Here is a 114,417-nt window from a genome sequence, read left to right on the forward strand (position 1 = left end):
AAATTATAATAAAGGAAAAGTTAGATTTTAATTCACATATAATATATTATTCTGTTTTTATGTGCAAATATATATGTATATATGCAAAACTCAAGTATGAACTAAAAACAACAATATCAAAACCCAAGATCGAGCCCCTTATTGACGTCACATGTTTTGTAGTTTTAAAACATTTTAAAGCCACGATAAGATTCAAGAAGCATAACTTATAGACAAACCGGAATATAGAAAAGCAAAAATTAAAAAATCAGAATAATTATAACGGAATAACTTTGTTTTTTAAAGGCATAGGCAATGTGGCATGATAAATAAAAAAAACATAATTAACATAATTCGTAGGGTCGAGCCCCTTTTCTGTATTAATGCCAATGACGTTTAGTTTTTAAGTATTTTTAGAATCGAGCTGTTTTTATTATTTTTGATACTATTAATTAACGAATAAAGCCACCAGCCATTATCAAATAAATTATTGTAACAGATGATGTTAACTGCCTACTGACAGTTTTATCAACTGTATCACTTATACACTGAAAAAAATTGACAAAATCAAGATTTTAATCTAGAACATCTCAAGTTAGAAAAGACATTTTGATTTCAAGAACATTTGATATGAGACCAAACAAGCTCTTATAGGTTTAAGACTTAAAATCTTATTATAATCTTATTTTAGTGACTTTTAATACTATCTATCTACTTTTATTTCATTTGCGAACTCAACTATTCAGTTTTGTTGTAGTTACGAAATACTTATCATCGCATCGCGCAGAATTTGAGCCCAGCGACCTACTCTTAGAGACTGCAATGACGAACGGTCTCCGACAGTTTGACTAAATGGGCTATAAACGAAAGCACTGAAAGCTAGATAAAAACTTTATAGGAAACCAGTCCAGAATCATTTAAAGTTTTAGTAATTCGTTGTTAAAGTGGTCGTATTTTAAAATTATTAATATTAATGTTATTAATTTAATTTTTAAAACTTTTTTCTTTCACTGCAGTATTTGTCAATATTGTGATTTTCAAGCAACGTGTTAGGACAATAAGATCGCCATTGGAAACTATCTGATGAACTTTGGTCTCTACACACTAAAATATGGAGTCGACACAGTACGGCAAACTTAATAGATTGATTAACAACAATATTAGCATAAACCTAACGAACGAGAAAAACTGCGCGGTTTATGCACCGACCACTGAGTTGGTAAGCGAGCGATAAGCACCACTCAATCCAATTAGAGCTTATGGTGTATCCTTTAACCACAGCTGACGATGGACATTAACAGCGAAGAGGCACAGGAACAGCGAGAAGCAGCAGAAGAGCAGACGCAACCGCAGGAGAGGGATCAATGGGGCAAGGGAGTGGAGTTTCTGTTCTCGTGCATTGCTCTAAGCGTGGGTCTCGGCAATGTTTGGCGCTTTCCGTTTATAGCCCTAGAAAATGGTGGCGGCGCCTTTCTGATACCCTATCTGGTGGTGCTGTTGCTAGTGGGTAGACCCGTCTACTACTTGGAAGTCCTCATTGGGCAATTTGCAAGTCGCGGTTGCATTCGCGCCTTTGATATGGTGCCCCTAATGAAAGGTATGCTCAAGTCATTAGCAAAAAAGAGGGTATCTAAGAACAAAGTTATTGCTTGCAGGTGTTGCCTATGGCCAGGTGTATTCCACGGCCCTTGCAACCACCTACTATGCCTGCATCATGGCTTTGACTATACGCTATTTGGTGGTTTCCTTCTCGGAGGTGTTACCTTGGACCTATTGTCTGGTCGAGTGGGGTCCTCAGTGTGTTGCCACAGGAGTAACTGACAGCAATGCAACTCATTCAGGGCCGGGTATTTCTTCAGCGGAATTGTATTTTACGTAAGTAATTCAATATAGACAAAAGGAGACATCTCCGATCCTATAAGGTATTTATGTTCATGATCAGCGTCTATACACCAGGCAATGCAGCTATGTCCGTATGTCCATATGAACACCTAGATCTCGGAGACAGATCCACGCAAATCGAAAAAACACAAAACTTATATTTTCAAAGCAAAAGCAGAAGTTTTCTAAAACACAAAATAACTCAAGTCTTTGTGATCTCCGAAAATTGTGTTGCAATCAGACAAAAAACAAAAATTTTTCGCTATATTTTTTCTATGCCGGGTCATAATGGCTTTGCTTAATAATTGCATTCTATGGAATATTTTTAAGGAAGTAGTATATCAATATACTAAATATATTTTTTGACGCATTTAAGTATATTTTTGTATACAATATTTCAATGCAAAAGTATATCGGTATACCAAATATAGCTTTCGGTATATTTCAGTTGTTTTTTAGTATATTGATTTGATATATTTTAATAATGATACCGCATTGCTTAGCTGTTATGGAAAATGTGCAATATAGCAATTTTTGTTTAGTATTTTAATTTAGAATATTTGAATAATAATACCGCACTGTTTAAATAATACAATTTCCACAGTCGCACTGTTCTACGAGAACCAGACAATTTGGATGATGGAGGCCTTGGCACACCAAGTTGGGAGATGGTCTTGTGCCTGCTGGTCACCTGGATCATAATCGCCATCACCTTGTTCAAGGGCATACGCAGCTCGGGCAAGGCATCATACTTTCTCGCTCTCTTTCCCTATGTCATCATGCTGATCCTGTTGATCCGAGCGTTGACATTGCCTGGTGCCTGGCAGGGAATTGCGTATTTTGTGAAGCCACAGTGGGATCAGCTGCTCAATCCTCATGTGTGGTATGCGGCAATCACCCAAATGTTCTTCTCCCTGGCCATCTGCTTTGGCACCTTGGTCATGTATGCCTCATTCAATGATTTCCGCAAGCAAGTGCACAAGTAAGTCACATTGTTCGTATAGCTAAGTTATCCATTATTAACTGATTTCCTTCATCAGGGATGTGATCATCATTACATCAATCGATTCGTTTACTTCTATTTTGGCTGGCTGCATCATTTTTGGCATCTTGGGAAATCTGGCCCATGAGACGAACACCACAGACATCTCCAGTGTCGTCAAGGGAGGTGCTGGACTCGCATTCATCTCGTATCCCGAGGCCATAGCCAAGTTCAAGTATCTGCCACAGTTGTTTGCGGCACTCTTCTTCTTCATGCTGCTTGTGCTGGGCATAGGCAGCAACATTGGCATGGCCTCCAGTGTGATCAACGTGGTCAAGGATCGTTTCCCTCATCTGCCACACTGGCAGCTCGCCATTGGCGCCTCGGTGATTGGCTTTCTCTGCGGCTTAGTCTATATGACACCTGGCGGTCAGTTTGTGCTCAATCTGGTAGACTTCTATGGCTGCACCTTCATTGCCCTCGTTCTTGCCATCGCCGAGCTGTTGGCTGTGGGGTGGATCTATGGCGTGAAGCGTCTCTGCAGCGACATTGACTTCATGTTGAATGTGAAGACTGGTTTCTATTGGCGCATCTGCTGGGCAATTGTGGCACCTGGTTTGATGTTCCTCGTGCTGGTTTACATGCTCTTCAGCTACGAGCCCTTGACATACAAGGGAGTCGCCTATCCACAGGAAGCATACATGGCCGGGTGGCTCATTTGGGGACTGGGCGTGGCACAGTTGCCCTTCTGGGCCATCTATACCATTTACCAACAGCCAGCGAACAGCTTCAGTGGCGTAAGCTAATTTATATTCCCCATGGCAAGCAAGCGTTATAAAGCTAACTTCCCATTCCAGAAACTCAAGCTGGCATTGCAGCCAACTGCGGACTGGGGTCCTCGGCAGCCACAGCAGATGGAGGCATATCTTCAGCATCGTAGACAGGAAGCCGACATGAAAACGGAACGCAGAGCATTCTTTATAGACAACATATTTGGCTAGTAAGGAAAAAGGAGTCTGGACAGTATTGGCAAAGAATATTCGCTTTATTATTATTCATTTATCATTAAACTGCAAATTGTAATTGTTGTTCGCTCAAAGCTACAGGAAAATATTTAAAACATTTCGATTGCAGATTTTTTTTTGCAATTCTTTTTTATACTTTAAGACTTTTATGCTAAGCGATTTTAGCTGCGATTTTAATGAAATATTATTATTCTAAACTGAACTAATGCTTAACTAAATCCATTTTGATAAACTTATGTATGTATGTATAATATATTAATTTGAATAATTTAAAAATAATAGAAAGTAATTTAGAAAATCGAAAATACATGGGATGGTTCTCTAAAATAAATTAAAATTGTAAGCCAAACTAATTGGCAATATTATGATTATTATTATTAAAATAAAGTATTGATATCATTGCGGTTTCTGTGTGAGGAATTCATAAATTAAAATAGTTGTTTGTAAAAATAAAACTTAAAACGTTAGTTAAATAGTGTAAATTAGTAATTATTGTTATTATTGTGTTTGATTCTGCTCCAATTGAATGCATTCGCATCTTTTACACATTTCATCGAATCATGTTGTTAATTATCACAGCACTTTTTGATTTTCTTTTTGTTGTGCAAAACTAAATTTCTCGAACAAAGTAGAAAAACATGTCAAACTAAGGTATTTACAGTCCATCACTTATGGTTAAAAAAACTAAGCTACTCTCTCTCTTTTATCTGTTGTTTATTATAAGCCTGATTCAAAATTTACTTCCTTAGCAATTCGTATGAACAAAAGCTTAGCATACTTTTAGGTTGTTTTCAAAATTGAAATAAAAAGCTATTCAATAATTATTTATCTAAAGTATGCTCAAGGAATTGGTACGAAAGTGAGAGACTTAGACTTAGGTAATTTGATAAAAATTATAGAATTCTATACTCGTATTATTAATATTTGGCTTGCTTTTAATAATTTGAACTGGCTATGATGTTAAATAGAGCTGTTTATTATTTGTAACATTACTTTAATTATCGATTTGTTGGCAGATTTTTGTTAGATTTGGGCAATGTTTTCACATTTACATTTACCATATATGCAGCACTTAATTGTGATTAGTTTTTGAACCCATTAAATGTGGTTGCTTTTTTCTATATATTTTGTATATATGCAAGTACATCTCTGTGTGTGTGTGTGTGTGTGTGAGGTGAGCATATGTGTTAGTTAAGAATTGACATGTAATTTTCATAGCCTACATTTCAGCGCAATTGTATTAATAAGTTTATTAAAAATTCAGCGTAACTTGGCTATAATATATAGTATTTTTGAATCTCGAAAATCTATATGCACAGGCTAAAAATGGAAGTTGCTTTAACATTTCATTCTAGATATGGTCCTATTATTTGTTTTCGCCTACATGTAGAAAAATTTGTTAACAAATACGATATGAGTTACCTTGAGTATATTGTCTACTTGCTAATGATATTGCCTGTCTCTGAGTGTAGGTGTGTCTGTATCTGTGCCTATAAGAGTCAAAGTTATTGTGTGTTGCCCAATGCAAGTTTGTATAGATATTAAGTAGTTTAAAATCGAATCACCTAACTTGCAGCTTTAGCATTTATCGTGCTCTCTCTCTTTACTCTAGTCTTCAACTATTTACAGCATAGAAAAATATAGTTATAATTATCGATATAGCTATAGATCTGCTCTAGAAAGTCTGTATTGGTCGATAGAGTCCTGTATAGCCGCAGAGCCGAGCTCGCAGTGCGGGTATCAAAAAAGCGGCCAACGATATATCCTTCAATAGGTCCGCACACTCGCAGACCAACAGATACATTTTGTCCCCTTTCTGTGAGGTGCTTTTGTGCAAAGCAATTCGTCGCAAGCCCGCAGCACGTGGCAAATATCTGTGGATGGAGCAAGCGAACGAAATCACAAACAAGCAAAAATATATATAAATAAGTACATATATATATATATATATATATATACAAATATAGACATTAAGGGTTTGCCAACCCCACACTTGCACACTTGCCTGTACAGCATACGAGCGCCAGTCCAATAAAGCCAATTCTTTTCGAATCGCTCGCCGTCGTCGCCTTCAAAAACCTGAAATTAAATTTTGCATTTTTCATGCAACGGCAGGAAGAAGAAGAGCGGGATGGGTGTCATGGGTCAAGCCAATTCCTGCACAATGCCACTCCACTCACCTTGAATACGCTGATAATGTAGCCGGTGGCCGATGTCTGCGACTTCTTAAAGCTGCCAGCCTCATTCGAGGGCAAAACCAAAGGTGGTCGGCAAATGGCGGCTACCTCGCTGTAAAGGTCCAGAGTGTGGGCGGCAGTGTATCTGGTGGATAGAGGGGGGTATAACCAGTGAAAACTTAGTAATTGAAAGGGAATTGCCACCGAGTGAATGTAGTATACCGACACATATCAAAATATCTCTGTAGACATGCTTAAATAATGAGCAACGGCGTCAGCTGATGCTAATAGAAAGACTTATTTTTTAAATTAAGTCAATAATTTAAAGCTAGTTTTGTAATAATGTAAGCTACACTCGAGTGTGATCTACTGTGAGATACACGCTACCCATTTATATTATTATTGTTATGTGACATTGTTCTTAAAATGTACAAAACTAATATTTAAAAAATTATACAATGCTAGCGAACTGTGCGTTTAAAATTAAAAAATACTTTCAGATAAAAATTAAAGTATTTAATTTTTAATAATTAAACACTTTTTTCAATTTGGCTAACTCAATATTTTAGCGAATATGGATAATAACAAATGAAATTGGGTGCTTTATGAATAAAGTTCACAGCTGTATTTGGAATATCGGAATACTATGACATTTCTACCATAAGTCTTAGTCACTAAGTCAACGTACTTTATAGAGAGTAAGGGCTTAAAATCTTAGAAAGTTCATTTGCCGAAAACTAACTTAATTAATTAATAATTAAATTAAATGAACTTATATAATCAATATCGTCTCTAATATTTGTTTATTTTATTTATTGATGCAGATTTAGAAAATAATGATGCTATGTACTTTGTTTCCAAGTATTGGAAAATAAGTATTTAACAATAAAAGTCTAACTAATAAATATAACAAAAAATATATATGGTAGATATTTTACTTCGGTTGCAGAGAAATTTATGCTCACAAAATTTTTATTGTGCTAATAAAATAAATAATTTTAATCAAATAAAATATCATATTCGTGAATTAACGGAATTAGAAGAGCAATTTAAGAAATTAGTATAGATAATGAAAATAATTTTTTAATTATTATAAACTAATATTACGCATGCAGCAAAGATTATTTTACTTAGGTTAGGATTAGGCACACACAATGACACTTAATATTTGCTATTCTAGGGTTTTTTTGAAGAGTTCTATAATATTTTACTCACTTGAGTGTTTTGGGCTCGAATTTGGAAAGCGACGAGACGCGCAGGCTGGAGTAAAAATTCGATGGATCCGTTTGCATCGTATTAATAAGATAATACGAGATAAATGGAAATTCGGCTGTAATGGAAACCAATGTTTTATTTCAGGACTATCAACAGAGGTGAGCAACTTTACTCACAGCTTTTCTCCATGTTGGCCAGAATCATGCCGCCGACAGCTGTGTTGGCCTGTTGCACTTCCGTTAGCAGCTCAGCGGCGATGGCGCGTTGCTTGAGCAGCGGATGTGAGAGCGGCGATTCCATAACGGGATCAATGGCTTCAAGTGGACTCATAAGATGCACAAGTATACATAGTTTGGGATCTGAGACTTCCAACACACTTAGCGGACTGGTTGCTTTACCCTCGGCATTCAGAGCAGGCAGCTGCAAAGAGAGAGAGAGAGAGAGAGAGATAGAGAGAATTACATTTTTGGACGAAATAAATGATTCGGAGAATATTACGGGAATGCCAGCTGGTAGAAAGCGATCAACACTATGCACTGGAATGATGAAACAGTCTCGGTCCAGGGTTGCCAATGAAATGGGCTCAGCTCGAGTTGTTCCTGCGTTGCCACCGCCACCAAAGTTGCCTGTAAAGGAAAATATAAAGAGATCAGAAACTGAACACGACGAATGCTTTTAGCTATACATTGTGCTGTAAAACATCAATTATTGACGCAGATCTTATCGTTATAAGAGCTTTAGAAAGCTTGAGCAATTAGTTGGTAAATGGTGTCCTTTAAATTGAAAGCTTCGCCGAAGCTTTTGTCGAATGCTGATCATTGATTAGTTGGCCAAACTACTCAACTACAGAGTGAGCTTTGTTAAGCTGTGTGATATTCCTTTTGCTTGCTGGAAATACTGAAAACTTTACATCTTAAAAGCTTTCGCTTAATGAAACGTAAACGAAAACGAAAAAAAAATCAAACAAAACTAGGCAAGAAAGCGCAAAAGCTTCTAAGCAAGTTAAAACATGTCTAGCTTTCAGTATTTTGTTCAACACAATTAAGAACTTGCACCAACAACAACGCAATGAGAAAGAACAACAACAAGAAAAGAGAGATTGTTGAGAGAGAGAGAGCGAGAGAGAGATCACTTATTTGAGGTTAGAGTTTAGTGCAACAACAACATATTATTATCTGAGTGTTTGTGTGTGTGTGTGTGGGTAGTTGGGTGTAGTTTAGGAGCTGGCCAACAGATGGCGTTCATTGGTGGTTGGTGCAGCCTTCGATGCTGATTGTGAGCATAGCGATGACATTAGTTTTTGAGGGGGAGGGAAAGTGTTGATTGATTGGCAGGCTGGTTGCTTGCTGGTTTTTTTCTTGCAGTGTATTCGACTTTATGGCAGCAACAACAACAAGTTGACAATGGTGGAGATCAAACCTTGCCGCGTTGCCGCTGCGGCAGCTGTTAGCAAAGTGCTCGTCGCACTGCACGTTTGTTGTTGCTGCTGTTGCTGGTAGAAGTAGGCATGTTGCTGCTGATGCTGCTGCTGCTGCTGTTGCTGCTGCTGCTGCTGCTGCTGTTGGCCTAGCTGCAACTGCAACGGTTGCTGCAGTCGGATGAGGCTGTTATTTGTGCTGTTGCTGTTGCTATTACCGCTGCCGCTGCCGCTGGTGCTGTTCCAACGCATTAGAGAGACGGATCGATCGACGAGCGGCTGTGGCAAGTCCACTTCATATGGATTGGATGGCAGTGTAAAGGACGTGGCTGTGGTCGGGGTACCGGGAATGCCCGATAGTGCGCTACATCGTTCTGCAATGGATTCTGTCGATATTTTATATGGACACACAACACAAAAACGAAACAAAAACAAAACGCTTACAACAAAAATTGGAACTCTCGATTCGATTTGCTTGGTTGGGGTCATTGGAAAAGTGCAAAGATGAGTCTATTAAAAGTACTTTTTTGTTTGATTTTGGGTTTCAGTTTTCATTGTTTCCGTTGTTGAAGTTAGGCACATTAAAATATTTACACAAAACTAGACATATTATCACCTCATTTTGATTAGTAGGCATCGCATTACTACAACTAAAGGTTAACCACAAATTGTTTTATATATACATACATACATACATACATATGTACGAATTCCATTCGCGCCACCTTTTAATAACTTTCAAACATTTAATTGTTATATGTGTGTGCACATTCAAGGCCATTACCATTGCCATTGCCATTGTCATTGCCAAAGAAAAAAAAACCCACAGCTTACAACTTACACATACATACGCCTCTTGCTCTAGAAGCCAAGCCAACTGGAAGTTTGTAGATTAGCTTGCACGTGGAAATTCAATAATGCTGTGACTTTCAGTTTGCCAAACTATAAAATCTGCCATCTAAAATACTTCAACGATTCCTTCATGCGAGTCTAATTGAAGCCTGCATATTTGAGGTCCAGTTATGACCAAGATGAGAGTGGGAAATGTGGCTTAATCGATTGACATGTAACAGATGTTAATGCGGTTTAGAACACATGAGTTGCATAACAAAGTTTCTACGAGTATACCTTAAATTTAATATAAATAAACTTTTTAATTAAATTTTGATCAAATTTTGTATTGGTCTCTGCTTTAAAAAAACAATAGATGTTGTCTAACACAACGTATACGTAATATTGTCTGTATTTCAGCAAGTTTTAAATTTAATAATTGATTTGCCATTCAGCTAAGATAAATACCTACAGCAGCTAGTTGCTTAATCTAGACTAAACCTAAAGTAAAGCGAATCATGCCTCGTAATAAATCGAACAATTTATTTGGTAATTAAATTCCAATTCAACTAAATTCCGAACTGTCTCCTACTTGCCTAAAAAATGAATTGAATTGCCAATTTACTGAATTAATCCTAACATTACGTATACGCAATAAATTTTATGTGCTTCTGAAATTTATAAAATTTAATAATGTATTAACTTCAAATCAAGCTTTCATTTTCTATTTATTTCCGTTTGAAATAATGAAATTATAATTGAAAGTTTTAATTTGGTAAATGAAAACCAACTTTACGTATACGTAATATTTGTCAGTTTAATAACTTGAATTTAAATTCAGATGACTGTAAATCACCTGAAGCATAGACAGATATTTAAATATTATTATTATTTATGACTTTTGTCTACTAGCTCGACGTAAATAGTTAAAAACATTTGAATTGAATGAAAAGTAATCGTAAAGTGAAAAAAAACATGAGTTTTTGGGGTTAATGGGTTAATGGAGCGCATTTAATCGAGGCGGAGGCTGAAGCAAACATAATAGAGCAACAGAGACAGTCACAGATGGCACAAAAAGAAAGTCGGAAAAAGACGGAGACAAACATAGAGAGAGAGAGAGAGAGAGAGAGAGAGAGAGAGAGAGAGAGGGAGGGAGAAATTAAGAATGGGATTGCATGTCGACAATTTACCTTCGCCCACATCATAGCCAGGCCGATTGGGCGAAAAGAAGAGATGAGTGCGATAATGTATCTCCTCCGGCTGCTGGACGAGTCCCATGTCTCTGGATCGCTTGGTGCGGTTCGCCTTCGATTGGAGTTTGCCCCCGCCGCCGCCAGATTTGCTGGCGCCCTCGCGGAAATTCTTGCGAAACATTAAATTCATTTTGCTGTTGTTGTTGTTGTTCTTGTTTCAAGGATGTTTATGAATGTCCTGTGTGGCTGAATGGTGCTGGACTGAATGTGAAGTGGTGATTTCTGTGGTGGTCTTGTCGATGGTGGTGGTGGAGGTGAAGGTGGCGGTGGTGGTGGTGGTGGTGCTCCTGTCTGCCGCTGTCCGACCACACTTGACTAATATGTATTTGTATTTGCTGTTGACGCCTGGATTGTGAATGAGCTAGATTCAAATGGGCAAATTTTGTAAAGGTATCGTATAAATGTTGTTTGTGTGGCCTTGTTTACTCAATTTGTTCTTTCTTTCATCGAGTGTAATTGTATCTTGGTGTGTATGTGTGTGTGTATTTCACTAAAACAACTTACAGTTTATCTTGTATTTATTTTGTTATTTAGTTCAATTTATTTCAGTTGCACTTTTAATGTGTCCAGACAATTTATTTGCATTTGTTCTGGCTGTGTTATTTATATTTGCTTTATATTAAAGTCTTCTATGTGTGTGTTTGTGTGGCAACAGGTAGAAACGACTTTTCACCGGTTTAAAGCAAATTTGTGTCAAACCATTTTGCGCATTTGCTTCAGCGATTTCTGAAAAATTGCCTTTTTCTTGTGGGTTTATTTTTAGCTTGTCGCTGAATATTCTCAGCATTTTGTTGTGTTTTTATAATTTTAATGAGAGCAGAAAGCAAGATTTTAATTAGTCAGCATTAGCCATGGAAATGACACAATTGCACATTTTATATTATAACATATTAAGCGAAAATTACAGCACATTGCATTGAATTTAGCAAGTTAAATCTTTCTCTTTAGCTAAATTACAATATTTAACATTAATTTTTATTATAATTTTATTTACGCTTGGCTATTAGGTAACTGGTAATTTTTTGTGCTGCTAAAGTAATTCAAAAGTCAATTAAATAAAACAAGTTTATCCCTCTTTGAATTTACATATTATAATCTATAGCTCATTGATTAAATTTGTGCTTGGCTGCTAAGTAACTGCCAACTTTTTGTCCTGCTTAGCAACTTAGCAAAAAGTCAATCAAAAAGTCAAGCATAATCACCGCACAATAACAACAACATGTGTGTGTGTAAGTAACTGAGGAGAAAGTATTGTTTTTTCTTGTTTTTTTTTTCTTTTGTTTTTGCGGCAGCAGCTGCGGAAATTACCCATTTCCGCTGCTAAGCACTTCAAAATTGCTCAACGCACACGAGTCGGAAACGCAAACAAGAGCCTTAAGTTGCTCGCTTATAATTTAGCGATTTTTATACCCTGCTATAGAAGGGTTAAGGTGTATGCTTTGCCTAAGAGAAACATTTTTGAAAATACCTGCTAAATGGTTTAAAACAGTTCATTTAGTTATAAGAAAATTCATCCCACTATAAGCCATCTTTTATAATCATACTCTTTTACAGCTCGCTGCTCCTCACTTGTTCAGTTCAAAAACTAAACCACAGTTCAAATGAACAAAAAGTCATCGATGCCTGTTCATTTGAACTGCTGGTTCATCGTTGTGCTGGGGTTCAAATGAACCAGAAGCGATCAATGCCTGTTAATTTGAACTAAAGCTGCTCATTTGAACTGCTTGTTCTTCGTAGTCAAGGGCTTCTTAAATATCCAGGGCTGAAAAATAATACTGCATATACAAAACAACTCCGACAGAGTTAAGATATACTATAAATATTTTAGTGTTATTCGAATTCACTCAATTACAATTACTGATATAGGGTATAAGCACAATCTATCAATCCTACTTTGAATAGCAGTCCTGCTTGGACACGCAAGCGACCAACACGTAAAACTCAAATTGTAAAAGGCCGGCAATTAGTTGCAGTCGAAAGGGTTGCCAGTGTGTGTGTGTGTGTATAATTCCGTACATGTGTGTGTATTTAATTAGTTCAAGACACGGCTCAATTAGTTTTACTGCCGCATATTGATTGCCAATGTGCGATAAATTTCGGCAGTCGGAATCGGAATCGCTGCCCGAAATGGCTAAGCCAGCAAATTGAAAAGTTTGAAAGTAATTTACAACAACTGTTGGACAGCGAAAGCAAGCATCAAAGAGGATTTGGAAAACACTTTGCTGATTTATGGTGTGGAAGGAGTGCTTAAAAGCTTGAAGAAAAGTTTTAAGCGCAGGCTTATTGAATGCAAATCAAATAATCCCAAATCATAATAAATAAAATTGAAAGGATAAACAAGACACATTTTAATTGAGTGCAATTGGAAAAGAAAGTCTTCTGCATTAATTGAATTAAGTCGAGCCAGTTGATATATAAATTTATGAACTGCTGACATTCATGAAAAATAAGTTTTATTATCCCATTGCAATTGCTGAAATGAACATCTAAACACAATCTGTCATCACACACTTTATGAAGAAAAGAAGAGGCAACTTAAGCGATCCAAACGCAAACGAATCATAAAAGTTTTTACAGCTGCTCATACTCAAGTGCCTTTCGAAATGGTCATTGCATTGGCCAGCAATGACTATAATTAATTGTTTTAACGACGCCCAGTTACAGCACTAATGTTTATCCCTAGCATACTCTATACTCAGTATCAAAACAAACAACACTGAAGCAATGAAGTCAAGTAGAAAACCCGCAAGAGTGAGAGATAATAACCATAAAAATTAAATTTCGCTTGTTCCCCAAATACATTTTGTGCCAGTGCTAAAAATAAATACCGAAATGATGTAGGTATAACAGATACGTATATATAAATGTATATAGTGTGTCTTAAATTAGTAGACGGCACAGTTCGTAAACGTGTAAAGTCAGAATGTAAAGGGAGAGTCGATTCCTCAGTTACTCTTGTTTTGTTGAATATTTCATAAAGAGTATAAATGTAATGCATAGAATTAAATGATGTAGTTAAATGATAAACAACACTCCCCATTTGATTATTGATTCGAGGGTATTGGATGGAAACAAAATCAAAACGAAAGCATTCAAAGTAAATTTGAATATTCGTGAGGGCTGCATTCAAGTTGTGCTCATACATGACCTAGGCAGAGACACAGACGGCCCTTGACCTTGTGGGCGTGTGCTGTCGATGTGTGCGTGGATGATGAAGTGTATGTACACATGGCTTGACTGTATAAGTAGTCGCAGTCGTATTTGTAGTTGTAGTTGTTGTGCACGCTAGTTAGTAGTGGAATGAGTCTAAGGCATGTTGGCATTAAATTCGTTGAATTGACAAAATTGTTTGCTTTGTACTCTCGCAAAGCGCTTTGTGTAATACTTTGTGCATGTGAATTGCAATTATTTATTAATTATAGCAGATTCTATTGTAGTACATACATATAGATACATATTAGCTTAGCTTCTGTGTTGAGCCAATTAATTGCTGAAAAGTAAAACGTTTTGCTTTTTTATCAGTTCTATTTATTTACAATTTTTGATTTTGAAATGAATTGTAGGCAGTTTTAATTTTTTCATTATGATTAATTTTTCTATTATTATTATGATTTTTAATTATATATTTTATACACGACAAGATAAATTTATGTATTTATTTACAATTTTTGGATTTTAGTTTTATATTCATTATTTTTGTCTTTATTATTATTTATTATCATTTACTTTTAAATAATTTTTTTATACATTGATATTAATAATTTTATTATATTTGCATAATAGTATTTTAATGTTGAAATATATTTTCTGTAAGATATTTTTCAAGATACATTTTTTTATTTACAATTTTGTATTTATATTCAGTTTAAAATACATGATTATATTTTCAATAATTATTTTGTTTGATTTTTCAGTTTAATTAAAATGCTATATTTAAAATATTTATTATTAATGTTCTTATTTACGATTATTTAAATTATCATTATTTGTTATGATATAATTTCCAATTGTTGCCGTCACATTTTTATATTTTCGGATTTTTCTCACTCGTTCATTTTTTTGTGCACGTTTTGCGCTTTGCCGAACGTATACTTTATTTTAGAAGACTTATTGCATATACGAGTTTATACGTAGCATGCTTTGACTACATAAAAGTGTTGCTGTGTAGGGCATGTATAAATGGTATTTTTGTTGTTGCTTATCCTGCCGCGGGGCACAACAAAAACAAAAGCAGTAGCAGCTTTTGCGCGACCTTAATGCGAAATTCAGTGTCAGCCGGGTCGGCTACGTAATATTTATGTGGTTTATTGTTTGCTGAGCAATTAGCGGCAGTGTCGCTTAGTTTTTGGCACGGAAATCAATATAATTGTATAGCTAATTACAGTGAGGACTCGAAGAATTATTCAATGTCACTCATAAATGATGAGGAACAGTCGAACACCTTATAAATAATACACACACGTCAAATAGCCAAACACAACACGCAATTTCACACGCCCACTACACACACACACACACACTCACACACACGCGCGCACATACGCACACACCTGGACATCGGATTACACTTGATGTCACATGGATAAAGTCATTTGAAATTTGAATTTAACTTACAACCCGTCTGTGAATAATGTGAATAAATGCGAATACGAATAGGACTTTGAATACGAATGCGAATACGTATCGACAACGTTGCGTTAGCAATTCAACTGGCACTTGGGAAGCTTTTCGCAAACGTTTTCGCTGCCGAATCTCTCAGCGAAATGCTTTTCATTAACTCAAATATGACGGCATCAGAATTCAAAACTTGTACTTAGTCAAAATGAAAAACAAAATGCGGAAAATGTGAGAAAAAAGCTTTCGTCACTTGTTGCGCATACGCCGTGTGATCCGTTCGCGTACACATTTTGCCACACTTTCAACATTTCAACATTTGTCGCTATAGGTGTCTGCATTGCCATTGTCGTTGTCGTTGGCGTTGTTGTGATATTTGCGATATATTAAATATTTATTATACAATTTTTATGGATTTTTCATTCGCCGCTCGCTTCAAAGTACCGCACATCGCAGCAAATTAACGTCAAATGAAATGAAAATGAAATGAAATGTTATACGGGTACTACAGCTATCACTTCGTATACATACAAGTTAAAGCGTAGGACACAAAACCCACAAAAAAATGAGAAGCACAAAACGTAACAAAAACACACAAACAATTTAATATGTACACCAAATATGGAGTGGAGATCGACTGTTAAATACCCTATTTGCGGGAAATTGAGAAATATTTGCAACACGAATTCACACATTAACAACCAAAATTTAAAATATTGTCATGGTGGATAATTACTTCGATACGACTATATATGTTCAATAAATAGTAAAAGTCAAAAAATGCACAACAGATTATAAGCTGCATTTTAAATGAGTATTGAAAACCCAAAAATTAAATGAAATTAAAAAATTCTTTTTTATAAATATTCAGATATATTTTCAATACCAATGCATTAAATTAATACTGAAATGTCATACTAAATTTATATAAAAATATTTTGAACAGCAATAGATGTCATAATAGATAAAAGAAACATTGAAAAATATTCGGAATATTAATAGATTTAATAAATATTCAGAAATATTTACAATAGTAATGGATTAAATTAATACTGATATAAAATACTAATTATATTGATAAATACTTAAAATAGTAATATGTCTAAAAACATTGAGAAATACTTTTAAACACACTTTAAATCGTAATAAATAAATGCAAAATGCAATAGACAAAACAAATATTTAATACTGTGTATAATAATACATTAAATTAATGTTGAGAAATTCTTTAAATTGCAATAAATTAAACAAACATTGAAAGATCGTGTAATATATATTTTTTGATTAAACTGCTCATACACTAACATAACTGTTAACTTTTATTAGTATTATTATTAGACATTTTAACAGCAACAGTAACGATTAAAGTCTTTTCTGATGTAGGCGATACCCCTTCTAAAAATAACGAATGTAGGTATTCCATATAACTGTGTTGTTGTTTTTGTATTTTCTTTGTACTGTTGTTGTTGTTCTTGCTATGTTTTTTTATTTTCTGTCCTTATCCTGCTGACTGTATTGCTGCGTGCTTTTCCTAGCGTTTTATTGATTATGTTGCCGCTGCCTGCCAACTGGCAACTGGCAACTGACAATTCCCGTAGCTCCCGACCTCGACATGGCCAAGTGACTGACTCTACATAGGCGCAGTAGTTTGGGAAGGAAGTTCGGAACTGCTGCTAAAGTCATTCGCCTTTTGCTGCTTTTAATCTGTTTCTCTTCTATGTTTTTTTGTTTTTTTTCGATTTTTGTTTTGTTTGCGGTTTCTGACTAATTTGCAGCCATAAAACCGCTGAACTTAGTTTTGCCATTTTCATAGCACAAATTTTGGCACGTGCCGGAAAGCGAGTTACTCACAACAATGACAATTACAAATGTTGATTGTCTGCGGCAAATGAATGAGCGGCGATTAATGCTTTACCATTTATTGTTAACCTTGTTCAGAACGCAATTCTAAACACTGAATTACTGAGTTAATATGTCAGATTTGCCATGAGTTTGTCAAAGTTCTTTATCAAATTTCTTGCTCATACTATGTAGTGTATAGAAGCTCGGGAATTTAGTTTATCTGTTGGACGGATTTATTAGGATTTTCTTGTTGCATGCCATGTGCTGTGGTATGCGTCATGTTTTGTGGCATTTAAATGCTGCATTGCATTGTATTTTCCCACGTGATTTACATGTGTCTAAGCTATAGCTGAGCTCCCCAACGGTGCATCCAGTAAAGCAGCTGCCCCATCGCCCAGCTGCGTCACTGCCACATTCTGAATGTGTCCAACTCTGCAGTGGCGTCATGCATCAAACTGAGCTCAGCTTGAGCCAAAGGGTTGCCACTATATTTCTGACAAAAAGCCAACAGCATTTTATTACCACATTTTCTTGGGCAACACGCAACGTGCAGCTTGCAGCTTGCAACTTGCAATGCGCAACGTGCAACATGCAACATGCCACTTGCTCTATTGTCCCTCGTGGCATCAAGTGAAGACAGTCACACGACAATTGTAAACAACCGAGGTGACCTTCTAAGTGCGCTTAGCAGCCATTGCAATAAATTCGAGCAAAACTACTGCAAAGCCAACACTGACTACGCATTACTCTGCCTTTAAATAGATGGCGCTGCTTCGAAGCTCAACGCAACTTTTTTAGTTGTAGAATGAAGTAAGGTAAGAGAATGGAAATTAATAATGATAAATTCATACATGACCCTGCAATCAGTATATGAATTAGTATTTAAGCGATTGTAAATAAGACATATCGATAGTTTAAGCACGCATTCGATTGTGCGTTTAAGCTGGTAACACTGTGCATTCGGAAGAGGTTGGCAGCTCGCCGATAAACGGATGATCGAAAATGAACACGCAAAAGAGATTCACAAAAAATTGTCAGCCATGAAAGTTGGAAATAAATTTAATTTCTTTAAATAGTTCTTTTCCATTTGCCTCCTCTTTACAATCACATTAAATATTCCATAGGTTTTCAGCACTTGAGAGACTCTTGGGAGGTGGCACGATACAAGCACCACGAGCACTTGACCGTAACCAGGCAACGAGACCAATTGGATTCTAGAGCCATAAACAATTTAAGAGTGTGTCAGCTACAGCCTATCGCCCGCTGTTGCTGCTTGGCTGGTACAAGGATAATGTATGTAATGATCTAAATGAAATTCGTATGCTCATAAATTTTAAATGAATTAGTTTTCATGGCTCGACTTTTTGTCTGCGGGTGCTAAAGTGTCGCAGTCGCTGCAGCAGTCTGCGAACTTAACTTGGCTTATACCATTAACCATTTCGTGCTGCTTAACGGGTGCATAAATTGTTCATCCAAGGGGTAGTAACTTTTAGTTGGTGCTTGGCACACAGTGTCCAACAAGTTCAGTACATTTCTATTCAGCAAACTTGCAGCTTTATTGGCTATTGACTTAACTTGAGCTAAGCTTTCGCAACTGCTAATTAAGTCGGTCATTGTTGCCATGGTTGAACTCAACCCACATATGAACACAATCTGCCCCCTTGGGCGACGGCGCTACTGTTAAAGTGTCATTTTGGACTGAAAGAACCCGTCAAAATGTTGTATAAACTCAAACCGATAAGCGATAAGCGTCAATGATTGATATACGATTGGCTGTTGAGCCTGGCCAGACCCAGATGTAACCATCTATTGTGTGTGTAGGTTTCCGTAAAGCTTTGGGTATCACAATAGGGGCACTCCCTACGTCAGTCGAGGCTTATCGCTATCACTCAAACTATGATGAGTAGCAATCCAAGTGCCATTTGACGCATTTCTTCACAGTCCCTTCCAACTTTTCAATTTGCAGAGTTATATATATGCCATCGACAAAAAAAAAGTGCTCAAATTTGCAATTTATCGACCGCAGAACGAAATAACGACTGTGAAGGAAGGAAGTGAAAAAGAGTCTGAAAAAGATGGGAAATGGTAGTGAGGAAGTGGAAGGGGGAAGGGGTAGGTGTAGCAGCAGCTGTCGAAGCTGCAAGTAAATCTTTTCTGTCAGCTTTTGGTTTCTGTTTTGGCATCTACTTTTGACCAGTTTATTGCTTTACAACGCCCACTCGCCTCTCTCATCTCTCCCACCTCCCTTCTCTCATATCTTCTCTCTTATTTCGCCATGTTTTCCAACATTCACACAACATAAATTACAACGTCATTCATTTCCGTCATAAAATTGAAAAATGATGTGCAAATTACGCGTAAATACAAAAAAAATGCGAAAAGAAAAACGAGAGTACGCAATGAAAATATGCGGCCGGAAAACTACACATTCACTACATACTCGGATAGTATAGTATAATGTTCTCGTGTTTTCACAAAGCAGGCTTCGTTGCCATTACAAATTGAGTAAATAGTTGTAGAATGGTTTTTTTTTTTTGCCAATATGTGGCACATTAGGAGTAAAATATGAGTCTAATTCATTGGATTTAATTACCCGACTTTGCATCTATAATGATGCTGGCAAAATTGTCGGAACTACAAGTCTCAATGAAATGTATAAGTCTCCAATCTCAAATATTTATATAATGATTGGTTGGTAGCAAACTTAAGCTTAACATAAATCAAATGAAATGAAATCATTAAAAGGAAATATAATCAAATTGAAGATAATTAAATTGAAGTTTGTTTATGTGACTATTGAAATAATTAACAAGGAAAAAAACTACAGTCGAGTCCGCTCGACTGTGAGATACTCGTTATCCATATCATATATGGAATAAAACCAAAAATATATATCGAAAAATACCAAAATATACGGATTATTGTATTTGGTATATCGATATACTATTAAATTCATAATATACCACAGAGTACAAAATATACCAAATTGTCAGCCAAAGCAACTAAATAACAAAATTATTTCTTTTATATCTTAAATTTTTATCTGATCGCAATTGTAAACACAGCAGTAATTATTCTACATATGCCTGTTTACCAAATCAGAGAGTATGTTTCCTTATTTTTATCATTTCATTATTTTTATAAGTTTTATAGCAAATAAACAAATTTTGTAATCACAACATATAATTTCATTTGTGAGATAGGTAATATATATTTCTAAAGTCCTCGTGCATCAATTAGTATTATTTAGTTTGCTTTTGCTATTTGGCATATTCGAACAGTATGGAAAAAGCTGCTCTCGAATTGTGGAAATAATAAAGATTATGGGTCATAATTTTGGAAACCAAAGGCACTTATGGCTGTCAGTTTCTCATTGTGTATTTGCATAACTTTGCCACAAACACACACGCATACATCTACATGCAATTACCATTCACATACACGCACTTCAACACACATTCGCAATCACACTCACACTCACATACGCATTGAGGCAAATATGCTGATATCTAAATAATTTGTTGCCTGCTGATACAGTGCACATTGGGATGAAATGCCTTTATTTTGGCCATAACCGTAATTTTAAAGCTAGAAAGTTGAAACTTGGAGAATTTGCTGCTTATATTATTTGTGAATTTCGGATTTTTTTTTTTTTTTTTTATTTTTTTTTTTTTAGTTTTTATTTTTTATTTTTTATTTTTTTTTGTTTTTAATCACCTCTAAATCGTTTTCCGGAAAGTCATTTGGAATTACCCAGTCAAAAGAGCTTTATTTTGGCCATAACCGTAATTTTAAAGCTAGAAAGTTGAAACTTGGAGAATTTGCTGCTTATATTATTTGTGAATTTCGGATTTTTTTTTTTTATTTTTTTTTTTTTTTTTTTAGTTTTTATTTTTTTATTTTTATTTTTTTTTTTTTAATCACCTCTAAATCGTTTTCCGGAAAGTCATTTGGAATTACCCAGTCAAAAGAGGCCTTGACATTGCGATTTGAATCCAGCCAAATTTTTAGTTAGTCACCCCGACGAAGAGAAACCTTGCTTGTATCTATTGAAATATTTAACCCCCCCGCAAATTCCCGCAAATTAATTAAATGCTACCTGAATATACACATAATAACTCATACTACCACATAAGTTGTTATTTGTTATCTGTTGTTTCTTGCTAGATATGCTCCACGAAACACAAATATTTTAAGGTTAGAACCAACAAAACTAATGCTTACGTATTTCATTAAAAACATGACAACACAAAAACAAATATAATTAAAAACTTATACAAATATTTTCTACATACCATGAAGAACATTTTTGAATTTAAGGTATTTTAATAAGTCAAACTGTTTAAAAATACGACAACGCCAAAATTAAGAAATTTTACTAGTCAGCAAGCTTGCACGCACAACGTGGCAAGAACAGCTGACTTTAAACAGCTGGTGCAAGACGAAGGCTGCGCAATAAAATTTCTAAGCTTGAAATAATTGCAACATTATTGATATATTAACATGAACTTTTTAGGTTTTTGCCAAAATAAAGGCCTTTCATCCCAATGTGCAGTGGCCATAAGCTGGCATAAATGCCGAAATGACACGTCGAAAAACCCCCAGCTCTAGTCCAAAGGTCAGTGCCAACAAATGAACAAACAATAGCCTAGAATAGTTCCTCTTCCTCTACTCATTTCCATTTCCATTCTCCTTTCCACTCCTCCTCCATAGCTTTATTGCCCATATGAGCCAATTTGTGCTTGATTGTGCAAACTCAAGCTTGACCTACAGAAATGAAACAAGGATCAGAAACTCACCCATATAGTCACATTGAAGTGGCTCTGGCGGCTTCTCGTGCAGCTGGCGGAGCCAGTGCATTAATGTGGCCAATTTGCTGCGTTGGGTATTTGTTCGCTCGCAGTTGAGGACACTCGGCTCAAACTCGAAGCTGAGATCCAATTTGGTGAATTCCAATGCTCGCTGCATAATGTCCCGATACATTCAAACAATTGTTTTTATTATTTATTATTTTTATTTCGGAGAGAAGATATTAACTACTAGACACTTGAGGCAGAACTGTTTGTTCACTTCGTTGGACATTGGTTAACTTTGCGAGTTTCTCGTTTGATAAGTGCCTCCACCTCGTGTCTATCGTAAATTTTGTTTCTTTAAATCAGTAAATTTTTAGATAGCACCGCAACCGCAGCGCCAGACGATGCCACACGACGACTCCTCCTTTATGTCAATCAAAATTGACATTGGGTATTTTTTTCCGACAGCTTTTCAATTACTCACACAATAAAAAATAAAATAAATAAAAACTAGAGAACGAGCCGGGCCCATGGGCAAAATGGAATCACAAATTTCACATAAACATAAAAAATCCCCAGCTAATTTTTGCTGTCATTATTCACTCGGTTGGCTCTGCCAAAAAGGCGTCCATTGTAAAATTTAATGGTGATAAATCAGACAAATAATTCATGCCTAGTCCCCAATTCACACATCCATCGAATATGAGTATCGTACTCGTATATATAAAACTTTAGCTTTCATCATGGAAAATGCAAATGTCATAAATTAATGCACATTTTTAGGCGCTGTCAATGGCAGTTCTTTTTATATAAATTTAAATACATGAAATACAATGTTATACCGCGTACGCATATATTGGGTTAGTGGGTTGATAGTTTCAATAGAAGAGTAGATTGACAGTCAAATTGAATCTGTCTAATGTGTGTGTTGATTTTGCTCGACCTTGAGATACTCAATAAAAACAAAACAATACAATAGAATTCTAAGAATATAACAATTAAGTATAACAAAAATACTAATAAGTAAATACTAAAATATACCAAAAACTATTTTTGGTATATGGATATATTATTATGATTAAAATATACCATAAATTATAAAATATACCATATTGTCAACTAAAGCAGTGTTTTTTTTTTGCCGTATAATACCATTTCTTAAATAACTCTTACAGTTTTCATCTAATCGAAACCAAATTGTAGGAATCATAAAGACTGTAGTTATGATTGTATGTACTAAAATCGTGATTTTAGCAATAATTTTCAATATAAATAATTTTCGGATTCTGTGTGATATTTTCGCGGAAATTATTTTATATTCTTAATGTATTTCTTATACTTACGTACAGTTGCCAAAACTAATAATTTGTGGGAATTTAAGCATACAAAATTTGAATATAACATTACCGTGATATTTGTATATTCAAACTTATAATGATTACTGTCTATCCCTTCAAATATTTGGTATTTATACGCGTAATAATATTCTAAAAACAAAATAAGAATCCTCGCTGTTGTATACTTGAAGTGAAATAAATGCAATAAATTGTGATAATTTAGTAGTTTAAGTCAACCAACTAATTATGGTTATTGACAAATTGACGGCAATTATAGCCCACAGGGTGCAATTGAACATTTTAGTTATATCTGCAAATAATTTCCTGTGACTTGTCAAACTAAAAGTTGTGCTCAATTTTATTTTCAACAAACTTGCAAAATGTAGGGCAGCTGCATTGCAAGCAACTTGGCTTTCGATTTTTATACTCGCTACCCATAAAGTAGATGGGTATATAAACTACGAAATAAATGGGAATGTACATGAAACACGCTGCACTTTAAGACTACTTTATTAGACTTCTGAAGCTATGTTTACGTGTTTTACTCAAAAAATAATGTGCTTACTGTTAGGTTGCCCGGTAGTTTTAAATATGAGTAGTAAAACAATAGTTGAATTATTAGCATTAGGGCAAAGTGAGACAAATAAAACTTTCATGCGTCACTCTGATTAAATTGGCATCTCCGCGCCAACATAGTTAAGTTAGGCTGAAACTACTACGATAGGAGTATTAACGTTTTACTTTGAAGTTAAAATAAAATAATAAATTAAAATCCAGTTTTTTTAAACAATTATTTAAGTTACAAGAGTATCACGATCAAATGAGATAAAAATATCACTCTCTTAGCATTTATTTTGATGAATACATTGCTGATAAATGCGTGCGACGTTTATGAGTAGCAAACGATATTTTCCTGAAAAGGTCTTTATCTAATACTTCCTTTAAAGTTATGATTCTTCTTTTAGAGCTGCTCCAACGATTTTTTTGTTTCTTGATGAGATGTGCTTTGTTGTTGTTGGCAAATAGTATGACGATTTAAAAAAGTAAGCGTACTACTTTTGAAAAACGTAAACAAAATGTAAAAATTTAAGCATTTTAGAGTGTTTATACAACCTTTTAACCACCTACGAATATAAAACAGCAAATTTCAGTACTCTAGCAGTCTAGGGTGTGCGTTATAGTGATTCATAGTGACTGATTCAGTCAGGACAAACAATTGTGTGTGTATAGATAATAAGTATTAGGTATTTAAAGAGTTACATTTCGAACTCTGTCATTTATTGATTTCTGAGCTTATAGTGTCTATTTTGTGTTATGGCATCGCAGACAATTTAATTATTCAAGCATACTGCGTTGTGATATTTTATTTTAATAGTATGATATCAGAATGACCATATATATTAGGCTAGATTGCGTGATCATATACTAGTAGAATATAATAGTATACAAATAAGAATCATGGCTTAAGTTTTTATGATAACGTTACAATTAAATGGATGCTAGATCAATTCACGCTTTCTACTTTGGAAATATGATTTATCCATGCTATAATTAGTCATGTTCCAATTGAGCTTATCATCAAGTCATATGACGGCAACCCCCATCCAAGTGTCAATTATAAACACAGTGACTTTGCATTTCAAGAACCCAGCTAATCAAACGTTTTTTAAATTTGACAGTAGGTATTAAAACCAGGTGATTTTGAGGACTATACTATAGACTCAATAGTGTACTATAAAATATACTTTCCTATAGACTCTTGTTAATAGACGCTAGTATACTATAGACTTTAGTATACTATAGTCTATAGACTAGACTAGACTTTAGAATATAGTATATTATAGTATACTATGCTATAGACTCTAGTATACTATTAATTAAACTATACTATAAACTTTAGTATACTATAGTTGTATCTAGTATATTATAGACTCTAGTAGACGCTAGACTCTAGTATACTATAGTCCATACTTTAGTATACTATAGATTAAACTATAGATATAATATAAACTTTAGTATACTATAGAATCTAGTATACTATAGACTACTTTATTTTATAGACTCTAGTATTCTGTATACTATACTCTATACTTTAGTATACTATAGACTCATGTATATTATAGAATATAGTATTCTATAGACTTCAGAATACTATGGACTAAAGCATACTATAAACCTTAGTATACTAACTATACTATAGACTCTAGAGAGGCAACTTTCTTGCTCAGAATGCCATCAAATGTGGAATTGCAACTGCAATTTTCTATTTTAAACCGGTTGAAAGAAAAGTATAATTATTAATTATTAAAAAGCGCAGCAGATGAGCCTTGGTTGAGGTTTCCTGGCATTGGAGACGCTTCAAGGATACGTGACTCTTCAAAAGTGAAGGCAAGGGGAAGAGTGTCAATATCTTGGGCATCCATTTTATTTGCGCATTTCTTCATTTTCTTGATCCCCCAAAACAATCCCAAACCCACTGTGAGGGGTACTAAAAAATAATGCCGCGGACTGCGGATGAACAGCGCCGCCAACATAAAAAGCTGCCTGTAGAGGTGGGCGGATGTGGAGGAGGCGTGGCAGTCGCAAGTGCAAACCCATAAATTTCCAATATGCGGTGGTCGAGCCGCCCATTTCTACTTGTGGAACATAAATGAGGCGCTACAAGAAAGGGTTTTACGTCCCAGTATTGTTACTGTTTGGGCGTGAGACTGAAACTGAAACTGAATCCGAAACTGGAACTGAAAGTGGAAGAGGAAGTGGAGGTGGAAGTGGAAGTGGAACTGGGAGCCGCAGCACTCGCATTATTCGGCCTGTAAACAATGACATTAGTGGAACGCTTCGCGAATGCATTAAATATTTTTATTGTTAGACTTTGGGGATGCCATAAAAATTGCAGCATATTTTCAGCATTTTAATAGCATTCGCGTTTTTACCATAAATAAATCACAGCCTCGGGCGTTTGGAGCACCATTAGACAGTCCACAGCAAATTGCTTAGTAAATAATTGAAGAGTTTAGTTTCGGCTCTGATTGATTTACATGTGACTTATTTAGTTTTGGATTATTTACAAAATTTACCAACAGACCTTTTTCGTATGTTAAATCTTTGAGCAATACACAAAACTTGATAAATATAATCATTGTTATATGATTTTTGTTTAACTACAACTATTAAGAAATTCGAAAAAGCAATAAAAATTATATTTTTTTCTATCAAAAAAATAAAATTTTAAAATAATTATTGTTTTCTAATATTTTTTTTTTTCAAAATATATAGCTATTTTATTAAGTAGCCAATAATTTATACATTTTTATTATTATTATTAAATATTATTATCAAGACATTTAATTATTTTTATTTTATAATTTATTTACAGTTTACAATAATACCAATATTTGTTCTTTCAAAATCCTTATTGATTCCTTGGATTGTATGTTAGTGGCGATAATTTAATAAATTAAATATACAAATAATATGTTTTTCAATACTCAATATAAAAAATTCATATTACTTGCATTAAATGAAACAATAAATAGAGTTTTATAAATTATGGAATGCATTTGTTTAACCTTTTTTGAAACAGTTTATTATTTAAAAGCTCAAGCCTTAAGGAGTTGTTGCTAATACAGACACTTAAAAGGCAAATAAACTCTGCTGATTAAAGGGTGAAGTGACTGTCTCAAGCATATTCATTAAGGTATCATTCCCTTCTATCGCTTGCTTTCAGTCTTTGAACTTCCCACTCGTATGCTTCATAAGAACTTTCCTAGAATTTTCAGCACAAACGGCATGCGGATATGCACTTCAGCTGTTCGTATAATGTAAATAAACGTGCTTAATAAACTGCGGTAAAGTGGATTTATCTATTCAGTTGTCAGATGAAAGACTTTAACTGATTTATCTTGCTTACTCAAGGAGCACATAAAAGCCACTACGAAGCCTGTGTGCAAAGCCATTTGGTGGCCCCACAGACATGACATAACATAAAGGCAAAAGATGTGGAGATTAGTTTAAAGCAAATGCCAAACCAAATCAACTGACGCAGCGCAATCGAGTCGAGCTCTGCTTAACCTTGGCATTATAAGAATGCCCAGCTGTCCATAGGCAACTGACAACTCCATTTGGTCCTGACTCTGACAATCTTTGGCAGCGAATCAACTCGATTGTCTGACCCGCCTGTCGACTTCCAAGGTCAAGAGCAAGTCCCCAGCCAAATTAGCAACTGATGCAGCAAGTTGCAAACTAGTCAAAAAAAAAAAAAAAAAACACCTGCAGATTCAATAGACAACTCGACCCGGCCATAAATTGTGATAAATGAAGCGCGCTGCCATGTTCCCCGGCTACTTATCAATGTTGTCCAGCAACACTTTCGAACAAATACAAAAACAAATACAAAGACAGCCAAGGCATCAACAGTAGCGACAGAGAAGACCCGCACAATAATTTACACATTTGGCATTCGGCCAGCAATGGTTGTGATACTTACTACTACTACTCGTTCACCAAAAACAATAACAACAATAAAAACCAAAACAAAAACAAAGTCAAACACAAAAAAAACACAAAAGCACATTTCCGACTGTTGCTCTTTTGTTTTAACTTTTGTATTTTGTTTTGGGTTTTCTTTTATTTGACATTTTGTTACTTTGATAAGTACTTAACAGACTTCTGTAAGCGGCAATAAAGCAATAAAGCTTAATTTTACTGTAAAGAATTATGTACACTCTATTGGGATGAGGAAACTCTTTCTAAGCTAACAAAAAAAGAGTTGTACAAACAATTCACCGAATTAATGAATTTAAATATCAACCTAATAAAAATCATCACGGTTTATGGTATGACAATAACAACAGTTTTTGCGATCAGATAAAAAGTTATCTAAGAAATACTTTTGTATGTCAAAAAGCGCCTAGTCCAATCGAATCCTAGTTGTTTTGGCTAACAATATGGTATATTGTATGCTCTACGGTATATTTTGTATATCGTATAATGCAGTAGCTGACAATATGGTATATTTTATACTCTATACTCTATGGTATATTTTATATAGTGTATAATTTAGAAGTATATCGATACATCAAATACAGTCATCGGTATTTTTTAGTATTTTTGCAGTAGAAAATTTTAGTATGTTTTTAGAATAAGGTTTTATTGAAAATGGGTGTTGGATATCTCACAGTCGAGCACAATCGACTTTAGCTTTCTTCCTTGTTATTGTACGTAATGTTATTATATCAAAAATCTATCGATAATATATATATAACATAACTTATTTATTAAGAAGAAATACATATTGTATCTAATAGCAATTAAATTTCGTTAAAAATCAATAATTTGTTATTTATTTTAATCTTGATTAAGAATTTTTCTTTCTGGGTTTTACTTCGATATTTTTGCAAACTTTAAACATGAATTTAATCTTGAACTTCGATTTTTTTTGATTTTCATTTAAAAATGTATCTTCCTAGTTGAACATTGATTTTGTTTCATTTTTCTTGATTTTAGCACGATTTCTTTTCAGTAATTTCAATTAATTACAGATCTTTTTTATTTTTCAAGAGGTTTCCATTGCTACTCAGTTAAGTTTGAGAGCAAACAACCCTTTGCAGAGATTTATACAATATATCTCACAATGCCAAAGATAAATCAAGCTTGAGCTCTAGAGTTTTTATTATCTTCAATTTCTCATGCAAACGAGTTGTATAAAAATCGATATCAGTGCCTTGGTTGCTGGCCAACTAAGCCTAGGATCCGATGTTAGGCTTTCTAGCTAGTTGAAAATTCAATCAGGGGAGCTCAGGCCGGAATATGCACACTTTCGCTTTTGCTTTCCCTTTAGCCAAGCAGCAGATTTGTAGGCATGCGGCGTATACGCAATTTTTTGTTTTCTTTTATGCATATGCAACAGCATCAAGCGCTGCATAAATTATACGCCGCGTTGCATGTTGCACATTGTACACATTGTAGTATGCCTCCAGCTGGGAGATGGCTGTTGGCAGCTGGCATACTGAGCTCACTTTGTAGGCGTGCCACCGCCCACTTTATTGACTCGATTACGTTGCAGTTAATATTAATTTAACAGCCGCCTAAAATCGCCTGAATACGCTTTGTGGGTCGCCTGTGATTTGCATCATCGATCAATGGGTTGGAATAGTGAGACGGACGTTGAATGATGGGCGATGCTTGGATGCTTGGCCGAGACTTAAGTAGCTGTTTTGTGTGTCAGCTGCAACATAATTATGTGGAGAGAGTGGAGAGAGTGAGAGAAGCAGCTACTCGTTACTCGTGCAACTATGTCGCTTTCTTTATTGCCACTGTTGCTTGTGACGACAACGTTCCTCTTGCTGTTTTTGTTCCATTTCTGCTGAGACCATAAATTTTAAATGATATTGCAATGCCGTCGGCGACGTTAAGCGCTGTGCCAGGACACACACAACCTTGTTGACGGCAATAAAACTTGGCTAATTATAACTGATGAGAATGTTTACATTAACGGCACATTCTTAACATTTAGCGCAAAGGAATGCCAGTGAATAACTTAGCGAATACAACAGCGAATACGAAATTAACTGATTTATTCAATCGAAAGCATTTAAGTTATTTAAGAAACCATTTTTCTGGTATATGTATATATTAATCTAATCTATAGTATATTTTTCAAATAGTAGTATATGTACTTATTGAAATTTCTGGTATATTTGTCATATAGTAGTATATCATTATACCAAATACAGCATCTCTTATATTTATGTAATGTATGTTGTATTTATAATATTGTAGTATATTTATCACATTATGGTATATCGATATACCAACTATTAAATTTGAGTTAAGCATTATTATGGTATATTTGTCCATGATACTACTATGTTATACCAAATATTTAATGCCATATATTGAACTAATCTATGGCATATTTATCATATAGTGGTATATCGATATACCAAATATAGCATTTTAAATATTTAAGACTTTTCCCATTATATTCATTTGGCATATTTTAACGATAATACCGTATTCGCATTTTATTGAAAATAAGTAGCGGGTATCTCTCAGTCGAGGACACTCAACCGTAGCTTTCTTACTTGCTTAATATTGCCAAATGAGCTGTTAAACAGATGCAGGTGCTCATCAAGTGTCTCTCCTCTCTCAGTCCGCCTATTAATTTCTCTGCAGTCTAGAAATTGATTTGTCATTTGTGTATCGCATTGACAATGAAATGGCAATCAAAGTCACGTGTTGGCAGCGTCAGCTGCGAATCTTGCAATGTAAATTGCCACTTTTAAGCACAAACGGAAGACGAATACAACATTAGGCGGCAACACACACATAAAACATGTCAAGGTAAATGAAAAATAACACAGAAACAAAGCAAAATACAAAATACAAAATAGAAAAAAAAAGTGCAATAGAAACAAAAATAAAACAATATCTGTCTGAAGAATCTCAATTGATTGCCAGGCACAAATGCTCATGCGACAGCCCTTTTTGCTGCTGCTGCTCGAACACAACCAACAATTGCATGCCAAAATGATGTCTTATGGCACTTCCCTTTCCCCTTTCCCCAACTCCCCCGTGCTCCTTCTTTTATGCTAATTAGCTGCAACACTCACCTTTGCTGCTGGGTCCATTGGCAGTCTGCAGCGAGGACATGGGGATGGCGAGGCAGTTGCGCGCAGTTGTTACGGGCAGATCCAGATCCTGTGGCGGCTCCGAGCGCGGACATGGCGTATACGCAATTTTGCTGCCACGACCCGGTGTTGGACTAACGCGAGCGTGCCGCCCGCCTCCACCGCCGCCGCCGACGAGTGCCGCACGTTCGCTTGCCATGTTTGAGCTGGAACGCTTACAATGCCATCATCATCATCATCATCATCATCATCGCCATCGTCATCAGCGCTCTTGTGCTAATCCAAAGGCTAGTCCATGCTGCCGGGTTTGATCGAAGTGAAGCTGCCTCCTGTTTATTTTCTTTTTTTTCTGACTGCAGTCGCAGACTGCAATTGCTGGCCCTGAACAAGGCTAAACAGAGGCGGGCGACAAGGACACGCGGCCCGAGACACGAGACACGAGACAAGCAAGAAGCGAGAAGCGACACAAGCGTTTCGTTACTCCTAGCTGCACTTCACTTTACTTCATCTTCAGTTAATGGCCTCAGCTTTGGCTTTGGCTTTGGCTTCGGCACAAGGTGCAATAATAGTATAGTAAAAACAAAAACAACAACGAAAAGCAACAGCAACAACAATGAGAGCAACGACGATAACTAGAAATGTCAACACTAAAACGCGCGGCAAAACTTTCTCCGTCAATATCCTGGCAGCAACTGAGCAAAGGCGCCAGCCGCCGACATCGCAGCAGCAGCAGAAGCAGAAGCAGCAGCAGCAGACGAAGGCAGCTTCAGGTCTCGTCGTTTGAATGCACGACAAGTGCCGAACGATGCAAAGCAAATGAAAAGCGTTAAAAAAAAAGATGCCGCTCTTCACTCTTCTCCCTCTTTGTAGCATCCATCCGTCGTGCTGCACAGCTGCATTATGAAAGCTTTTGCTTTGTTGTTTGTATGCGTAAGCTTTTTTTCATTCACAAAATGAGCAAACTGCGCATAGTTGCCAGACCGTTTGCAGAGTTAGTGGCATTTAAAAGCTTTCAAGCAGTGCAAATACAAATATATTTATGTACCTACATGTGGAGATGTGCCAACCCCAAAAGCGTAGACAGCAACCCAAAGCATTTCTCTATTTTGAATTTCGAACATCTAAATCAAACCGATTACTTCAGCCGAAAGCCTCTGAAGTTTTACCTCAGTCAATTTAAATTCAAATATTACCAAACATTTTCAAAGAACAGAAACGCCTTCAGCATTAACTGCTTTGGCAGAAAACCCCATCAAAATGGGTAACAAGTATCTTGCAGTCAAGTACACTAAACTGTAGTTTTGTTCTTTTATAAGTACAAATATCTGAAATATCAGTGGGCAATTTCTCAGTGTTTTTCTTTTAATACCTGTTACCTGTAGAAGAATATTATATTAGGTTGTAAAAAAATACATATGAAACAGTCACTACACATTTGTTTTACATTTTGAGTGTGGCAGTTCTGTACAAAACAGAATGTAAACTAACTTCTACCACTAAATTATAGAAAGAGAACGATCCATATCATCAGTGGTGACATTTGCAAGCTCAGAGAAGCTGGGTCCTGTGATTTGAGATATTCAAAAAAAAATTGGTGCCCATTGATTTAAATCGCTTGCCCATGTTTGCCCAGGAAAAATTTTTTTTTGCCCACCCTTAGTTTCGAAATTATGAAAAAATTTTTTTTTTCGAAAATTCAAAAATTTTTTTTTTCAAAATTTTTTTGAGGAAATCGCTTTAAAATCGTTTGCCCATGTTTGCCCATCTTTTAGTTTTTCGAAAAAATTTTTCGTTTTCGAAATTTTGAATTTTGAAAAATTTTGACATTTTTTCGGCATGAATGACTCAAACTCGATAGCCCACACCTCGAAATTATGAAAACTAAAGCTCTACAACGGTCGCCTTAAGTGTTTTCAAGTCTGCCCATATCTCAGAATTTCAAAATTTTGAAAAATTTTAAGGTTTTCAACTTTTTTGATTGCCCATACAAATTCATCGTTTGCCCAATTTTCAAAGTCTCAACATTTTGCCAAATTTCAAAATTTTTCAAATTTTTTTGACTTTTTCAGACTGCCCATTCGCTATTTTCGTTTGCCCACCCTTTAGAATTTCAAAATTTTTCCGAATTCCAAAAATTTTCATACTTTTTTGATTTCAGCCTATGGCCCATACAAATTCATCGTTTGACCAATTTTCAAAGTCTCAAATTTTTGCCAAATTTCAAAATTTTTCAAATTTTTTGACTTTTCAGACTGCCCATTCGCTATTTTCGTTTGCCCACCCTTTAGAATTTCAAAATTTTTCCGAATTCCAAAAATTTTCATACTTTTTTGATTTCAGCCTATGGCCCATACAAATTCATCGTTTGCCCAATTTTCAAAGTCTCAAATTTTTGCCAAATTTCAAAATTTTTCAAAATTTTTGACTTTTCAGACTGCCCATTCGCTATTTTCGTTTGCCCACCCTTTAGAATTTCAAAATTTTGCCGAATTCCAAAAATTTTCATACTTTTTTGATTTCAGCCTATGGCCCATACAAATTCATCGTTTGCCCAATTTTCAAAGTCTCAAATTTTTGCCAAATTTCAAAATTTTTCAAATTTTTTGACTTTTCAGACTGCCCATTCGCTATTTTCGTTTGCCCACCCTTTAAAATTTCAAAATTTTGCCGAATTCCAAAATGTTCATACTTTTTGATTTCAGCCTATGGCCCATACAAATTCATCGTTTGCCCAATTTTTAAAGTCTCAAATTTTTGCCAAATTACAAAATTCAAATATTTTAAAAATATAACATAAGTTGTGTTTTCAAACATTTTCTCGCCCCGCGATTTATTCGCGCGCGATTATTCGCTCGCGATTTATTCGTTTTTTATTTATTATTTAAAAAATGTTTGAAATATTCAAAATATGTTAAAAACATAACAAAAGTTGTGTTTTCAAAGCAACTTAAAATAAGGGACATTTTTCTTGGTCAAAAGAATATCATATACGCACTTGGATTCGCTCGCGATTATTAGTTATTTAATAATACTTCAATTATAATATTCAAATATTTTAAAAATATAACATAACAAAGTTCATATGCAAAAACCTTAGTTATTTAATAAATACTTCAATTATTATATTCAAATATTTTAAAAATATAACATAAGTTGTGTTTTCAAACATTTTCGCAGGCGAATCGCGATTCGTCTGCGATTCGCCCGCGATCCGCCTGCGATTCGCCCGCGATCCGCCTGCGATTCGCTTGCGATCCGCCTGCGATCCGCCTGCGATTCGCTTGCGATTCGCCTGCGATTCGCCTGCGATTCGGTTGCGATTCGGTTGCGATTCGGTTGCGATTCGCATGCGATTCGGTTGCGATTCGCATGCGATCCGCCTGCGATTCGCCTGCGATTCGCTTGCGATCCGGCTGCGATTCGCTTGCGATCCGCCTGCGATTCGGTTGCGATTCGCATGCGATTCGCCTGCGATTCGCCTGCGATTCGGTTGCGATTCGCCTGCGATTCGGTTGCGATTCGCCTGCGATTCGCTTGCGATTCGCTTGCGATTCGCCTGCGATTCGGTTGCGATTCGCCTGCGATTCGGTTGCGATTCGCTTGCGATTCGCCTGCGATTCGGTTGCGATTCGGTTGCGATTCGCCTGCGATTCGGTTGCGATTCGCCTGCGATTCGGTTGCGATTCGCCTGCGATTCGGTTGCGATTCGCCTGCGATTCGCTTGCGATTCGCTTGCGATTCGCCTGCGATTCGCTTGCGATTCGCCTGCGATTCGCCTGCGATTCGGTTGCGATTCGCTTGCGATTCGCCTGCGATTCGGTTGCGATTCGGTTGCGATTCGCCTGCGATTCGGTTGCGATTCGCCTGCGATTCGGTTGCGATTCGGTTGCGATTCGCATGCGATTCGGTTGCGATTCGCATGCGATTCGGTTGCGATTCGGTTGCGATTCGCATGCGATTCGGTTGCGATTCGCATGCGATTCGGTTGCGATTCGGTTGCGATTCGGTTGCGATTCGGTTGCGATTCGGTTGCGATTCGCATGCGATTCGGTTGCGATTCGCCTGCGATTCGCCTGCGATTCGGTTGCGATTCGCATGCGATTCGGTTGCGATTCGCATGCGATTCGGTTGCGATTCGCATGCGATTCGCTTGCGATTCGCCTGCGATCCGCCTGCGATTCGCCTGCGATTCACTTGCGATTCGCCTGCGATTCGGTTGCGATTCGCATGCGATTCGGTTGCGATTCGCCTGCGATTCGCCTGCGATTCGGTTGCGATTCGCATGCGATTCGGTTGCGATTCGCATGCGATTCGGTTGCGATTCGGTTGCGATTCGGTTGCGATTCGGTTGCGATTCGCATGCGATTCGGTTGCGATTCGGTTGCGATTCGCATGCGATTCGCATGCGATTCGCCTGCGATTCGGTTGCGATTCGCATGCGATTCGGTTGCGATTCGGTTGCGATTCGGTTGCGATTCGGTTGCGATTCGCCTGCGATTCGCCTGCGAGTCGGTTGCGATTCGCATGCGATTCGGTTGCGATTTTTGAGAAAAAGTTCAAACCTTAGTTATTTAATAATACTTCAATTATTATATTCAAATATTTAAAAAATATAACATAAGTTGTGTTTTCAGACATTTTCTCGCCCTGCGATCCGCTTGCGATTCGCTGCGATCCGCTTGCGATTCGCTGCGATCCGCCTGTGATCCGACTGCGATCCGCCTGCGATCCGCCTGCGATTCGCCTGCGATCCGCTTGCGATCCGCTTGCGATTCGCTGCGATCCGCTTGCGATTCGCTGCGATCCGCCTGTGATCCGACTGCGATCCGCCTGCGATCCGCCTGCGATTCGCCTGCGATTCGGTTGCGATTCGCATGCGATTCGGTTGCGATTCGCCTGCGATTCGCCTGCGATTCGGTTGCGATTCGCATGTGATTCGGTTGCGATTCGCATGCGGTTCGGTTGCGATTCGCATGCGATTCGGTTGCGGTTCGGTTGCGATTCGCATGCGATTCGGTTGCGATTCGCCTGCGATTCGCATGCGGTTCGGTTGCGATTCGCATGCGATTCGGTTGCGATTCGCCTGCGATTCGGTTGCGATTCGCATGCGATTCGGTTGCGATTCGCATGTGATTCGGTTGCGATTCGCATGCGGTTCGGTTGCGATTCGCATGCGATTCGGTTGCGATTCGGTTGCGATTCGGTTGCGATTCGCCTGCGAGTCGGTTGCGATTCGCATGCGATTCGGTTGCGATTTTTGAAAAAAAGTTCAAACCTTAGTTATTTAATAATACTTCAATTATTATATTCAAATATTTAAAAAATATAACATAAGTTGTGTTTTCAGACATTTTCTCGCCCTGCGATCCGCCTGTGATCCGCCTGCGATCCGCTTGCGATTCGCTGCGATCCGCCTGTGATCCGACTGCGATCCGCCTGCGATCCGCCTGCGATTCGCCTGCGATCCGCTTGCGATCCGCCTGCGATTCGCTTGCGATCCGCCTGCGATTCTCCCACGATTTATTCGCATTATTATTTAAAAAATTTTTGAAAAAAAGTTCATATGCAAAAACCTTAGTTATTTAATAATACTTCAATTATTATATTCAAATATTTTTAAAATATAACATAAGTTGTGTTTTCAAACATTTTCTCGCCCCGCGATTTATTCGCGCGCGATTATTCGCTCGCGATTTATTCGTTTTTTTATTTATTATTTAAAATTTTTTTGAAATATTCAAAATATGTTAAAAACATAACATAAGTTGTGTTTTCAAACATTTTCTTCAAGCAACTTAAAATAAGGGACATTTTACTTGGTCAAAAGAATATTATATACGCACTTGGATTCGCTCGCGATTCGCCTGCGATTTATTCGCGCGATTCGCTCGCGATTATTAGTTATTTAATAATACTTCAATTATAATATTCAAATATTTTAAAATATAACATAACAAAGATCATATGCAAAAACCTTAGTTATTTAATAATACTTCAATTATTATATTCAAATATTTTAAAAATATCACATAAGTTGTGTTCGCCTGCGATCCGCCTGCGATTCGCCTGCGATTCGCTTGCGATTCGCTTGCGATCCGCTTGCGATTCGCCTGAGATCCGCCTGCGATCCGCCTGCGATTCGCCTGAGATCCGCCTGCGATCCGCCTGCGATTCGCCTGCGATTCGCTTGCGATCCGCCTGCGATTCGCCTGCGATTCGCTTGCGATCCGCCTGCGATTCGCCTGCGATCCGCTTGCGATCCGCCTGTGATCCGCCTGCGATCCGCCTGCGATTCGCCTGCGATCCGCCTGTGATCCGACTGCGATCCGCTTGCGATTCGCCTGTGATCCGACTGCGATTCGCCTGCGATCCGCCTGTGATCCGACTGCGATCCGCTTGCGATTCGCCTGCGATCCGCCTGTGATCCGACTGCGATCCGCCTGCGATCCGCCTGCCATCCGCCTGCGATTCGCCTGCGATTCGCCTGCGATTCTCTTGCGATCCGTCTGCGATCCGCTTGCGATCCGTCTGCGATCCGCTTGCGAATCGCAGGCGGATCGCAAGCGAATCGCAGGCGGATCGCGGGCGAATCGCAGGCGAACACAACTTATGTGATATTTTTAAAATATTTGAATATAATAATTGAAGTATTATTAAATAACTAAGGTTTTTGCATAAGAACTTTGTTATGTTATATTTAGAATATTTCAAAAAATTTTTAAATAATAAATAAAAAAATGAATAAATCGCGAGCGAATAATCGCGCGCGAATAAATCGCGGGGTGAGAAAATGTTTGAAAACACAACTTATGTTATATTTTTAAAATATTTGAATTTTGAAATTTGGCAAAAATTTGAGACTTTGAAAATTGGGCAAACGATGAATTTGTATGGGCCATAGGCTGAAATCAAAAAAGTATGAAAATTTTTGGAATTCGGCAAAATTTTGAAATTCTAAAGGGTGTGCAAACGAAAATAGCGAATGGGCAGTCTGAAAAAGTCAAAAAAATTTGAAAAATTTTGAAATTTGGCAAAAATTTGAGACTTTGAAAATTGGGCAAACGATGAATTTGTATGGGCCATAGGCTGAAATCAAAAAAGTATGAAAATTTTTGGAATTCGGCAAAATTTTGAAATTCTAAAGGGTGGGCAAACGAAAATAGCGAATGGGCAGTCTGAAAAAGTCAAAAAAATTTGAAAAATTTTGAAATTTGGCAAAATTTTAAGACTTTGAAAATTGGGCAAACGATGAATTTGTATGGGCAATCAAAAAAGTTGAAAACCTTAAAATTTTTCAAAATTTTGAAATTCTGAGATATGGGCAGACTTGAAAACACTTGAGGCTACCGTTGTAGAGCTTTAGTTTTCATAATTTCGAGGTGTGGGCTATCGAGTTTGAGTCATTCATGCCGAAAAAATGTCAAAATATTTCAAAATTCAAAATTTCGAAAACGAAAAATTTTTTCGAAAAACTAAAAGATGGGCAAACATGGGCAAACGATTTTAAAGCGATTTCCGCAAAAAAATGTTGAAAAAAAAAATTTTTGAATTTTCGAAAAAAAAAATTTTTTCATAATTTCGAAACTAAGGGTGGGCAAAAAAAAATTTTTCCTGGGCAAACATGGGCAAACGATTTAAAGCAATGAGCACCAATTTTTTTTTGAATATCTCAAATCACTGGACCCAGCTTCTCTGAGCTACATTTGCATAGCTTTGCACCCATTTTTATCGATAAGCGGGGCTTGAAAAATATACAAAAAATGTCAGCCGATATTATCACATTTCTCATGGATGTAAAATAGTGTTGGGTATCGTTTAGAAGAACTTCTTCAATCAACAGTTAACATTCAGCTTGCATGTAACAATCACCCTTTCCAAATTAAACAAATCATTTCATATCTTATCATGTTCTGTTTTTATTGGTTTTCTGTTAATTAGGATAGAATTAATATTAAATATGGTCATGTTTTTATTTTTTAATTTTATTTATGGCTTTAGGTATTGCGTTTTACTTAATTACCATTTTGGTGTATATTTTATTTATATATTATTTATAGTTATACAAATTATATATTACGAAATAAAATTTAAATGAACTCTTCAAATTTCCCTTGCTTTACTTTTATTAGTTCAATCCTTTTTAGATGTTCCTTTAATTTCTGGAATAGAAAAAATATGAAATTTGAAGTAGCTCTGTTGATCTTTCGATTTGTCATTTATAGCGCTTGGATTTAACATAAATTCATTTGTCTTCGGATTTCGATTATTTTGTGCGAATATTGTGCTGTTTTAAATTTGATCTTTTATTTTCGTTTTATATAGCTTAACGCATACACACATAAGATAGAACATTAAAGATTACAAAAAAAAAAATCCAAAAGAATCGAAATTATCACGATCTTAATTTACAAAAAGTGTTGCCTACATTTAGGCATTCGTTTAATTTGAGAATGAATTGAATATAAATTTACTTATGTCTTTAATATTATTATGTTATGTTAATTATTCATTGAGAGTTAATATTAATAGTAATATTCTTTTTAAATCTAAAAATTTCAGACCAACATAATGCCATACTCAATTATTTTTTATTAAAGAGTTTTGATTTTATTATATATACACAAAATTATTTAGGCGTGTGAATAATATTTGCAATAATAAATAAGTACATCATTTGGGGTCTGATTCGACAAAATATCTACAAATTCATGAATCCATGTAGCATGAATAGCATTTAATGTTTAATAATATAGTGAGTTATTAACTACTGTATTATTAAATAGTCAAATAAAAAATCAATCTTCATAAAACTTAAAAGTTCTATAAATTGAAAATGTTCGTTTGTCTTTTGTTATTGTTGGGGAATTATGCATATTTCATTTATGTACATAATTATATTGCATCCAAAATGCGGCTCTATTTCTTCAAAATATGTTCAATCCAGAGCAATCCTCTTAGCGCTTCCAGTGTAAACACGGTAAATATAAATTAATGCTGAGATCGATGACGGAATGAGAAGATACAAGTAAACATACTGTAAAAAGTAAAATAGTGCAAACTCGTAATACCCTTGCAGATTATATATCCTCAGTTCTCTTCGATTTATTTTATAGTATTTTGCAATTCTCAGTAATTTAAAGCCTCCAAAATTCTCCATACCATATTGCAATTTCCGTGATGCTAATGAAGGATCTTTAATTAACTTCAATTGTTCAGATATATGTATATCCTCTGCAAGGGATGACGAAACAGATGAAAATATAGGATTAAAAGAAAACGACAATTTTGTTTGTTTTGTTTCGAGGTTTTTAAAATGTTTGTGTATTTTTTTTAAGATTTTTTTTTTTTGTAATGTTCCTGTTGTTTGTTTAGCTGTTTGTTGATTTTCATTTTCTCAATCTTTTACAATATATTCATAAATATATATATGAGTATATATAAGATTATATATACATATATATATATAGTATGTATGTAGTTATATGCCGGCAAATATTGTAATATCATTAGTTTTGCTCAAATTTTAACATTTTGCAAATGAGTTTATAAATATTTAACACAATTTGTTTGTTGCATTTGTATTTTATATTTGTTTCTTTTTGCATTTGCTTTTTTCTAGTTCTTTTGTTAGGCAAAATAGCTAAATTATTCAATTCGGGACAACTTCCTTTACTTTTTGTTTTCTTACGGTTTCATTTCAATGCCTTTTGTTAACTTTTTGCAATTTGCATTGGAAATACGTCGAGGTTTGTTGACAAATTTTGTTTAAAGTTGTGAGAGTTGCTCAATCGATTCAAATAAATACATTTGTTTGACAATTTTTCGTGTACAAATACAATTATTTGTCACTTAAACACAATTGTCTCATTTCAATCTCCAATCTTGATTTTTGTTTTATTTGTTAGTTAGAAAAATTCGTGTGTTTTTGTTTATTTGTTAATTAAAGTTAATTTTAAGTTTAGAGTTTTTGCTTTTTCCCTTTATAAGTGTTATAGAGACCTTTCATTTTGTTTGCAATAAGTTTTTTCATTAGTTTAATTTTGGTTTTAAAATTTGCACAAATTTCGCTACAAAATTGTTTATATCATATCATTTCATTTTCATTTTCATTTGTTTTGGTTTTTTGTTTAAAAAAAGTTATAGAAAAGTTGATTTTGCATGGTGTTTGTTTTTGTTGTTCTTGTTTGCCCGTGGAACTCAACGAGCTCGTTCCAAAAGATCAAGCGAATAAAAATGATATATGTTTAACCATTATTTATATGTATTTATATATATATATATATGTAAATATATATAAGGTATTCCACACCAAACTTACAACATATTATAAAATATAGTGTTATATATTATACTCACAGTTGATCTATGCAGTGGAGAAGAGTGAAACGAAAGATGGGACAGATAGTGCAAATCTTGGTGTGGTTCTTGTGTGTGTGTGTGTGTGTCTATGTGTGAGTGTGGAATGTAGTGTGAATGTGTGTGTGTGTGTGTAGATAGTAGATTTAGAAGACTTTCAACAATAGCAACAATAGCTGAGGGAAACAAGCAAAGTGATTTAAAAAGGAAACAAGGAAAAAACGTTTTCGATATGAAATTAAATTAAAGCCAAGTTAACCCAAGTTTGGTACAATTGTGATCAGTTTGATATTTATTACTTCTTTATAGACTTAGTCGAGCTGTGGCCTTGCGCACCGACCTCTTCGATTTCAAACTTCTTTCCCTATCCTTCCTTCATTCTCGTTCTCGTTCTCTTTCCCTTTTCCGTTTATCTTTAGCTTACCAGTGCTCGGAGTAAAGCTGCTGCGATTTTAGGATTCGGTTGGTTAATCGATAAAAAGCTCACTTATGCTAAAGCCACATATCCGCACTTACATATATTGCTATATATGCATGTATTGGTATGCACACACACATATATAATCATATATATATACATGGATATATTGCGTTTGCTTGCCTTTTTGCCTTATAAGTACGATTTTGCGACAAATGTCTTTGCTGTGCTTTAGGTTTTTGTTTAGTTTTTTTTTTTTTTTGGTTGCTTTCTTTTCGTTTTTGTCTAGATTTGTTCATAATATAATATTTTACTTGTAAATATATATATATATATATATGTATATTGAAATTTATGCTGCTGTTGTTGTTGCTTCTTTATCATCTTCTTCTTCTTCTTCGTCTTTGTCTAGTTTGCTGTTGTCTCTTCGTTTCGTTTCATTTTATTTATTATGTGTGTGTTTGATGAAATCTTCTCTTCCTCTCCTCTTCGCCTCTGCTCCGCACATAAATATTTAATTTGTATATTCATTATAATAAAATTATGTTAATTTTTTCACATTATATTTATGTTATCGATATATATATATATATTTATTTATAGGTTAGTTAATAGTTTTAACTTGCGTTTGCTGCCTCTTAATTGCTACAGAATTGTGTAGTTCTTGCACATACATTAAGTCATAGATATATGCTCGTAGATGCGCTACAAATTTTGGTAAAGCTGCCACAAAAGCCCTTCCACTCAGTTTGCCTACATTCCTAATCATGATCATCATCATCATCATCATTATCGTCATCATACTTATGAACCGAACTTCTTCCTCTGCGCGCCAAGCTGGACTCTCCTAACAGCCAGAGCATAATACATACGATATATATGCATATATTTAGAGCGCATTCTTATATATATACATCTATATGCATGTACTATATCATAGCTTCATTTTAATTTAATTTTATATCGAAAATGTATTTGTAGCTGGTTTTGTTTTCGTTTTTTGTTTTTTTTTTTTCATAATTTTTATTTATTTTTTGTTGTTTGTTTCTTTATATTTATTAATTTTAAATTTAAATATAATTTAATAAGAAGAATTTGTTGTTTGATTTTACATTATTTATAATATATATATGTTGTATTTATAATATATTTTATTTCTGGTTGTTGTTTTGACATGCGTGTATCTGTGTGAGTGTGAAATGTAAGTGTAATAGTGTGAGTGTTGTGTGTGTGTGTGTGTGTGTGTGTGTGTGTGTGTGTTGGTGTTGGTGTCTATATAAACGTTGTCAGTTTTGTTGTTCATTATCGCAAAAATTACAAATATTGTTGTTTTTTTTTGTTTTGTTTTAATTATTTCGTGTTTTGCCTTTATTTTTGCATTTGAATTCGACAAGTATTGTTTATATTTTGAAACAATTTATTTTTACAGTTAGCCGTTGCTGCTGTCGCCTCCGTCTCCAGATGGCGCTGCTTTGCCCCGCTGCTGGCCCATAGAGGGCGCTGCTTTGCATGTTTTGCTTTTCTCAAATTGATGCGGCCACTCAAAAAAGTTGTTATTGCTGTTGTTGTTGTTGTGATTGGATTTGATTTGTTGTTGTTCTAGTGTGTGTGGTGGTGTTATGCCAGTATTTTTAAGTGTAATAGTTTTAATTTTTGTATTACTTATAACATGCTTTTTGTTGTTGTTCATTTATGTTTAAACGGTGACTTCATTAAGTTTTGCTGCTTGTTGTTGTTGTTGGGTTTTCCTTTCTTTCTCTTCGACTTTTTTTCTTGACTGTTGTCTGTTTTTGTTTTGTTTTGTTTTTTTTTCAATTAAAATTAAGTGTGTGTGTGTTTTTATTTATTATAATTTTCATGTAATCTTTATCTTTTCTGGGGTTTTTTTTCTCATTTCTTGCTTGTTTAAATGTTCTTGCTTTTTCTTTTTTACTTTGTTTCTTTTGTTTTTAAGTGTAAGTTTTTCTTTTTTTAAGTTTCTTAAATGTTGTTTTTGCTTTTGTTTTATATTCTTCTTGTTTTTGTATTTTTATGTTTTTTGCTTAACTCTTTGTTGTTTTTTTTTAAGATCTTTTACTGGGGTCCATAGCAACAGCGTGGCGCGATGTCATTGCGCACAGCTACAGTCTTCGTCAACATCTTAAAAAAATAGAAAGGCTTAAAAAGAAATAATTTAACGCTTCACTTCGATGTCATCATAGTCACGAATTCTGCAAAGAGAGTAAGGAGAGAATTCATGATTAGAAAGATTACAAAGAATGTTCCTGTTTGAAAAGAGATTGGAGGAATAGGGGATAGAACATTTGCGCCCTTAGCAAGATGTTATGTGGCTTATAAGGATACTTATGCCAATTTTTCTTTTAACACTTCCATCAGATTTTTTTGGTTGACCAAGTGTTGTGCTGATCACGCTTAGCCATTAAAAAAATATCAGCGAACAATTTACGAGCTGCGCAGCCAGACGCGTCAGATTATAAGCTAAATGAAATTTATGGGCGCATGAACGTTTAGATGAAACAGTTCAAACAAGTTGCGAAGAAAAAGGAAAAACCGAATTATGATGTTGGAAATTTACAGTTTGGTCTAAAGTGAATCATAGCAAAGGGCAAACAAATGAAATTTAGTGAATGGAACGGGGGTCGGGGGGTCGAGTCGCATTGTGCGATAAAATTGCTTTTCGCTAGATAAAAGCTGCACATCATCGGTGCAATCAGAGGACGAACCTCGTGCGAAAAGAGGCGAGGGGAGAGGAGGCGAGAACTTGATGCCAAATTGGCAACGTTCTCTTCGCAACGTTGGCCACTGAAACGCTTCCTCGAAGTGAGCGAGCGCGTACCCGATTTATCAGGTGTTTGCATGCAGCTGCTATAAATAGACAAGTGACAGCTTTTGTGCACCCCCCCCCCTCCCCGCCCATCTGTGTGATTCCTCGTCTCGTCTCTCATTCCCCACATTTGCCGTCATGTGTCTCACGCTCTTGCATCTGCAGCTGATTGGATATAGGGTATAGGGTATAGGGTATAGCTATTGGTCTCGTCTGTCCTGTCCCTGTCTCTGTGTCATTTCGACGATGCAATTATTTCTCATTCGCAGTTGCGGCGCATTTTTTAAATACTTGCAGCATGTGGTGAATAACGGTGGCCTCTTGACCAACAATCGACCAACGACGACGCATCGCGTCACATGGCACCTTGATTGCTGCAGGTGCTAAGTGGGTGGACAGACAATTACCGACACAATGTAACATCATCATCATCAATAGCCGAGTAAATGAAGCTGTCTGCAACAATGGGTTTGCCATTGTTTTTTTAAAGAGTATTTATGGATGAATACTCAGTAAATAAATAAATATACCACTTGCAAGAATATTATACGAAATTTTCATTGTTCATTCTTCTCACGCCAAAGTTCTTTCAACTGGGAAAGGAAAGGAAAATTATACTAGCTGCTCCTTCTTTGCTTCCACACCTATAAAAGAGCTCTTTTCTGTCCAATAAAAACTTAAAAATAAAACGTTATTATAACCAGAAACGCAACTCTCAATTTATTCATTCGTATGCAAAAGTTCAGAGGGCACGCCCTAAGGCATTTATATTGTTATACTCGACGGGGTCTTCTTATCCTTAACCTTCTGCAAATATGCAAATCTACCTCAACCCTTTTTTTTTTGGTTTACCTCGATTATTTTTCCCGAACCCAACCCAGAAATGAGTTTCCGCCGTGTGTTTTTTGCCGAATAGTTTTTGGGGTTGGAACCGATTTTGGGCATGGGCTCGGTTTCCTTCCTTGACATTTTCTAGCACATTTTTGATCAAATTTCTTAATGGATCGAATGTTATTGTCGGGGTTGGGTCGCAATTAACAGAGAACAAAAAAACACCGCAACTCGTTTGATATAGAAAAGTGAGCTGCGTACTAGAGATGGGAAAGTATTCGGCGCTCGTTTTTATATATATATTTTTAGGCCAATTTTAATGTATTTTTATTCGAATTTCTATAGTTTTTCGCATAGCCCGATATCTACTTTGAATGGTTTTCGTGTTTTGTGGTTGGTTCTGCTGTTTATCTTTCGTCGTTTTGTTTACATTCGCCAGCTCAATGTAGATAGTATATATGTGCACAGTGGTATGTGTCTGCGTGTGTTTCACACTCTTTTTCTATAGTTTTTTTTTTTGTATTTTTCTTTTGCTGTTAATATGTATGTACTTTATTTCGCCGCGCTTCTGTGCTAATGTTGAATTTGTTTTTCTTTTGTATTTTGCTTAACATTTTATTTGATTTTCGACTTGCGTTTCTTTTTGTTTTAATTTCTTTTCCTTACGTTAGTGTTGTTTCTGCTCTATTCTGTTCTGTTGCTGTTCGCTTATTCTTATTCTGACAACATTTTTATATTTGGCGAATGGCCAAAGTAAGTCTCATCCCAACATCCACACACATCTACACCACCAACACCAACAGCAGTTGCTCTCGGGGTCTGCCGGGTCCGGCCCATTGTTTGTGCTATATAATTTTCACATTCCGGGCTCACCCCCGAGAGCCCCGGTGGTCCGGTCCGATATAGCCGCACCCGCCGATCCCGTTGCCAGCCCAACAAGAGACAAGACAACAATAGAGACTTTGGTTAATTGGCAATAAGCAAATGGCAACTCGCATTTATTTATATTATGCTCATTTCACACACATACTCTTCTTTATATATGTGTATATATATATAGATCGGTCAATGTTCAGCAAATTGCCTGTTAGCAGTTATTATTATTGTTCTTAGTCGACATCATCCGCATATTCTTATTGCACAATATTTATTTCATTGTAATTGAAAGTCGTCTGACATTCAGACCAAATATGTTTTTATCAATTGAGATCTTTCTTATAACTATAGATTAGAGCTATAATCTGTAGAATTGCCTAATTTCTATAACAAACATTGCAATGGAAATATACAGCATTATATGACCATTAAACAATTTATAAGATAAGATATTTTACAGTTTGGTTAGCCTTAAAACACCTTGAAACTATTATCAATACTTAAAGGTGTGAGATCTTATCATGACAAACTTTTGCTTGTTTCCAACTACGGCATTCGAAGTGTTCAGATTATGACAATATTGACACATTTACTTTCTAATCTAGAATCAAGTGTTATTCCTAATTTGCTGTCTCACTTCTTGACTTGTTGCTTCTCGTTGCTCTTCCCAAGAAATGAACCTATTTTTATATTGTTTCACATTATGTTGGGTGTTCATAAATTGCTTGTGATTAATCTATCTGATCCGCCAAGATTTGCGCCAAACGATTTTTATTTGAACTTGAGGCACACATTGCTTAAATCGGATACGCGAGATGTAGTCGTTATATTGAATGTGTATAAGACATACAGACAGAAAGACATACACACAATGCGAGTATATATTATACATAGTTCTAGATTTGTATCAGTCCGATTTTGATTGCCATCAACAACAACAGAGCGGAGCGAGTGAGCGAACAAATGAGAGATAATGAGTGAGTGAATAGTGAACAGCAACAGCACAAATAGGGGCTCATTATTTCAGTTTGTTTTTCTCAAAGTACAATCAAAGCAATGGACTTATATATTTTTGGAGGTGTATGAACAGAGATCTTAGCACCTTGAATCAGCATATGTGTGTATTGCCTTTGCAATTGTTTTCACCATTAGTATTGCGTTTTTTTTTTCTGTTTTCACTCTATTTCCCACAATTGTCTATTCAATTTCGAAGCAATTAAAAGTTTTCGAAGAATACAAAGCAATCAAATGAAATGATCGAATTAGCCATTCCCTTTTTGTGGAAAAGAACTAAGAATTACTCTTTGAAATTGGCAAATACCATATAATATATTAACTGATCATTTGTGCTTTTAGACTTAACTTTACGATATATATAGATATCTATTAATTACAGGGTATACCATCAGTCTGATATAGCAAAGAAAAGCGAATAGAATAACATTTTGGTTACGCATTAAATGCGACTAATGAATCACTTTATAGAAAATGCAGAAAGTAATGAATGACACAAAGCAAGTGTCAATTGTGTATGCACATATATGATTAAATCGAAATATTTTGACTAATTGTCAGCATACAGTACTTATACGTAATATAGCACAAGTGAATTGTATACAGCCAGCTAGCTGGCAATTATCAAAGCCAACAACTGTTGTGAGAATATCCAATTAGTGGAATGACATGACACGACGACACGCGACATCTCACATATATACGCATATAGGTATATAGGTAAGCCGCTTAGCGAGTGTGAAAATGTAGGATTGACAGAAGAAGAAAATGAGGTGAACCAGAAGGAAAAGGAGATTATGATGCGCTTACCTTCGTAATTGACCTGACCATCACCATCGATATCAGCCTCGCGGATCATTTCATCGACCTCCTCGTCTGTTAATTTCTCTCCCAAATTTGTCATCACGTGACGCAATTCGGCCGCTGAAATGAAGCCGTTGCCGTCCTTATCGAAGACTCTGAAGGCTTCTCGGATTTCCTCTTCACTATCGGTGTCCTTCATTTTGCGTGCCATCATGGTAAGGAATTCTGGGAAATCAATTGTACCGTTACCTGAAAAGGAAAGCAAATGCAATTAGTTTATACATTTCTTTTCAATATAATACAATTCCAATACATTTTGTTCCATTCTCGTATTGTTGCAACGTATTTTCTAGTATACTTAATTGGAAATCTATTTTATCTTCAATCCTAAATCACACTTTTGATTGCTACACATTCTTTCTGTATAAGTCACAGAGGTGTTCTTATATCACGCTTTTCATTGCTAAACATTCTTTCTGTATAAGTCACAGAAGTGTTCTTAAATGTCTGTTTCACTGAATTGTGATAAATATTCATTTCCATCAACATTTCAACATTTGCCCCCAGGGGTAATTTACGAGTCAAACATTTCTCTTTATTATATCACGCTCTCGTAATAAACTGACTCACAAATCCCTTTAGGGCCACACATTGTGAGAAATCCCTGGGCCAGCCCGTAATCAGGTATGCTTTTATATTTGTCTAAGCCACGGATTAGTTTTTCATGACTTCTTCGTCGCCCCCCTTCCCCTTCGGCTTTCTTTATATTCATCTTTTTATCATGTGGCACACGTGGCGTATGCGCAACATTGTGGCAGCATTGATAACTTTGCCATCCCATAGATAAGCCACAGTAGCAGTTAGCTAAGCCAGTCAGGCTTACACGTTGGAATTCTGAAGTTTATCCCCGCAACTCAAGACCACGACGAAACGAATATAGAGAGGAGAGGATACCGAATTTCTCGTTAGACTAATTGAAAAAGTTTCTGTTTAAAGTTTGTGAATAGTTTTCCGCTTTTCAGTTGCTGTTGGGCGGGCTGCTTCACATTTTTATGGCTCACTCTCCATAACACAAAAAAAAAAAAACTTTTGATAAACCAGAAAACTTTTGCCCCACACTGAGACCTTAATTGTTATTGACTCTCTCATTCTCTTGCCAACTTCTGTTTTCTGCCAGAAGCCCAATTCTATAACATATATCTAACTAATGGTTGTTCTCCATCACATTGCAAACTTGAATAAATGGAGCGTGGGTCATATTTGGGATATAATTTTATGATAATGGCATAGCCCAGACACTTAAGATTGAGACTTGTTTTCATTGATGTCCCGGCAAGTTTTCCCATTTAAACTTTGAACAAATGTTGCATAAACACTTGATCTTTGTCCAAAATATATATTATATACCATAATATATACTGTAATATATATGATATACTATAATATCATTATATACCATAATATATACTGTAATACATATGATATACTATAATATTCATTATATACCATAATATATACTGTAATATATATGATATACTATAATATTCATTATATACCATAATATATACTGTAAAACATATGATATACTATAATATTCATTATATACTATGGTATTATTGTATTACACACCTCAAAATTACCAAAAATCGAAATGGGAAATTAATGCTTTGCCATCACATTGAATAGCCCAAATTCTGTGTAATTATTGCCCTTGCTCTTGTTAAGTTCAAATACAAATCAATAAGTATGCACAAAACTATACAAATGTAGGCGATTAACAACCACGTTATATTCACATCAAATGGCAAAATAAATAATGAGATTTTCAGAAAGAAAAAAAAAACAAGAAACAAGAAACAAAAAACAAACAAAAAGAAATCCGAAAAAAAACACATTTAAGCAGAAACGATTTGTACGCAATGGGTAACATTTCAATGTTTATAAATTAGCACAATGAAAAATGAATAAAAATCCAATAATCTAATGGAAAAATTGTGCGCCTAATCGAAGTTCATATTAATAATATTGAATGGACTAAATCGCTTAACAAATAATAATCAAGAGCTACCAAGATCATGTAGACTAGCGGATACCCTAATATAAAATTAGGACGAGGTAATGAATTGTTTCCAGTTTAAGAATTGAAATTTCTTGGCATTCAGAATGAAATCAATGGAAAGTTTAACAGAGTATCTTTTAGTCGATCACGCTGCTTTTCTTCGTATAGAATTTTTGGGGAATACCGGGTTCGGTTCAATTCGGATCGGTTCAGTTTTATTTCGATCGGTCTGTGTGGCGCACTCTTGTTTATAAAAAAATCTATATTTAAAACATTTGACGCGAACTCTGTCGCTGCTGCTGCTGCTTTTGGCTTTTCCGGCATTGGCCAACATTAGGATTTCCCCCGACGTAATATTTTTGCCATTTGTGTGGTGGCCAATATACTTGTGAACGAGACGTTGTTAGACGCGCTTTAGACAGTCGGCGTTAACAAACGATTGACAAGGCTCATGACGACGATGACGACGACGACGATGGCCAAGAAGACGCTCGATGCCAGCAGCTAGCCAATGTCTGCCAATATCTTTTGGTGTTTTGGTTTTTGGTTTCCATTTCGCCAGACACTATTTTCCCCTCTTCACGCCCCCTCCCCTCCTCTTACAAGCACCACGGGGATGCGCCCCGTTTGACGATTCGCAACGTTGCGCAAATTTTTGCAGACAATTTAAAATTTTAATAAGATTTTTTCATTTTTCTTCGTTTCTCTCTCGCTTATTCGCACGCTAAATTTAGTTGTGTGTGCTTGAAGAGAGACTGGGAACGGGAACGGGAACGAGAGCGGGGCAAGAGGAAGCACTCTTTATAAATAACACATAGGGGTTCTCGCTTGGATATTTGATTGAGATCTAACCGCATTCGAATTCTCTTTACTTGCATTACTATTTTATAAATATATTTACATACAAATATGTATAAATACATAACTCGATTTTCATTTGCAATTCTGTCAACACTCCAGACGTCATTGCGGGACAAAGTGGTGACTGTAAGTGCCTCAGAGGGGGTGGTGTGGGATGGAGGGGAGAATGACCGGCGACTAATGGCGTCGTTTGTATGCGGCTGCAGTTTTTGGACATCGTCGTCGTCAACTGAGGCGACGCCAGCAAAATTTTAAGTAATGAATGTTTAATGTTTCCGTCTGTTGTTCAGAGAGGAGACTAGCAAATTACCACTGGGCCATGTGAGCGTGTGGGAGTTGTCTATGTGAGGAGGCGTGAGTGTGAGCAAGTGCATGTGTGTGTGTGTTTCTTTGTGCATTTCAAACAGTCCATAGGAGGTGTATATATTTTATATAATTTTATGCACGAAATGCCATTTGCCTGCCTAGATCGTAAAATAAGCTGTATAATCGCTTATAACATCATGTTACTAGTCGTCGAGCCTCATGAATAACCCAAGTGAATAATAGGGCAAAGCTTATAGTTTCTATTTGTATTAGATTCATATTGTTTATAAAATAGAAAAACGATAGTTTGAACTTTCTACCTACTTTAAACAGATATTTTGATATTTAGTTTAATTATATCTGTATCTATCTGAGAATAAATAAATTGCTATGGATTTGAGCTTGTGAAATCTTTAATCCAATCCCTTACTAAACCTTTATCCCAAACTATCGAATACTACTCTATAAATTCCGAGTTAGATAAGCTTAGCAAACACAAAAAAATACAATTTCATCGTGCTAAAACGTAGCATACAAAAAGCTTAAGTGAATCCTAACAGTTTTAAACACACACCACATCAGAGCTGCATATGTAGATGAGAAAACACATACAAATGCACTTGAAGAGCGGTGCTATAAAGGAACTAAAAACCTCTAAAGTGCTGCTTGAGCCAAAGCAACTATTTTTAGCTATGTGCTGCTGATAAACATCGCTCAGTCAGTCATTCAGTCAAAATCCGCCCACCTGCCAAAGAGCATCTTCAGCTAAGTCGCTGCCACCTATCCACGTGTTTTATATGTTTGTTGTCCTTAATAGCAATTGAAACGCATGCGCTGTGCGTCTGCTGTGCAGACTTTTGCAGAATTTGCCCTGGATTTTTCATCACATGCGCATTTAGCACGTGCAAAGAGGAATAACAACAACAGCAGAAGCAGCAGCAGCAGCAGCAGCACAATAACTGTGACAGCAACAACAAGAATAGGGTGTAAAGGAAAAAGTAACAGTGCCAGCAGCGCTGCCTGCTGCCTTGAGAGCAGCACTCGTCCAGCCTCTGCAGCGATTCTCGGCGTTGTTGAGAGCGAGAGTGAGAGAGAGAGTGAAGCTGCAGCGACTGTTGCTTTTGTTGTTTTCTTCTTACTGTCGGATGTGGGTGACTTGATTTCGGTTTTCGGAATTTTGTCGTCGTCTCCTTGCACTTTTTACTTGTTACGCTTTACACTTGTCGCTCGCTCTTCTTTCGCTCGCCTGTTTGTGAATGTGTTTGTGTGCATGTATATTGGTGTAAGTGTAGGAGGTGTTTGTATTGGTGTTGCGCTGCTCTTTGGGTGGGGCATGTTTTATTTTTAAGCTAATTGTCGAGCTTTGGGGCATTATGCAAACAGAAACTGCACGAAAACGAAACAGGAACACACACAAACACACTCACACACCAACAGTTGCGCTCGTATGGATGTATGTGTGCACATAAATAAAAAAGTGATTTATAATTTGTGAAAATTTAACGAAAGCGAAGGAAAAATTAACGAATGCGCGATATATTCTCGACACATTTCACAATTGCTAAAAATACATATAAAAAGCCACACGAGCATTCCTCTTCCTCTCTTCCCTCTCCCCCCATTGCTCTTTTCTGCTGCCTCATTCTAATAACTTGCAAATTCGTTGAGTAGTTTTTGGCGAAAGGTGAAAAACCTCAAGTTGACGAACCGACGGCCAGAGGGGAGGGAATATCGTGTAATGTTGGTCAAGAGTTCTCATTTTCAGAAATGGCGCACGGCGTCAATCTCTTAATTTCAGTTATTATACATTTGTATTTTCTACAAATCAGTATATTTCAGTTTTTTTTTTAGACATTCTCGTTTCCCATCGCCCCATTTCACCCGCAAAACCACCTTTTGTCAAAAATCCTGTGCATTTCTGACAGCACCAACAAAAGCAACTACACGTAGCATTAGCCAGAACAAGAGCCAAATATTTTTGGTCTTCTATTTTTAATGGCTATGACGTGTTTTTGTTGCATATTTTTAGCCAATCGCCAAGAAAAACTAAAGGAGGAGAAAACAAAAAGAATTCATTTCGTTTCGTTTGTCAGTCCATCCGTCGGTCCGTCCGTCCGTCTGTCTCTTTGCCTGATCTGTTCAATTCTTAGCTGTGGGATTTACAGAATGTGCTGTGTTTGTTTTAAGAATAGACTGACGACCGATTGAATAGAGCAGTTTATAATTAGGGGAAAGGGTTCAAAGCAATTAGCCCAAAACACAAAAACTAGTTCAAGAATTTGGCAATCAAAGCATTTCGATCAAAGAACAGTTATGCTAATACCCAAATGGTCGGAAGTGTAAAACATTTGAGAACACATCTCAAAGAGCATTTTGCAAGTGGCCTACATAACGTACATAGTTGCAACGTTCACGAATGGATCACAAAATGTAGAATTGAAAAACGCAAACTTACCGTCGGCATCGACCTCGTTTATCATATCCTGGAGCTCAGCCTCTGTGGGGTTCTGTCCCAGGGATCGCATGACTGTTCCCAACTCCTTTGTTGTGATGGTGCCATCACCGTCTTTGTCGAATAGCGAGAACGCCTCTTTGAACTCAGCAATTTGTTCCTCTGTCAGCTGATCGGCCTGTAAAAATCGAGAAGAGATGCGAATTAATTCAATGATAATGCTAATTTGCAGCGACAACTGAAATTCTCTTATATTTCAGCTTCTTTATAAATACCATAATTAAGTTGTTGATTGAACAGACTCTTAGTTCTATTTGTATAACTGATAATTAATTGCTGTCAGGTTTTATGATGTGTTTATGAATGATGACATAGGCGACGATGACGACTTGATCTATGCTCAATGCCAGCCAAAACCGAAAGAGAAACTGACAAATAGACAAACAGTCATACTATTCCCTTCTTTTCTTTTTTTTATTTGTTATGTATGAAATTACAATGGAAAGTGCGTCCCCTCCCAAAGATACGAGATCTATACATAAACAGTCGTAGGTTGTCTGTGCCGCGGAACCAGAACGTCAAAGAATAGCGGCACTTTGGGATTCATTTGAATAATTTCGCATATTGTTTGCACTCAACAAAATAACAAAAGGCGCCAGACAGACCCACCGAATACAAATACATATATGTATATATATGCACATATCTAGTGATACGATTGTACTCATATCTCTATCTGAAAGGTGTTAGGTTTCGCTGACGTCAGTTGTATTTTTTTTTTGTTTTTTTGGATACACAAAACCAGAACACAAGGTTCGGGAAGTCGCCAAATGTGTTCCTAGCAAAAGTTGCAATGCTCTGTTGCGAATTACTCTCTAAATTCATTATTAGACCTGTTGAAGTGTCAATTCAAAGCGTCTAATTTGTTTTGACAGATGTTCCTTACGCTTCAGCTCTCTCTATACATGTATATATAAAAGCAATCTAAGCGATAAGCTCAATGACAAATAAACAAATAATGCACCCTTATACAGCACTAACCACTATGATTAAATTATGGAATCTACGTCAGAAATAAAGCACTTCAAAAATATATATATTATGGCGTTCAATAAAATGTGCTTTAAAAACAATCATGAGATCACATTCTAGGCAAATAAAATTAACAACTAACGCACAAATTTGTTCTACGATAAAAAAAGGGAAAATTTATGAGCAATCTCAAAACTAGATGACGCACAAAAAGCCAACAATTTTTATGCATTACTCAAAATTTATTCTAGGTGTAAACAGTTGAGAGAGAAAGAATGTGTGGAGAGTTACTCGGAGACTTGTCGATAAGTTGAAAGGTTTGCTATCTAATCAAGAAACTATAACTTGTTGTACTACACACGTAGCTGCACTTCAAGGCGAGCACAAATCACTTATATAACAGATATTTCATGGCAAACACACATTTGCAAAGCTGAAGGAAGGTTTATATTTAATAATCGAGAAGATTGCAGTTCGAGTGTGTGTGTGTGTGTGTGTGGGGTTTGATGTGAATTTTGGTTGTTGCTGGCTTATCGCTTTGGCCCGATAAAAGTTGTGTGCACATTAGTAAGCTGGTTATGTCATGACTGTATGACTAACTGCTTAAGTCCAAAGCTGCTTAAAGCTCAGTCAGTAGCGCGGCTTTAAATGGCAGGCAGCAACATCCACCTTGAATGGCAATGGGTGTGACGGAATCTACCTAATTGTCAAACCATATATATCACGCCCACCCCCCGTATTCCGTATTGCTATTCCATATTGGCACCTGCCCATGTATTTGTGTGTGTGTGTGTTTAGATTTCAGACATTGCACATGTGATTCAAATGAAGCATAAACATTACTTTTAATAGCTTTCTCTCGCATTGGTTTCTATTATTTCTCTCTTTTGCAGGCTCGATTAACTGGTTAAATCCTCTTTTCGCCGGTATTTACACAAACAACAAAACAAGTTGCCGCTGCGCGAAGTCTGAAAAAGAGAGTATGGACGATCGACCAGTATAAACTGGATTCTGACTTCAGTTTCGATTTCGAAATCGAGTCCGAAATAATGCGAATTGTGAGACAAATGTGCTTTGTCTTATGATTAACTCAGCACAAATGACTCACGAGCGAAAAAGAGAAGTGAAGCACTCAAAAAGTATTCGACTTAAAGATGCTCTGAATTTAAAACAATTTGCAAATCTACATATTAACGATGGTAAGAAGATATACTATATACTATGTATACCATAATCCTAAATATCCCATTTGCATTTAAAATTAAAAATGCTGTATACTATATAGAATCAAACTTAGGGAGCATTCAAACACCATAATCTGCTATTCACTGCATAAATAAGGCGAGAGGAAGTGAATAAATAATACAGCTGTACAGTGTTTGATGAGATAATGCTGCCGCACAGTCAACAAACTTTGAAAATCAAGCTCTGTTTATCCACATACAAATACATATACAGAATATGTGAAAAATAGAGATGGGGCGAAATATGAATCACGCTTTAATGAAAAACAAAATATTGAGCACGTAAAACGATTTGTTTTAATTAAAATCTGTTTGCATTCTGCGTGAGCTGTAAAAAGCGCTAATTTAATTAAGCAACGCCCGCTGTCAGAGAAATGGCAAGGGAAAAGGGGATGGGTCAAATATTTTCTTGTATTTTCTTATCAAAAAGCAAACGCAGCAGCAGAAAGCGCTAGAACCAAAAGTAAAAGAGAAAAGGCAACAAAAATTGGATTATGTGCGGTTAATGTGGCGACGTCGCCACGTTTGGCGTCTGGGGCAAAAATCGTTCTTCATTATGCTGCACGCCGCACACACACACACACACACATACAGACGCGTTACAATGAAATTCTTGGGCGAATGTTGGCAAAGTGGAGCAAGCAACAGCAACAACAATATGGCCAAGCCAGCAACAGCAAAAAGCAGCGTGCCAGCAGAGCCAAAAGCCAAACACAAAGCGAAACAGCAAAATAACCGCAATGCGGCAAATGAAACGGTTATGGAAGAAAACAACAAAACGTAAACGCCGCAACCGACAGTGACTGAGAGAAAGAGAGACCGCGCAACTGAGAAAATGACAACGAAAACGCAAGGGAAAGCCCACGCAGATAAAAATGAGCGAACCAACAACGAACGGCGAGAGAGCCGACGCAGTGCAAAAGGCAAAATTGATAACACACGAATGCGCTGCAGACTGCGAACCAGGCAAAAACTGTGTGAAACGGTTATGCGAGTCGGCGTAGAGAGGCATACAGAGAGAGAGAGAGAGAGAGTGCTAAAGCGCAAGTCAAATGGCACGAATCGGTTCGGCTCGGAGAGCAACTGCTGTTCGTGCATACGAAACGGTTAAACAGAGCAAAAATGGAAAAGAAACGCGGCAAAGCAACGCGGCGATAACACACATTCCAAAAGCTAAAGAATTTTTCGCCTTTTCGTTTTTCTTTCATTCTCTCCGTGCCGCGTCTAACCTCAATTTTTGCGGTAAATAAAGCGAAACGAACGAACAATAAGAAGAGCGCAAAAAAGCAAATCCAATAATGCCGGCGTCGCTGGAACAGCCGTTGGCATTGTTGTTGTTTTTGCTGCCGTTGCGACAAATTGCTGTTGTTGCTGATCACACTTTTGGCTGATAAGCAAATGAAATTTAGTGCAATAACATAAAAACTATTTATGAGCAGTTGAAATATGGCTAATAAAATGACAAAGGGAAAAAACATTTTCTTACTTAGCGTTTTTTATAATCGCAATAAAGCCAATTTTTGGTACAACCACCTATGCAAGTAAATTCCCACACACATTTGTTTGTGGTACGATGCTGCATTGACATAAAGGAATGAAGACGAAAAGAACGAAAAGCTGATAACGAGTTTTAGCTGCTTGCGTATTCGAGTTCTTCAGGCATTCTATTAACAAAAGGGGCGTGGCATTGTCGGGGTTGCATTTGAAGCAAACCCTTCGCAACAATTATCGCAATTGAAATAATTTAAGGGATCTAAAAATTCAAGTTTGCTGTTAAGAACTCTATTGTAATGAATATTCCTCGTATAAAACAAAATCATTTAAGAATGTAAAACTTTTCTCTTTCTTAGAACTACAGATTTGTTGGCAAGCTAATCGCATTCTCTGCAAATATGATAACAAAATGTTTTATCTAGAGTTCTCGATTGTGACTGGCTTATTTTTAAACAATACCCTAATAATTTGCCTCATCACATCTGCCGAAACCAAATTGAAAGATATAATTTCAATTTGAATAGGTTTGCAGAATTTCCAATTTTAATGTAAACAATGCAAAAAGAAATGAAGGTGATGGGGGAAGTCGAAGCAAATGCGAGTACTTACCATTTTTGTAGTTGGGTTTGTTTTTTGTTGTGTTTAGAAAGAAATGTTAATCCGCTGCTGCTGCTGCTTGAGGCCGCTGCTGCTGTGGTAATATTTTTTGGTATGTGTAAAGTGGAATTAACGTTAACGACGCGCGTTCTACGTTCTACGTTTAACTTGTATTTGAATTTTAAGCAAAACTTTTAACACACTGCAAAAAGATCAAGAAGAAGAATATGGTGAAGAAGACAGCAGAAAACACGATGCTTTTTAAAATTCAATTTACTTCAAAAACAGTTTTTTTAAGTTCAAACGGAGCAACAACAAATGGCAACCAACAATTTACGACTGGGTCAAAAAAAAAACGAAGTAGCGTCGTTGCCGGCGACAGCGGCGAAACAAATGAAATGAGAGACTGGCGAAAATCGTTGACGTTTCCTTCAGTCCGTCTCTCTCCGTCTGTCCGTCAGTTGTCGACGCTACTTTTTCTTTCCTTTTTTTGTGTTCTCGCCGTGTCAATTTGTTGTTGCTATTTGTTGCTTTGCCGAACGCCGAATTTTTTTTTCATCTTGCGTTTTTATTTTTCTCATTTGCTTTTTGGCATTTTGCTTTTGGGTTTTCTATTGTGCGATATAATATGCGAAAAACACACGCGCGCAACACCCGTTTTTTTTATTTGATACATATAGAAAACTTTCTTGATTTTGCTTTCATATTGAGAGAAATTTTTTTTTTTTTGCATTTCACGAAAATTGTAGAGAAGCGTTTTTTTTTTTTTTTAAGTCCTCAATTTTTTAAAAACATGTATTTTTATGTTTTTTGTTTCAATTGAAGGTAACTCACGATCCTAATCAGAACTTGCGTCCGTAACGGTTGACAACTCAATTGTAACTGTACCGTTTAAAACCCGTAAGCGTACTACAATATTTTTGCACTTTTCTGCTGCTGCTGCTGCGCTGCTTTCTGTGCTTTTTGGTGCTCCTTTCCTGCTCGGCGCAAGTCAAATGTTAATATTTTTCTGCAAACTTGCTGTAGATGCTCAAATGAACTGCTTCGACGACGTCTGTTACTCAAGTGAGCTGGCTATCCAGTGTGAAATGCTTTTTTACGCTGCTGTTTAACATTTTTCATGTTACCTTGTGCTCTTCTTCTGCAAAAAAAGCTAAATTGAGCGAATCGGTCGGAAAATGAAACGGTTATGCATGTTCCCGCAGCTGATTGCAGTCGCTTTTGCTTTGATTTTTGCGTACCAAGCGGTTTAAGTTCGCGAAAAACGAGAAACGAAAATGTACGAACTGTTAATAACAGGCGCGCCGGCGCGCAAAGTTTAAATGTAGCCGAAAAGCTTTATTATTGCTTAATAAACACAAGCGAACAGTTGTTTAATTTGACGCTAACATGGTGAGCTTAATATTATTAATTTATTTTATCTGCGGTATTAATTATAAATATTAATAAAAATAATGAATCAAAATAATAAATTAAATTACATATCTATATAAAAATAAATAAAATTAAAAAATAAAAATAAATAATAATAATAAAAATGTTAATTAAAAATTTGTATGAATTGAAACAATTATAAATAAATTAATTATAATAATTGTAGATTTTTACTGCATTACTTAAATGGTATTTTTCAATTTGGCACTAAAAAATACTTTGCGCGCCGTAAATAGCTTAAGAAGCTTCATTCACCCCTACAAAAATACTTCTATAAATCATGCACAAATACAAACGTATTTGTATTTGAGTGTGTACGCGTGTTGCTTGCCGGTTTTTGGTCATTTCTTTGCGTTCTGCTTTTTTTGCCGCAGCGAATTGTCGCAATGTGCTTATTTCCACGTTGCAATGACGCGCAATTCAACGCATGCCAACAAGTTAAGTATGTTAACCTCTGCAAATTAGACAAGCAGCATAACCGATAGCGGAGGGGGGTGGGCTGGAAGGACGAAGGAACTACGAAAATGAAGTAACAATGCAGCAACATTGGCTATTGGCCGAACTGCGGCGCTGACGTCGTCACTGGCGACAACAGCGACGACGGCGCCGACGACAGCAATGCGCCATTTTTCGCCATGAAATTCGGTTGGGGACGTCTTTCCGTCCTTCTTTCTGGCATTCCGTCCTTCTGCCTTGCCTGTCTGTCAGTCAGTCTGGCCAAGTGTGAGTGTGAGTGTGATTGTGTTGGGTAAACATTTTGCCAGTCCCGACAGAAGCCCCACAAGCACCTCAACCTCAAACCCCAACCCCTCTCCAAAGCTCAGAGACAGACCACGACCCATCGTGTTCTGACTTGTCAATGCTTTCGTCGCAATGCGTTCAAAATTCTTCCTTCAATTCTGAACATCAGTTCTTCTTCTTTGACTTTTGCTGCAGTGGCGAGAATTCTTTGATTTTAGAGGGTAAGTGCTTCAAATAATAATTATTCAAATAATTAAATTTTGTTCACTGTTATCTGCTGTTTTATTTTATACGTATGAACCTTCAAATATATTATGTACTGTATTCTTGAACGACAACAACAGCGGAGAGTCGGGATGGGCGAGATTTAAGATTTTAATATTTGATCATGCATCTCAAATAAATAAAAATAATTAAAAGCGAAATTTTTAAGCTAATATCTAGAATAGATGTAGTCTAAATGATTCAAACAAATTTTATTGAGATCGGAGACAAATTTGGAAATTTTAATAATTTTGGCTGACAATCTGGTATATTGTGCCGTCTATGGTATATTTTGAATGCGGTGCTATATCGATATACCAAATATACAATTTGGTATATTTTTAGCATTTTTTACTGTATAATCGGTTTATTTTAAGTAAAATACCGTAAAATATATTTCTTTTATTCAAAATGGGTAGCGGGTATCTCACAGTCGAGTAGACTTGACTGTAGCTTTCTTACTTGTTATAAACATTTTTTATGCCTCTGACTTTTCAATCGTATTGTTTTGATTTCTTCTAAAACTGCAAAGCATTTTAAAATAATTTTAAAGTGCCAACATTTTTAAGTGGAATAATGTGCTGACATCCATCAATACTTTTTTTCGATATTTTGTCATATTAGTCATTAGGCGTCCCTCTCTTACACACCGCTTATGGAATGATACGGCGGAAGGTTCTACTTAACGGAGATATCAATGATGCAGCCCAGTCTAAGCAGGGTATTAACTTCACCACTGTCAATGCATCTTACAAATTGTATGCTTACTTGATCCGCCATTTCGTTTAAGTAAATAGGGCCAATTACCGCGATTCATTTGGCCATAAAACAGCTGGAACGCGTTCATTGTGAGTTTGCTAATTGTCAGCGAAATAAACCGCGGCAATTAAGCCAGAGAATGGTATTTTAATAGACCCACAAAAAGGTGGGCGAACTGCTGTGCTTGTGCTGTAATATTTGGAGTACATACAAAAGTACAAGTTCATACCATAAGCAGTGGCTTAAAACAATTAAGTTCCAGTTCCCACGAATTTCGGCAGAACGTCAAAATAAAGTCGGATAAAATTGTGATATAAGAATGGGACAAGTATGAGCATTAAGAATTAGAGGTGGCATAGTGAATAAAAGGTATTGTAAGCATGAAACAAGTTTTAAATAAAGCCCACTCTAAGAAAATTGATTCTTGCAATAAATAAAGACGTATATCTAATCTTTATTACGTTTTGCTTGTGAATCAAGAGACTTAAATCATTGCATATTTAATCGAATTACTAATTTCCGTTTACTTCTTCTTCTTTCTATTCTGACGACGCGCCTTGAGGCGTTGATCACGACGCCATTTTAGCCAATATTTTTGTATCTGCCGAGCCGCGCGATTCATCATGAACAAAAGAATTCGTTGCTGTTGCTTGCGTTGCTCTTCTTGTTCATATTGGACCACAATTTTGTTGTAAACAGCCTCCTCTTTGCGATAGGATATCATAAAAAAAGTCCAATTCTTTCTTGGCCACCTTGTACTGATCCTCAAGTTCGAGATTCTCACGAATCTTCTCGCCAATATTGGTATCAAACTTTTGCAGAATACCCTCCAACTGGATCAGCAACTTGTTTCTAGGGATTAAAATATTAAAAGATGTAAAAGGAATATGCGGTAAAATGATATTTACTTTTCGGCTCTGGCATCTTTTTCGTTAAGAGTAATGCTGGTGATAAGATGTTCATATTCAAGCTTGGCCTTCTCCAGCTCCTCTTCGAGATCTTTTTTGCTTCTGGACTGTGTTTTTGTGAACATCGCGAAGAATGCGACTTCGCTGCTCGCTGCAAGACACGAATAACAAGATCTTAAGACATACAACTTGTGATTTTTCTTGCTTACATTTCGTTCTGAATGCGTACACTATTCTTCCATTTTCTGTTGGCCAAGTCCGTTTCCAATTTCTCCAGTATCAAAAATTTTACTGCCTGCTTCCATCGTAGTATGGCGTTTCTTGATTTCAGTCTCTTCTGATAATACGCTGTTCGTGAACGAATCTCTTCGCGTTCATGATACATAACATGCAACTGACGTTCCATGCTGATCTCGCTTTTTGCTGTTCGCCATAAATGTCGCTGGGCTACGGCCAGAATTGTCTCACAAGCCACAATAAGTTTCTTATCCTCATTGGATAGCAAGTTGACTAGGCGAGGGAATAATTCGTAGATTTGAAAGTTGGTGTGGAAGTAATCGATGATCCTGATAACTTCATGATTTAATATCTGCACCTTGACCGTATCCAAGCTCTGCAGTTTCTCCATTAATTCTATTGCTGGTGAGTAAATTGTCGACTTCAACACGTTTCTCATGTGATCCATATCATCGCCCAACTTTGGCAATATCAGCGACATCTTGATGCGCTCTATTGAGGACTTTATGAGCCTAATAACATTGTCAATTTGTGTCTCTCGAATGCGTGAGAAATCTACGGGTTAAATATAATTACAATATAAATTTATATCGGAATTTTTAATTATGTGCAAACCTTCTGCAAAAATGGCGTCTTCGGTTGCTGCTGCATTCTGCATATCTGGGTTTTACAATGTGTTTTATTTTACAGAAATGTTCCAGTGTAGTTCTTTCTGTAAATATTTTTCAGTACTGAGTACTGTTTGAGTGTAGGCAGTATTTGAAAATAACAATTGTGTTGCTTTGTTTGTTGTTGCTAAGAAACAACAAGTCATAAGTTTGATTTCCTAAATATGAGGTTTCAAAATACAGGTAAGAGGGAGGATTATGATTATTCTATAACTAAAATAAAAACTGATAAAGAAGAGAGAAATAGTTAAGCTTTGAAGAAATTACGATCAAGGAGAATATTAGAAAAGGTTTTATATACTCCATTTTGTCCCAGCTCTTTGACATTCATTCTCAATTACAATTTCAGGGTGCCAAATATGTAAAAAATTAAAATTTCTACAACTTTTAGAAATAATTCCAAACTCTATCTAGTCTTTTCTTTATTCTATTATTTTCAATCATAAACTTATGTATATTCTGTGTGTGCTTAAACTCTTCCGACTAGATATTTGTTGTTATTTAAGTTAAGAGGTAGTATTAACATATTAATTATAATGAAGAATTTAAGCAAATATGGAATACTATTAATTTTTGTAAATATTCATTTAAATATATACTTGTTTGTACTAATATATTTATGATCTTATTAGCGTTTATTTTTTATATGTGTTATTTTGTATTTATGTATCCCATTTAAGTATGAACACATTCATTAGACAATTTTAATAAATAGGGAATTTTCTAAAAATTTTTAAAATGTTTAATTAATTAATTTATGGTTTTTTATGTACAAACATATATATGATCTTATTCACGTTTTCTTTTTATTATTTCATTTATTCTGCCAAACTATATGACAGATTTTTCTCATTCGTTTTTGCCATTCGCTTTGTTTTTAATTACTTACCTTATTTATGATTGTCATTCTATATTATATTATATGTATGACATCCAGTATTCGCTTTCATTGTACTCATTTATGATTTATGTACATCTTTTACACTTAATACCTCAGCGATTCTTCTAATCATTCTATATGCTTTAGAGCAATTGTGACAAATGCGTACACACACATAGTATGTCTTTTGTGATTCGTAAGTGCAGGGTGTCATGACAGCGCAGTTTGTGCTAAAAATAGTGTGCGTATCTCGCGTAGTGTGGGACTGAAAGTGGGCTGTGTGGTCGATGTGGACGTTAGTTGCACAATGCAATGTTGTGGAATGATGGGCATCGTAGGCGGGGTTCTCTTTTTTCTAGTTAACTTCAGTTGTGTTTGGGGCATTCTGAAAATGTGGGTGTGCAAAGTGTGTTGGGTGTGGAGTGGTTGTGTCGCATTACGTCAACTGGCGTGGCATGAATGAAAGCTGCGACAGGCAGAAACAACGACAACTACAACTACAGCGTCAACGACAACGACAACTACAAGCAAGTAGCAAGAATGCTAGAGGCATTTCCGTTGACTGAATGTGTTTGCCAGGAAGAGCCGAAACGGGCGTGTCCCGACAACAAAAAAAAAAGTGGAATCATAAGTGGAATACAACCATGTAACTATAACGGTATACAAAGCGTTAACAAAACTATAATGATATTATTGCATTTGCCTTTAATTTATGAGCTGCGACATTTGTTAATTTGCGGGTTTCATGCGGTATAAATGAATTTTAATTAAATTTAATATGGAATATACAACCTCTGTTAAGTTAAAATAATTTTATATTAAATAAATAAAACAGATAAAATAGGAAAGTAAATACATAAAAAAAATAATAAAAATAAATTTAAGATAAAAAATTAAAAAAAAAAAATATATTTTAAATTAAAATTTTATTTAATTCTTTTCTACTACTTTTTTATTGGACGATACGATGATAAACATACATAAATATGAACATATAACATACATACATATATTATATGTATGTTTTTAAGACAACTGCATTGACGCACAATTTGCAGGTGAATTCGAAGGACTTCGAAAAAAGCTCAAACACTCTTACACAGGCTCTAGTCCAGTGAATGTGTGCATGTGGAGAGAGTGAGATGGAAGCAACCGCAGCGACAGCGCAACAAGTATGAAGAAGCATTGGTGCGAAATTGAGGAAGAAGCAAACCGTCGAATAACAAAATAAACTCATAGCGCCAACGTTTTCTTTTACTTGTCTGCATAAAATGCTGCAATGCTACATAAATAATCCTATTGTTGTTGTTGTTGTATATAGAAGCAGGGGGTTGGAGGGCGGATGTTAAGTGGAAACGAAGGCGAAGCTTACAATGTAAATGCGTGATAAAGATGGTAAGAAAGGCGTTAGCAATGGTCGAGGCATGAAAAAATGACGCATAAACAGCAATAGTAATAGCAGTAGCAGTTCTCAAGGAGAGAGAATGTGAATGAGAGAGAGAGATTGGGAGAGAGTGGGAGCGTGCGCCTAGAAGTATGCAGCAGTTTTTGGCTGGCATCTGGCCTCGGCGATGGGAAACAAATGGCCATGCAAAGCGACACCGCAGAAAAACGTTAACGGTTCTGTAAAGAATGTGCAGAGCAAAGCGCAAAACAAAACTAGACTGAGAGCGAGAGCGAGAGAAATAGAGTGAGTGCGCGTGAGCGTGAGTAAGCACTCTCTCATTTTCTCATTTACTGCATGGCCCACATTTGCAAGGCTCAGCTGTGGCTGATTTTTACCGTTTGGTCTGCTGCTCATTATGTCGCTGCTGGCGCTGCTGGCGATGCTGCCATTGCTGCAGTCGACGTCGCTGTCAACATTGGAAGCATTGCTGTTTAATGTTGTATGGACATATATATGTATTTTTATTGTGCTGACTTTATTTTCATGACTTTCTATGACTGCGACGTTTTACTGAAAATTTTGCTGTTACGCTTCACCCGGCCGCATTGCAGCTATAAATTTGTGGTTTGCATTCGCCTTGGAAGTTGACTTTTTTTGTCTTTTTTTTTTTGGCCACAAAGCGCCAACAGCAGCAAAACGAGATGTCTTGAGATTTGCTGTTTCGGTTTGTGGATCAAGTGAGTGAATAGAAGAGTCTATCAGCTATGTAGTATTGATACACTACAAAACAATCCCCTGATGATATCAAATATATTACCAGTAATCATTCCGTATTTTATAATATTTTTTAATCAAACAAACATTTAAAAATTTGTATTAATAAAATAAATAAAATATAATACATATAAGATATTACCCATTCTTGAACATGATAGCCACATTGAAGAAATATATTCAATAATAAAAATGTAATGTAACAAGAGCAAAGAATTTTAATTTTAACATATATTTTATATTACTACAAAAAATTACAATAATGACAATTTCATACATACATAAAATAAATACATAAAATAAATAATAACGAATACAATCAGTTTGTATTAAAAGAAATATACTTTCGTTTATTTTAGGCAAGCATTTCAAAGATATTTATATAAACATTCAAAATTATAGCATATATTTTAGAGTATATATAATATTAATAAATTAGACCCCAAATTAGTTCTCTCTCAGATTCGTTAATAAATTTACTTGTTGCTTCACCGACTGAAGTCTTTAGAGAGTAGTTCCAATATTATTTTGTTTTAACTGATGAAAATAAAATGAATTCTTTTGTATAATTAACTACAAGTTCTTTGTTCTGTAATGTTTCTTTGTTCTGTATCCTAATAACTAAATAGTAGCACATTACATATACGATAATGCAATGCCGTAGGCGATAGTAAAACTTAACGACAAATTTCTATGGAACTGGCCACTAAATTTTGCATGATTTTTATTTCCATTTGCTTAGTTGGGGTTTTGTCTTTTCCAAGGGGCGCTTTTAGTCCTGGCGAAAGTTTATCTTTCAAAGCGTTTCCCGTTGGCTGTGCTGCTAGTTTTCAGTTTTCATTTTTTCAATTGAGTTTCTTTCAAGATTGTGCTCAAGTTGCTCTCGAACTTTTGTCCTTTGCCATTTGCAACCTTTTGGCTTGCCTGTAATTTGAATTTTTTGAACTGTGAAGCCAAAACGAGACCTCTCGGGCCTGTCTAGGGTTTTATTATGACCCCCCGGCTATAACGGGCGAAAGAGTTAGGTTATCTAATAAACTGTTCGCTATGAGTGTGCGTGTGTGATGCGATTTGTGTGTTCAGCATTCGGGATGGTATTAAAAAAGTTTTCTCTCTACGCTCCGTGGCTACCGTGATTTTCGTGGATAATTTAATAAACTGAACTGGCAAAAAGTTGCCCTACATTTCATTTATGAGCGCAGCAATCGCCAAACTTTTCGCTTCTATGTTACTTGAGCAATTAAATTGAATTTTTTCCTCGCTCCTCGTGTCGCACAAAACAAACGACGAAATTTCCTTTGATTGACGTTTACTCAACAATTTTTGATGCCAGAACAAAACTCCGACTCTCTCTCTTAGTTTATTTTTTGGGCAGCTCGTTAATTTATTTTCGTCTGTTGTTACACATGTTTTTTTGCCATGGGTAGAAAGCGGCGGGTGTGCAGCAGGAATAACGAAACTGAAGAGGAATATAAAAATAAAACACTGTCGTAAAACTTATTTTTTATATATTTTTCTTTGCCTTGTAATTTCTTGTTTGCAGTCCGGACTCCGGAGGCTTCGATTTTGTGGATCTTAAACACGCGCCCAAAAGTATGCAATAAAAATTGAAATTGTCTTTTAGTTTTATCAATAAACGCATTTCGCGTTTAGGTCGTTTTATTGTCTTTACGCAAGGGTAGAACAATCTAGTTATAAGAATAGATTATACTCATGGTTACTTAAGATTGTGAGAGGTGATCAAGTCATTCGACATTTTAGCAAAAGATGGTAGCAATGATCACGCAAAAATTCAAAATACGCAGTAAATGGGACGAATGAAATTAGAACACATCATAATATCAGGATAATTCTGGATTTCTTAAGACAAGTATGAAAGTCCTTGACTTTTTCACTGGCGAACTTCTTAAGTGGAGTATTAAAATCTAATACCATTTTGGAATTTGAAGAGAAATAGCTCTACGTCTGAACAAAAATATACTAAATAAATATACAAAAATACTAAAATTTACCGATGGTTACATTTGGTATATAAATATAGTACTATATTCAAAATATACCATAGAATACAATATATACCAAATATATATATGAGATGTCCCCTTCTGCCTGTTGCATTTGTTATAAAAAAGTATTGTTTTTGCTTTAAGTTTTTAATTGAATTAGAGTGCCTTTAATGTAACAGAATACTTCTCCTGAGTATAATGATTACTATTAAATTTTAAGGACAATCTTTCAATCGATCTAATGGCATTTTCAGTCTGTTGCTTCCAGCAAAGACAAATACATATCAATTGTGGACAAATGTTGATGATTGTATGATAATATTTGTGGCTGAGCATGGATATATTTGGCGAAAGTCATCGTCAACGTCAACTAAATGGCAAAATGGTCGCACGTGTGGTGTCATACCACACAGCCACGAGGCCAGTTTCATTTAGGTCAACAACGAATATTTTTCGGCTAATGATTGATGAGCTCTCCTTCGTGTACAAAATTCAGTTGTCAACAGCAAGACATACACGTTAAAAGTGTGGCGCCCAAACAGACTCCCAAATCACACAGTTTCTAGTCCATTAGAATATCATTTTTGTCGGAGTCTGAGTCTGAGTCTAGGTTAGCGAACTGCGACAGAGCAAAGTTTATGGAAAACAAGAAAATAAAGAAGAAAATCTTGGGAAGAAGGCGCAGTACAAATCCAGCTCAAATTTGCCTTGTAATGAAGTCGTGAAAAGCGTTGTTGGAAAACCTTCTTGTGCATGCGCGGCACGCAAATTTGTTGCCAATAAGCAAGCGAAAACAATTTTTATATGGCTTGCAAGGGAGCTGTGAGAGTCAGGGAGTCGGGAAGAGGGAGTAAAGTATTAGGGAGCCTGCTGCCTTAGTTGCCTATGCGTGCAGCGTGCGCGTCTGGTTGCTTCTACATTTCATTTATATACATATATATATATAGTAAATGTGTATGTACATATAACATTTTTGTTTGGGGGGGGAAACTTCCCTTGTCGGGGTTGCTTAGCTACGTCGAAATGTAGGTCATGTTGGGCTGGGAGACATCGTGCAACGAGCAAACGCTAAAGCCAAACGCCAGCGGCAACGGCAACGGCAACTGGAGCTGCGTCCCATTTGAACTCTGCACTCGCAACATTCCCCACTCGTAACTCACACACACACACATACACACACACACACACACACACACGCGCGCGCAAACATACATTTCCGGGCCGAAATGAGAGAGAGTGTGGGCCTTGGTGTCATGAATACTTTAGCATGGGGCGTGGCAAGTGTGGCACAGAAAACCGAGACCCAAGCTCACGAGCCATGTTCCCAGACTCCAATTCTCTGTCATATCTGGTTATGGGGCGTATTCATCAACTGCCTCATGCTTATTATAATGAAAATTTCATTACAAAATTGAATGTTGACGTGTCGCATGTGTTGAGCCGAGTTCAGTCGAGCGCTTCAGCTGCCTCACTTTACTTGCCACTTGCCACCACCGGAATAAGAGTCTATTGAATTTTACTGCTGGCGATGCCAAAAATAAATTCCATTTTTCTTTTGTATTCACAAATGTGTATATTAATTGCACTCATCGAATGTATGACAATAAAATAAACGTATATGAAAAGGGGTTCTTATACCTGTCAGGCCATTTGATAAAAGGGTATTATAATTCACTAGCTGAAAATAACATTTGTGGATTATATTTCTAATTGATCAAATAACATAGTTAATCCAAATTTGGTTGGCATTAAAATAAAAGAATTTTGATGAAAATAGGAAAGTTAAGTCAAGTGTACTCGACTGTGAGATATCCTCTACCCATTTTCAATAAAAAGCCAAACAGTGCACAATTATTTATAAAATATATCGAATGAATATACCAAAAGATAGTGTAATAACTATGGTATGTTATATTTTAAATGTGATTCTATACCAAAATATATATCTTGGTATAATTTTGTGTCTTTACGATGTATTAATTTGATATATTTCAAGTAAAAAACGCCTTCAATCGAGTCTTAGTTGCTTTAGCTGACAATGTGATTTATTTGGTACTAGAATGCAGTACAATACAGTATTTTTGCAGTTTTGTTTATTATATTTATATAATATTGTTTTATTAAAAATGAGTAGCGGGTATCTCACAGTCGAGTACACTTGACTGTAGCTTTCTTTTTTTATTTATTTTATTTTGTTTAGCTTTTTACCATTAACAAAGTGTCGTGTATAATTAATATTATCGATATTATAGAAATAATCTATAATACAAATTATTTATTAACTTTTACTGTATAAATTTAGACAGCGTTCCACTTGCATAGTATAGTGAGTACATAACATAGTACATAGTATTGTGAGTTCACACTGCGAACTCTGCTGACTCTTCTTTTATCTCGATGACTTATTTTGGTTCATGTCGACTTAGGCAGTTATCACTGGGTATTTACTTATCAATCACTCAATTAGCTGGCATTTTTTGCTGGTCTTGTTTGTGCTTCATTCTTGACTAGAGCTACTAAATTAATTTTCAGTGCACTTTGCTGACCTAGTTAGTTTGCCAAAAAAAAAAAAAAAAACATGTTGCTGTTGCATTTCGTTTCGCCATTCGATGTTATTTATTTGACGTGCCTGAAATATCTTAAACTACGTTCTTCAATGGGGTTTTATAACACATTCCACATTGCCATTCAAGGTTTTTTTGTAGACTTTGCCAATGACAATAATTTGCAATCAGGCTAAGTGACGTTGCACATTCTGTTTGCCATCGTCTCTTTTGGATTTTGGGTGAATTTTTTGTGTCCAGTTGGGTTACGAGCCAGAACTTAAGTGCTTGGACTTTTTTTTCTTTCTCTCTACGGTTGTTGGCAAGACTTTTAACTAAATGCGAATTGCCTGACAAATTTGTTATTGGAAAACACATACTTGAGTTGGTTGGAGAAAATGCGCTGAAGTTGCCTAAAAGTTTGTTCAACCGATAAGAAGTTGGCAATTAATAAACTAGTTTAAATAGAAATTGTTTTTAATTATATTAATTGTCAGTTGTAAAATATATACCATATATAATTCGAAAAATAATAGAAAAGAAATTAAAATATACATATTTCTAATGTTTTCTTTATGAAAATTGATTCACATATTCTAATAAAGTGTTTAGATTTTATATTTTAATTAAATGTTACGTATTTCTTAAGTTATGCTTTATGTATAAGCAAACTAAAGTTTTGTTTGTTTCTTAACGAAAGGAATTGCGAGCTGTATGATAAATATAGTATTATAATTTAACTTATTTTTAAAGTATTGAATAAATGTTAGCTTTTATTATGTGTTCTAAAATGATCCCTTTAAATTGGAAAATATAAAGAAATTTAAAGGTTAATATTTTTATGTATACAATACTTTTCTTTGATGAACTTTTTATGTTCGTCAGCAATTTCTACTCAACAGTGTGGCACACAGTGCGTATGCGCAATAAAGCAAGCATTGTGCAATTGCCTCAGAGTCTAGAGTCTAGACATTGATGTTGATGTAGGGAAGAAAGTTGCGCGGAGGTGGAGGTGGAGTACTCGTAAAGCACATGTCAAAATGACTAATAGCTCATCAAACTTTCATTTCAACCTTTTTCATTTTTATTTTCTCTCTTTTCTCGACGTTTGCGAGTCATTTTTCTACATGGCTGGAGAAACTTTCGACAAGCATTTATGAAGAAAAGTTTGGTGCGAAGGCGAGCGAAGGCAATGGCCCATTGACTGGCGATCCATAAACACATACACCCACATATACACACCCACGCACACACACACTTTGTAGAGGATATCTGGTTGTGTGTTGTGTTCTGTTTGTTAGCACCCGTTCAAATTGGAATTGGTGGCACATGCAATAATTTGATTTCGCAAACAAAAAAGCTGAAAAAAAGAGAAAAGAAAACCCAAAGCCATATTTGCGAGTGTAAACAAAATGTTGACGTTTTCGTTTTGGGCTTTTCAATTTCCCTGGCCTCATACACTCTACTCGTGGGCGTAATGAGACGCTTGCTCTATGCCTCCTTCAGTCTGTTCTGTTGTGCTGTGCTCATGTTTTATCGATACACGTTGCATGGAGGTGAGCCTACCTGCCCCCACCACCGTTTGTGGAGGCACGACAACAATTTTCTAACTGGCAGGCGCCGCATTTTCCATTTCGTTCCATTCCATTTACCTTTATACCCTCGGCTATATAACAAAATAGCTGTGTCTGGCTCTGAGGATAACAACGTTTTATCTCTCAGACTGATTGAATCGATCGACGTGGTAATATTATGTCAATAAATTCAGGGAGAATGCAGGGTATTGTTCAGTCAACCCCACGTGACACACTTTTCAACTTGTTGTCGATTTACTTTTGTTTGCCATCCGAAAATCGGTTTTTGCGGACGCCCAACTGACACGAAACCCTGTCCAGGACACGACACGAACAGGACAGCAACAAGAAGAGCCTTCAGCGACTAGATACAAGTACGGAGTAGCTACGTTTATGAGTATTGACAGGAAATTGGGACTGGCAGACAGGCAGATATTAGGACGATTCCTCCGACAAACCACAAACTTTTGATTGCCATTGACGCGCCGCGTGTTGAGTTTGCAAAAATAAAAGCGGAGGCCTCAATAAAACTGAAGCTAAAATGAAAATGGGCTCGTGTTATTAGCAAATAGACATCGATACTCACGTATATATAACAAAATACATATATACATATATCATTTCCCTTTTATTTGGGTTTGCGTGCGTCGCCTTCGCTTTGGTCTTCGTCTCTGGAACTTCGCTTCAGTTCTTTGCCATATAATCGCCCAAATAAAGCTAAAAATAATTTGAATTTTATTGCTGCAAATGACAAAAACTTTATATATGGGTTTGATTTATTTGTTTAACAGCGATTGGTTTGCCCCATTAAAGGTGCCTTGTGGACAGTTCTCTGACTTTTCTCTGTCTGTCTGTCTGTTTGTCTGCTCTGACGTGGCAAGTGGCACGTAGATAGATCATTGTTCAAGTATAGAGACCGCATGGACACACCCTTTTTTTGATGGCTGGTCATATTAATGTTTGGCAATCAATAAATGCCGGAACTCAATTGAGAGCTATGCACATAATATCTACGAATATAAATCTTTAACATTCTCAAACTGAGTGGAGAGACAAATTGAGAATCTTTCCCAAGAGAACATTGAGTTATGTAAACTAGAAAAAAATAATTTTAAAAAAAATCGAGCATAAAAAGGATATGTAATCTACTCTCTTTATCTATTAAACAATACTGTAGATGCCAATCTAACCAAACTACATAACAAATATTCATCTATAATAAAATATGTGACATCAATTTAAATTAAAATGTTTAATAGTCATCAGTCGCATTTTTGGTTGTATATTTCTTCCATATTAATATGATAGTTGTATAAAGAGATTTAATAAATTTATTATGAGATTTCAGCATTGTTATTTTTTAAGAGTATTTATAAAACATTACATAAGATTTTGAAACTAAGTCTTAGAATTTGAATATGTAAACAACTTAATAATTTAGGTTGAACAAAAATATTGCATAAGAATTGCACAATTCTTTAAAGTGTCAATTTTGTCAAAAATCGAATTTGATTTCTTCAACTTTAACGTTCTTACGAAAACGATTAAAAATAGAAAATTAAATATTACTCAAGATTTTTACAAGTGAGTCAAGTGTGACTTTAAGACTAATAAATCTAATAAAATCGTATTCTAAAAATATATTTAATTAATATACCACAAACATTTTAAATATACCGAGGGCTACATTTTGTATAAATAAATATATTTATATTCAAAATATACCATAGAATACAAAATATACTATATTGCTAGACATCTAAGACCCCCAAAGTAATTAAGAACAAATACAATTTTAGAGTTTGCGTTTTCCTATAAAAAAAATTTGAAGCAAGTTTTTTGTTCAATTTCTTCAAATCGTAATTCTACAATACTATATAATACAACTATAACTATAACTATAACTATAACTATATAACTATTCAAACAAAATGTTTATCGAAAAGCCTAAATCGCCCGCTAACAAGAACAAACTTAAGTAGACAAATCAAAACAATGGAAACTTTCCTTGAATATCACTTTATTGGTTGCCTGAATAAGATATGACCCGAGTACAGTTGGCCACAATTTGAGTATGGATGTAGAGTATATATAAGTATGTGTACACATAAATCGAAGGCCTATTATTCAATTAGCGTGACAAACGCACCTCATGCATAATGAACGATGCAGCAAGAATCAAGTCGAGGAGGAGAAGGTAAACAATTTTCTCTTTGTTGCTCAACTCGTCGATGGGCTAACTGTCACCGAAGAAGAAGACGAAGAACAGCAAAAACAAAGCGAAATTGGTGACCACATTTGATTGACTCGCAGATACCCTTTTGCAAATATTGACTAATTATATTAATGAGAGATACTTTGTCCCAATATTCTAATAGCTTTCTATGTTCTAAAATCGTTGTAGAATTGTTTTCGTTTAAACATTTCGTTTTTCATGAAAAGTCCAAAATACTTATTTCATGAGAGCACTCAGAAGAAAAGTGAAAATGCAACTAAGCCTATTAATAGAACCAAGAAAATGTCAGCAAAATGGTAGAAAGCGCATTAAAAATGCAAACTGAGGGCAGCTGCAGAACAGGCTGAAAATCAACAATGGTAAAATGAAAGTGGAAAATAATTAGCCATGTTGACAATACAAACAAGCTTTACACAGAACGAACGAAACTGGAATGTAAGGCTGACAAATACCTTGGAAATTAAATATGTAAATAAATGTCCTTGCAATATTAATAAATGATTCATTGTACATTATAATTAATGCTTTGAGTAAAATAAAAATAAAGAATAAAGAAAGCAACAGTCGAGTTTGTATATGGTACACCGCATTCTAGAAATATACCAAATGAATATGCCGATCAAAAATATACCGAGGGCTATATTTGGTATATCGGTATAGTAACACTTCTAAAATATATATATATAAAAAGTATACAAATTTCTGTTCTATGTGTAGCAGGTATAAAAATTAAATTAAATTGTATTCGTCTCGTTTTTTACAGGGTATTTTGTTGAACAGTGTTGTGGGCTGGTTGCTGTTATGTCGCACTGATTGCTGTTTTTGTATATTTTTCTTCCATTTTTTATGACTATGACATTTTTACATTATTTCGCCTGAATACTTAACCTTGCCTGAATAACGTGAAACTGTGAGAAGGAATGAAAGCAAAAAGCAACAACGATAACCCATTTGTAATTTATATGACATGCAACCGTGCGACTAATTAAAGCCATGCTGCGGTTACTTGTTTTAATTTTATATTTTCTGTGTGCCTGTTATTACTATTATGCTTATTCTTATTCAGTGCAATTGCAACTACTTGAGCTTCAACCTGCTGCCAACAGGCAGCAACCTGGCCAGTCTTAATCATTTTTGCATTGCATGCAACGGCAACTTGCCACTGGCAACTCGCAAGAGGCAAATTGCCAAGGGGAATTGCGATAGGCAGGAGTGAGCCGGAAACTTTATCGCCTTTCCTCTTGCCAGGGATTAAAGGTGCGATAAAATAAAACAAGCAATGCGAGGCATTGTAACATCAAGAACAACCACAACAGGACCAACTCCAGCACAAATAACAAGAGTAAACGTAAATGGAAGTGAAAAATAGAAATTCTTCACATCGACTCCTGAAATACGCTTTCAACGACTAAATATAGAAATCTTACATACATATCGGTCCATAAGTTTTAGTCGGAATATTCATAGTGAAAAATACCATTTTATTTAATACGAGTATGTAAGTATATTTGTTTTTTTTTTTTGTACAAATTGGTCACACTGAAGTGATGTCTCCCTATCTCTCTCTTTCTTGAGATTGATCACATGATCACACATGTGGTGTGGTGTTGAATTAAATTAAATTAATAAATTATAACTGATTATATAAAGAATATAACAAAAGAATACCTAGTATTTATGTGTATTCGTTTAAAGAGTGATTTTTTCAATAGTTTATTTTATAACCGATAGTTTATTCAATTTTGCAGAAACCGTCAACGCGGGTATCTCTGGTGTTCTACTCAATGTTTATAAATTTAACACATTTAAAAATTAACAACAATAATACAACATAAATTCAAAATGATTTTTAAACAATAAAATAAATGGCATCAGTAAATTAGATATTTGAAAGAATCGAAACGATGGTAATAATTTGTTTTTTTTTATGCTTAATTGAGTACGACTAAAGAGTTGATATTATATATATATGTATATATTTTCAACTATATCCGCTGGATCATGATCATCCTTGACGAACTCTTTGAAAATGTTAAATATTTTGAGCATATAAGAAGACTGTGAAGTGTTGGGTGCTCACAGACCTTTCTCTTGGTGACCTGGGCTTGTTCTGATTTCATATGTACATATATTATACAATTTGTATAGGGTAGAGTATACAACAAGACGCACTTAGCACACACATGGAGGGGTTGTCAGGTGGGCGTTATACATTTACAACAAGACATGCAACGAAATGAGCACCTGACATGACATGGCAACGCTCCTGATGATGAAATGTGCTAAGGTCTTGGGGGAATGACTGTATATATGGGCAAGTGTGTGTGTGAGAGAGGGTCTGAGTATGAGTGTGAGTGTGTGGACTTTGCATGATGAACGAACTGATGGATCTCACTGAAACTTGAAGTGGCACCTCGGAGTACCACAGAAAGAAACAGCTAAATAAAGCAGTAACAATCCCCATTCTTTCTTTCTTCTTTATATACTCTGACATAGCGTTGTGTAATCATCGTTCAATTTACAGAATTGTTCGTTCATTTTTCATTATTAGTCGACTGGGATTCCATTGTTCTACGTCCGATAGTTTTAACTTAAAATACGCCTTAATAGAAATTTTAACGCTAAAATAAGTCCTGCGGCATCAGTTTGAATAGACGGACAATAAACTGCAAATGAATAATGAATGTAATAAAATCTAAGCAAGAACGAACTAACGATCAAAATTGAAAGATTAACATTGAACAACTGAACAAACAAGAACGATGAAAGTGAACATATAATATTTTTTTCGTTCAGTGGACTAACTATTTAGTTTTTTTTCTTTCGATCTCGAACGATCCAACAAAACTCTGAAATGATGTATTATATATTCTGTGCCAACAAATTTAAATTTAAAGGAGAAGGTAAAATTTGCTAAATAATTCATATCTGTACTGATAAAATCTATCATATTTTTGTTTTTAATTTGCTGTCTAATTGTTGGACCTAGTTCTATGTGTATATACATATGTTACATGGCTATGTAAAGTTTGTCACATTATATCGAAAGACACTTAGCTCAGTCTTTTCCCATTTGTGTCGTACCCTAATCTATTTGCGTAGTGCAAATATCGCTCTGACTTTTTTACTCTATCAACATTTGGCAAACGAAATCTTTGCCGATGCCTCCATTATCTTTCACTTTCATTAGCAAATATTTAGCAAACATTGGAAAGTTAAGACTCAGCTATAAAAGACTCGTATATTTAGATCATGTGCATCAGTCGCAATTATATCATATCACAATGAAGTCAATTGCTCAACTCTTTGTCTGTCTCGTCGTATTGCTTAATTTAATAGTGGGTCTTCATGCAGGACTCTTTTTTGTGAGAAACGGCGTCATTTACTGCAAATTAAGCACCAGAAGATCCTGTGATAAAATCACGCCCACATGCGTGAAAGTCACAGTGGCTGCAGGTGATACTTGTAAATATTATAAAAACGAATGTCAATTTGATATTGACAAATGTTTGAGTAAGACACGTAAGTATTTATTATTAATCTAAGAACACTACAAATATTTAAGACTGTAAATACAATCCACAGAATTTGGACGTCTAGGTGAAGTAACAGCTGCGACTGATTGTATGTCTATTTCAGTTGGAGCCACTGGCACTTGTTAAAAAATTTAAGTTTCAACTAAAATATTTTATTATTTATTCCTCTTTAAAGCGTACATGAAATGTAAAGAATATTTTGTTAAATAAAAAACTATGAATAAAATAAATAAAAATATTCAAGAAAATTATTTTAAATTCCAATGTTTTAATACTTGAAGTGTCCTGAGGTTTAGTTAGCGCTTAGCAAACAGATAAATAGAGAAAAAATAAAATTGGTTTTCTTAAGAGCGCTTCTCATCGTTTAGTTCAAAATTTACCTGTGCGAAAAGAAATTACGAATTTTTTGCAGTCCGCTGCCAAAAGATCATTTTTAAATCTGCTATTTATAGGGTGGAAGGATAATAACTTTGGCCTTCCAAAAAAATCCCATAAAGTAGATATATTCTTAATCAGGGTCAACAGCTGAGACGATATAGCCGTGCCTGTCTGTCTGTCTGTCTGCCTGTCCGTATGAAACACTGGATCTCATAAACTGTACTATATAGAGCTACAATTTTGACAGCACTTGTATTGTTGCACGCAAAAGGCCGATAATAACGTTTTTATGGATCCTATTTGGTTGGGATCGAATACAAATTCTAGAAGTTGTTTAAAATTAATTTTATATGGTAAAAATCGACTGGTGCTGTCGTGTTTTAGTTGTTTTGGCAAACTGGTGACAAACTGGTATATTTGACAATTTATGGTAAATTTTGTAAGGTTACACAATAGTATTTCTTTTTTATATTAATGTGGTATATTTTTAGAATAATGTCATACTGTTTCGTTTTATTTGAAATGGGTAGCGGGGATTTGACAGTCGAGTACCCCCGACTGCAGATTTCTTACTTGCTTCCATTCATGTCATTGCATCGCTTTCTTATTATTTTAAATATATTTTATGCGTTTAAAAACGTCAACGAGGTTATATTGCTCCATTTGGAAATATTTTGTGGACCGAATTCGATTTTGCGACATTTTCAAATTGTAAACTAAGCAAAATCCGCTGGAGCAGAAGGTTGCTTTTTCATTTCTAAAATTCTCAGCTTATTTACTCGCGGAAAAGCAATATATTTGTGCAATGCAAGCAATTTTATAGTGACAATCTTGGCAAGCTTTATGACTCTAAATTTGACACGGAAATTTTTCACGGTGATTTTTTTTCATAAGGAGAACAGCGCTTACGGCTCTGTTATGTTACGATATATTAAGAAAACTTGAAAACTATTTTTACGTTATTATAGAATAATATTAATACTGTCATTAACTATCGCTGTCACTAGACATAGAGAAATTGTAATGTAATAACTATTACTAGAAATACATTTGTCTGATGATTGGTCTCTAAGTTGAACCATTCCCTATTCTTTGATGCAGATGCGATTATAAAATGTGCCAACTAAGCATTCAATGCACGTTTGTCAAACCGGAAACAGCAGTGCGTCCATTTTGATGATTGCGTTTCCGTCTGCGCTTTCGCGAGGAAAAACGGAACAATTATTCATTTTATCATCTGTAACAAATACAACAACAAACAAACACAGACACTCACATACTGGTTGGCGATGATATATGCTGCAGTTTTTGTGTGCTCTGAGTTTTAATTGCAGTCGCAAAACATGAAAGGGAATTTACCATAAATTGCATATTTTCAAGGCAAAATACAGCAAAAATGTGGTTATGCGTCACATACTCACTCTCTCTTTCTCTTTCTCTCTCGCTTATCCAGAAGCACCCAACCGTTCAAATGAGAGGGTAAATTTATGAAAGTACGTTTTTAGTACTGTGTTCCATATATAGTATTTTGCCTTGAATAATAAAAAGAGCCTCGGGATACGTTTAGCATTCAGAAACAAAAAGGCAAAAACATTAAGGTCTCGATGATAAATAGAGCGAACGTGGATTTAAGGGAGACTTATTCAAAAAATATAAATTTGATAGATTTAATTTCTGGTTTCATTCTCTGCTAATTGAGATAAGAGTTATGAGGCTTAAAGTTGTATACGCAGTTGAAGTTTATATATCTATCAATAACGATTGCATTTCATATTATGGTTAGATTATATTATTTATTTGTTATTGTTAGGCTACAATATATTTTAATATAACAATATATAAACTTAAACATTTCTATTAAGTTTTAATTGAAGCACAGGGTAACCTTTGATTCATCGACAGTCCTTTGCAATATTTTAAATTAGCTTTTTCGTAAACTGAAATTTTAAAAACTAGATCTTTAGTATTTAGTGATAAAAAGGTTCAAAGTTATAAGACACTTAAAAAATTTTTATTAATTTCCACTCAAAGGGTTTCTAGAAAAATTATTTCAAATATAAATTTGCGGATCGAAAAAATTAAACACAGAAATTCTCTAGTTGCAGTTGTATAAAATTGTAAGACAGGTTATCAAAAGTTTGTGATGGGATAGTTAAAATTTATTATTATTGTTACACAAACATAGAAATTAAATTGTTGTTGAATACTTAATAAAATCTATTTAAAATTCAAAGTGTCTTAAGATGGACTTTTAATAGCGTACTTACATGCTTGTGTTAGACCTCCGTTGTTATTGCAGTTGGCCAATTTTTGTTGGCACTCGTTTCGAAAGAGTTCACAGAGATTTGTACGAGAGAAACGAAGACATACTTTTTTCGTTCGATTACAATTATCCAATGCTTGACCACGGCAGCGAACCAGACTGATCGTGGATGTGGCTAACGGAACCAAGACCAGAGCAAGAGAAATCAACAGAACAGCATTCATTTCTGCAATTCGAAATCACAATATCAAGTGGGCTCGTCTACTGATATTCGTTTACTTAAATACGGATTTTCTTGCATGATATCATTGCTAAACAAATTGTATCTGGTTCCATCTGTATTTGTTTTGCCAAAATAAATTTGCAAAAGATGAACTAGGGAAATATTTATGATTTTTAATAAAGCATTAATTACCAGCAGTTGTGCAAATAATTAATATGTTATACATATTTTAAATTCCAATTATTTCAAATTCTTAAATGTGTGATACAAACGAGGGCAATACGAGTATGTTTAATATATTTAACAAAGGTGATACATAGAATAATCTCTTATGTTAAGAAAGTTCGTTACACTTTCCTGTTGAATTTCTTCATATATCAAATTATTGAAAGTAAATATTACCTTTTTTATGCACATCATAACAAACAAAATATCCATAATTCAGTTGGTCTATCTAGAAATGGAATGCTGCACTTCCACTTTCCTACACTTTTAATAACAAAGTTCATATGATTCTTATTACATTCGAAACAAAAAACAAGCAAAAAAACTACAGTTGAGAGTGCTCTTAAAATATACCAAAATAATATACCGAAACATAATCAAATATACCGAATGCTGTATTTAGAATGTAAATATACTATCAAGTTCTTATATTATAGGTTACGATTGTTAACCAAAGTAATTAAGTCCCGACAGCAACAGTCGCTTTTTGCCTCATAAATCCATTTCTTAAATAGTTTCCACAATTGTTATCTGATCGAGACCAAAATGTAGTTATTGTAATACAAAAATACTTGATCTGCGGGCAAAGATATTAAGTGGTGTCGAAAAAAATTATAGCTCTATCTCTATTTTAACTATAGTCTCTAAGAGGGGTTCTTAAGGACAGACGAACAGACAGATAGACGGACTTGGCTATTTCGCCTCGGCTATTTAAGTTGATCAAGAATATATATATTTCATAGGGTCGGAGACCCAATTGCATTCAATTGCTAGAGGCACAAAGTTATATATACCCTATGAGTAGAGAGTAAAATTCGTTTTAGATAATAAAATTCGGAATTCTATCCCGTTTCGGAATAGAGTTATTCGAGATCGTTTCATTTGTCACCTTTAAATCAAATCATTTTTATTTTTAAAACGTTATGTTTCAAATACGCTTTAAATTTTTTTAAATTAGAAATTCAATTTATAATCAAGTATTTGTGGTGTCAGAAGAGACTCAGTATTCTTGATCCAAGTCCTTTCCTTACAGTCTATGTTATTTTGTATACTTTTAAAAGAGGTAGATAATGGATTTACAACAATTAAAACAGTTTATTAGTGATCAAATTTGAGTTTTAACCGCGACGTCTGCGTATGTAAATGGGATAGACATTTGACGACGATGATGATGATGATGATGATGATGATGTTGATGATGACGATGATGCGCATCGTCTGCGAGTGCCAACTGATATTCCAGAGCACATGGAGAGGGAAACAGTCGTGTAGGCTACAGAACTGACGCATCCCTCGTAGCGGAGTAAACAGCTGTTATTGAAGCGCTTGCAAAGATTGGAACTTCCATAGCGACCGCATACATTGCTCGTAGAGAAATAGTTGCAATCTGAGAGAACACAGATCTTCGGTCCACTGCTGCTGCTGCTTGTGCTGCTCGTCGTGTAGTTTAGACCGTCTATCAAAACGGTGTACAGCAGCATCAAAAGAGCTGATAGGGCCAATGCTAGTTTCATCTTACTGACTTGAATTTGGTTTATGCTTAAATTTGTCAAAAGTATCACTATTTATAGTTGAGTTCTAGGCATTGATAATTGACCTTTGACTGGCATTGAACAATTTTAGTTTGCAAAACCTATTCCAAACACTTGTTCAAACAAAGTTGGCAAACTCAAATAACAATTATTTATTGTCAAATTCAAAAACATTTTATCTTATTAGCCTAAAATGCTACAACATTATTGAAAGCTTTTACTTTTTATTTGTATTAATTTAGTGCGCTTGAAAGCAGACAAAGTTCTTCAAAACTTTTCAACAATACCTAAGTCTTTACAGCAAGTTGTTTGGTCTAATTCATATGCATAATAACGATATAATTAAATAACCGTTTCACTTTTTCCTTATCGTAATACTAAATAGTCTTGAACTCAAAATTAATTGGAACTACGTAATTACTAGCAAAGCATCCGTAGAGTTGTGTCATATTATTTAATGTAAATATATGGAGGAATTAATTTAAAAATAGTTACATTTTTTTTTATTTAATTATATAACAATACTATTCATATAAAATAATCTGCACACATGACTCTGCTACAATCGAGGTCAAGGTCAATGTTGCGCATCAAGCTTCAGTGAAACCAATAACTTGTTGCATACTTTTGTGCTGCAGCTGAAATTCAGGGCAATAATATATTGGGAATGCACATAGTGAATTATTATTATTATATAACGATTAATATATAATTAAGTTGCCATGGAAGAAGAATACTAATTTAGGACAAACATAAAACTATAAATTTGAGGTTTTAAAATACAAAAAATTATTATTTATATTATTATTTATTAATTTGTGGATCATTACAAAATTAGTACGTATTTTAATGCATAGCTTAAAAACAAACAATTTTTTGTTCAAGCACAATTTGGCTTCTGTAGATGGCGATCAGATAAGAAGGTTATCTCGAAGGGTCACTTTACATCGATCCAATCTTGAGTGTTTAGTGCACTTAATATATATTTACATCAACACACAACTTAAAGAAGAGCTTCAACAATTACACAAAGACTTTGATATGACTGACAACGTCATTTGGATAACTCGACCCTGTCTGTGTTTTGGACTACGCCAAATTAAATTTCATAGCCATGCGCAAGTTTTGAACGGCTTCTTGAGGCGATGCGTTGAAGTCATCATAAAACAGCCAAAAAACAAAAATAAATAAGTAAACGTGAAAAAAGCAAACAGCACATAAACATTTAAGGTTTAGTTATTTGTGTTTGTTATACCCTAACACAAGGTATATGGATTTAAGCATTACGTATATATTATGTTTACTTAATTATTGTATTTGTTATTTATTTTTTGAAGTAAGGTATTAAATTGCCTGATATTGAAAGGCATTCATGTGTTTTACGGGTTTTGTTTGTTTTAAATTCCAAAAACGCACTTTTATAAAATGCTGTTGGGTTTTGGTCAAGGCGTGTCAACAGTAAACACAACTTTAACGATAATTGGCTGCAAGTCGATTAATAGCTTGACTTTAATATTGATGAATTTTGCCATATTAGAACTAAATACTTAAAATGTGTAACAGAAAAAATGCGTTTTTTCGAACGGTATAAATTTGAATTTTATTTCGAGAGTAACTGGGTCACATACGCAGGCGTTGTTGAAAGGGGGCGTGGCAGTATAGGCAAACGATGCCAACCAAATAACTATAATTAATTGACGCTTAAACTGACAGCAGAAATAGTGAGAAGTGAGTTAATTTGCACTAACCGCGATAAGAATTAATTAATATTGAAATAATGAATTGCTTGGAACGGTGTAAAACTGTGGTATTAATTATTTAGATAACATAAGTTTATGTTTATTGTGTCTCAGATATAATATCTAATTTACATATATTTACTTGGTTTTTATTGTGCGCGATTTAAATAGTTCAGCGTTGTTCGAGTTGATAATAATCGTTATCGATGCCTGTCGTGTATTACCGATAGATGCAGGCTGTAGAGTTGCCAGATCGTTTTGTTTAGAATGATTCAGCGTTTTGACGTTGCCCGATCTATTCCCATAGTAGAAGAAGCTAATACAATTAAAAACGAATATTAAAAGTCAATAATATTGGGACATTATGGTTATTTTCAAGTATAATAACTGTGTCGTATTTTGACATAATTCGTTTATTAGGTCTGATTAGTCTATAATTAATTACTATGTTTTACATATTAATTGCATTCACTTATTGCTTGTTGGGTTTTCACAATGTGTTACACATTTGTTTAGATTGAATAGATAAATTAGTGTCCGATATACTTGTATGAATATTAAAGCTAATTGATTGCCAAACGCATTCATTATAAAATTGTTCAAACTTTGGAAATCACGCTAAATTTGATTTTTAATGTAAATGAGCCAAAGACAATAACCAATTCGATTAGGTCAATTTAAAAGCTGGCAACGACAGAGGCCACCAAACCCATCATCTGACCACAGTATTGAGGCGAGTGAAGAAATTGACGATAAAAACCAAAAACAGAAAACTGAAAACAAATGGGAATGCGAGTGTAACTGTGAGTGCGAATGTCAATGGATGGGAATGAATGGTGAGCTGCATATAAACGATTGTTGTTAAACTTGAAAACGAACCATGGACTGAAGATATGGGATGGCCAAAATCGTAATGAAGATGACATTAACTGGTTTTCAATTCAGGAAGCTAGATCCAACAATGGCAAGTTGATCCTAGCAACAAGTTTTTGGTTTGTCGACGCAATGCAATTGATTGCAACGCTCCATTTTGGTGGCAAGTGCAATAAAATTGTTAAATTTACTTTGTGGATGCGGCTAATTCATTGGTCCGGCTGTAATTACAATTCGCGTGATGCTGCCAATGCGGCAGGCAGCTCCCCCAAATAACAACAACAATAGCAAACTTTCACTTTCGACCGTTTCGTCTTTGGGCAGGTCAGTTATGTGTTTAGACTTGGCTTAATGCACAAGTCGCAGGCTAAGTCCGACTGGACTGAGTCTGAAAAGAGTTTGCCATGCTTGACTGCATTTTCGATTTGGGCCGCGAATCGAGCTCATATAATTATTGTGTTTTAATACCCTGGAAATCCCAAGAGCGAGTGAACGGCTTTTATAAACTAACCTAAACAAAACAAAATGTTTAATTAAGAGTAAAAGTAACTACACTTCTTTACTCACCTATATTTATGTTATACTATATGTAAGTCTATGTTTTATTTCAATGATCTAGGGCATATCTAGCAGTCGTGCATTGCTTCGATATTCACTTGTTTGCTTTAGTTACTCGACTGATATAAGGCTTAAGTTTCAGCCTAAGCCTGAACCAGAGCTGACTGCAATTGTGCTTGGACTCTACTCTGGCTAACAAAATGTTGTAATATAATTTTAATTTGTACCAGAAATGATTGCCAATTGCCGCCGCTTTATGTTGATTATACAATTTTGTTGCAAGTTTGTTATTGTAGTTGTTTTTTGTTTCTATTTGCTCCCCCCTCAACTTCATTGGCTTCTGTTTCTTCTGTTTTTTCATTGGAGGCGTTTCAGACGTTTAAATGAAAGTGCTTCGCTGAGTAGTTAAAAGTTGTGAGTGCCCGTTAAGTGGAAATTGAACACAAAATTTGTGTAATCATTTTGCCCAAGTTAAAGACTAGGGGCGTTAGAGGGCTAAAGATCAAAGATTTGAGCTGCTTCATTTCAATGCTAACCAATTAACCAATTGCCAAAAGCAAACGAAAACGTAGCCAAACCAAACTGATATGCGTATGGTCAACTGTTGAAGGCCTCGAGTCAAATCGAAACGCGTGATGATTAGGCCCGATGTTTGGGCCACCCTCAGGTGGTTCGTTGCCCTAATGAAACGCACTGCTGGCTGTCCTCCACCCAGCCAGTTGGTCAGTCTGCTGTTGAGAGTTGAGAATTGGGCAATTCCAATCTTTAATTGCTCATACGCCGTGGTGAGCGGTGGATTGTCCAAATCTGTGCATTTGTCGCAATAGCGAATCGCGTTGCCATTGCAACTGCAATCTGTGAGGCATGCATGTGTGGCAAGAATGACCATAAAACTATTTGAGCCTGTCTAATTTAAACAACAGACATTGCCAGCGTCAGCATCAGTGGCACAGTCATCGTTAGTGGCAAAGACAGAGTTGTCTGTGTTTTTTTAATTAATGTTATTTTCGGTTTCGACGCTAATTAGAGTTACAACCAAGTTAGCCAAGTCAGCAGCAGCCATGCGCAGGCGTGACAAAAGACACACATTTGACCCAAAGCATGCCACACTTGCAACATGTTCGACGTCGAACCTCATCGACTACTGCCCAATGCAAATGAACCGCTGAATGTTTGTCTCTGCCAAATTTGTATAATCGCAGTCTCTGTGTGTGTGTGTGTGTGTGTACTTAACGGTGTCCGTATGACCGACAAATATATCGCCATATATAGCCTCTAAATGCCTTTGCGGTTTTTGTATGGCAACAGAGCCCAAGAACCTCAAAAGTGCTGCTGCATTGTTTTTGTGCGTTTACGTGTTATGTTTGCTAATTACCATACGAATTTTACCCTCTTCTTCTCCTTCCTCTTCTTCTTCTGCCCCACCATTTCCTTGTCGTCGTCTTCTTTGGCTGTTTTTTGTCGCCTTCTCTTTTTTTTGCTGCTGTTTGTGTTGTGTGTAGGCCACAGTTAGGATTGCAAAATACTTTGTGTTTTTGGTTTTGTTTTCTTTTTCTTTCTGATATTTATTTGCTGTGACAATACGCAGAATATTAATAAGCCCCTCGATAAATAACAGTTGGCATTGGAAGGTTATAGATAAGTCAGTGAATGACATAGAAGCAATGCCGATAGAAACCACATTCTAAAATAGACTTGCGAAAGAAATGTGCTCTGAATTCATTAAATACTTGTATGCAAGGAGATTGGGGATTCCTTATTAATAACTAGAGTGGAATAGCTGTAATTTCATAAAGTGAAATCATGACGAGCATCGTGATAGAATAGAATTCCAAATTATTCTTAAAGTGAAATACAAACATTAAAAGATATCATATTTTTACGTCAGTGAGTACAAGTTCTTATTCAATATTCAGTAAGAGTTTGTGGGACTGAAAAAAGTAAAGTTCCACAGTTAATTTTATCATATAATAAAGGTAATGTATGTGTGTTATTTATGTATCAATTTTGAATGTTTAACGAAGTTATTAATGTGTTTGAAAAGGCGAAAACAAACAATTAAGATTGACAACAGAAGAATATCAGCTGACCCGATTCCATAAAGAATGATTGAACAAAAATTGAAGATCCGTCTAGTATCGACAATACAATATAATTCTCCTGCAAAAATGTACCGTGAAAAACATTATACCGAAAGATATTTTATTTTGAATAAAGATTAATGCTACAGCTCTAAATTAACAGTTTAAATAGAATGATATCGGAATTACTTTGTATGAAAAACAAAAAATGAAGGAATTTGTATATTTTCTCATAAAACAGAAAAATTCCTAAAATCAATCTTAGCTCTAAATATAGTGCTAATCCAGAGCTATAAGAATAACATTTAATTATTTTTGAAATTGTTTCAGTTTCAGAAAAGAACACTTTTCCACACACTTATCTTAAAGTTTTGTGTTGTATGTACAATGATCTTAGTTGGCTGTTTCAAAGTATTACTGGCTCATTGTTATCATTCTATTTCAACACTAGGAACGAGAATTGTCGAAAAAGAAACATTTTCAAAATCCCAATTATAGTTTTGCATTAATCATGGCGAGTTACATTGCTAGAAAGGGTCCATTAGTATTTTCCAGCCTTGGAAAGTGGGCCTACAATATGTCAGGATTCAACCAATACGGTTTATACCGTGATGATTGCCTCTATGAGAATGAAGATGTGACTGAAGCTGTTCGACGTCTGCCGCGCAAATTATACGATGAGCGCAACTATCGAATTATGCGCGCTTTGCATTTGTCGATGACCAAGACAATATTGCCCAAGGAGCAATGGACACAGTACGAGGAGGACGTCAAGTACTTGGAGCCCTATCTTAAGGAAGTTGTGGCCGAGCGCGAGGAACGTGAGCAATGGAATAAGACTCATTGAAATTAAGACTACTGAACAAAGTACAATAAAATGATAAAGGGCAGCCAAAATATATTCTATTTGCACAATTATTTTTTTGTTTTCAATTCGATAACATAGACAAAATTGCTAATCAACTGAATTGCAATCTTTGTAAGATAATTTTTATTTTTCAACGTGATAAAATACATGTTAGGAAAAAAAATTTTTTTATTCCATTTAATCGAGGAACTATTTCATCTTAAATACAGTAATTATATAATTCCTAAATATATTTACAAAATTGTTAGTTAACTGCAAAATATTCTCAAAAGAATATATTATTTTTAAAGTTGGTAAATTATAGACAACTATTTTAATTTCAAATAATCTAGAAACTATCTTGATCTTATATTCAGCAATTATTTAATTCTTGAATCAAATAATTTCTTTGTCTATTGTAGTAATTTTAATACTTGAGGTTTAAGATGAAATCTAGATAGAGCATACCACACGACAGCTGTATGTGATTATTAAAAGTTACTAAAAGTTTCTAACAAAATAAATTAATTTTATGACCAAGTTTAATTAGAATTCCTTCTTAGATACTATCATCTTAAAAGCAACTAACATAATTGGTACCACCTGAATGGAATTAACGAAAAATGTTTAGCCTCAGATATTTAATCGAAACAGGAAAGACAAGTACACAGAGAAAAATTATGTTCAAAGACTTAAAGAAATTTTAATTTACTTTAATCATTTGATCTTAATGTGAGATTTTTAGTCCAGTGTTACATTTTGACAATCTAGTACTCTAATAATATATTCTTTTATATAAAAATTAGTAGAATTATTGTAGTTTAATTTTGATTTAATATTTTTCTTTTGAGTTTAATTTTAACATTTATTATTATAGAATTTTTATGTTGATTGAATAATTTATTCGCCGGATGAGCTTTAATAAATAGTATGACTATGAATTCATCATGATTTAATAATTCTTTCTTGATTTCACCACATTTTCTTTCTGTGTACAACTGCAAATAAAGTTGAAGTTCTTTACGCAAAGAACACAGCAGAAGTACATTTGAAGACTTGCCAAAAACACGCATTAAGATGGATGCTCCATTGTGGCCAACGCCCCCAAGTTATCCCATACATCAGACACCCGCGCAGACATAGACTCAAGTTGTGTGTGATGATGCTTCAAGTTCAAGATACATATTTGTATAAACAATTGCGTGTGTGGTATTTGTACATTGTGCATTGTTGTTTGGTTTTTTTTTCTTGTTTTTGTTTTTGGGAAGCCACAAACAAATTTTTTGCGCTTCCGCGTGCCTCAAAGAAACATCTTTTTTTTGTTTTGAACCAAGAGATGCAAAGCCAAAGATACTCGCTTAAAGGCGCAACAACACTTGCTATTGTTTTATCTGTTGTTGTTTGAGGTTGTTGTGTTTCAATGTATGTATGTGTGTGTGTGCGGGAGTTGCGTTTTTCACAGCGCTTATCACACACTTCATTAATTTTGTTTCGCTTTTCATTTTGCATGCCGCACTGAGCCGTAATTATGGGTACAGTTATGCCTCTGTATCTGCCACACAGAGATACACAACAAGTTTCACTTTTAATTTCGCCTCTGCGGCCTTCTTCATCAGCTTCTTCTCTGGTTGCAACATTGCATGCTGCACTTGAAACCGAGTGCAGCGACTGAAATTGAAATTGCAATTGACACGCGTGAAGAGCTCTGCGGCTCTTACTTACCGCTAGAGTATCTGTAAGATACTCGTATTTGTTAAACTAAGCCTAACACTAAATGCCGCTTCTACAGTTTGTTGCCACTTAGCTGCCACTTTTCAAGTCTTCTCAACGCTTCGTTAGCACAATAATCAAAGTGTTTAAAAAATAACCTTTGTTTATGTTATTGTATGTTATGTTATGTTTTATATATGTATATAAAGAAATCATTAAAGTAATTAATGTACCACGAAGCAGGCAGATTTCTAAATTCGAAACCCCCCAAAAAAAAACTGTATTAAACGGACGTAACAAATGAGTTTACGATATGAAGCTGTCGTAAAATATTAACTAGAACATCATAATGTTTAAACAACTTCAATGACACTAACTGAAGCGTAAAAGTTTCTTTCTAACTCTGATAATTAACTTAAATTCTCATAAATGATAAACTGGCATACCCCTTAGGTAGTTGTACAGGGTATATCGAGCTCTTAAATCATGTATTGCATCGCTTTTCGTTTACAGTTCGGCACTTACAAGTGAATCAACTTGTTACCAAAGTAATTGCATTTTTAAAATATTTTTACGGAAACTGGCGAAATAAATACTTTCGTGCATAAATTAAAGTAACGTGAGAAGGCCAATCAGCGCGATGCACCATTTGATTAATCTCTTCAGTTTTTCTTTGCAACTGCATCCAGTTTGAGGAGAAAGAAAAAAAAAGAAACGCTGGCGACAAGTTCAATGGCTAAAGCGGCATGCACGGCGTATGCGCAATTTGTATTCTGCATTAAACATTAAGCGTCACAATTTAATTAGCTGGCCGTAATTACGCATACGGCATGTTGTACGCCAATGCATATTATGCATAATTAAGCTCAATTTAATTATGTTTTTTAATTGGCTGCAACTGCCGACAGTCGGAAAAAGCCGCTTCGAAAGTTGCAAATGAAATTGAATCCGATACGAATATTGTGCCCGATGTGTCTGCCTATTAAACTGAATGCCTAGGCCAGGCCAGGCCAGGCTAGGCCAGGCGATTGCAGTAGGTATTAATTTAATTAAGTATGCTTATGCTGGCTGGATTTTCCATACAATAAAAAATGCTATTAAGCCTTGATTGCGAATAAAAGTTGTTGTTGCAGATTTAACAGGACAAATAATGTGAAATGGTTTTGTTGCAAATTAAAGTTGGTCTCCAAGTGACTAAAACTAGTTTTAAATATTTATATGACAAAGTATATAACTACACCACTCTAATAATTTAATGAAAATAATAATTTAAGTAGTAAAATCCCTCATATTACAGAAAAGAAGATATAGGAGATATTCTCGATAGAGAACATGAATCTGGATCTAAAACAAAAATAAGATCTAGAGACCTGTTTAAGCAATTTGGAATATCATTAATCTGAGACAATGATACCCCGAAGAGACTATCAATAAAAACATGGGATACAGAGGGGGAAAGTCCATTTATATTCTCGGCTGAATGCCATGACACCCCAGCTATATTAAAATCACCAAGGACAATAAAGTGATCCCGATCAGAAAGCATATTAGAAATGTCATTAATAATAGAAAAATGAGCTAAATATAAAGCATCATCTGAAGCAGGAGGGATATATGAGCAAGAAATAAAAATGTTTAAACTACCAAAGGATAATCTAACAGCCACTAGCTCAATGTCAGAAGTGTGATCAATCAATTCTGAATTTAATTGAGCATCTACTGCGATTAAAACCCCACCACCGCGACGTACCTTGCGGTCACGTCTGTATACGGAAAATCTACTAGAAAAGATTTCCGTATCAAGGATGTCATTTTTTAACCACGTTTCAGTAAAGGCAATGACATTGAAAGGGAAAGATACACTATTTAAATATAAGTCAGTAAGTTTACTACAAATACCTCTTACATTCTGATAGCCAAGAAGTAAAGAGGATGTTAGTTTTTTGAACTGACAGACATAGAAGAAGGCTTTGCAATCAAATTCTTGCCACTACCAGGAAGAGAAACGCCCAGTCTCTTCAAATGTTTTGAGCGTCTTTAAAAGATCACTTTACAACTTTACAACTTAATTGAGCTTTAGTCTCCAGCAGTTTTGGTTACCCAATTTTCTTTTTCAGCCTATAATTAACGCGCTCAGTGTCAATTGTCTGGTGCTTAAAATCTGCACAAGGTCAAAGACAAAAAAAAGATTTGGTAATGCCAAAAGAAAGAGATGAATTTACAGACAGAGATAATAACACTTAATCATTATAAATATTATTCCATCATATGAAGAGCAACTATCATTACAAGTTGGCTTGATTTATTGATTTTTATACTGCTCTCCAGGTCAGTTTCTCAAATCAAGTCTCAACTGAGCCACAGCCCAAAAATGTAATCAGCGTCTTTAATGCGATTTTATTTACTTTGCTGCGAAGCCATGAAAATCACATAGATAAATAAAAGTACTGCCAATAACAATATTATCAATACAACGTTTTCAAAGTCATCATCATCATCATTATGACGTTATTGATCTTGAAGCTGTCGCACAAATATCGCGACAATTTCAACACTTTTTGCTGATTTATGGTATTTGACCACTTTGAGCGAAGATATTCATCAGCAGCTATAAGGAAATCGATCGCTTCATTTTTATTTGCTCTTCAGCCATCTACTATATGCAAAGTTATGGCAAGCACTCTTTGTGTTTGATTACTGTGATCATTTAAGTGTTTTGCAACTAAATTAAGAGATAATCATTAGTCAATAATAGCATGTCGGAAGTCACATTCATAAAATAAACTTAAGAAAACCAAATAATTATACATTTATTTTATGAATGGTATTATGTTACATCTTAATGGAATTGATATAGAATAATTATACTAATTGTTTAGGAATTTCTGGAGGAATAGTATTTAGCCCCTCTACCCTTCGGATAGAACGGTATAGTAGCAGAAAATATATCTAATAGACAGAAGGAGGTACGAGTATCTCCCACCCATAAAGTTTATATATTATTGATCAGGAGAGACGATACGGCTAACAATCTTGTATATTTTTTTCACTTTATGGTATTTTTTTAATATTTCGATATACGAAATATAACCTTTGATGTATTTTTGTATTTTTTCGGTATATTACTTTGGTATATGAAAATGGGAAGAGGGTATCTCATAGTCGAGTACACTTGACTGTAGTTTTTATGTAAAATTTAAGAATATTTTAAAACTTGTCAGTAATAACACAAAACACGTTGATTGATTTGTCAGATATATTTTTATTTTATGAAGAAATTAAATTGCTTATGTTATTTTTATATAATATAAATTTTAATACTCAAAAAGAATTGATAAAGAGATAACTAATTAATAATTTTTCGTATTTTCAGTAATCGATTAAAATTTATTCAAAATTATTCGCAAAATAATATACTATAGTTGAAACATAGAATATCTGGTTGTACAAAGGTTAGAGCGGAGTAATATTTGCGGCATATTTCACTTTAAAAATATATAACTACTACAAGCTTTGCGTATGGTTGCATAATGCACTTTTCTGCTTGGGCGTTTGATGTCTTTGTTACTCGGTTCGCTTAATTATTAAAATGTTCATTTCCGTCCTACTCTCACTCCCAAAAAAGTTTTTGATTTGCAGCAACAAAACGCAGATTAAGCAAGCTTACCACTTAAGAAAGCAGCAGCAGCAGCAACAAGACAACAACGCACTAAGCCAAACAGCAATCAACAAAAACAAATTAAAACTCGTCAAAGACAAACAAAAACCGACAGACAACAACAAAAAGCCAAAGAAACAACTCACAGATTTGACCAAATTGTGCCAAAGTTTTAGCTGCTGGTTTGTCTTGCAGTTGCACTTTTGCTGTTTGTCATTGTTGTTGTTGTTGCAGATGTTGTTAGTGTTGTTGCTGGATATTCAAAAGATGATTTGTGCCAGTGCCACTTGAACCCAGCATCATCTTCAACTCGAAGAGTTGGAGATCTTTAAGATCTGCGATTCGTTGCCGGCCCTCAGAAGATGTCGATGATGTTTTTCCGTGTTAGACAACATATTTTTATTGTTGCTTTTGTCTTGTTGCATCATCACATCAATTGTGCAATGAGTGCATTTAAATACAAGTACTATTCATGTTTACAAGCATCTGTTGCCGTCTTGATATCGCCAAGACAATAACCAGAATACGCATCTCAATGGTCAATAAATAATCGTCGACAACATTATTATATTATAAATCACTTATAGGGTTAGATAAGTGATCAGAAATAATGCGTTGAACGGGTAGAAGGAATCTTTAAACTCAATACTCACTTAATATTCGACACACATATTGAAAATACTAAAGTCACAAAGTTGATCATAAAATAGCTACAGTAAAGTATGCTCAACTTTGAGATACTCACTACCCGTTTCAATAAAAGTAAAATTATATTAATATTACGAAATAATACTGAAACACTATAAGCTTTATTTGGTATATTAATATACTGTTGCATTTAAGATTTACCATGAAGTACCAAATATACCAGAACAGACGGACATGGCTACATCGCCTCGGTTGTAGATGCTGATCAATATTATATACACATACTTTATTAAGTCAGACATGTCTCCTTCTGTCTATTGCATACATTCTCTGCCGACACAAGGGTGAATAGCGGGTATAATGAGTTAAAAAGCTACAGTAGAATATACTAAACCATATTACTCGCCGCATTAATATTATATACTGAAAGCTGTAATTCGAATATCGATAAACTACTAAATGCAAAATATACTATATACCATTAATATCAGATTATAAACTAAATCAATTATGACACGGCATTTACATTTCCTGTCGGCACAGAGTTAAATTAGTTTTCTATGGGTGTCGGATATATTAATAGCTGCTTTACTCGCTCTACATTTTATTTGCAGTCTGTGAATGCAACAGATATCTCTTAGTCGAGGACACTTGATAAAAACCGCCTTGTAGACAGCCTAACTTTGGCTAAATTGAAAACAGGCTTTTAAACTGAAATATTGATGAAGCAGCAGACAAAGATTTAACTGTATTTTATTGCTTGGTAAAAGTTTGTTTAATTTTATTTAAGAATCTACTCGTATGCTTTCATCTAAAATCCAATACGATTGTACAGACATAATGTATTGCTTCCCTGTTTCTCATTCCTCATGCCGTGTTCCCTATCCGTGTTCGTATTCGTGTTCACTCTTTGCCAACCCACTGGATGTCCAATGGGCACTTGGAAAACTTTTTTCGCTGAGTCGGCAAAAGAAATGGGGAAACAACAGACAATAACAAGACAAATTTCTTGTGGTTTTGTGTGCCGCACACGTGCGAATCCCACAACAATGACAATGGGAAATAAGAGCATGTTATACGAGTTGGTAGCATGAGGAAAAGGCCATTAAGGTGCAGGTCCAAATCCACTTACATTCATCTCTCAAATGCCGAAGCAAACTACCTACATAACGTACATGTGTACTTTTGTATAAAATAAAGAGGGAGAGAGAGAAAAAAGTGAGCGAACGTGTTGCAATGAAACGCATTGAGCGATAAATGCGACCATAAAACGACATATGAAAAATCGAAAGTATGCGAAATTGACAGGCGGGGCAGCAGCTGAATTGCAAAAAAATGAAGAAAAAACACAACGGGCAAATGGGGGAACTACAGAGTGTGTAGCTGGAGTCTTGGTCCCTCGCTTTGGGTTGCCTTGGGTGCTTTGGGTGCTTTGGGTGCAGCAATCCACCATTCGCAGCTGCCTCTAACGCCATATCGCAGCATGCCGCATGTTGCACAATGCCAAAGTCGTCTCGCAAAAATTAGAGCAGAGATCAACGAGCTGTTAGCCGAACACATGTGAGGCAGCTGTTGGCCTGGGCTGCCCCTCGATGCTGCGGGCCTATTGGGTGCACCAGCTGCAACCGGTTTCCTGTGCCCCCCACACACACACACACACACACACACACACACTCATAACTGTGTGCACCATTTACCAGCTCCATAAACGAACAAACACAGGTATTTAGAACACGCGAAATAACTCTTTTTATTATAGTTAAAGCCCACAAATTGCTCAAATACATATTTCGCAGAGATTTAGAAAAAAAAATATTGCATTCCATTCCAAGTGACAATGCTGATCAATTTCATTTTTTATTCGATTTGTTTTTGTAATTTGTTTAATCTATTTCGAATTGCATACTCGAACATAGCAAATTGGCTGACAAGATTTTAATAGCGCTCAATTTTGTCAGTTGGCAATTGTTTATTAAATGTATGACAAATTATAAATGAATTTTGCAACATATTTCAAGGATAAACTATGATTATAAATAATATATTTTGTGGTTTTATTTTTATTATTATTGTTTAAAAAAATGAAACAAATAATATTATTATATAAATTATTTACAAGTAAACATTAAACTGAAAACATAAATAAGAAAGAAAGCAACAAAAGAGTGTGCTCGGTTGTGATATACCCGCTACCCATTTTCAATAAGAGCAAGATGTTGCGATATTATTCTCAAAATATACCAAAATAGTATACCACAAAAGTACTACCAAATAAATAGTATATTTGGTATATTGATATAGTACTACATTCAAGATATACTATAAAGTGCAAAATTTACCAGTAAGTAGGCGTTTTTGCCCATACAAAAGTATTTCTTTAATAACTTCCACAATTTTTATCTGATCGCAACCATATCCGATCTGATGATATCTGATGATATGATCGCATCATAACTACTACAGAAATTATTGTATATACCAAAATTCGTAGCTCTAGCTTTAAAATTACACTTGTTATTCGATTTTTTTGATTTGCGGGGGCGGAAGTGGGCGTGGCAAAAATTTGAAACAAACTTGATCTGCGTGCAAACATAACAAATGCTGTCGAAAAATTATAGCTCTATCTCTCGTAGTCTCTGAGATCTAGGTGTTCATACGGACAGACGGACAGACACACAGACGGACAGACGGACATGGCTATATCGTCTCGGCTGTTGACTCTGATCAAGAATATATATACTTTATAGGGTCAGAGATGCCTCCTTCTACCTGTTACATACATTTCCTGCCGGCACAAAGTTATAATACCCTTCTACCCTATGGGTAGCGGGTATAAAAAGATTAATATAAATATATGTTGGACAAGTATTATATAATTATTTGCTAAAATTGCACTTAAAAGAAATGCTCATTTAATAAATTATTCACATTATTCACAACAATTTGAAAGTTACATAATATATAATAGCAAATGAAGATAATTATTTCTTCATTTTGGGATATTTTCAATTAACATGTTTTGTTTACCATGATTTGGAAAAAAAACCTCATCTAATACATTACCTAAATTTAAACAAAATTATATTAGTATTGAATAGCTGAAACATAGTGAACAACGCTCTGAAGTTGATTTAATCTAAGCAGCTTAATTCGCATAAATTAATTTTTCCTAAAATTGAACATAATTTCCGTTTGAATTTCTGCGTCGCAGAATTGAACCAAAAACTAACTGAAAAATAAATCATGTGCTTTGCTTTAATTAATTGACACAAATAGCATTGTCAATTTACACTACAATTGTCTGTCATAAAACCGCAGCCGAAATAACTAACCTGGCCAATATATGTACATTAAATGCATCGAGAGTCTCCAAAAGTTTAGCCTAACAAATGCTAGATAAACGGCTCAAATCAATGAAACCCGCCAACACATTGAAAGTGAAAGTTTTGTTGTTGCCGAGCCAATTATTTGCTTTTGTTAATGAATAACGCGCACAGAAAGGTAAAATAAATATAAAAGAAAAAACCAAACCAAAAAAATGTGCATAAATTATTTTCTGTTTGTAAAATAACATGAGGTGGAGTTTGGGGGGAGGGGTGTGTTGAACACATTACAAATACCAGATGACAACTGTGGTTGGTATTTGGCAGATTGTTGCCGAATCATTCAAGTCCACTCCCCCTTTTCCCACATTTAAGTCGGTTCAAGTTTAAAGGCTGCTGCACATTATGTAATTTCTCTCATTTCTTTTTGGGGCCACAAGTTGAACTTGGCTGCTGGGTTTCTCGTAGAGCTGCGATTACGGGTGCAAATTTACATATCAATGGGTCTTGAGGCGAGCGCACCTCTGACAGTCCCCGACAGTGATATAATCAGTTAACTGTGGCTTAAATGGGTTGTTAATTAATTAAAACCAAGCTTTGAATGCGTTAGGTCAAAGTTCGAACCAAACATGTTACAACTTCAGACTCCGCAGCTCCTCAATGAATTCCCAAATATCGCAGACTTTGCTACGGACGCAACAAGTCAAATTCAAACCTCGTTCGAAGCCCAACATGTCGGTCGAACTTCTTCGGCACGTTGCGATCGCGAACTCAAAGACCGCAAGCAGCTTGTCTAGTCAGTTAAGACGCGAGCGCTAACGGCAGCGCATGCGCGACGCTTGAAAGAAAGATCGGTTGTGGAGTGTGCGGCTCACATCTATGTTATTCGTATAAAAACAATATTTGTTGTTGACATGTCTGTTAAGCTTATGTGCTATGTGCCGCGTTTGAAACATGCTTAGAATTCGCGAGCCGATTCAAAAAAATAGAAAAGAACAGCAAAAGTGACAACCAACAAAAAAGAAAAAGATTCCCTAAAGAAACCAAATTAAACAAAGCTTAAAAGGTGAATGAATATCTCGGAATGGCAAAGTGTGTCAAATGCAAAGAAAGTCATAACAAAAAATAATACAATAAGACGCAAAAATTTAATATTATGTTATTACATATAGAAAGATGCTCATCAGCAAACAACTGTTGGTGGGTTGATTTCCGACTTTATGCAGGGGCTTGTTGTGGATCGCGTGGGCTTCAGTTGCATTTCGATTGTGAAGAAGACCATTTTGGGTACCCTCATGGCTAATGATGGATACGTTGGCAATTGTCATACGCCCAGGCATTTGTAAGTGACTCTTCTGAGTCACTCTTCAGACACTTGTCGTTCTTCTGGATGTATTTTTTTTAGGGCGCAGCTGAAAACGTGATTGGAATCGATTTGCTAAAGATTGAGGAACTTCTGTAAAGCAGAAGAAAACATTCCACACCATTCATAAAGTCATTTCTTAATGTTCTATTTAGAGAGCGACTGAAAGAGATTTCGCTCTTTTGTTTTCTTTGTGAAGCTTAGTAAAGTAATCTAAGCTTTAAAAAGAAATCATGGTCAATAGATGATTTATGAATTATATTTTTAGGGCACTTATCTGTTATCTTGTAGTAACAAATAATAAACATAATAGCATAACGTCAATTTTGACCGTTGAGCTTTTGAACTTGGATGATTTCACGCAGCTAATTAATATTATTCATTACTTTGGAATTTCGCCTTTCAAGATGCTCATTTTGCATAATTCGCAAGGTCGTTAGACCATGTGTCTAAAATAAACGAGTTTTTTTTTGGCTTCAACTTTTTAAGTCGTTGTCAAAATATGCAGATAATTAGAATAATAATCAACTATATTCGGTTGTTTATGACTAAAAAAGAGTATGTTTGAAATAAATGTCATTTAAATATGATAAAATATAACTTTAAATTGAGGAAGCACTTACATTTGTTTATTTTATTAATACTATTGAAAATATTCAAAGTATTGTCTGCTTAACAAGAATACAATATCTTTGGTTAGACAAGGATTGAAAAGTCGACAAATAAATTTAAATATTTATTTCAGCAGTTGTTTTTTAATAACTGGGAGTAAACAAAGGCAATAAAATAACTTAGGATTTATTAAAATCTTAAAGAATAAAAGTACGATGTTTAAAAATTTAAATTTTTTCAAACAAACTCCAAAAATTAAATTAATTATGCTTTCACAATGAAATTTTTTTTTTATATATGATATAATTAAAATGAATACTAACATATTATTATTGTTATCTATATATTCTACAAATTTTACAATCTGCATTTGATAGGTTGTCTGTACGAGTGTAGGCTATAAATATGGATAAAAATTCGCCAGTTATTTGGAATTTATGATTCAAATAATAAGTGCACTTCAGCATTATATCTAAATTTATTGATATTGAAAGCATTATATGCAATATCTGAATATCGTTTGATCTATGCAGTATCTCCAATATCAATAAACTTGAATTCAATGCAAAAGTTGAATTTTCATGTGGCTAAAAGGCAAACATAAACTTGACATATTTGGTATGTAAATGAGAACAACGTTGACCAGATAATCGAAAATAGTAAGACCAACATTTTTCTGCATTTGCGACTATCAATTAGTTTAGACATTGAATTAGAACACCGACTATCCGTATATAGGTTTATGTAAATGAATATAAACCATATAATATAATAGAGAGATAATCGCTGATGGGTTCCAAGACAACCATTGTTGGTGTCGGGCACACTCGCCGTATACGTAATATGCATTTATGCAACTTATCAGCTGCACAACTTGTGTTTGTTTGTGCTGATGAATGCGAGTCTTTGCTTTTGTATGTACGAATAGTACTTTTATTCCATGCTCCACTGAACAGCTTTGCTAAAAGAAATAAATCAAAATTGTTAGTAACGAGATTCCATTTATTTGCGTGCATCGATACCTAAACGTGCGAGTTTCCCATTTCTCATTTTTGTAGCTATCTATCTATTGATATCAATTTATATGGGTTTTTCTTGTCTTGATTGTTGTTGCTTTTTCGCATTGATAGTCGTCGTGTTTGCTATATAAATAGTCGTTGCCAGACAATTTCATTTGCGTGCCAAACCAAAGTCACGTTGCATTGTTTATATTGCAATTTACTTTGTGTATTTTATAAATATTTTGTTGAAAAACAAAAGAAAAACTAGCATAAACAATAGTAACAACAACGAGAAAAGTTCGTTGTCACCCTCGGTGGTTGTTGGTTGTTGGTTGTTGTTTGTTGTTGATGGGGTCTTGTCAGTTGGTCGTTGGACATGGAACCCATAGAAATGTTAATCGATCGCCCAAGAAATTAAAACAAAAAAACCCAAATGAAAAATAAAAACTATGCAAATGAACACAAAAATTGCGAATGCCTGCAAAAGTTGCACAACTTTCAGCCAAATGGGCGTGGGGCTCAAATAAACCCAAACATCCAATGACCAATAACCAAAAGTCAATATCTCTGAGATATTTCAAAATTTCAAATTGAATGCTAAGCAAAAAGTCAAACAATACGATGAGTGGCCAATAAATGAAAAATATACAGCGAGTTGATGCTAAAACAAATAACATATTATATGTTCAACTAGATATTGGACCTAAAATAAACATGATATATATAGTATGTGTGTTTTATACCAGATGCACAAATCTTAAACCTTATTTTATTAAGTTTCATAGCTGAACATGGTCGCTTAAATATTACTTCTGGGCACTGTAAACTCTTTTCTCTTGAGCTCTCCAAAATATCATAAAATGATTGATTGTTACATTCAAATTTTGCATATCATCGAAATTCAGTTATTATAGACTCATTATATCAAGGCCTTTAAATGGCTAATATTCCATGTTAAATAAATTAATTATGCAACTTTAGTTTGAATGCGTTCAATTCGTCACATGAAATTGCTTCTCGTTAAACAATTATGTATATTAATTGTAACCGGACTACTTAAGATTTTATATTTGAGCTATAGTAAAAACAAGTAAGAAAGCAACACTCGAGTATGCTCGACTGTGAAATATCCTCTACTCATTTTCAATAAATGCAAAATATTGTGGTATTATTCTTAAAATATACCAAAATAATACACCGACATAATAATCAAACAATTTATAAAGCTACATTTAAGTCTGCTCAGGTGTGAGATATCCGTTACTTATTTTGAATAAGAGTAAAACAATGCGGTATTCTTCTTAAGATATACAAAATTAATAATTGGAAAAAAACTGAAATATACCTAATTATATATTTGGTATATTAATGTACTATTACATATCTACCATAAAGTGTAAAATATACCAGATTGTAATTAAAATTATACCACATGTTCGACTACATTTATTGTGAAAGCTAATCTTATAATAACAACAACACTTGATAAATTGATAGTAAGTTGAAATGAAGACAAACATGAATTAATATTTAAAGTTTTGAGAAAAACTCGCCTCTCTCTTATTTATCTGAATAAATAAAATATTATGATGTTAATGTGACAAGGATTTTAAATAGCTTCAATTAATAAACTGTCATTTCAATAAAAAGATAATCAACTTTACATGACACATCCGGTTATCACCTGCACTGACAACCTGAATTCAAACTATTTGATTTCCCAGACGAACGAATTACATGCATATTTTAATTAAATTTATGCAATGCTTTGCACAATTTTCGGTGTCAATTGCATTTATGGCCAAATATATTTCTGTAAGAGCCAGCAGAAGAGTTCACCGATTTGTTGCCCATGACAACTTTTAGTATATTTTCCCAGTAACGTTAATATAGTACTATTTAATATATAAATACCATTCAATTTTATATTTTATTAGTACATATTATGTACTACATAATTTGAATTTGATTTTTCATTTTTTTTTAAATACAAAATATTATCTTTCACATTATATTATTTAGTTGGAACAAAGGGAGTAACAAGTTTAAGCTTTGATAGAAAAAGTTTATGCTTTTGAAGCATGAAACCTAAAAAGTAAAAAAGTCAATCATGGGAGATGTTCACGTTTTATTTGAAACACAATGAATCTGAATATAAATAAAGAAAATTAAAGTTTTATCGAACACTGTTGTTTTTGATCCAAATTGGCAACTGGCAAAACCCAACGACAAGCTGCGCGAGAGATCTGATTGAAATTGAGTTAGCAAATGCATAAATTGTAACACCTGTTAGGCGAAGGTGAGCTAGTGGCAGCTACATGAACTCGAGACATTTATAGTGTGGCATGCAACATCAAGAGATTTGTGTGGACAAGATTTACCAGCTCAACAGGTTGATGCATGATGAGTGGCGGAAGACGACGTGCCGCACAATCTTCGCACGCATTACATAATCGGAGCCATTGAAAATATATAACCAGTTACGCACTAAGCTAACACTCTTTCTCTTTCTCTTTGCACTCTCTCTCCCTCTCTTATTGCAGAATGCGGGAACGCAGTCAAACAGCTCCGCGACGACGTCGTGCGGGTCCCAAACAGGCATTGCCCGTGGTGGAATCACCCTACAACATTGACAACACAGAGGATATTTATGGGACGACTCTCTTGCCCTCACAGCGCTGCTATGTGGATCCCTGGGATCTGGAGAATTACGATTATGTGCGCAAGAAAATGGACACAGATGTTGCCCCAGCTGCGGTGCCCGACTATGAGACGGCTCTGGACTACGAACAGGCATCGCAGTCGCCAAGTCCAACGGCGGCGCCAGTTTATGGCTATGGCAATGGCTTGACCATGGCCTCCACCATGCCACGCCCACACACGAGACGCGTATCACGTAATCAGTGTCAGCTGGAGTGCTGTCGTCTCCCAACTCACGTCCAAAGTCAGAGTCGCAGTCGCAGTCGCAGCATGCTGCAAAAGGAACCGATTTATGCGGCACGCAGTGAACTCTATGGGGCACCGCCTAGTCGCTATGATGACTATATGGCCACCATGACCAGACAGTTGCATCTGGACGATGACTACCAGCCGGAGCAGGATTTGTATGCCGAGCAGCGCCAGCTTTACAACGGCTATGGAGGTGAATTCAATGAATTGGATTAGTAACCACTTATACTAAATAACATATAGTCATATCCGTTTGACTGTCTGTCTGTGCGCATAAAAGCGTATAAGAGAGTATTTCAATTTAAAAATTGCAAAATATCTTAGAAGAAATCATTTTATTTGGCACACAACTGTTTTAGTTGCCCATTTGGTATATATTGTACTCTGTGATATATTTTAAATGGCAGATTCGGAAAATACTTTCGATAACATCGCTGATGCACTGAGTTGCTTCTGTTGAATCTGTGCCCTGTATATTTTGTATGAACAATGAACAAAAGCATTTGTACATTTTAGTAATTTTTCAGAATAATATTAATATATTATATTTTCTGTTGTTCAATATGGGTAGTGGGTATCTCGAAGTATACATACTTATGGGTAGTTTTTTTGTTATATACTATTCCTATATACGACGTGAATCTTTTGGTATATTTCAGTATTTTTTGATACTGATAGTGCTTCTGAACTATTTTGCTTTTGCTGAAAATGTTTTGTGGGTATCTCTCAGTCGAGCCCACTTGACTGTAGTTTTCTAAATTATTGTAGTATGTCGACATACCAAATAAATCTTACGGTATATTTTAGTATATTTTTGGTACTGATACTGCTTCTGCACTGAAAATGTTTCGGGGGTATCTCTCAGTCGAGCACACTCGACTGTAGTTTCCTTACTCGATTATAATACTCGCATCTCTTTTAAAGGTGTATCCAGTGCCAGCTCGACCGAGCAGCACTCATCCATCGGCGGCGATGAGATGCCTTCCATGCCGCTGCCACGACGAGCGGCCACACTACAGCGTCGTCCCATGCCCAGTCAAGAGAAGCGTCCCAGCTATGGCACAGGATACGGCACAGCGCCGCATCCGCGACGCAAGCGAAGCGCAGCTACCAAGTCAATGGCAGCTAATCAGGCAGCACCACAGATTGATTTCCCCGCACCACCGCCGCTCTCGCCCGCCTATGACTATTGCAATCCCTATGCTACGATGCCCTATTGCAGCCTACCGGATTGTGCCGAGTGCCAACAGCAGGCGACCTCTCTCATCTATGCCGCCCCATCCACACTCTACGGCACTCTGGCGGGCGGAAGAGCGGCCGCAATGCAGTCAAGCGATTCACCCAGCGACTCGTCGCTCTACGCCGGAATTTATGCGCGTAAATTTGGCTTGAGCAAGAAGGGTCTGTTGCAGATCGATTATTCCTGCAGCTGGAATGATTTGGATCGTGTCATGGGTCGTAACTACTGAGCGACTGTTATATACTGTGCTTGGTCTTGGGTTTGGTTTAGTCTCTAGTTAAACTATTCTTGGTTAAGATCAAAGATCAGCTCAAAGCGTCATGCTGCACTTAAGTCATAAACCTAAATACATACATACATCATACATATGTACATCAAACTCACCCATATTGTATACACACACAACAAATTCGTACCAAATAATTAAAAATCTTTATGTATAGAAATGTTTTGTTTAACTTTTTGAAAGTCTTTCATTTAATTGAACGTATTGTTATAAAAAGGGATATTCTCAAGTGTAAGAAAGAGAACAGGCCAATTTGGCATTTTCTACTTGAATAGGTAAAATGAAATAAAAAACAGGAATATAATTTACAGTATTTTCAGTAAAAGATATATGAAACTTTTTTTTTAAATATGATAAATACAAGCAGAATCTTTAAGCTTTCTGTAGGGCAAATAAGTAAGATTTACTTATTTAAAAGTAAACAAATATGAGAACTTCCCATTAAATTTATTTCATATGAAATTTGTCAATGTTTCCTTGTATTTATTTGTTTGCTTTAAAATTATTAACAATTTTTTTCAAAAGTAAATTAAAAGATGAGTTGACAAATAAGAGAGTATTCGTACATTTTCTTAATTATACTCGTATGTATAACATATTATATTATATATGGCATATAAGTAGTTCTAACAAAGTTCTCTAAATGGCTTTATAAATAATTTCTTAAAATGGGAAATGATTTTGAACCAAATGAAAACAAACATTTTAAATGCAATGGTCACCTGAGCGTATTTTTAGTAATTTAATTAGCTAACACTAATATGAAAGTTAGCTTAACACACGTATTCAACAATTACGTCAGCAAATAACTGATGACAAGAACTGAGGCAGCATAAATTAATGTCATTTTCGAATTAACATATCCATGTAGCACTTTCACTTATACCGAACCGATTAGAACCATTATTCAGAAATTAGCTAGAACTAAATTGGATCTGCGACGAACCGCAAAACTTCATCATAGTCAACGCCAAAAACGTTTTCCATGTTACTCGAAAATTGTCAAACCAAATGACGTCGCATGCAAAGCGACTTTTCCTAATTGGCCACCTCGTGAGTTGAAACAGGGAATAGAAACTCGATGACGTCATAATTAATTAAAGTAAAACGGTGGCAATTATTCTCATGGTTGTGCATTTTGTATACACTTTCAAATACAAAATGAAACTTGAAATTTGTTATAGTATTTATATTTCAAATTTGGAAACCTGTTTCAAAGAGAATATCAATATAAGAATGAACCAATTTTTTCATATGAACAACTTATGTTATAGTATATCCAAGGGTATGCATACTTCGATATAATCTCAGATAACGATTTCTTCTATTTTTTTTTATGCTCAAGCCTGCCTTGTTGCAGTGGGCGCATTAATTAGTCTATGGAGTTCTGGGCACACGAAACATGTAATTTGCTAAAAAGCTGCTGTGAATTGGACACATCAGACGATGTTAATTAGCTGCTACCAGGCAGAAGCTACCTAAATTATGCACAGGCCCCTTTAATGGGACGCTAAGCGAATGACTTCTATAATGGATGGCATTGAAGTTAACGCGGAAATGGCATGAGATCATATGGACGAAGGAACATGATGAGATCAACCAGTAACTTTATAATTATGAAAAGTGAAAAAGAGCGAAAGTGATGATCAAGACTCACAGCATAATTTTGAATGTGTGCCTGTTGATTGAAGGCAATATTAATAGACAGAAAAAGAGTTTTTATTTTTTATATTGAATTATTTATTCAAGGTGTTAAAATTAGCATACTGCTCTACCGGTGTGGCAGCTTAACCTAATTATATTTTAACAATTTCACATATTGACTATTAAAATATAAGGACTAGATTTACAATACGCTCAGAGGTGATCAAGGGGGTGATGCCTTTTCAGCCGTCGGCAAGGTTGCAGTGTTGATCCAGACTCTCCTGATACTTCAAAGCGTATCTTTTAACTTCATCGGTTACACTTGGAATCTCAAGGTCCTTGTGGAGGAGCTGGTTTCTTACATAGAAAGGTGCTTTGGCTACTCTTCGCAGAGTAATGCCTTGGAAACGTTGCAGTACTTCGATGTTAGAAATTGAAGCTGTGTCCCAAAGGTGAATCACGTACGTCCATATGGGCTTTAGTATCACTTAGTACAGCAGGACTTTGTTTCTAAGGCTCAGTTGGGATCTGTAGCCCAGCAGTCACTTCATGCACTTAGCAATAATTTGTTACGTTGCCCCTGATTAAAAGATTAAAATAATAAATTAAACCAAAATTACTTGAACACAGAATTCGCGGATTAACCGAGTATTCTTTTACTTCTTGAGTTTTGAAAATCCAAGATGATCCAGATATTGGAACCGCATATATTTATATTCCCTCCGCATTAGATAGGAGTGTAATCAAACTTTTTGTCGGCTCCAAAAAGTATCTATGTATATTATTTATATTACATCTTTATCATATATTATTTGTCCGCATATCTTTCTGACCGTATAACCCAGACTTCGGAGACGATAACAGATAGAGATATAATTTTTTCCACAACACTAGTTATTATAGCAGATCAAGTTTTATTTAGATTTTTCCCACACCGCTTCCGCACCTGGAAATCAATAAAATCTTAACTCTTAGCCTTTATAATTCCTGAAAATTTGGTTACGATATAATAAAAATTGTATAACTTATTCAATACGGTCTAGTATATTTTGTACCCTATGGTAAATTTTAAATGAAGGACTATGTAAATATGCCTTTTTTATTTTTTCAGTATATGAATTTCGTATATTTTAAGAATTCGTGTTGCTTTTATAGTATTAAAAATGTTTAGAGGCTATCTCAAAGTTAAGACTCGACTGTAACTGTTTTACTTGTTTTCTATATAAAATTATATAAATTTATTTTTGGTACACTCAATATACCTTCTTCCATACTTCTTCCACGAATCTAATATAATCTAAGCCAAAAAAATGTTTTCAAGCAATTTCAATGAACTGTTTAACCGATATTTGTGCAATGCATTGGCATACATCAGCTAGTCCACGGCTTATACTGCGCTTCTATCTCTTTCCTTAGCTCTTCAATATATACATAGTGAGCTTATGTAGGAGTGTGACTATGTGTACATAAGTACATAAAATCAATGAGCAATGAGACAAATAAGAACAAGAACATATTTGCTTCTTTTTTCGCAACATTTTTCTTTCGCTGTGAAAGCGATTTCAATTTCTCAATCCAATTTACCTTTTTCAATACCAATATCCAACACCCATTGCCCTACGCCCAGCACCAATACCAATACCAATACCCTATAACCTACACTAATACCTCTGCCAATACCCAATACCAACAAGAGCTCAAACACAAATACAAACACGAATGAGAGAACAAATACAAAGCGTAAGTAAATCATAAAAAGCAACAGAAAAAACGTAAGCAAATTCTAGATGCATAAAAGACTGCAGACTGCCAAAATAAACGACTTAGCGATACCCTCTAGTGAGCAGTTATATGTGATAAACGATGTTTTATAAATACAACTCTAAGGTGCACAAATCTAATTTTATTGACATGCAACAGTGCAGAGCCTTCATATCTTTTTATTTTTCCTGCTTCGAACAGGGTATTCATGGTAACGAATCGTGCAGAGCGGACTCGGTTCACTTGGAAAATGCACATAAAAGCGCAAATATTTGCGCAACATTTTCAAACATCGTCGCAGACGCTGCCATAAAAATCGAACAAGAAAATATGCAAAACGAAACGCATAAAAAAATATAAAGGGGGAGCGCAAATAAAGAAAGACTAAAAATATTTTCGCTCTTCTCTTCTTTTCTCTGTGCTCGGACGACGCTTTTATTATTGTATAACGTCAAACATTTGCATGCAATGACGACGGCGCCTAAATGTATGCCACACTTTCTACACCAGTATTTCGCCTTCTCGCTTCTCGCTTCACGCTTCGACTTCGGCTTCGGCTTCGCTCTTGGTGGAACACCAAGTGTTCCATTAGTATTTGCATTTATGTGCGGCGCCAACTCGACACAACTGCCTCCTGTCCTCCCTGCCTCTGTTGAGCGCTCCTCTCTTTTTTATGTGAACATGCAAATCGCAGCGAGAATATTTCGCACTTCACTGAATCGAATCGGTTGTACATAAGTAAAGTTCTACTGCGCAACGTGTGCTAAAACTTTCGTCCTGCTCGTTGCACAAAAAAACGTGTTCAATTTGACACGTTAACGAAATGGCAATCAGGGGCATTCTGCAAAACAGAATCACATCAATTGCACCTGGTCAAGCATATCGTTTTTTAAATAAGATTACAAAAATTTCAAATTTTGAAGTTTCATTAGTAACTTACACAATTTAAAGATTTTCCGGCTTAATATTCTTAACTATTCTATCGATTTTGTTAAATTGAAGTGAATGCCATTTCTGGAATATAATTTGAGCAAAGATGAATTCCACTTCAACTTGACAGCCTGCAAAAAAAAATACCAGCTGTCTTCGCCTTGGAAGCCTGCTCGATAATCAAAATGAATTGTCAAGTTCTTTTCCCAAATTGAACAGCATTGTTATGGGGTTTTCTGCTCAATTCGGCTTCCAATTTGTGGCAACTTGAAAAATTACAATTCAATGCTAAAGGAACTGGAAGATATCCAATTTTGTTCGATGGACATTATTTTGCTTATCTTGCTTGAAAAACTACATTGACACTGAAATATTGCAGGCGAAAATTATTCTAAACTATTGCAAAGGTTAAAAATTGCACAATTCGATGTGGCAAAGAAGTCGTGAAAAAAAATCGAAGCCTACCAGCTATTTTCGTGGCACTTTTCGTATTCGAACAATTTACAACACTTTAGTAATGCTTTCTGCTTCATATATATATATTTATATACAATCAGAAATATTAGATTTGATAACTGAGATAAAGTAGCCAATAATCTCCCAATAATACCCTTACATTTTCCAGCATATTAACTTATTGTTATTATTCGCTATCAGTATCAGAGTCGTACCCGCATTCAGCGAAATTAGCCTTTGCTTGTTTCAGATGTTGCACAATGTTAGCCTCAAGTTGAATGAAGAAATGCTCCGACTCCTTCATCTTAATGCGCGCATGCTCCAACATATTTCTGGCGTAGATCGTGTGTTTTGCATCGTCACCTTTGCATTTCACACAGTTGTCCACAATCTTTTGAATGTCCTGCAAATAATCGGCCCGACTCTGATAAACTTGATTCACGATGTTCTGTCCAATAGTTTGCAAATCCATGTGTTTCTGAACTCCATTATTTTTCATTGGTTTTCGAAAGTGAAAGCTATCAGTTGAGACGAGAATATCATCGTGCACCTTGTCCAAGAGGTATGACAATGCAATCTGATCTGTGTTGTGGGTCGCAGAACTCTTTGGCATCGACATACTTTGTAGCTGTTTATTACCACCTAAATCTAAATATCAAAATATAATTTAAAAAAATATTATATAACAATTTTACGTTTAGTATAAATACTCCTTCTTCTATCACCTGTAAGCAACTTAAATTAATTTTCCAGTTAGCTAGACAATTTCTTTGCAACGTGACTACTCCAATTTTCAGAGCAAATGACAGCGACTTATTTTGACAATACAATACAAAAGCAAATTAATAAATCGATAATGATTATCGACATATCGATAGATGGATTTGTCACTTCAATGTTGTCAAATTTTAATGACTTGCTTTTAGCAACAGTATTGCCAATTTATCGCTTTAAAACAAACAGATTGAAATTTTTGTCTATAACACAATGTACAAAAAACTTATTTTTTCTAACCAACAAAAAATATCTGAATTTCTTTTTAAAAAAATGAATATTCGTATATTCTGAAGTGAGTAATGTCTCACATATTATAATATAAAAAAAAAATCTGGCATTTTTAATTAAATTTAATAAAATTATTTACACAATATACTATTATAAATTGTGAAATTCTTTGAGATTGATATAAAACGGAACTGGCTATAAAATTTTAAAGATATGTCCAAAGTATTCATTTATGATTTATATAGTTATAAATGTTTTAATAATAATTATTTGGTTTGAATGATTTAATTTTTTAAATTTAATATACCGATAACTAAGTAAATTGAAGTAAATTGTTTTATAACCTCTCGTAAGAGAAAATTTACGGAAAAATCACGGTGTGAAACTTTTCCGTTGTAAGACCTCCGAAAATGTTCCATGACGCTTAACGTTGCAACATGTCAAAAATGGGCAACTAAATGCTGTCATAAATAACAGCCAACACAATTTCTGTTGTTTTGCAATGTTGTTATTATTATTATTATTGTTGTTGATGTTGTTAGTCAGGCAACGCATGCAAACAATGGGCCATGCTAAAAATAAACTTGAAAACTTAATTAAACTTTTTTTCGTTATTCCGAAAAAGAGGAAAAGAACAATAAAGTCAGGGGATGCCAAACAGCAGGAAGAACAACCTCAGAACTTATTGTGTAACACTCACTGACACAGACACAAATATATTTATGTATTCAAAAAAAAGTGAGCCAGTCAGTCAGCTTATCAAAATGTCTGTGAGGAGAATTTTCTGCTTATGCAATTTACCAGCTACTTTTAACCTTGCATTGTTGGAATTCACCTCGTTTCTACCTTAGGATAAAGAAGAGTATATCTGATGGAAAGTACAAATAATTGACTCACTTACCTTTCCTTTTGCTGTTAGTCTTGTTACAATAATTGACAATATTCATTAATTATACGAATGTATTCTAAAGTTTGAACTCTTCAATTAGTTTTAAAGTACAGGGAATTATCGAGCACATCATTGTTTAATAATCAACTGTTACTTGTTTTTAATTAAAACAGAGCTCGAAGGTTGAAGGTATAAGGACATGTAGTATAGGGTATAAGTATGTACAAAGTATGCCCCAGGCTGCCATTTGCTAATGAATAAGTTAATTTTATCCTGTCCGCGTTGCGGTTCCTTTTTAAGCAGAACCCTGCTTCAGGTTCCCTCTCACCTCCCGAACAAGTGTTATTTATGCGGTAAATGCCTGTCGCACATTTTAAACCCTCAAAGTGGTCATTAGAGACTTTGCTTCACTTTGTACACTTCGTAATTTAAGCACGCATACATACAATGCGGGGTCTGCACTGCGTATACTTAATATTAAAAGCAGCACATAGTCAACGCTCTAAGTCACGTACAACAATAGTTTCCACTAACTGTAGACACATCACTATATACTACATGGCGAGCACATATTTACTTCATTCTGAAAAATGCAAATTAAGTTGTTGTTGCTGTTGTTGCTATTATGCTACAGCCAAAAGTGGGCGTAACTAGGGCGGGCTTTTTAGTGGCAGCAACAAGAGCAAAAGTGTTGAAGTTACGTAAGCCCCAAATCCATTAGTTGAAGCAGCTAAATTAAAATAAAAAGCTGCTCGGGGTCCCCTGCAGTTAGGCAGTTAGGGAGTTCGGGTGGCAAAGTACAACAAGTGCTATAAAAGGGAATGCAGCTTAACTATAAAATGCTCCACTTTACTCAACCCAGCTTTGATGTGGTATATGCATACATATAGAGTATATGTACGTTCGAAAAGGACCTTCCTTCATCGGACACTGAACCAATAGAATTTCAACCATACCGGACTGTAGAATTCATGCGGGAATGTCAGCTAAACTTACCATTCATTTACTTTTACGTGCACAAATTTTACTCTGTATATTATTTTAAATACTTTATACTGACTGATTCAACTGCATATAAAAGCTGCAATTTATACACAATTTACAAAAACAATAAACTTTTCAGATTTATAAAAATTAGCGAAGTCTATAATGAAGCATAAAATAAACTGCTTAATTTGAAGGCATCTTGTTACTAAAAATTTCAATTTATCAGTTTGTTTAAAGGCTGACTTCTTGCTCGTACACAAAAACCCTGATTCAATTATTTTCTGCAATTTTTTATTAAAATGTCTTTTAGGATTTGTGAAGCCATCAATAAATTAGGCAAATGCTTCATCTCACATTTTACCTTGAGCAAGAATAATGCTTTTTGGTATTTTATTTGACAATCCTGTCAAGCCAGGAGTTATACTACCACAAATTAGGATTACGTTGAGCCCAAAAGAATTTATGCAAACAACAAAAAGCAAACTACGAGTAAAAATGAGAATAAGCAATTTGCAATTGTGTGTAAGGCAAAAAGCCATCAAACGAATGCTCACATACAATCTGACAGAGCAACTATTAAAGGAAAAAGTTGAGTAAATTATGACAAACAAAGTATATGGAATTCAATTATGAAATACTCTGCAAACCTTTCGGGGATTTTATTACTTAACACAACACATTCATAACTTATTAAATTATTAATAAACAAATATGTGTTGTGTCAAATGATAATGATTCTCTTGATAATACTTGATAATACTCTGTTGAGAATACTTCCCAATATATTTTAGATAAAGCCTATGAATTCAATCATTATTCAAGTATGTGATAAATATAATCAACTTAGATTAATACAATTTAAAGAATAACAACAAAATTTACAAATTATTTACTTATTTTTGATTTATGCTGATTATTTATAGTAAAGTTGAAACAAAATTCAAAATCGATGTACATACATATATATCTTAACATTTTTGAAGACCAGTTCAGTAAATCGAATCTCTATTTAAGTATTAAACTTATCTTCGGTCATTGCTTAATAAGAAGGTTGGAATGCAATTTAAAGAATTTGGGAAAATAAACATGGAGCCTTTTAAGCACGCAAAACTTTTCCATTGAATTGGCTACACAAACCGCATCC

At 35.2% G+C, this 114,417-nt stretch overlaps 8 protein-coding genes across 19 annotated transcripts; 3 read left to right on the forward strand and 5 right to left on the reverse strand.

Moving 5' to 3' along the window:
* The first annotated feature begins 994 nt into the window (after positions 1-994).
* LOC133842047 (sodium-dependent nutrient amino acid transporter 1) lies at positions 995-4,067 on the forward strand. Its single transcript, XM_062274944.1, has 6 exons — positions 995-1,198; positions 1,261-1,576; positions 1,635-1,854; positions 2,465-2,842; positions 2,901-3,639; positions 3,700-4,067. The coding sequence occupies exons 1-6, from the start codon at positions 1,091-1,093 to the stop codon at positions 3,841-3,843; spliced, it is 1,905 nt and encodes a 634-aa protein (XP_062130928.1). The 5' UTR covers positions 995-1,090; the 3' UTR covers positions 3,844-4,067.
* A 38-nt stretch (positions 4,068-4,105) lies between these two features.
* LOC133842048 (uncharacterized) lies at positions 4,106-31,664 on the reverse strand. 8 transcript variants are annotated; one of them, XM_062274946.1, is made up of 9 exons: positions 14,205-14,231; positions 10,698-10,869; positions 8,679-9,050; positions 7,758-7,885; positions 7,436-7,679; positions 7,260-7,374; positions 6,048-6,189; positions 5,873-5,946; positions 4,106-5,741 (listed from the first exon to the last, which is right to left on the reverse strand). In XM_062274946.1, the coding sequence occupies exons 1-9, from the start codon at positions 14,214-14,216 to the stop codon at positions 5,543-5,545; spliced, it is 1,458 nt and encodes a 485-aa protein (XP_062130930.1). In that variant the 5' UTR covers positions 14,217-14,231; the 3' UTR covers positions 4,106-5,542. The 8 variants fall into 8 exon arrangements, with proteins under 8 accessions (XP_062130930.1, XP_062130934.1, XP_062130936.1 ...); XM_062274945.1 differs by lacking the exon at positions 14,205-14,231 and having other exon boundaries at positions 4,133-5,741; positions 10,698-11,353; XM_062274947.1 differs by lacking the exon at positions 14,205-14,231 and having other exon boundaries at positions 4,137-5,741; positions 8,895-9,050; positions 10,698-11,347.
* An 11,369-nt stretch (positions 31,665-43,033) lies between these two features.
* LOC133846108 (calmodulin) lies at positions 43,034-59,204 on the reverse strand. Of its 3 annotated transcripts, none has more exons than XM_062280862.1 (5): positions 59,034-59,204; positions 58,158-58,347; positions 53,782-53,956; positions 48,107-48,349; positions 43,034-43,961 (listed from the first exon to the last, which is right to left on the reverse strand). In XM_062280862.1, exons 2-5 carry the CDS (start codon positions 58,158-58,160, stop codon positions 43,933-43,935), a joined length of 450 nt encoding a protein of 149 aa, XP_062136846.1. In that variant the 5' UTR covers positions 58,161-58,347; positions 59,034-59,204; the 3' UTR covers positions 43,034-43,932. The 3 variants fall into 3 exon arrangements, with proteins under 3 accessions (XP_062136846.1, XP_062136845.1, XP_062136847.1); XM_062280861.1 differs by having other exon boundaries at positions 58,980-59,204; XM_062280863.1 differs by lacking the exons at positions 58,158-58,347; positions 59,034-59,204 and adding an exon at positions 54,054-54,177.
* Positions 59,205-61,777: 2,573 nt separating this feature from the next.
* LOC133843849 (uncharacterized) lies at positions 61,778-63,280 on the reverse strand. Its single transcript, XM_062277588.1, is given in 6 exon segments — positions 61,778-62,073; positions 62,075-62,195; positions 62,252-62,346; positions 62,348-62,402; positions 62,461-63,043; positions 63,104-63,280. Coding segments are annotated over 6 exon segments (1,104 nt in total). The 5' UTR covers positions 63,147-63,280; the 3' UTR covers positions 61,778-61,866.
* Positions 63,281-82,299: 19,019 nt separating this feature from the next.
* On the reverse strand, positions 82,300-82,704 carry LOC133844191 (uncharacterized protein DDB_G0271670-like). The gene has a single exon (XM_062278088.1). The coding sequence runs from the start codon at positions 82,693-82,695 to the stop codon at positions 82,300-82,302; it is 396 nt and encodes a 131-aa protein (XP_062134072.1). The 5' UTR covers positions 82,696-82,704.
* A 5,670-nt stretch (positions 82,705-88,374) lies between these two features.
* On the forward strand, positions 88,375-88,879 carry LOC133841908 (cytochrome b-c1 complex subunit 7-like). Its single transcript, XM_062274752.1, has one exon. The coding sequence runs from the start codon at positions 88,476-88,478 to the stop codon at positions 88,809-88,811; it is 336 nt and encodes a 111-aa protein (XP_062130736.1). The 5' UTR covers positions 88,375-88,475; the 3' UTR covers positions 88,812-88,879.
* Positions 88,880-98,951: 10,072 nt separating this feature from the next.
* Positions 98,952-105,842, forward strand: LOC133846107 (uncharacterized). Of its 3 annotated transcripts, none has more exons than XM_062280858.1 (3): positions 98,952-99,216; positions 103,670-104,268; positions 105,000-105,840. In XM_062280858.1, exons 2-3 carry the CDS (start codon positions 103,671-103,673, stop codon positions 105,542-105,544), a joined length of 1,143 nt encoding a protein of 380 aa, XP_062136842.1. In that variant the 5' UTR covers positions 98,952-99,216; position 103,670; the 3' UTR covers positions 105,545-105,840. The 3 variants fall into 3 exon arrangements, with proteins under 3 accessions (XP_062136842.1, XP_062136843.1, XP_062136844.1); XM_062280859.1 differs by lacking the exon at positions 98,952-99,216 and adding an exon at positions 103,488-103,605 and having other exon boundaries at positions 105,000-105,841; XM_062280860.1 differs by lacking the exon at positions 98,952-99,216 and having other exon boundaries at positions 105,000-105,842.
* A 4,630-nt stretch (positions 105,843-110,472) lies between these two features.
* On the reverse strand, positions 110,473-111,203 carry LOC133844719 (transcription initiation factor TFIID subunit 1-like). Its single transcript, XM_062278822.1, has 2 exons — positions 111,118-111,203; positions 110,473-111,040 (listed from the first exon to the last, which is right to left on the reverse strand). Exon 2 carries the CDS (start codon positions 111,009-111,011, stop codon positions 110,580-110,582), a length of 432 nt encoding a protein of 143 aa, XP_062134806.1. The 5' UTR covers positions 111,012-111,040; positions 111,118-111,203; the 3' UTR covers positions 110,473-110,579.
* Positions 111,204-114,417: the final 3,214 nt, after the last annotated feature.

This window comes from Drosophila sulfurigaster, chromosome 3 (assembly GCF_023558435.1).
Source record: "Drosophila sulfurigaster albostrigata strain 15112-1811.04 chromosome 3, ASM2355843v2, whole genome shotgun sequence".
NCBI lineage: Eukaryota > Metazoa > Arthropoda > Insecta > Diptera > Drosophilidae > Drosophila > Drosophila sulfurigaster.

What these genes read in the sequence shown, in the direction of transcription:
- LOC133842047 (XM_062274944.1), top strand. Translation starts at nt 1,091, where the DNA reads ATGGAGTCGACACAGTACGGCAAACTTAATAGATTGATTAACAACAAT. An exon ending in ATGCACCGACCACTGAGTTG is followed by an intron (nt 1,199 to 1,260) that starts GTAAGCGAGCGA and finishes CTTTAACCACAG; the next exon opens with CTGACGATGGACATTAACAG. An exon ending in TCAGCGGAATTGTATTTTAC is followed by an intron (nt 1,855 to 2,464) that starts GTAAGTAATTCA and finishes CAATTTCCACAG; the next exon opens with TCGCACTGTTCTACGAGAAC.
- LOC133844719 (XM_062278822.1), bottom strand. Translation starts at nt 111,011, where the DNA reads ATGTCGATGCCAAAGAGTTCTGCGACCCACAACACAGATCAGATTGCA.
- LOC133846107 (XM_062280858.1), top strand. Translation starts at nt 103,671, where the DNA reads ATGCGGGAACGCAGTCAAACAGCTCCGCGACGACGTCGTGCGGGTCCC. An exon ending in GCTTTACAACGGCTATGGAG is followed by an intron (nt 104,269 to 104,999) that starts GTGAATTCAATG and finishes TCTCTTTTAAAG; the next exon opens with GTGTATCCAGTGCCAGCTCG.
- LOC133842048 (XM_062274945.1), bottom strand. Translation starts at nt 10,890, where the DNA reads ATGAATTTAATGTTTCGCAAGAATTTCCGCGAGGGCGCCAGCAAATCT. An exon ending in TTCTACCAGCTGGCATTCCC is followed by an intron (nt 7,680 to 7,757) that starts GTAATATTCTCC and finishes CTCTCTTTGCAG; the next exon opens with CTGCCTGCTCTGAATGCCGA. An exon ending in ACATTATCAGCGTATTCAAG is followed by an intron (nt 5,947 to 6,047) that starts GTGAGTGGAGTG and finishes ATTTAATTTCAG; the next exon opens with GTTTTTGAAGGCGACGACGG.
- LOC133846108 (XM_062280862.1), bottom strand. An exon ending in AAACGAGGTCGATGCCGACG is followed by an intron (nt 48,350 to 53,781) that starts GTAAGTTTGCGT and finishes TTTCCTTTTCAG; the next exon opens with GTAACGGTACAATTGATTTC. An exon ending in TGGTCAGGTCAATTACGAAG is followed by an intron (nt 43,962 to 48,106) that starts GTAAGCGCATCA and finishes CTCTCTTTGCAG; the next exon opens with AATTCGTGACTATGATGACA.
- LOC133841908 (XM_062274752.1), top strand. Translation starts at nt 88,476, where the DNA reads ATGGCGAGTTACATTGCTAGAAAGGGTCCATTAGTATTTTCCAGCCTT.
- LOC133844191 (XM_062278088.1), bottom strand. Translation starts at nt 82,695, where the DNA reads ATGAAACTAGCATTGGCCCTATCAGCTCTTTTGATGCTGCTGTACACC.